At 34.0% G+C, this 127,846-nt stretch overlaps 4 protein-coding genes and 3 long non-coding RNA genes across 9 annotated transcripts in view; 5 read left to right on the forward strand and 2 right to left on the reverse strand.

The window, feature by feature from the left end:
* LOC127867263 (uncharacterized) overlaps positions 1 to 965 on the forward strand; it is a 2,713-nt gene extending 1,748 nt beyond the window's left edge. Inside the window, exon 4 of one of the 2 annotated variants that reach the window (XR_008043411.1) lies at positions 5 to 965. This is a non-coding gene — a long non-coding RNA (uncharacterized LOC127867263). The remainder of the gene's footprint in view (positions 1 to 4) is intronic. The other variant, XR_008043410.1, reaches the window with a different exon arrangement.
* Positions 966 to 7,948: 6,983 nt separating this feature from the next.
* LOC127854949 (uncharacterized) lies at positions 7,949 to 9,052 on the reverse strand. The gene has a single exon (XM_052390176.1). The coding sequence runs from the start codon at positions 9,050 to 9,052 to the stop codon at positions 7,949 to 7,951; it is 1,104 nt and encodes a 367-aa protein (XP_052246136.1).
* Positions 9,053 to 14,320: 5,268 nt separating this feature from the next.
* Positions 14,321 to 19,213, forward strand: LOC127867267 (uncharacterized). The gene is made up of 5 exons (XM_052408308.1): positions 14,321 to 14,455; positions 14,927 to 15,016; positions 16,861 to 16,925; positions 17,093 to 17,164; positions 17,492 to 19,213. Exons 2-5 carry the CDS (start codon positions 14,943 to 14,945, stop codon positions 17,629 to 17,631), a joined length of 351 nt encoding a protein of 116 aa, XP_052264268.1. The 5' UTR covers positions 14,321 to 14,455; positions 14,927 to 14,942; the 3' UTR covers positions 17,632 to 19,213.
* Positions 19,214 to 26,062: 6,849 nt separating this feature from the next.
* On the forward strand, positions 26,063 to 50,923 carry LOC127852177 (uncharacterized). Of its 2 annotated transcripts, none has more exons than XM_052386026.1 (19): positions 26,063 to 26,219; positions 27,005 to 27,208; positions 27,458 to 27,588; positions 28,193 to 28,427; positions 28,987 to 28,999; positions 29,550 to 29,740; positions 30,857 to 30,960; positions 31,864 to 31,937; positions 33,366 to 33,542; positions 35,125 to 35,333; positions 37,972 to 38,069; positions 38,356 to 38,472; positions 39,898 to 39,988; positions 40,408 to 40,551; positions 40,662 to 40,785; positions 43,890 to 44,584; positions 44,853 to 45,130; positions 45,332 to 45,442; positions 48,260 to 50,923. In XM_052386026.1, the coding sequence occupies exons 2-19, from the start codon at positions 27,040 to 27,042 to the stop codon at positions 48,350 to 48,352; spliced, it is 3,054 nt and encodes a 1,017-aa protein (XP_052241986.1). In that variant the 5' UTR covers positions 26,063 to 26,219; positions 27,005 to 27,039; the 3' UTR covers positions 48,353 to 50,923. The 2 variants fall into 2 exon arrangements, with proteins under 2 accessions (XP_052241986.1, XP_052241997.1); XM_052386037.1 differs by lacking the exon at positions 26,063 to 26,219 and adding an exon at positions 26,342 to 26,500.
* Positions 50,924 to 60,747: 9,824 nt separating this feature from the next.
* LOC127867693 (uncharacterized) lies at positions 60,748 to 63,887 on the forward strand. Its single transcript, XR_008043620.1, has 3 exons — positions 60,748 to 60,816; positions 61,652 to 61,864; positions 63,648 to 63,887. It is a non-coding gene; the product is annotated as an uncharacterized LOC127867693 (long non-coding RNA).
* A 30,588-nt stretch (positions 63,888 to 94,475) lies between these two features.
* On the reverse strand, positions 94,476 to 119,860 carry LOC127852179 (uncharacterized). Its single transcript, XM_052386053.1, has 7 exons — positions 119,644 to 119,860; positions 119,194 to 119,311; positions 117,587 to 118,353; positions 117,128 to 117,369; positions 115,313 to 115,417; positions 99,135 to 99,233; positions 94,476 to 97,943 (listed from the first exon to the last, which is right to left on the reverse strand). The coding sequence occupies exons 1-7, from the start codon at positions 119,777 to 119,779 to the stop codon at positions 97,854 to 97,856; spliced, it is 1,557 nt and encodes a 518-aa protein (XP_052242013.1). The 5' UTR covers positions 119,780 to 119,860; the 3' UTR covers positions 94,476 to 97,853.
* On the forward strand, positions 108,481 to 113,599 carry LOC127852186 (uncharacterized). Its single transcript, XR_008036110.1, has 2 exons — positions 108,481 to 109,304; positions 112,037 to 113,599. It is a non-coding gene; the product is annotated as an uncharacterized LOC127852186 (long non-coding RNA).
* Positions 119,861 to 127,846: the final 7,986 nt, after the last annotated feature.

Below are 127,846 nucleotides of genomic sequence, written 5' to 3' on the forward strand. Positions count from 1 at the left end.
TTAGCAGATATGGTTTGCACCTAAGACTAGACGACACGGAAGTACATGCATGGGCAAATGATGAGACGGTGCACTTCGTTGCGTTGTGGTACAGCCAGCACATCAGCGTCCCAGCTCCCTCAATGTTAACGACACTGGCAGTGTATGGTCCTATGCATTACACTGACGCGACATGTCTTACAAAGAAACGAGTGGGGAGTCCAGCTCGTCATCGACTATTCGGTCGACGAACCCAAAATCCACGTTGATAAGACGATACTGCTGTAATGTTATTATCAATTCTGAGTTTGTTTTTTAATTGACTCGATGACAAAGTTTTATTGACGCATATTTGCCTAGATATTGTCGAGATATACATTCTTATCATGTTTAATACAGATTGAGCCAACAATATTGCCTCTAAAGCGATAACAGGGGTTGTGTAACCTTGAACCTATTCGCCTAGTTTTTGAGGCACACGTGACCCAGATTCGAACTCGAACAGAAGACATCATGATATACATTACGACAGTGTTTTTATTAAGATTGAGTCGTACGGCATCTAGATAGGCTACAAGGCCAGTACTACATATGTCCCGTTTACCTAGTTTATAGACAAACGTGACGTACATTACAACTCGGTTTAAAAAATGTCAAGATAAACAATCAAGTTTGATCAAGATTAAACATATTGACACGATTGAGATAATCATTAATGTCTGTAGTTCGAAGAATAATTTCGATATAATAAAGCTCTTCAGCTAGTCCTTGTCCCAACGAAGAAAACTGCATAAGAACGGAACTTTTTATCGAATGATCCATCCTCGTAAGACACGTTTTTCATGTTGTGTTCATAGTGTCATTGACGCTATGACACTTGGCTGGTCAAGGTGTCCTTGTTTTACTAGGTTGTCATTTATTGCGACACATACACGATTTGTGATACTTTTGTTGTATAAATCATTGTGTTAAAATGTTTCATTTTCTGTTTGTGCTCGTTATTTTACATTTTGAGTTCGTTTCATACAGTACTATGTACACACAATTCAGTATGCAACATATGGCTTATGACAATAAATAAGTTATAATATGCATGTTTAATAAATGTGTTAATTGCTTTTATAAATCATTATTCATTGAATTTATTTTTGTTATAGTGTGTTCACTTTGTCTTAAACATTCTGTTATGTTCATGATTTGATTAATTTTACAGAAGAAACATCGGGTAGCTATACTATAGAATCGGACATTGCAATCGGTTTTCAGCAACAAAACGCACTCCATATCGATTTTCCAAGGTTTGATGATCGCAAATGTATTAACGATATTTGTACCAAATATGTTTACAATGTTAAATGACACATATAATAACCAAACGTGTTTCAAGCAAAATAAAACATTTGATCTCCACATATAACTACAATTTATGGATTGGCCTTATGGCCACTTTGGCTGAAACGTCACAAGAGTGCTGCTCGAGAGATACCCTAAACAAGTTATACAAACAGTATTTGTATGTTGCAAGCGTAAATGGCTGCATTCATAACTAGTTATAAAAGCGAAATAATCGAGTAATATGTCACAAATCAATAAATACAACTTTATTAAATTTTGGAAGGAAAAATTTTAGGATGTCTATTGAGGAGGTTATGAAATTGTTTCGGTTTGTTGCATACAAGAATGCAAAGAGATTGACATATTTTGTTTTGAAAATATCGAACCTCCTAAAATAAACGGATTGAATTTAAAATCACAGGAAAGGTTATATACAGAAATATACAGAGTCTAGATCAGACTTTATCAGGCATTATCAGGGAGTGATACATGTTTATTAATATCCCTATACATTTATTTAAGGCAAGTGACTCATTGCTTTTATGTTTACTGTACATTACGTAAAACAAAACAGTTGCATGATAACTGGCAATGTCAAAACATATTAAGTACTTTAACTGGTTGAAAAGCGCGACATTATTGAAAAAACTTTGTAACAAGAACAAAACAAAATGTAATAATTACTTAATTGAATATAAAGTACATGTAAATTGGTTTAATATTACTAGAGCAGCAAAATGAGGCACTATAAAATGAACTTTATAAATGTATCATCTGAACTTCTTCTTTTTGACAAGATTTTAGTAAGTAATTTATTAGTTATTTAGGTTTATAGTAGAGGATACACATTAGAGTATATGTTGGTTTCTGCAGAAGATTGGTTTTTAAAAGACTTGTAGTTATATCAACTTAACTCAAATGTTACCTTTATTCGTTGCTACAAAATCCGTTAACATTTCTACCATACCGAGTGATTTAGGGAATAAACTTCAATCGTTTATAGTTACCGCTTTCCTTCATCGTTCTCTTACTGTGTTAGATTTATGAATAAAAATTGTTTTTTTGTATTAATATAAAATTGATCTCAATTGATAAGAGTACGCTGCATTGTTAGAAATGTAACTATAAAATTTGCTAGTGAAAAGAACAAAGAAGATGATCAACAAGAAAAATAACTAATTAAAGACATAGACGCATTTGAACAAGGCCTGATATGTACGGATAATATAGACACAGAAGAATTATCAAATAAAAAAATGTTATTGGATAATTTTATAGACAAAAAAAATAACGGTATATTACTGCGATCAAAAGCTATATACGTTGAAAGTAATAAAAAAAGGTGAATTTTTCGAAAACCTAGAAAAAAGACACGCAGAGAAGAAAACCATTAAATGTATCAAAGTAAATGACAAAATTTATAACAAATCAAAAAGAAATATTAACAGAAGAAGTGAAATTCGATCAATCCATTAATCAAAAACAGTATAATAAAACATCATATAATGATTTTTTTAACACACCTATAAAACGCCTTAGTGAAAACAATAAAAATATATGTGAAGGTATCTTAACCAAGGAAGAATGTTATAGTGCCTTTAAAGAAAAATGACAAGAGCCCTGGCTCAGATGGACTTACAGTAGAATTTTATAAAACCTTTTGGGATGACATTAAAAAAACTTTTATCGAATCAATAAACTATTCATTTATACACGGATATCTTACTGACTTTCAAAAACAAAGCATTATATCATTAATCCCTTTACCTAACAATGATACTGTTCTATAGGGTTCTATTTAAATTCGCCTCAGGAATAAATAATAAACACACACAAATGCTCTTTTCAACTATATTATACTTTCATTACACTATAGTTATTTAAATATTTCACAATATACTTTACTTTTCATATAAAGCATTTAAACAACTCTTTTCTATTATTCCTAGTGTTTCTATAAAAATAGTACCATGTCTATGCTGCTTTCTCTTTATAACCTAAAATGTAGCTGAACTGAAACAAAGCTTATTCTAACAGCTATTTTAAATGTCAAACATCTATTCAGGGAATTAATTTGCTGTAATATAGACAATCCCAGAAATCGATACCTCCCGGATTACCCGCCCCTGATTACTCTCGCGCGCCTCCAAAACGGTACTGAAAAAATAAACATGGACCTATATATGTGTGTATAGGTCTCTACGCAAAACAAGGAAGCGAAACGGGTTTATCAAATATATTTGAGGATTTAAGGTAGTGCACCTCTAATGGGCACATATCCAAATATAATCTAATTAATTATTTTCTTAATCAGCATCATTTCACTGAACTACATGCAAATTTGTAGGTAGGCTTTCCATGCTTTTTAAAAAAATATACCGATTTTTTCAAAACCACCCCCACGCTCGGCTTTTGTCCAGTTTATTTTCACCCCTGGGGTATATAAAAGTTCCATAATTCATTCAAATTTCCAAATATGGGCATGCAGTTGGTGTGTACAGATGCTGTAAAGGTGTTTAAAGTTTAAACAAGATGAAATAAGTATTCTTTTACAGACATTTATTTTTTACAAATTTTTATCTATGGAAGAGCACCATGAAATGTAAGTGATTTCAGCCAAGTAAAAATTGGGTCGGTTAAAAACAAAGTGTCATAAAATTCAAAATAGTATCATTTAAGTCATATTTTAAACTTAGTTTTTATAGAAACACTATATACAGCAAAAATACCAAGAACTAGACAGATTTACCGTTTACTTTTTGAAATAAAAATAAAAATGCAACATGCATGGTTCGTATTTTCAACAGTAAATCACCCAATTTCGCCATAACGTTGTTTTAATTTTAATAATTGAAAAATGTGCATAAAAATTGCAACATATTTAACAATAAATATAGCTTATATGCCATATTAAATCAAATTACGTTAGAAAATAAATAAAACGCGTCGCAAAAAAGTATGCGTCGTCGGCAGGATTCGAACCTGCGCGGGAATATCCCAAAAGATTTCTAGTCTATCGCCTTAACCACTAGGCTACGGCACCTAATAGTTGGCTCTTCAACCTTCGAAGAAATCGCGGGAAATCATTAGAGGTGCACTACCTTAAAGAGTTTCTGTTATCGATCTGACAACCAGATAATAGTTCGTTTTTTTTTATTAATATAAATTACGTAATTAGTAGAAATAAGGTTCATCTGCATTCGTTTAAGACTAATAACACACAGCATGGACATGGACCTATTTGTGTCGGTCCCTGGCATGAATAAGGTCTTGATTGTCATTTAACATGTTATTTAAAGTTTTTTTTCAAGAGATGTATGTTGCTGTCATTTATAATCCGTAATTAAAGAAAAATAAATCACTTATTTTGTGCGTGTTTTTATTTTTTAAGCGTAAAATTTAGACCGTTTTACGAACATTTAATAAAGACATACGTTTAGGAAATCTAGAGAACACAATTGAAACTATTTAAGGCTCATTATTTTCCATGTTGAACATTTCAATCGCGAATTAAGATGTAATTAAGAAATTAAATAATATTTCAGGCAACATGTAAAACGTTATTTAAATAATAATATAAGAAAGTTGTAGACAAAAGCTGATATGTCCTTTTCAATAAAAAAAAGTTTGACATATCCTGACATCTTACACAGTTTTGCAAGCGAATAACTCCGATACTTGTTCATTTAAATCACAAAATTCATTTCCGGCTAGTTATTTTTGTATTAGCTTGAGAGCGATTTTTAAATAAAAGATTGCTAAAAACCACTTTAGTTTTAGACTAAACTAGATACATTATTTTAATTTAAAAAAAATCTCTACCTGAAAATCTTACAGAGTTTCGATAACAAAGATTTACGAAACAATTTTAGAATCACAAACTTCATTTTGGCTATAGATTTGTATATTACCTTTAAAATGACACTTACAAGGGAAATATTAATAGCGAAATGGTAACTGTTTAGACAAACAAAGAGATGTATTATTCAATTAAAGAAGTCGTCCTAAGTCTTTAATCTTACAACGTTTCTTAATGAATATCTCCGGAAAGTATAGAACGTACGACATTTAATAAGAAATAATATAGGCTTAAACAAAGGCATATATCAATTTAATTGTCTACATCGATCTTAAATCTATCTAATTAATATCAAAGATCTATCCAAAAAATATGGTCTGAATGGATGTTTCCAATCTTTATACATGTATATTGATAGATCTTTGTTAATATCTCCGGCACTATTTACGCTAAAATCACAACGTTTACTTCACACTTTAGATATTTCTATACCTTTATAATTATGCTTGAATAATTTTATTCCATAAAGAAATAATTAAATTTTATACAAAGGCATTATGCTGAAAGGTATGCTTAAAAAATGCCAACTCGGCCTTAAAAATTACGTGTTGTCACTGAATATTGTTGCAGAGACACATATTTTATGAATCTATCGTGTATATTTTTAATTTTAATTATATTGATTTACGATGTGATACATATCGACACTTGGTTTCATGTTTCACTTGTTTTCAATCCTAATGTGCGAAGTCATAAAGTACTGTTTATTGGAATAAAGCGGATGTACACTATGATAACGTTGTAATCTGTCAAATTCTTCAGTACCGTTTTCAATCGCGGGTTACGTAATAGCCAATATGGCGGCGCCCATATTATCGATTCTGGGATTGTCTATAAACAAAGAGCATGGTGAAATAAATTCTTTTTAAACAGGGTGATATTAATGTAAACAACAGGCATCACAATGTTGTTATTAAGTTCATGGTTAAATGCTATCCATTAATTTCCCTGCAGAACAATCTCCCCTACCTTGATAAACTTTAGTTTATCAAAATGTCAAGTATACCAGATGTATGCTAACTGCTAATGCTAACTGTACTCTGTCAAATTTCTAAAGTATGTCATATACTATATTCTATCAACTGCCATTAAGTATAAGACTTATACTGTATTCTATCAAATGTTAACAGTATGACACATCTTCTTAACTATTTACTTATCTAGATTCAGTGCAAGCGTTACTATTACTATACTAACTATAATTTACTGTTATATCAGACTACAATACAAACAAGACACTTTAATCTCAAAATTCTCAACTACAAACAATCGCATTATTTTAAAAACAAAACTATAACATTTCACATGCATATATATGATAAAAGTTCGTAATTAAAGCAACAAATAATATACATTCTCTATAATCAAAATGTCATACAATGTATATTAAACTAAAATGTAATTACAAGAAATAAAGCAAAATGTCAAGCTCTTCAGTTTCACAAAATGTTCACTGTGTTTTTATTTCCATAAATATGGATACACAGTTATTATTATGCGCTCTGAGTCAAATTGCAAATCTGCATATAAAACTTTTTACACCTAACAATAATAGTTACAGTGGTTGCTTTGTGGATTATTATGCCACTTAACACAACAACCAACATTCAACTAGCTTATTTACACTTGCACTTGGTCTTGAAGCTGAGTTCATGCTCTAATCTTCTTCCTATGGCACAATTAAACAAAGTCTTGTAACTGATCTCTTCAAAACTGATTGTCCAATACGAACACTGACAGTGCGAACATGACCATCAGCTCCTGTGAAAATCTCCACTATTCTACCGAGCGGCCATTGACCTCTAGGCTGCTCAGGATCGACAACAAGAACAACGTCTCCTATACGAAAGTCTCTGTATTGTTGAAACCACTTCTTTCTGCCAGCAAGCATTGGCAGAAACTCTCGCAACCAAAGTTTCCAGAAGTGTTTCACGAGTTCTAGTATACGCCTCCAGCGTTTAATTGGACTCTAATCTGTGTGGTTAACTGAGCCTCCAACTTGTCCAAACAGGAAATGGTTTGGAGTCAGCGGTGTGCAATCATCAACATTTGCGGACAGGTACCTTAGTGGACGAGAATTTATCAAACTTTCAGCACCAGTACAAGCTGTAATGAGCTCTTCATTAGATATATCAGATATATCAGTTGATATCAAGATTGCTGATATTGCTGATATTGCTCGTTTTGCTGATTTAATAATTATTTCATGTACGCCACCCCAGTGTTACGCCGCAGGAGGGTTGAAAAACCACTGTATTCCTCGGTTAGCAGCACTTTCTTTGATTTTGTCTTTGTCTACATTCTGCACTAGTTCTCATAGGTCTTTATCTGCCCTGACAAAGTTAGTACCATTGTCAGAATACACTGAAACTGGTAAACCTCTCCTATTCACCATTCTGTAGAATGCATTCAAGAATGCGTTTGTGTCGAGACCAAAGGCTATTTCTAGGTGCACTGCCCGTGTTGATAAGCATGTAAATAGACAGAGGTATCTCTTTGTTCGTCTTGTTCCCCTTCCCTGGATTGTAATGTACGGACCACCAAAGTCTACTGCGACATTACTAAATGCACGCATGGTAACTTTTGTTCTCACTTTAGGTAAAGGTGCCATGATTTGATCCTTTGGATGGCCTTTCCTTCGTTTGCATTCGGAACACTTGTTTTCCCAGTTTCTTATTTGTTCTCTAGCAGCTGCAATCCAGTATTTCACTGACAGATTAGAGAGTGTTTGATTTGTTCCGCTATGATTGTTCTGATCATGGGCATCTTTCAAAATTAACTCTGTAACTGGACTCTTTCTGGGTAGTAAACAGGATATTTAGTGTCATATGGAAGAAATTCAGAGTACTTTAATCTAGTGTCACTTCTCATCACCCATTCGGTGTCTAATCTTGGATTCAGTTTGATCAGTTTGCTGGAAATTCCTACTTTCTGATTCTTACTAAGTTTATCATACTCTTCTACAAAATATCTTCTCTGTGTCTCTTTGATCATTTCATTCTTGCTTTCTTCAATTTCAACTACATTCAATTGCCCACGGACTCGATCTTCTTTCTTCATTTTGCAGTTTTCAAGAAATCGAATGACCCATGCTCGAATTCTTACAAGTTTCGTCCAATTTGAATATCTTTTCGGGCTAAGTATCCACTCTTCTTGTGACACTAAAAATGTACGCAAATGTGTTTGTGCTGTGTTTCGCATCTCAAATTTTCCATCATTACCCACAACAATTTTGCTCTTTGGCCATTCGTTTTCACTTTCCTTTAGGAAGCTGGGGCCTTCCCACCAATTGTTCGCAACAGCAAGACTGTTAACAGGTAAACCTCTTGACACATAGTCTGCTGGGTTTTCGTTTGTTGGAACATATCTCCATTGACTTGGATTTGTTACTCTGTGAATTTCACCAATTCTGTTTGCAACAAATGTTTTGAATTGTCTGCTGTTATTTCGTATCCAATATATGCCATTCATGCTGTCCGACCATAATGTTACTTGTTTGATTTCTATTTCAAGAGTTTTGCAAATCCTTGATGTAAGTTTTAAACCAAGTGTTTCTGCAAGTAGTTCAAGTCTTGGGATACTAGTAGATTCTATGGGAGCAACACGACCTTTTGCAGCTACAAAGCGTACAGTCACATCCTCTTTTTCATACTCACATCTCAAATATGTAACTGCTCCATATGCAATTGATGACGCATCTACAAATGTATGAATTGACATTGACTTCATTCGTGTTTCATTATTTTCGTTTTTGAGACAACGTGAAATCTTGATCTTATCTAAATGTTTAAGCTCTTCGAACCACTTTTCAAAATTCAACTTCTCTGCTTCTCTCACGTTTTCATCCCAGTCAACCCCACTTAACCAGATGTCTTGCATGATTTGTTTCCCTCGCACTACATATGGCGCTTAAAAACCTAAAGGATCAAATATCCTACAAACAGTCTTTAATACATTTCTCTTTGTGATTTCATCTGGCATGGTCATTTCGTCACCGACTTTGAATATAAATTCATCATGTTTTGCTTGCCAGGATATTCCCAAGAGCTTTAGTTGTTGGCAGATTTCCTTTTCCTAAATCTATTTCTGCTGCTCTATCTTCTTCTGGTATTGTTTCTAACACTTTTAGTGAATTTGAAATCCACTTTCTAACATGCATATCAGCTTTCTGCCACAGCTCTCTCAATTGACTACATAGTTCTATTCCCTCTGTCACATTTTTCGTAGAATCCATGCTATCGTCCATGTAAGTAGACTTCAGAATTGTATCAGCCGCCATCGGATATATGTCAGCATGCAGCACAGCATTATGTTGAGATACATCCTGGGCTAGATATGGTGATGAGTTAACTCCAAACACTAAACGTGTGAATTCAAATGTTTCGATGGGGCTTTCTGGTGATTCTCTCCATATGAATCTTTAGTATTTTTCATCCTCACTTGCCAGGCCAACTTTCAAATACATCTCCGCTATATCACAAACAATTGCGATCTGATTTCTTCTGAACCTTAGCAACACATCAAACAGTTCTCTTTGCAATTTTGGATCCCTGTACTATGGTACTCATTCAAACATGTGCCTTCATGTTGGGATGATGCATCAAACACAATGCGAACTTTTGTTGTTTCTTTTTCTGGCCTAACTACAGAAAATGTGACAAAAAACATCCTTTTTCATTGTCTTTTCTTTAACTTTTTTCATAAAGCCTTTCTCTTCATATTTCCTTATAATATCACTATACTCCCGCTTAAATTCAGGAGATTTTTTCAATTTTTTCTCAGTGCCATATAGTCTGTTTACAGCACTACTATAGTTGTCATGTAATGTCTCTTCATCTGATTTCCATGGCAATGGAACTATGTATCTATTGTCTTTGTGTTCAATACTGTTTTCTATTTTTAACCTGCACTTTCTTGTCTTCTAGTGACATTTGGTTACACTCCGTATCACTTTCAACTTCCCAAAACTGTTTCAATGAAGTCTCCAAGGTATTATTAGCATGGAACACAAACATGCTAGTGCTATTATGATTATTCTCTCCATTTATTGGTGTCAATCTAGCCACGGGTTCACCATCACCACCTACTATCTCACCAAGTGAACTATGAAAGTGCGCATAGTCAAGACATATCAGTAAATATATCTTCTTCTTTCTACCAGTACTTGGGAATGGTTTGTCTTTAAGATGTGGCCACTGCTCTTTCATTATTTGCCAATTCACTGTTTGAAGTTTCCCAGTAACATTTTGTGTTGTTTTTGCTTCCATTGAAAGCTCAAATTTTCTATTTAAGCTCTGGAGTTTGAACATAACATTCCTAGTGCTGAATCTATCTGATTTTCCATTCATCACACTAACTTCTATGGTTTTTCTTTCACCTTGGAGTTGTTATTCACATGCAACATCTTCATTTAGATAAGACGTTGTACTCCCGTCATCTAACAATGCATTGATGACTAATTCACGATTGCCTGCTGATACTACTACCGGAATGGTTCTCAGAGCAATACTTGATCTATTATATACTATATGTCTTCGAGACATCTTCTTTTGGTACTGGGTGGAATGCTTAAGCATTAACATTCAACTCTATGTAATAGTATGTTGTCAGTCTTTGTGCAACTATTTATTCCACACTGTCCCTTTAATCTACATTCTTTCCCCACTATGACTACCTTTAAGGCATCTGAAGCAAAGTCCAGCATCTTTTGCTTGTTTCCATCGTTCTTCTACATGCATAGCCTTGAATTTCATGCATTCCCATGCATTGTGATTTTCTCTGCAAATTTGACATTTAACAGATTGTTTTTGCCTTGCGTCTGTTTTTAGGAAGAAGGTCTTTTGGGGTTTCATTCATTTTCTTGGTGTTTCAAACCATAAATAGTCTCATTTGCATGGACTGCATATTCCGTCTCTTCATTCACAAACGTTTTCAATGTTTCAACAGAGTCTGGTTACGATTTGTCATGGAGTGTTCTCATATAGCGTGTTAACATGGTTAGTGGAAGTTTCTTTAACAAACGGTGGTATAATGATCCTCCTTTAAGATCATGAAGATGGTTTACTTCCTTAAGTTAATTACTGCAATGTCAAGTAAATCAGCGAATTTTTCTTCTTTAAGTGATTCATTCTTTAACGGCTGGAAATTCTCTAACTCATCTAAGAATAGGTTCACTACTCTTTTGGTACCAACATATTTCCTGTCAAGCCTTTCCTTTGCAGCATTATATGTCCATTCGAATGTCCCAGATTTTCAATCGAATGTAGCGCTTCGCCACCTAGGTACTGACGTAATTGCAGAGGTTTGTACTGTGGGGTACTTGGCGATTCGTCAATACATGCTTGAAAAGCTGCCTTCAATGCAGGGTACTTTATCTTGTCACCAGTGAACACGGGAATCTTTACTCTTTGAAGTTGTTTCCACACGTCCTTGCTTAAAGCGGGTATATACCATTTTGTCAAATATTAATGAATTTATATAAACTGTGTAAAAAAACTTATTTTATATATATTTCAATATAAATTAAAATAAAAGTTAAGAAGAACATGTGTCGAAAAATGCGAAATAAGCCAGATATTTAATTCTGAAATTGAAAACGGCTGTACAGCCGAATTTGCCAGCATGTATACCATACATGTACGATGTGCATCTAAACTTACGAGGGGTGTTCCAGAAGTTCGTGGATTTTCGCTATAACTATTATTTGGTAACATAAATGGACAAACAAATAGCATGTTAAGAATATTTCGTCCTTTCCAAATCTACTCTCCAAATATCATGCCAGAAAGTTTTAAAATAAAAAAATGGCGTTAGGCAAGGTTGTCCTCTATCATCGTCACTGTTTGTAACATGTATCGAAATACTGTCTAAATATATTGAAAACGACCAGAATATTAAGGGTATTGTTGTGAATAATGTAGAAATGAAACAGTCGCTCTTCGCAGACGATGCAACCTTTTTCAACAAAGGTGCACAAAATTCTTTTGAAAATTTGGTCAATGCAATAACACAATTCGGTCATACTTCTGGATTAAACCTTACCGATTCAAAATCAACAGTTTTAAGAGTAGGGCTATTAAATGATACTACAATCCGGTTTTGCAATGATCCCACATTTATTCGGACATCAGAATCTGCAAACACTCTTGGGTTATCCTTTTATAATTGTAAAATAAAAAATATGTCCATGAACTTAGAACCTTAATTATGTGCATTCAGTAATTGTCTTAAACAATAGCACCACAGAAAATTGAGCCTTAGTTGGGAAAATTACAGTAATAAAAACATTCGCCTTACCAAAACTTGTATATCCATTCACTGTATAAACGAATCCTCATTAACACACAATACACAAAATAACTAAGGAAATATTTAACTTCTTATGGAGCGGTAAACCCGACAAAATAAAACGCAGCAAAATAATAATGAATTATGCAAATGGAGGCCTGAAATTAACAGACATTGAAATGTTCCTAAATTCTATATAGGGATCATGGGTTAAACGACTTCTTACAGAAAATAATAGTATGTGGAAGTGTTTGTATGATACAATTCCTACAAAAATTCGGAGGAGGACAGCTATTTGAATCAAATTTACAAACACATGATATCAAACGTATATGTAAAGACAACGAATTTCTAAAAAACATAATTCAAGGATGGAATACGTGTGAAAACTGCTATAAACATAACTTCAGCAAACATATTATATGGAATAATAGTAAAATAAAAATTGAAAATAAAACTTTGTACTGGAAAGATTGGCACGACAAAGGAATCCGTGTTTTTTGATAAGTTAATTGACTTTCGCGTGAAGAAATTGTATAGCTTTACTGATTTCAAATATATCTATAATTCATCGGACAATGACTTTCTTAGATACAATCGTCTTATAAATAACATACCTAAAGATATATTGGAACTTGTATACGAACGTTTTTTAACAGGATCAAGGAAAAAATCATTATTAGATATAATCAAAACATCGTACCAACCAACTAAATATTTATATAATCTTCAGCTGTCTGAAATAAACAATACAAATTCGAATGTGATAAATAGATGGCAAAATATTTTTCAAAATAAAGAGTTAAATTGGGCCAAGATAAACACGGTAGTGTTCAAAACTTTTACGGATACAAATTTAAGATGCTTCCAATATAATTTATTATGCGGCTAACTGCTACGAATAAATATCTTTTTCGGTGCAAACTGACGAGCTCTTACTTATGTGATATATGCAATGAAAACGATGAAAATATTGAAAACTTGTTTTGGGAGTGCCGGGTAGCAAAACATTTATGGAACAGATTAGATGAGTAGATGTATGATAAAGGCATTTTATTACATGTTAACTACGAATTAATTTGTTTTGGTCAGATGGAATATAATAAAAACATACAAACTATTAATTTCACCATTGATTTAATGAAATATTATATATTTAAATTGAAAAGAATGCACCAACCTCCTGATTTCAAAAATTTCCTTACATTCCTTAAATAACGCTTAGATATAGAACAAGAAATAGCCCTATAAAACGATAATCTCGATCAATTTGATACAACTTATCAGAGATTACTTGACGATCAGGTGTGAGCTTCAAGCTTCCTTTTTTATATTTCTATCTTACTTTTACTTTTTTGTTGTTTTCTTTTAATATTGCAAAAAACATTCATAATTACCCATGGTTAAACCACAATTATCACTTATTTCCATGCAGAATAGGTATATTTTGAAGATAATATATTTAAAAAAAACAACAATATTCCATTGAACGTGCATATACACCAATTAATTGCATTGTTATCTTCTTGAAGGAAAAAATGTTTACAATGTATGTACATGTATAATTTTGCTTTTTGGTGATATTAAACAAAAAGAAAAGAGTACGCTGCATGTCTTGTTAACTAAACATCGTCCAAGCGTCCAGTAATGAAAGACAATCATTTGCAGATGGTAATCAGGCGGCAAAGTTAACGTGTACGCGATGTGATGTATTATAACACGGTTGTATATTGCAATTGCTTGCACATCATTTGTTCACTTGTGTCAATGTATTATCCGAAGTTCCTCCTTTCTTAATAATTACATTTGCTGATAAGACGCCTTTACATTCCTTTATCACCAAATCGAAACGATATAAAGTGATATGAAAATAGGAAGTTAAAAGATCGAATAAAAAAACACAAGTTCCGATGCATAGGACTCTCAACGAACATAACGTACTATGCTTAATTTAAATTAGTTTTTCTGTTGTCATTTTTAATGCAACTTGGATCGGTGAGTTGTTTCCTTCTTTTTATATTTTCTTACATTTTCTTTCCGTTGTATGGTTCATAATACAAAATTCGAGACAAAAAGTTTCAATTTAATTATTAAAATATTAATATTATGTGTTTTAATATATTTTCTTAAAAAAGAACACTTTCAGTTTTTGTTCAATATCATAGTTACACTGTGTGTATACGTGTTTTTAATTAGCAGTTCAATTATCGTTTAGATAATCGGTTTCCAAATATACAAATGCAAAGATGTAAAATATATAATATATTCTATTATGCAAATTTTTACCAAAACTAATGTCGGAGGGTTTGCCCTACCGGCTATTCACGTTTGTTTCAAATACAAGTAACATATTTCCGTGTAAAGAGATCTTTAATCCTTGACAAAACGTGACGCTTTTAAGACAATGATAAATATGTATTCATGCGTTCGAATGATTTCATTTAATTTTGAGTGTGATATGTTCAGTTAACTGCTTCGAGATATGCAGTTGTACGGGAAATACTACACATACTGCACTGCAGACACATACTGTTGTCATGACAACACGGAATCCTGGTAAGAAATTAATTGTTCAGTTAAATGATAAACGGATGAGCATAGCCAATAATTAGTTCTTAAGTTATTGTATTAAACAGAAATAATGGCCCTGGCAGAGCTTCTTGTTGACGGAATAAAACTTTAGTGTACTTATTATTACAAAATGGCAGGATGACATGTTGTTCTATAGTAAACAAAATGTTCTCGTGCTGAATAGATGTATTTATGCTCTTATACAAATGTAAGAATGATTGATGGTCTTTATATTTCCATTATATAAGAATGTTATATCGTACTTATGCTAACCAAATATCAGAATGTTATATCGTACTAATGCTTACCAAATATCAGAATTTTATATCGTACCAATGCTTACCAAATATCAGAATGCTATATATTTTAAATCAAAAATTATTCCTTGTAGAAGTTCAAATTGATGTATAGTAACATAGCTGAAAAGATGTAATAATATTGAAATGTATGAATTAGTCAGAAGGCTATATTATATTAAGCCATTAACATATAATATTTAAATAATTATTCTATATTAAACAAATAAGCCTCGTTCTTGGAAATCTTGGCTTTATGCATGGGCATTAAGTGTCCTACCAAGTTAGCCTGTGAAGTCCGTACAGGCTAATCCGTGACGACACATTTTGCCTTGAAAAAGTTTGGTTTCGAAGAGACATTATTTAAATTAAATATTCAATATAAGTGGAAAGTGTCGGTCCTGATTAATCTTCGCGGACTGTGCGAACATGAATTAAACAATATGAGTCGTGTTCTGAGAAAACTGGGCATAATGTATGTGCGTTAAGTGTTGTTCCAGATTAGTCGCACAGGCTAATCAGGGACGACACTTTCCGCTTTTATGACTTTTTTCTTTTAAATGAAGTCTTTTCTTAGCAAACATCAAATTTAGGCGGAAAGTAACGTCCCTGATTAGCCTGTGCGGACTGCACAGGCTAATCTGGGACGACACTTTACGTACATGCATTATGCCCAGTTTTCTCAGAACGCGACTCATATCTTCCCAGAACGAGGCTGAAATGTATGAACAGACAACCATGCTATTTGCCAAAACCTTACACTATATTATACAACAAAAATGTTTACTCAATGATTACATATCATTATAAAATATCCCGTACATGTACGCGATTATCGATGTTAATTTTCGAAATTCAGTTAAAACGAATGAAGCTGCTGGCCTAACAAGATAACATACTGTATTCGATATCACTTACGTAATGCAGGTTGCAATGGTTGATATTTTTGTTTTGTGCCAAATATCTAGTTTGTTGGGTATTAATTTTGATTATTAAAAATATCTTATCTGTAAACCCGATCAATATTGCTTTGCATGAAATGTTAACTGGTATTCTTCGGTAAAGCCTACTTCGTACTATACGGGACCGTTTAAAGATTTCAAGACATGCATCCCGTCAGGGACAAGTCGACCCTAAAACAATACGACGAATATTACTAGTTTTAAGGTCAGCGGCAGACCTAAGAAGTGATTATTGAAATCTACTGTAAATTTCTATAGACATCCGAAGCAAGCGTTATATGGCAATTAAATTGCCTTAAATGGTAATTAAGACCATTCATTTAATACATTTCTACAGAACAAAGATAATCAAAAACGTTTGCTTTCAAAGTTATACCAATGGATATTTTCACTGAAAAGGGAGACCACTTGCATAGCTCTTTTTAAATATATTATCCCTTGCTGTGGAAAATATGTTTCATTCTTACTTCGAATGCCAGGATATACACTCTATTTATTAAGTTATATATTTTTAGACATATTTGTCATTCTGTTACTCGAAAACAAACCTATTCGCTCAATACCGTTGCAGCAATAGATTGTCTGTTGCTCAAATCATCGGAATCGTGTGCGGGGTAGTTGCCTTCATTGTCAAAGGTGTGCTCTGCGTGTGCGGGGTAGTTGCCTTCATTGTCAAAGGTGTGCTCTGCGTGTGCGGGGTGTTGCCTTCATTGTCAAAGGTGTGCTCTGCGTGTGCGGGGTAGTTGCCTTCATTGTCAAAGGTGTGCTCTGCGTGTGCGGGGTAGTTGCCTTCATTGTCAAAGGTGTGCTCTGCGTGTGTTGCTGCATAAGCAAATATAGGGCCAGGGCTGAGATGATGAGACAGCCAAAACAAGGTAATGATCTGTATGAATTGACAGAGGAAATCATTCAACCAAGTTAGCAATCAAACAATTAAGCTTAATAAGTAAATACATGCGCGATAACTAAATCTTAACAACAATAGGTGCTGATATATATTGTTCGAAATCTAACTATTTGTTCATTTACAAATGATTTGTTTTAAATTTTATCAAAATTGAAATAAAGTGTGTTGTTTTCAAGCCTTATAAAACATTACACAAACATTGCATTGGGATTTCAAACTAACAGATGAGGTCATATTGATAACTTACACTTACTAACACATACTGCTATTTTAATCAAACAGTTTCCTTTTGAAGCTAATGTAATATACATAACGACTACGGGGCAGACGCCGACGGGATATTCCACTCCGCCGAGCTACAGTCACACGCAATACGGCTGGCAGTCGCCATACCCGGCGTACAATCATGGCCAGGCAACGACTGCTAAGTGCTAACCCCACTTCACTGGATAAGACATCGGAACAAAAGTATTGACAGGATCGGGATAAACATTTATGTTTGTATAATGAAGAATATTGCCGATATAATCACTTGCTGAAGCTTTGCATTTACCAACGTAGGCACATATACATATGATTTATAAGAAAGGAACCTTTGATCCGACAATGCATCGTCTATGAAATGTTTTTCTTACTTGCACATACTTGATTAAACTTTGCTGCTCATTGTGAGTGTTTTAAATAGAACTTCACTCGTTGCGACTTATAAAGGATTTGCGATACTTTGATTGTATGAATTTTTGTTCTAAATGCATTCAATTTCTATTCATCGTTATATTACATTTTGATTTCGCTTCATACAAGATCAGGTATATACAATTTATTATGCAACATACTGCTGATTACAATAGATAATTTAATATAAACGTGTATAAATACATGTAAATTGTTAATGAAAGTATAGAACTTTTTTTATAATAAATTATTCTTTTTTTGTATTTTATTTCATATGCTTTTCATTTCGTCTGCGATATGCTGTTAAGTTCATTATTTGATTTATATTCACAGATGTGCCATTGTGAAATTATACTTTACTTTTTGACATGCCTTGTCCATTTGCGTGATTAGGAATAATTTCAAACTCGTTTTATCAATGCAGATTGTCTACATGTTTGTATCGAATATATATAATATAAGTTGCATGACACACATACGATAACCATACGCATGCCTATCCATATAGTACATTTACACTCAACTTCGATTGTCTTAGGATTGAAGATCGGAAATGTATAAAATGTATTCGTATCTAATATGTGTTAAAGTTGCATAACACAAGTACCATAACCAGACGTTTTTCAAGCCATATAAAAACCTTTACACACCACTTAAATTTTACAAAGATTCACGATCGAGAAGTATTAACCATTTTGGTATCGCTCATACATTTATCACACGTATATCGAGCAATATATCATCATCATCATTGTCGTCATCATTACCGCCATCAACATCATCACCAACGTTGTCGTCGTCGTTATTAAACATTTCTGCATTAGCTATAACTTTAAACGTGAAAGGAAGCAAGATCTAGTATTACCAAGTTGCACTTTAACAAAATTACAAGCCCCACTCACACACCCATTGACGGCTCTATTTTTAACAGACCTCGACCTTGAACTCGGGTTCAATACTATAAGAGCAAATGTTTTTACAAAGTTTCATGAAGATTGTTTTTTTTGCAAAATGTAACTTTCAAAGTATAAGTTAGCTTGTTTTAATATATTACCCAGTGACCTAGCTTTTGACCTTATGTGCTCAGTTTTGAACGCGGAAGATACGTCATCGATATAATTTTCTGACCACGTTTCAAGAAGATTGGACGATAAAACTAGAGTGTTAACGTTGAACATGTTGACAATGGACGATTGAAATATGCGATTCACACAAGCTTCCGATATGCATGTTGTGCTTAGGTGAGCTAAAATGACTTTAATACCTTAACTTTAATTATTGTACTAGTTTAAGGCCAGCATTTTTTTATTTGTTTCACGGGAAATTTTTCAAACAAATTGAGTCGGGGGGAATAAATAAAAATTAAAAATAAATCATGAAAAGTGAGCAGTCTACCAAAAAAATAAAAATAAAACTGTCTATACAGATTTTTTTTTATTTATGAAAATTTAAAATTAAGCCAATTTAACCTTATGCATACTTGCATTAACCTTTAAGTGTGTTATATATCTTATTACACTGTTGTAGAAGCTTTTTATAAGAAAAGTAAACATATTTGTATATATATTTATATGTAAAAGCACCTTTCGCATGTATTATACTATATTGCTTTAATAGAGACCATTAACCACGCCAGGTGTGTAGTGTATTATAGTGATCGTTAAACTTTTGTTGAGTGTTAATCATATGTATGTTTATAACAAATATAGCATACATTTGACTTAAATAAAAAAGAATTGAACACTTTTTTTAATTGTTTAATAGCTTTAAATAACAACTAACTTTGTAAATTTCATCCATGGGTGGAATATGCACACTAAAACATACTATTTAATATCCAACAGACTTGCTTTATATCATGATAATTTGTATCAATCATGAGAAAAAATGAGCCACATAACAGGACATTGGACCTTAGGGCGATTGCGACCATTTTGGCTCCAAAATAGCAGACTGATCAGGATCCAAACTGTTCAACATAATTGTCATTCAGTCAGTACTTCTTAAGATGTTAAGCGAACACTTTGGATCCTGATCAGACTGCGCTTGAATTGATCTTGATCCAAACTGTGTGTAGTGAAAGTTCTAGTACATAAAATGTGAATATTCTATTTAAGAAACCGTGAGTTACAGACTTATAAAAACATGCGCTGCATTTCATTTTATATTCAGAGAGAGTTGTAGTGTTTATATATGTAAAGTGAACACAAGAGGCATGACTACAATATTTGGTGTGTAACATCGTTATTAAGTTCTCTTTGAAGTTTGTGCAAATCATGCAGAAAATTTGCCCTCCCTAGGGGTTACTGTTACATTGGCTTCACATTAGCCCCAACACAATATTGAGGTAAAAGACACAATAAACCTAGAAACCTAGATTTATTTCATTGAACATTTTCTTAAGTCGAAAGCCGTATAAAGAATTAAATAACACATGTAGCAAGGATTTAAATTGTTCTAGTAGAACGACTCTGCTGACTGTATATAACTGCAAGATTAATTATATATAGAACACAACTTTTGAACTATGTAATTGTATATTTTAAAATAGTATTTTATTTTTTAAAAATCGTAAAAGACTCACAGTATTGGCAAAATAAAATGGTGTAAACTGTTGCACATGATATTTTGTTATTCTCTTATTCACAGTTTAAGTTCAAATGAAAATTTCTATGGAATGTGTTGTCTGTATTATTTTAAGGAGAAACAGCAATAACATGTTTTGGATATATAATAAACAGAGAGAGCTATATAAATGTGAAGATAATAATAACCCTTAAAACAAATACATAGAGCCGATTGAGCACCAGGGCCCTTGCTACACTTTGGGGAATTGGGACCGGGGCCCTTAGAAGGGGGAATTTCACGTCGTTTTCGGCGAAAAGGGGAATTTTTCCAGATCTTGTCACCAATCATTCAACACTTAATATTGCTCTATTTTAATGTGATTTACATAAATATACATTTAATCAAAGGTTAATAGCAAGATACCAGCTGGCAACATAGGTATAAAAGTAAAAAAATAAATAATTGTTTTTGAGGGGGGAATCTTTAGGTGTAATAGGGGAAAAAAGTATACTATTTTAAGGTGGGAATGGGGCCGAATTTTGGCCCCAAAAACGGCAAAACGAGGGCCCTGAGCACATTTATCAACAGAGCCTGAGGTGTGATAAATTTATTTGAATTCCTTGCAGTACAAATCTTGCAGTATGAAAACATTATTTACAGTTGACAGAACATCATATTTCGGCTAAATAATAACTCTTTTTTGAAAAATAATGTCAAGAAAAATAAATAAAACTTTCTTGTGACTTTGACGGACATACGAACATCGGGACCCAATGTTATTTTCTTCAGAAGCTGTGTTGCATACTTTTTTTTCTAAATAAAGAATATACAATGTATATAGATGGGTGGGGAAATGGGATTATTGATGCAAGTACCTGTGGTTCAGTCCTCATGTTCATTATAAAGAAACGTAAAGTAGTACTTCTTGGACATTTTTGGGATGTTGATTTTTATCTATAAAAAATATTACAGGATATGCATTTTAATAAATACGCATATTTATTAAACCTACCCAAAACTTTTTAACACACCGAAAGTTATCGATGGTGACACCACTGCATCATCTGCAAAAACTCATTATTATTTTGAATTTCGTATAACATAATATGGGCATGATGTCAACAATGGTGTTCTGAAGATTATCTTTTCTAATTGAAATTGTGTCTGCTCCGATCTTTAATTAATTTGATTTTAAAATATGCTACATTTGTCTCGTTGATGTTAATGTCCGCCATTTCGGAAATGCAATATGAAAATCATTTGTTAAATACTCACCGATTGGCTAATAGCGTGTGGTATTGGCTGCAACAGCCAATGAAAATCGCTGAAGCTTTACAAGTCGAATTGGCACAACGAAACAACCCGTATTATAAACAAATTTTGAACAACACTTTCGGCAATCTGCGCAATTTTTTTTCTAGTTTTGGATAAAATACTAGGTCGGCGGACGGAATGAAAATAAAAAACGAAAGTTACTTTTATTTTTGATTGTATTTGTCGAAAAATATGGTCGGTCGCTCCCGTAAAACAGATAATAAAAAAATGCTGACCTAAAGTTTGCATAATGGCATAACATATGTTTAATTATACTTAAACCGGGTATCTGTTGGGGCAAAAAACTAACGCGCTACCACTGAACCACTCAGACGGGCATTTGAAAATATACTTTTGTTTTATGCGTTTTTCCAAATTGTGGATGAACAGCGTTATCAGCGCTTTTTTTATTTACCGATTTCAATTGGCATCTCGCCTGGACGATGATCAGTCCTTCCACTTAATCACGTGGCAAAGCGGTTAGAAAACCGAAAGTGACTTCTTTGCCTATAGATTACGCGATATTCCGTATGATTTTTATTAACTATTTCCACCACCTATTATGGCCTTTAACACTTGTAAAAAGTTGTGTGCGTCATTATTTCTTATGCAATTGCAAAAACCTTATTAGTTTATAAAGATTATTAGCTATCTATAACGGGTATGTCAGGTACTTTGAACACTCTCTTCAACACTTGCGCGCTAACCGAAGTCTTACCGGTTACTTCGTGTAATGGTGGCTCTAGTTATAAATTAACACATCTACACTTGTATTTACCCATGCTTTTTACGAAAATATCAACGAAACATTTTTTCCACACGTTTTTGACACGAAATAGCGCTTTATAATTGGGTTTTCGGTTAAGTTTTACACGCTTTCTGACGCCGAGCGGTTTCCGAAATCCGCCATGCTATTATGTATAAAAGTGATAATATACATATCAAACATTGATTATGGGACTTTAATCAATCATATAATTATAATTGAAAGTGAAAAACAACAAAATCAGTTTGGTAATTTTCTGACATAAATTAGCTTCAATCATATAATTATAATTGAAAGTGAAAAACAACAAAATCAGTTTGGTAATTTTCTGACATAAGTTAGCTAACAGTGCCAGACGCTAGCGCGTTAACCGACTTCCCCCAAGTTAATGCTTGAGTTATCAGTAATAAATATCTGTTTTAGGATAGCATTTATCGATATATTATTATTAAAATTGTAACGTTAAGTTGTTTTAATTTGTTTCCGATGCAAAAAAAACACACGATTAATGAGAGGGGATCCGTAACGCAAAGTTGGATATTTTTCAAACTAAGTATTGTTAGTGTTACTTTTTCAATGAAAGAGCTAATGATAGTTCGCGATATACATTCAATCGGAAATAAGCCGATAAACAGATAACCATCGAACAGTGAACTCCGTGTCGTGTTTTTATTTACATATAGCATGATCAATCTTTTGAATTGTTTTCGGCTTGAAATGTTCTGAATGAAAAGGTATAGTAATGAAAGTCTTCACATGCAAATTTTTATCTTGCATTATTTTTAGTTGTTAGCGTAGCGAACAGCTTATGTCATTGCCGAAAATTTCAAGTCAGTTTGCCGTTATCTACGGAAAGCCTACTACCCGCCACATCTACCGTGAGTTGTGTAATTTATGCAAGAGGTTTGAGTTCTTCAACTATATTCATTTACAAATGGTAACATTATGTAAATATCGTGTTAAATGGAATATTTTTGAACAGGAGCTTATATAGAAAAGAATCAGTAAACAATGTTTGTAATATACGTTTCGCGGAAGAGATGGTTGATGAATGATTAAAATAGTCCACTATCTGCTGCGTCTTAATGACGTAGTACAGGTCATTCATAATCTGAGGAAATTAATAGATTCAGGAAAACAACGCAATAGTATAAAGCTACGCTTGTTTATATTCTCAATTTATAAAACGTTGAACATGAGCTCAACAATAACTTCAAGGATTGCCGTTCATCTACGGAAAGCCTACTACCCGTCCACATCTGCCGTGAGTTGTGTAATTTATGCAAGAGGTTTGAGTTCTTCAACTATATTCATTTACAAATGGAAACATTATGTGAATATCGTGTTAAATGTAATATTTTTGAACGGAGCTTATATAGAAAAGATTCAGTATACAATGTTTGTAATATACGTGTCGTGGAAGAGATGGTTTAGTGAATGATTAAAATAGTCCACTATCTGCTGCGTCTTAATGACGTCGTACAGGTCATTCATAATCTGAGGCTATTAATAGATTCGGGAAAACAACGCAGTAGTATAAGGTTACATTTGTTTATATTCTCAATTTATAAAACGTTGAACATGAGTTCAACAATATCTTCAGGGATACGATAAGACAAAAACAAAACTGCTTCATAATCGCTAAAACCGAATATAAAAAACAACTAAATATTGCAAGAAATATTATTTTAAAAGGTAGTCGGCGTAAATGCTGACTTTGAATTAAAGTTTGCAATTTACGTTTCTAAATAAATAAATTAAAAACAAAAGTTTAACTATTGTGGGTTTGTTTTCACTTGTTAGTCGCATATTCACCGCATGAAATTTGTGTTATTATTGTCAAACCACACATTAGTGTAAGTAGATAGAAATTATACTACGGAAGTGCACATCATATTGTGTGCTCACATGCCTTATTATGATTATATTTATGCACTATTGAAATATATCGTATGTTAATATTTGATTAAAACGCAGTTTTCTCACGACACATTTAAATCACACTTTCATAGCCGCGTCATGCGAAAATAGGTCTTATGCGTTTCGGCCAGCGTCTCTTAAACCAAACATTTGCATTTGCGCAGTCTGGTCAGAGGCGATGCTCTTCGCTATAAAATCACTCAATCTCAATGTGTTATGGTCTAATTATGTATCTCCTGACCAGACTGACAGATGAGCAGGCTGAGTGGGCTATATATATGATTGTCGCATATGGAATAAGACCCATTTTCGCATGACGAGGGTCATTGAAAATCTCATTGCGAACTGTCAATGGCACATTTGAGCACAATGCTTTTCGATACTTAATTGAATTCAAAATAGCAAAATTGTAAATAAGAGCAGCCTATCCAGGCGTTCAGTAACGATATCAGACGTGCTGACCGAGTACGGCAAACATTTGTGGTTGGATAATCAAACGATTTTCCTCTTATCGTGACACTACACTATTTCGGTAATGTTTATTTTCTCATCTTGAAAGCAAAACTGTGTTTATCGATCGTCAATTATATATTTCCCGGACGATTTAGTGAACGAGTACTGACCCTGAAATTCTGCGAGATGGATTTTAACGTGTAATAAGTATTGTAGCTTGGCCATAATTTGTGTCGTTTGAACATAAAGAGAGCAGTCCGGAATTCCTTACACTGAACAGTGCTAAATCTTTTTCGCTGAGCACAGACACAGTGATGTAGCCAGAGTTCAGAGGTTTTATCTCGAATCAGCATATGAAATAATCGAAAATATTCGTGCGTGTCTGCTGGCGTTATGTAAAAGTCATTAAAGGTGAAAAGCTGGGTAGCTGGGTAAAATAGCTACGCCGAAAAAGCGCATTAGTGCTCTTTAAATATGTTTAGGTCAGAGTTGTTGACACCATGTGAACTGCTAGGTTAACAAGTAGTGCATAAACCACAAAGTACGGGTCAACAGGGCTGTCTTTATGAATACCTAATTCGCTAGTAAAAAGTATTGCTCGCACAGTTAATTTTATTTATTTTTATCAATTATCTTATTGTATTTTTTGAATCTGTATATGGTGTCAAAAATCAAAAGTTTTGTTCAGGGAATTTTCATCATGAAGTTATATTCTAAGTGAAAAAGGTATTTGATATTCCAACAATATTCATTTTATATGATGGTGATTGCAAAGTGTGTTTATATTCAGTTCTCATTACCATTTTCATCCATACTTTCTATGCTTTCAGAACGTCCAAAAATGGCCATGTTGTTGTTATTTTGTCCAAGTTATCTCTATGAAATAAATAGGATGATAAAAAGTGCACACAAATCTCGACCCGTTCGTTATGACACACTCTTTATAAATTTGGCGTGTGCTAATTTCAAACTTGCGATTAATTTTGAAAAATGAGTTGCGTCTAAAATTATGCAATAGCGAACAACTTCAGTGCCTTCAGCGCTTTGATTGAATGAAGTAATCGTTTTTACAGTGACTATTGTTAGACTATCTTTAAGTATATTGTGACCTACATTTATATTCTTCATTCTGGATCAGCAAACGATGTATTGCTTATTAATCCGCTTACGGAGATAGTCGATGTATCACGTAATACTTTTTGTGAGAGCTATTTTCACACGACACAATTTTGCACACGGCACATTTAACGTACTGCATTTTAAACATGCCATCAATAATGTATTGCAAAAAGCATATGTGAATATGTTGGATAACTAGAACAAACAGGTTTGTTGTTCAAGACCTCAATATTAACGGTTTTATTATAAGTATTTAGGTATAATTTTTTAATAAACTAATCAATTACACAGCAAGATTTGCCTTACGCGCTACTTTCGCTTTCGTTTTCTATAACTTAATAATGTATATTGTACTAAATAAAAAGAGAAGAAAGCCATTATTATTAATTATCCAAGGGGTGCTATTTAAAAAAAAAATACATTGCGACAGAAGCAAAATATAATTGGGACATGTTGGTATCTGCAAATAAATTGATTATGTATATTTTTGTAAGTGTTTTCATTCGAAAAAAACGTCCTACTTTCGATTTCGCTGAATAGTTGTTTATATTCTGGGAATGTGTAACTCGTATTTTATGTATTTGTGTGAACCTTTTATCATCCGTCTTGTATAAAGGCAAATAGCTAAATAACTGCCACGTGTTACAGAATATAATTATTTTATAAGCGTTTTCAATCGAAAAGGAATGTCTTACTTTCGATTTCCTTATTGTGTTGTTTATATTCTGCGGTCAACGGAGACTAATTATATATAGTTAATTGTTATTAATATGTTCATGCTATTTTGTACGGATATAATGGGCATCACAAGTGCCTTTAGCAGACTGTTGAAAAAGATATTCCATTCGTCTTAATTACACACAATCGTTTATATACTTCTTTCTTTGTTTTAAAACATCGTGCATGTATTTACTAACTGCATATACCTAGATTGATCACATTATTGATCCAAATAAATGTTCTTATATCGACCTGTGTACTTTATTTATTCAGTTTAACGGATTAAATTCAACAAGAAAACACTAAAGATGATGAGTAGTGTGGAAGATCTAGATGGATTGCCAGAAGAAACCAGAGTAGAAACCAGAGTAGAAACCAGAGTAGAAACCAGAGAAGAAACCAGAGAAGAAACCAGAGAAGAAACTAGCGAAAGACCGACAGAAGAAGCGACAGATGTATCGACTGAAGACAAATTAAGTGAGTGTTTGCAATAATAACATTTCTGGGTATTTTTAATAGGAAATGATTCGTATACTTTGCTACTTATTTACTCGATTTAATTTCAATGTGGATTTTCTTCCGCATACACATTACAACATAGTATTGAGAAAGGAAACGTGTACTTTAGGTAGAAAACTCAGTAGGCGAGTTTATTATACTACTATTGATTGCATTATTCGTGTCATGTAGTTTTATTATATTATGCAAAGTAAGTATTCGTTTAAGCCGACGAAGTATGTCGTCGTGCGCTCACCAGGGCCCACCAAAAGGTGATTGCAGACATGAAACCGGAAGTGGTGCTGGATGGGTTTAAGGTAGCTGGATTTCTGTCGGACGAAGACCATTACGACCTTAAGGTAATGTTGAAACGAACACACAGAGGTAAGTTTGTCAAGAGTGAAAAGAGCAACACGAACAGCGCATATTGTCAAGATTTAGTGAATGCGTTATTTTTAAGGAGTTATTTTCTTTTTTTAATAGATTATGACAGGGCCTTGTGATTGCATTAAAAAATGTCCCTAGCATTACTATGTCTATCGTATATAATTTTAAAAATGTATCTTGACATTGGTGAATAAAGTGATGAATCGCAGTAAAGCGCACGATTCAGGTCGCATCTAGGATCTGAACGCGAGTTTTCAGCGAGAATCATTGCATCACTTTTTATGAGTTGGTGGTATGCGGGTATATAACTGCAGATAGATCATATGGAATCACGAGAAATAGAAAGCATTTGGTGCTGCATAAGTTGTTGTTTGTAGTTGTTCAAATTTATAAACCATTGTCCGTTTAAAATAAAGCATTAATAAAGAATAAAATATGCAATGATGTTCGTGTTTTTGGAGAAGTAATTAGTTGTTGGAAATGCAAACAGACAGTTGCTGATTAATACAATATGCTCGACGAAGGATGTTTCTTAAGTTCAATTGTCTTTGCAAGTTCTAATAATACTTCATTTAGGAACTCCTAACGGATGCAATCCAAAACCGCATTCTTGTCAGTAAAGTCAGTCAAAGTGACAAAACGGTATACCTTGAGTTCAAGAAATGTCTCAAAGATTCCCAACAAGATGACTTGGTGAAGGATTTGGAGGAAAAGGAGAGAGAGTTGATAGTGGAGATTGAAGAGTATCGTCAGATCGAAATGGAGCACCAGTGTCTAATGGACGAAGAGATGAGACGTGCCAGAGAGTTAGGTAATCTTCTGCCTGGATATCCATGACCTATCTCTTTCAATTTGCAAAGAACGTGTAAACAATGGAATGCTATGTTGCAAAAGGAAAAGTTTATGTGTTGTTTAAAAATACAATATTTATATATAAAGTTTTATACGCACCTACGTTAGCTGTTTGTAATCATATATACACACCATTAATATATGAACGAGTATTAAAGATATATGCTTATAATAATATCAGTTTTAGCCTTTAACTCCACGTGCCTATGTTTAATTAAATTATCATGAAACTTATTCGTGATACGATGCTATGATAAGTTCTCTTCTTTACATACACAAATTTAGTTAGGTCGAAATAAGTTCTCCTTGGTTAGCCTACGCGGACTGCACAGTCTTATCTCGGATGACACATAACGCACATGCATTAAGTCCAGTTTTCCCAGAGCGAGGCTCATATGAACTTTTAAGGATTCTCGAAAAAAACATTACTGTTTTTGGCGTATTTATTTATATGATTGACCATATAAAATTTGCTATATAAAAACATTCTATATTTTTCATATCTGACGGAAAAACAGGCGGAGACGGAAGGTAGGGAAAAAGAATATTTCCTAATATGAATATTCAGTTTTCATGTTTTAAGATAGACGGAGATGATGTTAAGTTGAATAATATTTTCTTTTGTTCAATCTGCACTTCTAAAATATCAATACCGAGTGCGTGGTTAACTCAGTGTTTGACTATCGGTACGAAATTCTGACCTGAACCATTATCCATTTATTGATGATGGATATTATTGAAATAATATTGCTTAAAGTTTTGCTCGGAACAAATATTCCATTTATTATGAACTCACATTCAAGATGTGTTAACTAAATGGGCAATGTTAGTTGCTCTGTTTCTTTGCTTGTTGGTTGTTCGTCTAGAGTTAAATGTCCAATGAATGTCTTTACCTAGGTCACACTGTTAAATGAAACGTTGTTGTTATTTAATTTATGTAATATAATCTATTATCATTCATTGTTTGAAACCACATTTATTTTTTTCAAGATACCTCACGTACGCGATATATGGTTATCTTCGCCCTTCGTTACATAATTTATACTTTTATTTCATTAATGAAGTATGTGTTGTCTATTAGATCACAGAATGCTGGGGAAAGTGCGTTTAACGTTCTGAGGCGTGATACAGTGATAACCAAGACAATAAGGAAGGACCTACATGACGGGAGACTCATTGAGCTCACAAACGACATGATTGAAGAATTGAAACGTCCGGATGTCAGTGACTACCAGGAATTACTCAGTGGAGGATTCGGTAAAGTGTACATATGTAAGTATGGAATAGATCAGCATCACAACCTTAAATATTTATTACTAGAGCTTTGTCAGAAACATGTATACATTTTCCGCACCACTTTATGAGAATGGATGTGTTCGTATACAAATTACTCTTAAATATATGGATCAGCTGGGGATCACTAGGTAATGATATATTTAAAGTTAAAATAAAATCGCTTAAGAAATGTGAAAGTGGTTCACTTCACAATATTGTATATGGACCATCGAACTGACCGACCGACATCGTGACTCAAATATTTCCTCTTCTTCTTCGATTGTATATTTAAAAATGCTCATTTGAAAAGACGGCATTACAATGTGTTGCTCGAAATGTTATGAACATGTCTAAAATAAAAAAGGATCAAGATGGTTAGTTACTTGACTTGGAACTCAGATATCGATCCCGACTTTGGAGACATCCTGGACACTATTTTAACATCGGTCGAGACAGAATTAATTCACATATCATCAGTGATGCAAATCATTATTTGTGTTAAATTTAAAGAAACATTAACTTGAGTTTTGTCACAAACATGACTCCTGCCTTGCAAAACAATGTCACAGACATGACAGGAAAAGCTATTTGTGAAATACATGTAATCAGATAATATTTCATTAATAATTGTATCACTTTGCGTGAAAATGTCTCCTCCTCGCTTATTTACACATCGAGTAGTTGATACATATGACATTTCAAATCAAATCACTTCGGAAATATAGCTGTGGTTTGATAATCAATATCGTAAAAACCTCAAAACTACATAATCCATTTAATAAAGACAGCATTTAACACACAAGTGGGCATACGTCCGTTGAACGTTATAAAAACAAGTATTGTTACTGCTGTGACAAATGAACAGTCGATTTTATTGTTAAGAATATAACGAGTATATTTCACAATGTTACTGATAGCTAAAATAAATCACGTATTATAAATGCCCCAAATAATAGTTTTTTTAAGCGGTATGTTGGGGATATAAATTCATTCATTTAGTTAATCTGTGTTGTTCTATAGAAGCAAGTATTAAACACTACAATAAATACGATATGGCAAAGCATTACTTTATGTTTAAAGCCTTTCGTAATGCAATCGTTTGATATTTTGCAGCAAAAGAGGAGGTTCCGGGATTTGAATTAAGAGTTGTCATCAAAGAAATTAATTTAAAGAAGCAAACAGGAAATACTACGCAAAAATTAGGAATAATAACAAACGTAAGTTTTTTTTTGCACAGTTCGGTGGTATTGCATTCTACTTGCATATATGTATTAATTTGCATTTGCAAATGATTTTATAATGAATAAAACAGTGCAGATAAGTAACTACTTATTTGTGAGAAATTATCCTGTTTAAATCAAATTGTATTTCAATTTTAGTTAGTATGTCGAGTTTAACTGTGGCATGCGTGATCTAATTTGCTTGTTATAGCAAATATGCTTCCATTACTAAAACTTGAAATTATAACTAGTTTTTGTTAACCAGGTTTTCCAAAGGAAAAACTGTTTATTAGATTGGCGAATGTCGGCGGGCGGGTTCGGGCGGGCGGGCCGGTGGGCGGGCAGGTTTCTGGCGGGCTGGCGGAACAAGCTTGTTCGGGCCATAACTTTGTCGTTCATAGTGAGATTTTAAAATCATTTGGCACATTTGTTCACCATCATTGGTAGGTGTGTTGCCTGAAAGAACTACGTCGATATCACCAAGGTCAAGGTCACACTTTGAGTTCAAAGGTCAATAATGGCCATAAATGAGCTTGTCCGGGTCGTTTTTTGTGAGATTTTAAAATCATTTGGCACGTTTGTTCACCATCATTGGACAGTGTGTCTCGCGAAAGAATTACGTCGATATCTCAAAGGTCATGGTCACCACGACAAAATAGATTTATTTTGAAACAATTGGGGATACTACATGTATGGACATGTTACAGTGCATATTTGGAGTTGTTTCTCTTTTCAGACTTTTTTCTAAATTGAAATCAAGGTTGCCACAAGCAAAAATATATTGAATTTGAAAGAAGGGGGGTAACAATGCACATTTTGAATTGTCACCTTTTATCAGACTTTTTTTAATTGAAAACCTGGCTTTGTGACAATTTTAACATTTGTTCTCCATTATTTAAGGAAAAAATTGCGGCGCGATTAATGCATTTTGGTATAGTTCCACTGCTGGGATATTACGATGACCATAGCAATGAGTAAGTTTCATCTTGCTTTGTCTCTCGTGTTAATATGTCAAAGCTATTGGTGATCAATAGATTTCTGTTTAGTTTATTGAACTATTATTTTAGCTTGTGAATAGTGTCATGGCGAATTGTGTTTAGAATTATTTAAAACAAATTGAAATATTCTAATATAAGTTATGTACACATACCTTACTTTGTGAATTCCTTTGAAATTGTATACTAGCTGAGTCGAAGTGAATGTAATTATTTTTTAAATGACAGAAACAATTTTCGTCCAAGAAAACAGCAGAAAGAAAATAAAGCTCATGTAGATATCTTAATGTCACTCCGCCATATGGATCGCGTATGAGCTATCTTAGTTGAATTCAAGGTCATGATGTCTTTTATTTTGATGGAAGTAAACTATGCTTAAACACATCAATCAAATGTGACAATTATATATCTTACCAAAAAACCCTCCTCATTTGGGATTGGCCAATTGTTTGGTGAGCAGTCAAGGAAACGTACTGATCATCAAATAGGATCTCGTATAATTGCCACCATCTCTTCAAAAAACAAAGATATGGGTTACAACGAATCAGATATCTTTGAGGAAACTGTGTAGTCTGAGCGACTGGGTTATTGTATATAGGAATAGTCGGCGCAGTCGGAAGTAAATTAATCGTAAATAAAAAAATGTGAAGCGTATTAATAACAATGAGACCTGATACAGCTGTTATGATTCAAGTTAGTTTGTAGAATCCCTCAAACGATACTTTGTTCGGGTTTGCATATTTAGAAAATGACGCCAAAAGCAATACGAAAGCATACAGCATTAAACTTAAACCTCGCAGTCGAACTTAAGGATGATAAGTTTTTAGTGTGATCTCGAGATGAATTGAACCTAGCATGTTAATACCTTCATCCAGGGCCTAACTTTCGCTTTTACCTTTTTATGAAATACGTTAACGCTCAATAACCAGCCAACACTTTGAAATATTTTACGGCACTTCATTCATACATATCTTAAGCATGGTGTTGGTGGGGCAAGGCCTGGTAAAATAATTCAGCTGAATGATTCGGTTTGTTAAAAAAGAAGAATAAATTAATTTACTAATTTCTGTGAATGTTGTTTAAATTCGATCTTAAACGTTACCTCTCATGAGTGGATCAATTTAACACTTCCCGGGTTCTGTGGTTTCGGATTCTTGCAAAATGAGAATTCTGTATTTACCACAAAGTGGAGGTTGACTATATAGATGGTTAGTGAAACGACGTACTTACGTATGAAAAAACATCATTGAATACTTTACTAAGTTTTTTAAAACCTCATGTGGCATAACAATTTTAATCGGTTTAATCGGATAAGTTTTTATTGATTCTGCTATTACCTAACATAATACATTTTTTGAACATAATCTTTCACTATTCATTTATAATCTTAACCACATTCTTTTCCAGAACATACTACTTTATATCACCATATTTTGAAAAAGGGGACTTATATCAAGCCATACACAAAAACAAAGAAAATTTAGAAGACACTGAGCAAATCATTCTGAGCTGGGACATCAGATTAAAAATTATGTACCAAGTCTCTAGTGCAATAGATTTCATGCATACTGGCAACATATTCAGGTGAGTTCAGTAAGCTCACCTTAACAGACTTTGGCCGTTTGCGGTCAGTTTCAGCCGTTGGTGTGAGAAATGCAAATAACTTGCCCATTTTGTCATTGAATTGGCGACATCTTTACCACCTGCACAACATGATGCCTATGATACGCAAACTAAAACAAATATTGATATTCCCGACGCAAAGAGAAGTCCGTTCATACATGCTTCCAGTATATTGGCAAATGTTTATGCCATTGCGACAATTTATATTCGGACTGAGTAAGCCACGTGAGCTCAAAGTCAAAATCACGAAGGTCAAAAAATCAATTTTATTTCCCACTTAAGTCCCTATATTGATGATAGACGTAGTGAACCTTTGCTCAAGGGTAATGTGATTGAGATAATATACTATTTCTAGTCATTTGTGAATTATACAGGCTGATATTCAGGGCCACAGTTGAAGGTAAAATATTCCAGCCTTTAATTCGTATTTGCTACATATCACATATGCCTTTAAAATGATGTTTGTTAACACAGTTCAACCATCACACAAAGTGAAGAAATACGTGATTTGTGTTAACTCAAGGTCAATGTCGAATATTCAAGTATCTATTTTGTATCCGATCTTTCCCTTGCATGCCAATAGAAGGCGGTTTATAAAATATTGTTCAGTGTTAGATATTGGAGAAGAGCAAAACTAATATGCTTTTCAAATAAGCTTAAGATCCATTTCCTACTTAAGGGTCATATTAATGAACCTTTTTCGGTTCTGATTAGCTCAAGATTTTACTATACACTTTCAAGATTTGTAATGTAACGTGTTGCCTAATTCGATTTACACCACCTATAAGTCAAGGTCATAACTTAAAAGTATAATGGCGTGGTATTACTATCTTTTGTCAGTCACATCTGATTCACTGAAGTCTGTTAACCAACTCACACTTTTCCTGGCTTAACTGGTTGGCCTTTACTAACAGCGCATACGTATGCCATAAACTGCCTCACTTGAATCACTGGAATCATAGGCAAGCGAACACTGGTTTAAAAAGGTTTTCATGCCTAATGCGCACACAAGTAATGTGACCAGACCGGGGATCGAATTTTTATCCAGCGCTCTACCAGCTAAGCTTCATGCCCTTAAGACCACATTATGTCTTGAAGTTGAACGACGATGTCCGCTTCTTATTGTACCCTACCGGTTTCACCGGAGGGGACTTATGGTTTGCGCTCTGTGCGTCTGTCTGTCTGTCACACTTTTCTGGATCCTGTGATAACTTCTTCATAGTTTTTCATGAAACTTAAATCATGGAAAGATGGCAATATGGACATTATGCACGTCATTTCTTATTGTTTCTAAGTCAAATATTCTGGTTGCTATGGCAACACATTTAAAAAACAATTCGGACAATGGTGGAGCCGGGAGGGGACATAAATTGCTTGGCAATAGTATTGTTTAGTTATGAAATATGAAGTATGTCCCTTTATAGACACAGATATTAAACATTTATTCTGATTTAAGTATCTTGTTAGCTTTGGATGAACGAATAAAAGTTATTTTTAGATATTCCATCAACTTCCTTTATTCAAATATTGTTTATATATACAGGGGAACAATATTGCATATGGACATTAAATCCAAAAATATTGTTTTGGATGCAAATTTCAATGCGCGGTTGATCGATTTCGGCTTAGCTAGAGAACTGAGTGAAGGCGAAGAATGTCTAAAGACTGATGTGGCTGTTGGAACACCCGGATATTTTCCTGGGGAACAGAAAACGCTTACGAAACAACACGATTATCAGAACTTCGGAGTGGGCAAGTATTTTGTGTTCAAGCCTCTACTTAATTAATAAATAAAGTAAGATTTCTTATTATTCATGTTCGAATAAATAATGGCCTTTAAAAAATATGCGTGGACAATGTTTGCTTATCTTTTTAACACATTTAAACACTGACAATGCTTGTCCTTTGATTGGGAATAGGGCTGGTCCTAGGGTGGTGTTAAACAGGTGGTTTTCAGGAAATAATATTAGTACTTCTTGTCGAACTTTGATGTATGTTTAGATATCGTGCATTGAAACCTAGCTTGATAATGTATTAGAGGCAACGACCATTCCTTTGAAGGCTAATGTTACTGTGACTTAAATGATAAAAGCAGCCTATACTTACTTATTTGTCTTTGGATTGCAACATCGCACTTGTAGTTTTTGCGTCGGTATCTTATATGAAAATACGCTTTGAGATTGCATTTAGGGCATGTCGGGTTATGGTCAAGGAACCTGTAACGAAAGTGTCATAACAGTTGTGTCGGAACAACTTAATTTTGCATCGATTAATTTTAATATAACATGAGTCTACGTAATATATTACAACTGAGTAGCTTACATACTCTTCTATATAATGGTTATTTTCAGGGCCAATCAGATCAAATTTGAGGTCTCTGTTACTAAAATAAAGAATGTTTTTTAAGTTTGATTAGCCGTATAGTTTTAATTAAATGCTATGAACTAATATACATGCTTAGCTTATATACTTATTTAATTAAAGGAAATTAATTAGTGAAGTATTTACAAATATTGATTTGTGGCATTACCATGTTTCTTGTGTAGAATAAAATTTACAGCTTCATGATACCATATATTAACACACTTGTTGTTAATCCTTGCCACAAGCTCTTCATTTACACCACGCGACCAATTAGCGTTTCAAAGAAAAGACATGCTTTAACTGGAGCCCAATACATGTTCTTATTAGCTCATCCATTTTTGAAAATAAAAGAGCTATTGTCATCATCTGAGCGTCGGCGTCTGTGTCGGCGTCCGGTTTAGTTTTGTGTTTAGGACCTCTTTTCTCATAAAGTATCATACCTATTGCATTTAAAGACGGTACACTTACTAACTATTATAAGGGAACTGGGCAGGCATAGTTCGATAACTCTGATTCGCATTTTGACAGAATTATGTGCCCTTTTAATACTTAAAAAATTGAAAATATGGTTAAGTTGTGTGTTTAGGTCTACTTTATTCATTAAGTATCAAACCTATTGCTTTCATACTTGCAACATTTACTAAAATTCATAAGGGGATTGAGCAGGCAAAGTTATGTAACTCTGGTTGGTATTTTGACAGCATTATGTGCCCTTTTTATACTTGGAAAATTGAAAATTTGGTTAAGTTTTGTGTTATGGTCCTATCTACTCCTAAAGTATTTACCTATTGCTTTCAGACTTGGATCTCTCGCTAAACATCATAAGGGGATGGTACAGAACAAATTGAATAACTCTGGTTGGCATTTTGACGGAAATATGGCCCTTTTTTGACTTAGTAACTTTGAATATTTGGTAAAATATTGTGTTTTGATCCTCTTTACTTCTTAAGTATCAAGGCTTTTGCTTTCAAACTTCATATACTTTCATTCTATCATGAGGGTACTGTACCTGGCAAGTTGAATTTGAACTTGACCTTTAAATGACCTTGACTCAAGGTAAATTATTAAAGTTGGCTAAAATTGTCATAACTTCTTTATGTATGATCAGATTTGATTCATACTTTGAAAAAAACAACACTTACCTGACATACCTCAAAGCAACCCCCACGCCCTTACCCATATTCCCCCCCCCCCTCCCCCTCAAATAAATAAAAAAAATCTCCATTTTTTTCTTATTGTTGAAAGATCATCTAATAAATGACCACACTCTCACATTATACCCCCACCCCTATCAACCCCCTGACCCCCGACCCCCACATATTTTTAAAAACATGGTTGAATAACCAGAAATATTTATTTTTATTATTTTATTTTTGAAAGACCATCCAAAAATCCCAACCAAGAATCCCCACCCCTAAAATTTCTTTTTCATTTTTTTTTTCTTATTTTCGGAAGATAATGTAATAAATGACCACACCCCCACACTAAACATCCCTCTCCACCCCCACCCCTCCTTCCTTTTTGATTGAAGTATTGATTGAGATAGGTCCCTTCACTTTTAAACAGAAAAATAGATGAGTGGTTTGCACCCGCTAGGCGGTGCTCTTGTTTATTTTCTAGTACGTACACGAGTACGTTGTTGTTATGGCTAATTTATCTCATTGAACGGTAGCCAACGTTGATCGTGTCTCAAAACAAATTTTGCTAAGTCCTCAATTGCAATAATATCAAGATCTGTAATTTATACCTAATATATCTGGGTTATAAATCTGGTAAACAAGAAGTCATGTATGCGTAACATTTATTTAGTTATTGTTTCGTAATATTTCTGGATTTATAAATGCAACGAACTCATTTTTTAACATAAACAATTAAACACAACACATAAATGACGAATGACACTCTAGATCCAAAACTCTGAAGAAAATATATAATATACTCATATAATAAAATATTAGTGTGTTGATGATGAATGGCAATGCAATGTTCGCGATAACTCTGTATCTACCCGCTTTTTAATCTTCAGTTATAATTGAGTTGATTACTGGTCAAACTCCGTTTGCCAACGAGGAAGGTTTAGAACTGCGGCATTGGCATAAAACACTCATAGTCAAACGTTATCAGGTATCATTTCAGTTCATACATTTTTATACGTGTGTAAAATAACAATAATAAATCAGCTGATGTCAAGATGTCTCCATAATTGTTATAACTTGAATGGCTTCAGGAACACATAATTTACACCTTCTTGTGTCAATGATTTACTATAGAATGACTAAAATACGAATACAGACAGTAATAATATAATTTTAATATACCACACATCGCAATAATGTATGCAAAACATGGTTTATTTACATAAAACACTGTATCAAGTGAATGCCATAACATTCTTTATGTTCGTTATCAGAAAGCAGTATGGAAATCACAAAGTATTGTTGAAAACGTTGCTGCAATAGCAGTCCTGTGTACTGACACTGCACCAAAGAGCTCTATCACGTCGGAAAAAATAATGAACAAGTTGAAGGTATGATTTCTTATGTCGGCTCAAATAAATACAGCTCTCAAAATACATATGTTGCGACTTGGCCAAACTGAGTCCAGGAGCATACCCTGCACGCAATTAAAGTATTATATAATAAACGAATTAAATGTTAAAGGGACCGTCAACCTTTTTTGACGAAAAAAGAAAAGTTCTAAAATACCGTATTTTTTACAATTGTTACAGCCTTTAAAAGGGACCGTCAACCGCGATTGACGAAAACAGAAAATATATACCAGTCGTGGTATTTTAATCAATATAAACCAATAATTGTACAAAAAATACGGTATTTTACAACTTTTCTGTTTTCGACAATCGCGGTTGACGGTCCCTTTAAAATACTGTAATGGCCTTCAGCTTTCATAGGAAAATCACCTAAACAAATAACACAAATTTATCCCATCGGCGAAATATTGAATCATGTTGTAGCCCAGCGAGCTATTTTGTATAACGGTCTCTGTTTACAGCATGTTGAAAACACCCATAGATCTCTCATGTCATCATAAAGTTATTACACGATTTTAGCATTTACACACTCACAAAAAAACACCAAACAAATTCATTTTAAAAGAAAGATAAACTTCAAATATTATTTAAGAAATTAAAAAAAGAATAAAAACAAATTAAAAACAAATCTCGTTCAATAATACCTTCATATTAGGGCTAGATGTCATCAATAAAAGAACGCTGGACTTCAGTGCGGTGCCCAATGTTAATGCGCCTGTAGAATTACCGAATTAAAACGTAAGAAGAGTTTTGCAAATATTTATATGGTACCGTAATAACACATACACAAATAAACTCAATGAATAGTTCTTTGCTGTTTATTCAGTTCTTAACCTAATATTTCCAGGTCCATATAATTCTTTAAATTAGTTGTTAATGCAATATTTCTAAGTCCATGTAATTAGTTACTAATAACGTTTCCAAGACATGGCGAAATCCGCCCAAATCCATCCGGATAGGACACCACCACTCTGGGATCCTAATAATAATCATCTAGCGTCTCTCCTATGGGTTAACTCCTTCTTGTTTCAGTAGCTCAGATATGTTTTCTTATATACATGTATCGTTGCATAACTATATCGATTGATTGGTCAAACTGATTCGTTCAAGTGCATATACTGGCGTATTAAGAATCTGCCAATTGCACCGACACGAAAACAAACATCAATTAACCATGTAATCTTGTCATGATGTATAATTAAAACGGACTGAACACACTATTTAATGCAGTTCTTTATAAATTGCCATATTATTTAAAGACCGTTGGTCAATTACCTTTCCTGCCAAAACTATTAACACAAAATAAGCATAGAATATGTCAGGGACCTACACAATCTTAGGTACCTAAATATAATTACAGCCTTTTATTGAATACTGCATAATAAGTGTACACTTTATTGCTAGAAAATCTGCCGAACAAGCTCTGTTACTGTATGGGACGACGAAGGGCTTGATGATTGTTGCGAGATATGCTTGGTGAATGAACCAATAACAGGTACTTATAATTGCACTCGTGAAACCAACCATGATTTTATAAGAAAGTTTAAAATGAACATGTGTTTTAATTTACTGTGCAAACATTTACACCATTTACGACTTAAATTGTGTTGTTTTTCATATAACCAGTACTTCGTTTATCGTCATGAAACATTTGTTTTAAACAATAACGTATCCGACACTACAACGAAACATTGTTACTGTACACTAGTTCGTAACGATTTAAAAATAAAAATTTATATGGAAGCCCATTCAAGCCACGTAGTAAATCTTTGTACTATTATTTTATAAAATATAATTTAATAAAACACATACAAACAAAATGGCTTTTATAAATTGTTCTAACGACATAGACTCATTAAAACAGCTCGAAATCATACATATGTTTTAGCATGCATATTATTGTGTGTTTTTCAGTTGGTTTTGATGGGCATGATATAGGGTCCAAAGAGCAAACGTTATGTTCAAACAGAATCAGCACGTGTTGCTCATGCATGAGAAATTCATACATCAATCCAATCAAGTGTCATACATGTGGGGAGACAATAAAACCTTTCATAAGTAAGAATGTTTATTATTTCTAGATGAAATGCTGATGAATTATTGAAAGTTTAAACCATACAGGTGCCCAAGTCGAGAATTTGTTTTTAAACATAGCTTTTATTTGATAGACGCCGATTGGGGTGCCATTTTAGTACATGGGTATGATGGTGAAAACAAAGAAGTTTTTAAGAAGGACATAACACAATTTGAAAAAGTTATTACATCAAAGGTACTGCCCGCAATGTGCATGAGGTAAGCATTTTTTCTCGCTCTCTTTTCTCTATGCCCTTCATCCAGCAATGATGAGGGACAAATGGGGCGGTTTAAACAATCACACATTTTGTCGTGCGTACATGTATGTGACCGTACTAATACTTCTAACTAATACAATATTGCTTTAATTAAAAAGTTAGCGTCGCAGAAATCTTACAAAGATTCGCTAAAAATGTTTCTGCACCAGTTTAGGTTAAAATCAAAACCTAACTTCATTTTGTCTATAGTTTTTTATCCTACCTCTAAAATATTCATAACGAAACAGAACATGTTTAGACAAACAAAGATTTGTACCATTCATTAAAAAAGTATTGAATCTTACAAAACTTTCTACTGAGTATCTCCGGGACTTTATTAGTACGGTATGTATAAAGAAATAATACAGATTTAAACAAAGGCAGACATTTACTTTTTAATAAAATAATCTACCTCGACCTTAAATCTTTCAACGTTTCGCAATAAATATCTCCTGCACTATTTTCGCTAAAATCACAAAGTTACTTCAGACTTGAGATATTGATATAACCTTTATATTTATCATTGAAAAATAACATTCCATTTAGAAATGAATTAGGCAAAGACATTACTTAAAGTTTGCTTAAAAAACTAACTCGGCCTTAAATATAACGTGTTGTCACATAATGTTTTTAAAGCGACACATATTTTATAATTAAATTTCTTATTTAAGTTTTATCGATTAACGATGTGATACATCCCGAACTTTGTTGCATATTTCACTTGTGTCCAATCCAACTGTGCGAATTCATAAAATGCTGTTTATTCGAAAGAAGCGGGTGTTCACTATGGATAAGCTGTAATCTGCACGCGTCTTTAGTATCGTAATGGCATTGGGTGACGTGATAGCCAATATATCGGCGGTCAGTTTATAGATTATGTGATTGTCTGGAGTTTATATGACATTTTGTTTTAAAAGAATTAAAAATGGGTGAGCTTTTTGTTTTATATTGAAAAGTGATTATAGTGAATTATATATTACATAGATTTATTTTTCACAAATCTAGCCAAAGTTATTGTCCAGGTCTTTCGCGATATTTTTTTCGAATGAGCTTAAATAGATTATTATTTAGATGAAACACACTAGGGCTTTAAAAAAAATAAAGAGCCTGTGTCCGCTTCAGTAGAACAAAACAAAACCCTGTTTCTAAGGGTTTATATTTGCGCAAATAGTTCAAAAGTGGCTCATGGAAGGTTAAACAATTAGGCAACCTATTAACATATTATCGATAATTAATCGACATTTTCGAAGATTATCGAAGTGAACACAGAGACCGCTTTTGCAGCCCAACCATCTCGCAACATGATACAATATTTGATTATAGCTATTCGACAAAACATTTGACAACGTTTCAAAGGTAATAGTTCACCAATGACATCTCGGGAAAAGTTGTGCTTGAAGTTTAGACAGTTAAGGTCGAACACTTAATTAAAATAAAAGATAACAAGAGAGGTGTTCGTCAGAAACACAATGCCCTCTACTGCGCCGCTTTTATTTTTTTTATATTTTATATCATTTGGCAGGTACAGATAATTTTTACAAAGTAATATTTTTAAAGTGATATAATAACAAATATAACTTGCCTTGTAAAAATGATCTGTACCTGCCAAATGATAAAAAGAAATTATCTCCCTTTAAAGCTTGTTACCTCTCTTGGATTTGTTTTTTGACCTTTGACCTTTAAGGATGACCTTGACCTTTCAACACTCAAAATGTGCAGCTCCATGAGATACACTTGCATGCAGAATATCAGGCTGCTATCTTCAATATTGCAAAAGTTATGACCAATGTTAAAGTTTTCGGACGGACAGACGGACAAACAGTTCAAATGCTATATGCCACCCTACCGGGGGCATAAAAACAACACAATCTACCATTCATTCAAAAGGTTATCATTTGCTTTATTTCAATTTCACCATAGTGCAAATTGGTGCGAAGTCCAGGTTACCAGGCCAAATTGATAATGCAATCTTGCGAACTAGCTAGCCGCGTTGCCTCAAACCTCTTTCAGCTCCCAAATTTAATGCACCAACAAACGCTTTCGACATTAATGTTTCCCACATACTGATAAACTGAATAGTCTTTGAATAGTTATTAATTATTTCTGTTACTCTAGAAACCACATTTTGGTATCACAAACAAGAAAGAAATATATTTTGTATTAAAAAACATATGGCCTTCAATTCATATTCCGAGTATCATCAACTTTGCTGAAGTATGTTTTGTTTGCACAAGATCCATTATCGAGCTATCAGATATTTCTGTAACCGTAGCCTCCTTGATTTAAATGCATAATCCTTATAAAGCCTTTTGTCCATGGACGGACCGTGGGAAATAATATAGTCCTCTCCAGTAACACATGTATGGGACTAAAAGCTATGATTAGTGAACGTATGTGGTTAGTCGGCTGGCAGAAAGGATATATACCGTATTTTATGGTACATATTTCACATAACAAGATACACGCAAGTCCCGATTAACATACATGCCTTTATATAGAAAAAACTCAATGCGTCAACATGAAGTCATATGAAGTTGATTTAGTCTTGTATTACGAAATAAGTTATTCAAATTGAGCACATAGATCGACTGCGATTTCAAACGTTTTGGTAATGGCAAGTTCAGCGATACAGTGTTATAAATGATTAAACATTTTAATAATAAGATGTTTAATTTGTAATACCATATTTTTGTAGGTGGCTGGAATGAGCCATAAAGAGCAATATAATGAAGAAAAGTTTTAGTTTTTTTTATTTTTGTTTTCTTGTTGAAATCGATGTTTTCTTGCATTTTCAACGATGTTATAAGTTGATAATTAAAGCAAATTTTGTTTTGCTTCAACACAAGAATATGACACGTCTTGCGTTTTGAGTTGTTTTACGATTGTGCTTTGATAAACTTACTTAAAATTGGTTCGTCAAACTGTGATGTGTATTTAACCTAAAGAAATCTCATTTGTCTGCATTTGATTTAATCTCAAATAGTTAAAATTTCTTTTATGCAAAGAACGATGGTTAATTTAAGCATTTATGTTGGAATTTAAATATTTAATGTAATTACTTTTCAGTTCCGAAAATGTTATTATCTGTGAAAATAAAGAACAAATTGATCGGGCGATTGCAACACTTTTTAAAAATAACATTGAAACCGTTATGTTCGTATACTCTGGACACAATGACGATGGGGGTCGTGGACTTCAACTAGGCAAAGATGAGTTCTATCCGTTAAATGAATTAAGTGATAAACTCAATAAGTTGAAGAAAAAGAAGGCCAATTTTGACAAAGTGATAGTCTTTCTGGACTGCTGTTATCCAGACAAAATTAACTTGAAAGACTTAAAGCTAATTCAGATCAATGCCACTGCTCCAACAGTTGAGGCCAAAGCAGACACAAACACTGGCAGTCCGTTCTTACAGTATGTTATTCAGGCATTCACAGCGACCGCTAATGGAAAAGGCTGCAACGTTCCAAAATGTGAATGCAGCGATATTCTACAAGACAGTTTTATTACCCTGGATACTTTGTGGGATTATCTGAACGAACATTTTAAAAATGGAGAATTGAAATTGGACATGCCGTTTATGAATGCAGACAACATTTCATTGCAAGACACTGTCCTCGCATATAATTGTAATTTTAAAGTGCAGTTCGAATTCACAATACTGTACCCCGGAAAAAAAGAAACTCTGAGCATGCGTGTGCTTCCGTCTGAGTTCAACACTTTTGATCAACTAAAGTCAATCGGGGCTGCGGAGGTTATTAGTAAGTTTTGTTTCTGGTTTATTATTTATTTGAGACCATGTTTTGTCTCTGTTTGTTGATTAAAACAATTCCTTAAAAGGAGCTTTTGTTTATACTTTATTATGTGAAACAATCCATAAATGTTTGATGTAAAATATACTCTTTGGTCTACCAAGGCTTTTAGAACATTATTCAGTTTATCTGGTTAATGTATGTGTTTCTATATTATATGCGCATATTTAGATGCGTGTTGTGTCTCAAGACAAAAATGTTCTTGTGTTTCATTTAGAGCATGTGTGTGACATGATATCAGATAACAGCAGCATCATAACTAAAGTTGCTGATACATTGAGTATAGAAATCAATACTGGACCGAGGTCCAAGCACATTCAAGAGGTAGACACTATAGAGAAACTGTTACTAGCCTGGACCTCAAAACGGATTTTGCGATGCACGGCTCGTCCATTGTACAGCATAAACGTGGGCAAACCTGTGGGGCGGTTACTGAAGGGTGTCCCAGAAATCAGGAACGCACACCAGGCTGCACTACAGAAGTGTGCTATGAAGGTTTGTTTAGTCCTTATACAAAAATGACAATTGTTCAACAAAAATTAGTATACGAACGGAAATTTGCTGTGAAATGCTACTGTGTTTCTTTAAACACATTACCACATATATATCACAATTTGACATGTACACGTTTTTATATTATTTATTGTCTTGACATTTGGTCTATTTGATGAAAAACGTTGCTATTTATTTGTATAGGACCAACATTTGACTGACATAAAGAAATATAAGGACCAAATCGACAAGATTCAAAATGCAGACTATTTAAGTATTCTAGATATGATCATTCATCAAACAAAAGAGGAGCAGGTACGTATGCATTTGCATTTATGTAAAATTCATTTACGTTGAATTAATTAAAACTATAGGGTGGTGATCATCTGTGCAAAACGTGCTAATGTGTGTTTGTGTGTCTCCGTGCTTGGGTAAGTGTGAGTGGGTGTGAGGTTCCAATTCAAATTTATAAAACTGCCTGTAACTTATTGATCTTGAAGAATCATTAAGTTATGACATCCTAATTTGGATAAATGTATCATTTAATCTAGACTTTATCTAGGATAGAAAACAGTATTCATCACCCACACCTTGTGCATATTGAAAGCCTAAGGTTTGCAACAGATTACCAACAGATTTTGCCCAAGAATGTTTATTTAGTCTTTTTATTAAATACTCACAGATGTGGCTATTAATACACTTTACATACTTAATAAACTTTTAACTGAACATTTTTCAACCAATACCGTATAACATTAATTGCTCCTGAATACATCAAGAGTGTTGTTCAAAAATTCCCCATATACACCATCATTATGTGTTTGAATTTTCACGCCAAGTAGTTTTTTTTGCAAAAATTTAAGCAAACTCTTCCAATTGCCATTGACACAGTAAAGCCCCAGATTTATGACCCATAATTTAATATTGGCCAAACGAGCTGATCAAACAACTCTAATTTGGTATGTATTTAAATTGTTTGATGATTTATTAAATATGAGTTAAGCTTAAAAACAGCCTTTGAGGCTTGACTTGCAAGTATTTCAAAGGTATTTGCAGAAGATCCCCATGTAGTGAATACAAGTCTTAGGTATGTAAATGATGTAACAATTTCTAATGCTTGGTCTTTGTACAATAATTTAATATCCCTCCTAAGTTGTTTCCCTTTTTTGAAAACCATAACCTATTCTTATTTGTTTTTAAGCATAATTTCCACCCATCACAATATTCCTCTAACAAAGACAAACGTTTAATTAGTGTGTGCCATACTTACAATGACATCTTCATATAACAACACAAATAATTTTATCATACCAATACATATTCCTTTAAAACCCTTTAACATATAATGTTCTTCTAAGTCGTTCAAATAAATTGACAAAAGGATTGGTGATAATGATTTTCAATGTCTAACTCCTAAAAAGCAAAAAATCTTCATTATTAATTGTATTACCTAATTTTATTCTTGATTTCACATTTGTATACATAGATTTTATGATGGGAAGCATTTTTCTTTTAACGCATAGCTTTAACAGTTTATACCAGACGATATCCCTCACCAAATAATCGAAAGCTTTGCTCAAATTAACAAGTTCGGCATACCAGCTTTGTGTTCACTTAAAACATTATGTAAGACACAATGTAACACAAACATGTAATCAACAGTTCACATATTTTGCCTGAATCCTGCCTGTGCCTCTATGTAGACATGATAGTATTTAGCCCTATTGTTAAGCCTATTGTTAATGACCTTAGTGAATAATTCCCTAAAAGTACTTACTAATGTTATCCCTCTGCAATTATTCACATCCTGTTTATCACTATTATTATACAACGGAACGATATCTTTGATATTAAGAATGTAACTCCATAAACTGGTCCTATACAATTGTGTCAAATTATATTCCCGAAGTCAAACCTGGCAAAGACCCGGGTGTCACAATTTTAGACTTTATTTGCAAAACAAATTTCACACTTTTTCTCCTGAAATAGGAAAGTACCATATATGATATATATCATAAAGTGGTTATGCACTAAGTTCGTTCAAAGAATGCGTCTATGGTCGAATCTTGCCGCACCCATGTACCTATTTTTTTAAATGTTTGACAGCTTTATATCGGTGTTGTCAAAGGTAGCTTTACAGGAGCCTTTTCACATTTTGGCAAATTGAAACAATAAAAGAATGTTTCAGATTCGCAAATTTTCGTTATAGTAATGATACAGTAATACAAAATGTTAACCATGCTCTAAAATATCCATTATATGCATCTTTTGACGATTTAAATACTGAAAATTTTAAAGCTTCTCAACGCGAAACGATTCAATAATTTGGAGAATTCTGTTTGTTCGATATTTTTTGTGATACTACGCGGATTGTTTATATAAAGAATAAAATTAATCGTGTACTGTATCAGGACGGATGACCGAGTGTTCTAAGCGATAGACTTGCACTAAAGGGGTCAGTGGTGCGTGACCAGTTGAGGGTTACTTCTTCAATATTATTCTAGTTTTTTTACTGAAACTTTTTAGATCCAATGTTTACATCTATCAATGTAAAGCATTTAATGACAAACTTCAATACATGCATAAATCTGTGAAAAGGCCCCTTTAAACCAGGGATCTCTAGTAGTATACAAATATAGCAAAAAGCCTTTTTATGTATATACACAATTCTGTGTTTTAAATGGGAACATCCTGATACCTTTGCATAAGATAAGTTTTATTCATTTTGGAGTGCCTTCAGCGCTTTGATTTAAACACAAAATATTCAAAACCTAGATTTTTCCCAGATATAACACATACGCCAACGTGTAGATCACGTTCTAGTTCATATACATGTGAAATTTCAGCAAAAGTTAGCGCTCGATAATCCTCACATTCATGTTTTTTCTTTCATCCAGCACTGGATTCGGGACATAGCTGTTGAAAACTGTTCATTATCTAAATTTTACAGCATACGCTTATTTGTAATTAGCATACCTGTGGGTAAATAACATGTATATAGCTCGTCTCATTTTTATAAATATGAAAAATTGAAAAGAACAAATGCAAGGCTTAGTAGTGTATCGGCCGATATTACTATCCTTTCAAATGAGTACTTAATAAATACAAAGAACGTACACAAAAATGTTTCAGTTAAAGGGGAATCGTTGGGAAATTTCGTTCTTTGACCTGCCAAATAGCTTCACTCTCGTCCATCTTAGCCTTGTGAAGATTGGCGGCATTTAGGAAGCCACACGGGACTAGTTCAGGGTATGTTCACCTATTGAACATTTGGGCAAATTTATATTTTTAATTGAGTGCATATTCAATGTGGAACTGATGTTTAATAGAGATTAACATGTCAATTCAATTTAACATTCAATGGCAATGGAGATGTGTAATACCCAGGTCTTAACATGTACATTCTTTTATGAAGCTAACTTTTTTGTAATGGCATTGGTTTAGGATGTGAAACTTTTAATGTTTGTTAAAAAGACTCGGGAAATATATCTGTTTTGCGATTGTTCGATTCAATGTGGATTGTTCTTCCCTGTATCTTGGTTTGAATTAATGTTGTTGACTATTTATTTTGAAATATGGATTTAATATTAAGGGACGGTGAGAATCGATAAACGAAACGAAACGTGTTCTCTTCAAATAGTCGTCCGATGTTTGACATCTTTGTTGGAAAAAATCACCAAATAGTATGTACATGTAAATACCGCACTATTTGCTATTGTTGTTATTTGATAACAAAGAGGAGAGAAGAGGATAGAGAGAAATAATGAAAACTTAACCGAGTCTTCATAAGATAAAAAGACTATAGGTCACATTAATTTAAGAAGTCATTGCAGAGTAGTGATATTTTTATTACGTTTATCAATTACGTATGAAAAACAATTGGCTGATATAATTTTATAATTCTAAGAACATTTTGTAAATCCTCGGTATTTGGATTTTCGGCTTTTGATTTGGTACTTCATATGTACCAACTCCTCAGAATAATTATATAGTTGACCACTTGATCATAAATGCCTCGTTTATGATTACCAAGTATAATATAATTTGCAAATAGACCAATAAATAGCTGTTTATTGTTCAAACAATTATAGCTCCTCTCATATTGGTTGTAGAGAATTACATTAAAATACCCGTATGATTGTTTCCTCAAAACTTGCACGAAATGTGCAACGACTTGAAGTAATTATATGAAATTTATATTAATATACATTAGTGATTAATATGACTGAAGAATATTGTATTGATAATCGTTTAAATAATAATGTATGGTGGCTTTAATATTAGTACTATGTTCAAAGCAAGACATTATAAGAACCCATTTCCATTCTTGTTTTGTTTAATTTTCTTTTAAGCATTGTAGTAGATATACCAGTATTTAGACATTGTTTTTGTTCTTGTACATATGCAGGCCATGTGTTGTTGTTAAAATTGACGAACTCCATTTCCGATATTTGTTGTTTGTAAGCTTTAAAGTGATACGTGTGTAAAATTTAATATGATCTGTTGAAGATAATTTATCAAGGGTTTAAAAAGCTATAAATGAATTGTAAAAACTTGTTTTGCGTAAAGTCATATAGACCGAATAATTGTATACCCCTACTGAATCAATTAAAAAAAAGTAGTTTGTTTCTTTTGTTAATGTTTTTTTATATATAATCGTTGTAATAACACGTCCTGAAATGTCTTTTGATTGAATCTTGTCCTGAGAAGACATAATATCTCTGATGAATTTATTTATAAAATTGGAAACTATATTTTATTCCTTAAGTGAAAATTAAAACTATAGTTTCAAAATTTTTATTTTATTAAAGTTGTTTCAAAAAATTGCCCTGTATTGTTTACGTTTGTAAATATTTTAACCTAGCTTTTCTTACTTGCGTGTGTAAATAAGAGCCGAAATATTGGTGTCTTTGAGCCTTCCTCGCTCTATTGGTTTGACAAGAGTTGGTGTTGGTCTGTTGTTATATTCAGGTTTAGTAGCCCAAACATATTGTATAATAGATGTTTTAATTGTGTGTACTATATCATGCCTAAGGTAGGGGAATGCTTACAATTTACAATCATGTTGTATAATAGCTGTTTTAATTGTTTGTATTATATCATGATTAAGGTAGGGGAATGTTAACAATGTGTACATAATATTCGATTGGCCAAATGTTTTAATTGCTGTGACTTTTCGATTGTATTTTTTTTGTATTGCCACTGTTTTGAGCAATTTTAAAAGGCTTGTTTTTGTCGATATCGAGATTTGATCATTTGTAAGCGAAACATAAAACCAAGAATTGGGATTTGTCAGAGGTGAAATACAAAACGTATTTGTTAAATTTAATTTGTGTATGTTTAGTGAACCAGCGCGGACTAGGGTGGATTTGACTTATACGGCTTGAGTCTAGAAAATTGACTGAAGTATTGAATTGTATTAATCACCTCTTAACAAGAAGGTAACGTTCCATCTGTCATTTAGGATAAATCATTTGCAAAAAAGTTTAAGTTTATTTAATTGTTCATTTTTTTCCCTTATGTGGCTTCTTCTTTCAATAAAATTGGAAAATGTTTCTAAACTTTAAAACAGTGTTTTGTTCACTATTAAGCCTTATATAACACATCTTTGAATAGAAAAAAAGTTAAGATAAACGTAGATAATTATATTACGTATGTTTATCGTTTTAACCCATTGTATGAATTTAGTTCCAAACTAAAATTGTTTGAGACAATTTCACATGTAGTCATACTCTAAACTGTCAAATCACAGGCACTCGGCATTAGCTACTACCCCCCCCCCCACCTCCCCCAGCTGCTACCCCCTCCCAAACTCTCAAAAGTGTCCATGAGTAATACAAAAAATAACATGACAAAAAAGTTTGTCGAAAAATTGTTTTTTAAACTAAAATGTTATATATATATTTATTTATTTATTTATATATATATTTATAACAAGGTATGTGACTTAGACCCTTGAATTGCTGATTTCGGCATACCAGCCAATTTCCGAAGCTCATTACTCCATCAATTTTCAACCGATTTGCACAAGTCTGGTATCAAACAACGCAGAAGACTTCATACTAAATGAATAAATCGATGAATGTTCGCATAAGTCTACCGTAAAGCGGTCATCAAAAAACAAACTTGCAACAACATTTCCTAGAATCGATCTGATTACCACAAAAATACATTACACACGTACACACTTCGGTTGGACAGTCATTCGCATTGTACTTATACATGTCATACAAATACAATCAAAATTTAAAAAAAAATGTATTTCTTACTAACATATATATCTCTCGAACTCCAATCTGTGGCGAGAATCAGCTTTCCAACAATTAACCAATGCCTTTCACTATCGCTACGCTATTTAACAAGAATAGTCACACCTCCGTTATTGACCAATGAGAGTAAAGCTTTGTTGAAAACTATTTTGAACTCGACACTGGCGTAGCAATTGTAAAAGGCATTGGTTGAATAGTTGAAAAGCTGATTCTCGCAACAGATTGGAATTAAATGGATTTATATATTAGAACGTGTTACTTTTGTTTTATTTTCATTGCATTGCTTGTTTTCGATGTGAGGTTACAATGCGAATGACTGTACACCCGAATTATGAAAAAAATGTAATGTATTTTCGTGATGACCGCTTTACGGTAGACTTATTCGAACATGCATCGATTTATACATTTAGTATGAAGTCTTCTGCGTCGTTTGATATCAGAATTGTGCAAATTGGTTGAAACTTGATGGAGTAGTGAGCTCCGGAAATGGGCTTGTATGCCGAAATCAGCAATTCAAGGGTCTTTGTCACATACCTTGTTATATATATAAGAAAAAAATAAACTCGACGCACATTTTTTGTAATGTTATTTTTTATTACTAATGGACAATTTGGGGAGTTTTGGAGGGGGGTAGCAGCTGGGGGAGGTGGGCGGATAGTTGCTAATGCCGAGTGCCTGTGTTCATTATCTGAAAGAAAAGTAGTCATGGTTTGTTATTGTTGTTAAGAATAGTTTTTACGTATATTTTCATGTGCGTACGCTTTCACCAATAAATATACGTGTTGACTCTTGTTGGTCTTCAGTCGTCAAGAGACGAAATTACTTTTTAAAAATGTTTGCTATTGTATGTGTCGTTATAATTGAATGATTTATTGAATGAATAGAACGTGTTTTATTAATTTTAAAAATACTTTCCAACCATCTAAAACATGACTTTTATTGTTATTCGTCTCTTTCAGTTCGTTTAGGCATTCATAATATTTGAGAAAGTCTTAGCTTGATTGTCTCTCATTTTCGTGAGTAATTGTATATCTAAGGTAACAAAATTTGAATTACTTGTGGAAAGTTATTAGTATTCATATAACTATATTATTTCTTGCTATAAAGGCTTTAGTTATAGTTTTGTATTCGTTCATTATAGTATATACAGCATCTGGAGTTTCATCTCTCTATATTATATTAATGTGTGTGAAGTCTTTTTTATGTATTGTTAACATAATAATAGATGTTTTATGTACCCCAGTCTTTACTGGGTGACATATTGTGTTTGCCCTGTCCGTATGTTGGTTTGTTGGTTTATTGGTTTGTGTGTGTCAAACTTCAACATATCTGTGTATGTTAACATTTGGGATCACGCTTTTGAACGGTGAATGCCAAGCATTTGGGGTTTAAACCGGGTTCGAGGCCAAGCCGAACCTAACATTAACCTAATAATTAATATCAAATCTAAAAGTCACGTCCGAAACGAATACTACACGAATAATTTTAGTAACATAGTGTCGTTAGTATCGAGGATAAATAAAAACGTTTAATAAATGGATAATAAAGTCATTAGTAAACACTGCAATATGCTCCATAAAAGATATTAAACTATTAAGTAAGTGATGTATCTTCAGAAAATGGAAAACTAAGTAAATGGAAGAAAGATCGTTAATATATTTCATCAACATAACACAATAGCTCTTATGCTTACAGTCTCTGAAGATTAAAATACGACAGCGATGGAGAAAGCTAACTAATAAAGACAAGATATATATCATGCTTGATTAATTTCTCATTTAGTGCAGTTTGATTTAAATTAAGACTATGAGGTTACATTTAATTTACACTTGCAGATTTTGAGGTTACATTTTACTTGCACTTGCAGTTTTTATATACAAATCTACACCACAAGTGTGATTCGGGTGTTCTTAAACTTGGAAACCCTTAATGTTATCATTTGCATTCACCGATACAAGGCGGTGAATCCAGTTTTATTCATCTTTGTTTGCTTTTAGCGTTAGTTGTTGCTCTGCATCTTAATGAATGAAATATGGTCACTGGCCTAAAATAAAAGGCCGTTTACGACATTAGATTTAACACGCGTCTCATGTTCTTCAAGACACTTAAAAACATTATCAAGAAACGAGTAAACTAGTTCATGTTATTTTCAACATATATGGTTAGATTTGTATTTTTTTTAAATTGTGTTAAAATTGCTTAAACAGTTTACCATTTGATTTTATTCTGATGTTCGTTTCAATGCGCGTGTATAACGTTTAAAAATAAAAAGCAACATGATTATCTATATTAATTCTGAGCTTATCTTTGACTCGCAATATTATCGTATTTTACTGACAGGGTTATATAAAGCGTCCAATAAAAACCCTGCACTTATTTAGGATCAACTTTGATGCCGTCAAAATACTCGGCATTAGCGTCATCATGTGATCTATTCCGAGAACCACTCGTTTATGGCATTCACAGCAGGATCTCATTGGTATTATTCGGATCTTTTGTTCAACCGTCAAAATTTAATTCGTTGGGCGACGAACCATAATGACTGTCAGATTCTGAATTGTCTGAATCATTTTCTGAATGGTAGTTGGATTCATATCTCTAAAATACAAATAAATGCATATGTTAACTTGTTAAATTTTATGTGGTTAGCATAAAACTTAAGTCATTATTTATTTAAGCAGTTGATAATTAAATCTGTTAATGACCCGCGTTTGTAGGATAGCAGTAAACCGTATTGATTTCATAAACTAACTATTGATTTGTAGGTTAATTGAGTTGTATCGAATCTGTAACAAACAATTCTATGGTTACTAAAATTATACGCTTTGCTTAACATAAAAAATGGCATATGCTCATCACTCACATTGCAAAAATATTCAATTTCCGATTTATCTGTTAGCGGGATATTATTTGCTACACGTCGGTACATACTTAGGAAATTCGGCTTATGCTTTTCTGATAATTGATCTTGACTCAGGATGAAATCAAGGACTTTACTTAATGCTTTCAGCTGTTGATGTAGATTTTGTTTGCGTTCTTCTTCTGAAAATACAAACAGAAAAACAAACAATATAATCGATACACATTTCAAGTTACATTTTACTCTCGCATGTAAGGTTGCACGTTTAAAACATTGAAAAAAGTATGAAAACTAAACATTGTTGTGCATCAATGTAAATAATTACGAACCCAATTGAAGTTTTTTATCCAGCAGTCCAGTGTTAATTCTCTCATGAAGTATGCATCTGTAACCTCGTATTTGATTTTAAGTGATCTTTCAATAGATCCAGAACACCGTCACGATCGTAAAAGGCCTGTTTGAATCTTAACAGGCGTTCAAATTATTTAGCTCTTTAGCTTAATTTAACTTAAGTTGAAAATGTCTGCCCATTTGTCGATCGCGTTCATTCACATTATTGGTAAAAATTTCTAAAGCTTCCAAATATTAAGTTTTCTGCATTTCGTTTATACAACTGTCGTCCTGGAAGAGGATTTCTGCCTTTTGAATAAGATCAGTTCCCTTATTAAATCATAAACAGTAAGAGAAGGGTGGTCACTGCTCCCAATATATTTTATATATAAGTATTGACAGCCTTTGAGTGTTGTTTGTATGCTTCATCATATTTATGAACGTCAATACAGACGGATCCTTTAAGGTTTACGATCCAAGATTTAAGAACTGCGATGCTTGTATCGTATTCTATAAGTTATTTACACATCTGCATGGACGAATCTAGTATTTCGATAATTGCTTTTTCATTTGTTGTCGGATCTTTTGTACGAATCGAGATAACATGTAGAAAATCAAGTTAATTATAATCATTTGTTGCATGCCTTTGTTTGTTATCAATGGCACGTGAAAAGTTTGAAAGGTTCGTCAAATGTTTTCGCAATCAAACAAACTTTAAATGCTTTTGGTTCCCAATAGCAATATAAAAATGATTATTTAATGCTCAGAACTTTTCCGAAAATTTCGTGAAAAACCTGACTTTGTCTTGAGGAGCCATTTTTATTTAATCCAAAAGCTGCCCCAACACTTCATGATATGATCTTCTAATAACCCTTCTATTGACGATGAAATCTCAAAACCTCAAACAACAGATGAATAATGGCACTATTTTGTTACACTGCTGTCACAACTGAAGTATATTTTTTGTCTACTTTTGATCAAGGTAATTTTTTTTTTCTTTTCAAAGTTGCAAAAGTTTTTGTTTGCAATGATAATCTCTTCATGTTCGACATGTTAACAGCGATTTGTAAAAAAATTGGCAATCCAAGGATTTAATGAGTATCGGACGCCATTGTTATCGAACAGGAAATCAATGGGAGCGTGCGGCTCAAGTTGAATAAACTGCCGCGTCACAAGTTTTGACATTCATCGGTTTTCACTCTTTAGAGATAAATTGAGAATCGCGACAGCATATTTCATATTTATCGGAGTATTTCCACAAACAGCCAACATTCTCAAAAAGCTTTAAGAAGAATTATGCAATTTGGAATATGCATATTCTAGGAATTCGAAGGTACTAATTAATGACATACACAACAGTTGTGCAAGCTCTTTTTCTGATCTCAATTCATTACATGTTAAAACTTGTGACACCGCAACTGCGACAGTTTTAATTGCAAGAGGAATGTTTCCTCACTTCTTTAGTTGAACGTTTGCTTTTCTAGGTTTCAGAGATTTCTAAAGTAGAAATAAAATGTTTGAATCAAAATATAACGTTAAATCTCATTTAATGAGATTGATAATACACTGAAAAACAATCCGATTACCGTAACCTTTACAGGAAACCTACAGGCCTACAATATAGTCTTAAAAGAGTTTATGAGTCCATTGCTGACAATGGTCCAAGGAGATAGTGACAAAACTCTTCTTCCGTATTTTCAAACAGCAGCCGGGAAGTCAGTATCCATTTGATGTTTTTTTTTAAATAATTAATCATAAGTTTTAAAATGAAACACATTTATCGCAGCACTAAAAAAAGAGGTACATTATATGCAAGTTTAACAAACGCAGTATACTTCAAATTTTACAAAAACTTACATTTATGTGCAAAAGAGAACTTAATAGACTGGACCAAGGTGTCGCTTCATTAACCGCAAGATCTGAAATGCAAACAGTGGTCTTAATTTGCTTAGCTTGGGAACACTGTAAGAGGTCAGCCCGTAAAATCATTCAAATGTATACGTATATGTACTTTATGCATTGCACAATTTACATTTTCGTTAAACGAATAGTATAAACCAAAACAAAAAACAACATTTATAACATCGAGCCAATATTGATTAAATATTCATACATACATACAAACAAACATTCAACGTTTCAAGGGAACACTGTGCAAATTGCTCCATGATGAAACGATATATTTTCGAAGAGAAAATTCTCAATCGTATAAAAAAGTAAAAACTACTATTTTTGTATTTCTGTGTATTCAAGTCCATGCCTTAAAGAACACGCTTTACTTAAATGCGTGTATTTACTAAATCATTGCTCCGAATCGAGTATTCTCGTTAAAATCAGTGCCATTGGCTGACATGATTAATACACAATTCAAAATATGCTAAGCCCTAAATATAAGTAAACATATCGAGCATGCTATATTGTAATAATTTTTTATTTGAAATACCCTGCGTTGCATTTGATTATAATATAGCAGAAGTTAATTCCAATTCCACAATCGAGCAAACATTACTTCTATTATTACGAGGTTTTTACGAATTCCATACACATAAAAACTAAATATTTAGGTAATACTTACCTTTTGTAATCAAATAATGAATAAGGTATTCCTAGAAAAATAATTATACAACGATTTTCAAAGTATTTAAGGTAATGTGTTAAAATTAATTCACAACATATTCTTAAAAGTTTTTTTCCGGATTAATAAGATTTTTAGTTTGGTATGTTCAAGATGTAGCTTTAAATGCATTTATGACGTCATCGGAATTCAAAACGTGAGCGAGATCGTATTACATCATATGCAAATACATTTGACTGATATATTTATGTTTGAAATGGTTTGAAATATTTTAAGATTATGAATTTTGGATTTGTAAAATCATTATATTTTAACATGCGGTAATAAGTTTATGTATTTGAAACAATAGAACATAGTTCAAATTATTAACTGAATAATTGTGTAAGGTTAAAGATAGACATAGTCAAGCTTTGTAATTTGGCCTTTTACGACCTTATTGGTGCTTCTTCCTGCATGGCATGACGATGATCTGAATGTAATAACTAAATGAGGCTATGTCTCTATAGCTTTGTAATAAGGACGAGATGCAGTTGTTACTGGTTTTGGTGTTATCTAAATGCCTTAGATAGTAACGGTTCTGTTGCTCTGGTCTCTATAAACAAATTCAGTAGTTAAATAATAGTAATTAAACTGAAACGTATTATCTTTCATTTGAATTGTGATGATATGAGGTTATTTTTCATGAACACTTAAATGCAAAATAAATAAGTCTATGCATAGTGTTGTGTTGTAACGCCTTAAACATGTTTAATTCCCTCGCCCGTATTTGTATGGACCACTTCAAGTCGGTGTCCGCAGATTCGATCATGTGTGTGCGTGTGTATGTACATTTATGAATTGTCCTTCTATGTTGTGTGTCTTATTGTTTTGCAATTGGTTCTTTTCCATACAAAAAGGACCGCGATGTAAAATAAGGGTTTTTTCTCCTGCCCTCAGTAGAAGTTTCAACTTATGTGTTTTTTATTTAAGGCAGGTGATTAATGTGACACTTCACTGCATCACACGATTAACCCAAATGGGATAACCACCGTGATTCAGTCATTGTAAAACATATTACTGGGCTTGACGCCGGTCTCATGGACTCTTAACGTCTTACTAGTGTCAGACATATTCGCATAAATTATCTCGTAGCATACAAATGTCATATCAAGCATCAACACTACTGAAAAACTATAATGATTAGGAGATACATCAAAGTTTATATTCATTTCAAAACCAGGCTTATACAATGCTGTTGGTGTCAAATTCGAGTCTCAGTTAATTACAGTTCCAGCCATTTGTGACTTCAATGTTATTTGTTTCTTTAAAATAATGAATAGTACTTATTTTATTTGTTCACAAGGGGCAGGGTCATTATATAGAAACAGTTCGTTATGACTTTTCAATGCCAAAAAATCCGATTCTCAAACAAATCTTAACTTGTGAAGATGTTATATTTGACATATATTATCTTATGATTGTCATCTAACAAAAGTGTTAAAATCACAATCAATATACATTCTTTTATAAAAACATGACTTTATTAATCTCTATTAACCACAAGGCCGAGAGGTTTGTTATTCGGTGTGTAACAAGGTATAATCGACTTAAATAAAACGAACTTTATTTAGCAATTTACTATTTGATGAGGCTGTAACTTTTTGTCCTTATAATGCGTATTATTCTTATTTCAAGATTATCGCTCAGCTAAGATCACGATATGAATTCAGGTGAGCGATTCATGGTTATCGTGGCTCTCTTGAAGGCTGAACGGTACTGTTCGGGGATTGTAAATGTGTGTGCCCTGGGCATTGAGATATCAGTATTTAACATATTAATGTGACGGAAATAAAACAAAAGGTGACGGGAGTGCGGTACATTATTGCATGTGAAACACATAAGACATCTGTGTTTAACAATTTAACTTAGGTTATCTACAGAATTATTTGCAAATGAAATAAACTGTCCATTTAGTAAGGCATAGACAATTTATTCGTTCAGATCATTCAAATACACTTCGGAATGCAAACTAAGTATACAAACATGCAGGTTATTTTCCCAAATGTTGATTGTTTACAGTTTTCAAATTACTGTTTGTTGTAAGGATTATTATTATTTGATTGATCAATTAAAAAGTATTAATATCTTCGAGAGTATTGTTCGGGTTACTTTTCGCCGTGCTTTGAACAAGATAACACGAGAGCTTTTTTGAGGTTTTGTTGATCTACTAATCATAGCTTTTTTATTCATTCAGCGATTTACTGTTTTACTGAATTTACATTCTTGGCCACTACAGATATATGTATTACACTCCGGTTTACGCGCTACATTCACCAGTTTTACAACGTGAAGGCCCCTTTGCATGCACCTCGACTTCACGTTCTTGCAGCAATCGAAAGTATTGAAGATAAAGCATAAACATGTGTATGTCATACAGGCTCAACATCTAGAATGTCGCACTGTGTAGATTTGACAACGTATTTCATGGAAAAATGACATCGATAGTGCTTTATTTTTTATTAACTTCGCTGCTCTGGTTTTCGTTTAGGTATATGCTGATGGTAAAACCATAAAATTTCGTGTGGTACGAATTTTCGTGAACTTTGTTGGTTCGCTGAACCACGAATTCAAGTATCAACGATTATTTATACATTTTAATCCAAAATCGGTCTTCTCTAACGGTTGTTTTACGTGACATCGTCAAATTAACAGTCCGAGATTTATCACATATGTCAATTAGTGCCAATTACAGTTAAAAAACACAACGGTTTTCACACGTGTATTTTGAGGACCTTATTACTTAATTGTTACTACTAGGAGACCGATTGCGCTGAGAATTGCAAATATTGTCAAAACAACATTGATGGCAATTAGCGAGCGGGGACCCACAAGTGCGCCGCTTTATCGCTCTTATCGACAATCATTGGCAACACTTTAATGCGTCAGTGCACATTATTTTCATTAGCCTACGGCCTTCCATATACTAGCATGATTCGCTTCAGCGACTATCATAAACACGCTTCTTTAAAGGTCAAAAACTGACCTGTCACCTGACCGACAGACTATATAAATCGGTATAACACGTGCATTCTCATAGATTTCTTTAGCGACTACGTCGGAGAAGACTGGTACAGTCTTCATAGGTGAGTAACCACGCGGTTTTAGAGGTGTGTTGAATTGTTGCATTTATTTGTGCTACTTTAATGCTTTGAAAAAGCTTTTTTTCAGTGGTAGTTTTTTGTTTACAACTAATTTTTTTAGCTGAGCCATAATACTCGTACACACACCTCTTGTTGTTTGGACTTGCCTTCGACGATGTCGAGGCGTAATAAGGATAGAAGGGGGCGAGACGATGTCTCGTCCAGTTGATGAGTTTTCCGACCATGATAATAATGAAAACAAAAGTCAAAGTGGCGAAGATTCTTCCGAGTTTTCGGGGTTTTCAACCGTGTCAGATTCACACGGTAAAAAAGCTAAGTCCCGCAGGGATAGTAATACTTCTCAAAAAAAAGTGGGTCAGTTTCCCCGCCGAGAGCCCCTCTCAGGTCGGTTGTACACGTTGTAAACGAAACTAACCGAAGCGATCCGCATAGACCACGTGACCATAATGCAAATGGCAGCGCCCATGAAATTTCAGGAAGCAATTCCGGTTTGGTCGATTTGAACAATTTAGCAGGTATTTCACAAGAGAATTTGAATAAATTGAGATCTATTTTAGGCATAGATAAGTCTCGTTCTTCTCAGACGGTCACAGACATTTTTGAATTGTCTCAAGAAGGTTAAGACTGGGAGTCGGATAGTTCTGTTTTGGTCCATCGTGATAGGGCCAGTAATAATTCTAAGAGCTTGAATAAAGGTCACAGTCACAATGAGAGGCAGGGTTCTCGTTCGGATGATATTGAGAAAAGTTTGTATGATGATGATACCTCATCTGAAGAGGATGATAATTGGCCCCAGCCTTTGTTGAAGGCTTCTGAGAAGGGGGATCCCATATCAAGGTCTCTGGCCAAATTGATTAATGATTCATGCACACAACAGTGTGAGGTTAAACAGACAATAGAGAAGTACAAAGTTCCCTCGAACTGTGAGTTCATGTCGGCCCCTAGAGTCAATGAGGAGATTTGGGGTGATTTAGTCAGGAATAAGAAAGTTCAAACAACTGACAAAGTTATTCGGGATTCTCAGAATCTTCTTACCTCTGGGATGCTTCCTCTGTTAGAGTTAGCACAGGTCTTAAAGCCTTTCACTTCACAACTACCAAAAATCAAAACTTTGATTTCTGATTCTTTGACAATGTTATGTCAAGTACAGTTTAATTTAAGTTAAAGGCGTAGATATCTTATGTGGCCTTTTCTCAAACAGAAGTAATCGGGGGTTTGTAATATCAATGTTCCGATAACTTCTTTTCTCTTTGGAGATGATGTAAGTAAAGAACTTAAGAAATGTGAAACAAGTATTAAGGTTGGAAACTACTCATCCATTACAAAATCTTCTTCCTTTGGTCCTATAAGGGGAAGAGGTGACTACCGAAGGACTTCCGGTTACCAGAGGTCATGGAGGCAAAAGCCGTATACAAGGGGCCCTGGTTCAGGTTGGACTCTGGGACAAAAGAAGGACGGTTATGGTCAGTTTGGACACCGTCAGATGTCCAACCCAGTGAAGAAGAGCGTATCTTCGTCTTCTAATAACCCAAACTAGAGCAGCCATCAGTGTCTGAGCTCCAGGTGAGTAATTCTGACAGGCTACTTTCCTGTTTTCCTGAGTGGAAGAATTTAACTTTTAATAAATGGGTTTTAGAAACGGTACAAGGCTATAAAATTATATTTCATGATCTTCCTTGTCAAAGGAAAATTCCAAACAAAATAATTTTTTTGGATTCAGAAAAATTAATAATAGATAAAGAAGTTGAAAAAATGCTTCATGAAGGGGCAATAAAATATTCTCATCATGAAGATGGTGAATTTTTGTCAAATATATTTTTAGTGTTGAAACCAAATGAAGAGTATTGACCTATTCTCAATTTAAAGAAATTAAATGAATTCGTTCATTATGATAAGTTAAAACAAGAGACTTTTTCTTTTGTTTTAGAGCTAGTTCAGCCGAATGATTTTTTCACTAGTCTCGACCTAAGGAAAGCTTATTGGTCTATTCCTATTCATGAATCTTTCCATAAGTACCTTAAATTTGAATGGAGAGATCAGTTATATAATTTTGTTTGCCTTGTTTTTGGTTTGAGCTCAGCGCCATATTGTTTCACAAAAGTGTTGAAGCCAGTGTATGCTTTTTCAGAAAAATGGGTATAAGATGCTCATATTACATTGATGATAGCATAAATATGCATAATGATCAAGCTGTTTGTGCAAGTAATATGGCTCTGATGAGTAACAAGTTGGAATCTCTGGGATTTGTTATCAATGAAGAAAAATCTGTGAAAATTCCCGCTCACCGTATAGTTTATTTTGGTTACATAATTGATTCTGTTCTTTTCATGGTGTTTTTACCTGAAAAGAAGCTCGAGAAAGTTAAGCATTTTGCAAAGCAGATTTTATCAAAAGATAGAATCAAAGTAAGAGATTTGGCATCTTTTATTGGTTTGGTAATCAGTACTTTCTTTGCAGTCTTAGAGGGACCTATGCATTATAGAGTTTTAGAGCATTGTAAAGTTGATGCTTTAAGATCCTTAGATGATTATGAAGCGTTCATGGAGCTGAACAATTTAGCTAAAGAACAAATTCAATGGTGGTATAGTAACATAGAAATAAAAAATGGAAGAAAAATAAGGCCAGATCGTGTTTCCTTATCAATTCAGTCTTCAGTCTGATGCATCCAAGTCAGGTTATGGGTCTTACCTAGTTGAGGAAAAGAAATCCTCAGGAGGACGTTGGTCTTTTCATGAGTCTGTTTTACATATAAATTATTTGGAGCTGCTGTTTTTTTCCTAGCACTGAAAACGTGGCTAAATAATATTAGAAATATTCATGTGGCTATTCAGTGTGACAATACCACGGCTATTTCTTATATTAACAATATGGGTGGTATGCAGTCAAGTACTATGGATCGTCTAGCAAAAGAGATCTGGGAATGGTGTATCAAAAGAAACATTTTTATTACTGCTTTTTATTTAAGAGGTGTTGATAATACTTTTGCAGATTTTGAGTCAAGAAATTTCTCAGACTCTACAGAATGGAAGTTGAAACCATCTATTGCGAATAGAATTTTTTCACAATTAATGATGCCTAATATTGATCGTTTTGCTTCCAGACTCAATAGACAGTTGAATACTTTTGCTTCATGGACACCTGATCCAGAGGCTTTTTGCACAAATGCTTTTTTGTTAAACTGGCTTTCTTGGAAACCTTACATTTTCCCACCTTTTCGTCTCTTAGGTGCGGTTTTTAATAAGCTTATTGAAGATGAGGTAGATGAAGCACTGTTTATATGTCCTTTATGGGTGAATCAAACATGGTATCCACTATTCTTAGAATGTCTTATTTCTATTCCGGTTAGATTGCCGAGACACAAAGATTTGCTGACGCTTGTTCACAACCAAGAAAATCATCCGATGGGGAAAAATATGCAACTAGTTGGAGCAATTGTATCAGGATCAATCTCCAAAAGAACGGAATTCCGGAAGTGGCTATTGACACGGTCTTACAGAGCTGGAAACCAGGAACTCGTAAACAATATTCAAGTGCATGGACAAGATGGGTTTTGTGGTGTACTTTGCGGGATTGCGATCCCCTTAGACCGCTTGAAATAGACATCATTTGTTTTTTAGTGTATTTAAAGAACATTGGAAGATCTTACAGTGTAATGATTTTACATAAAAGTGTTATTATGGAGACTTAAAAGCTTTTGAGTTCTGCTCAATATAATTCTTTTTCATTCAATTGTCTGAATAGATTCATGAAAGGTCTTTTTGTTGTAAAAGCTCCAAAACCTAGATACGTTTTTACTAGGGATGGCAACGAATACCGATATTGGTATTCGGATATTCGGTCATCCTTCCGAACGAATATTCGGATATTCGGTCAACATCTGTTAGAAAAAAATCAACTTTGTTTACCGTACCATTACTCCATGAATTCTCCTTTCGTTTTTACCGGAAGTTTCCCGGAAGTGACTAAATATTGACACAGAATTGCCGTCGCAAATTGTTAAAATTGAATGACGAAAACTGTTTTTAAACTTTTAATATTGTACATCAACAATAGAACGAGAAACATAATATTTACATGACGACAAAACAATTACATAACAAAACAGTTAGATCTATAAGAAATTTAAGCTGAACTTAAACGTAGTATTTACATAGCGAACACGTGCTTTAATATTGTACATCAACAATAGAACGAGAAACATAATATTTACATGACGACAAAATAATTACATGACAAAACAGTTAGATCTATAAATAATTTAAACTGAACTTAAACGTATTATTTACATAGCGAACACATGCAAATAAAACACCGTTGCCACATTTAAGTCACTCGGATCGGCGTCACTGGGCACATGAACAGTGTTCTTATTTAAAAACACGATTACGTCGACCAGATCACTGGAGAGTCTATTTCTCCGCAATAGCACATGTAATCCGTTCACTTTCGGAAACACACACTTTATTAGGAGTACTCAAAAACGATGACATTGACGACTGTTTCTTAGAGTCCCCAGCATCATTCGAAGATGCAGAATATGGATGTTTGTTATTAATATGATTGAGAAGATTGGACGTCGTACCGCCCTGGATGTACGTAAGATTAACTCCACACAAGTTACACGTTGCCGACTTCTTATCGGATGATCTCGTGAAATACTTCCAAGCAGCGGAAGGTGTAGGTGGCATTTTGATTGGACAGAGATTTACTTTTTGCGTGTAGCAATGATAATATTTTCAATTAAATGATGGCGACATACCAAAAACATTTCTTTAAATATAAAACCTGATTGAATATTGAGTAATTAATTAAAGTTTGGACCATACGATACGCAAATACTCATTAGAGGTTGAGTAAATTATTTTCTAAAAGCTTTTTTGATTGGACAACGTGATTATAACCATACGATCTTTTTTGTTTTTCACACCAAGTCGGCACTTCCTTTACTTATTTAATCGTTGATCATGTTAAATGTAATTCGAGTTATTAGATAAAGACGGGTCGGTGTTTTAATTGCCATACGGTCTTATTTGTTTTTTACACCAAGTCGGCTTTTCCTTTACTTATTTAATCTTTGATAATTTTAAATGTAATTCGAGTCATTGGATCAAGTGCAGGTCGGTGTTTTGATTGCCGATGCGATTTGAACCTATCATAATTTTGACACAAAGTGACTGTCTTTGTTAGGCAATTAGCGGGATTTATGACCGGTATACTGTCATCACCATAGCAACGAATTATCCGGACTAAACATTATAACACGAGGAACAACTTTTTTACAATGTTTGAAGCAAATTTCACGAATACAAAGTCTTTGAAATTACTCGATGTTTTTTGATTTTTTTTCTTCCAAATATTCGATTCGGAAAATAGTATCCGAATATTCGGTCCGGGACCGAATATTCGGATATTCGTTGACATCCTTAGTTTTTACATGGAATGTTAAGGATGTTCTTGACTTAATTGCTAAGTGGATGCCTCTTGATACCTTATCTTTAAAACTGTTAAGTAATAAGCTGGTATCTTTAATAGCGTTGTGTACAGCAGCTCGAGCTCAGACACTGAAGGCTTTAGATGTTTCAAAGTTATGTTTCAAAGATAATACTGTTATCTTTAATTGTGGTGATGGTTTAAAGAATTGTAAACCAGGACAAAATTTTGTTGTTGAATTGGATCTTTTTGAAAGATCAAGTTTATGTCCTGTTAGGACATTGATACAGTATTTAAGAGTTACAAAGTCTTTAAGAAAAGACTCGCAATTGTTTGTGTCTTATGTTACATATAAAGGTGTTACTACAAGTACATTAGCTAGGTGGTTAAAGAATGTTTTGTCTATGGCCGGTATTAACATTGGCCAGTTTAAAGCTCATTCTTTTCGTGGTGCTGCTTCTTCTGCAGCGGCAAGTAAGGGTTAGAAAATTGTAGATATTTTAAAAACGGCTAATTGAAAATCAGTCAAGAATTTCAGAAAGTTTTATTTAAGAAGTGTAGAAGGTTCATCTACAAATAGATATCATACTTTTCAAAATTGTGTTTTGAGACAATAAGTTTTATTTTGTCATATAAAGTAAAACTTTTGTGGCATATTGACAGTTTACAGACACTCATTTATGTTATATTCACATTGGTTTTACTACGATCTTATGTGTCTAGTGTTATACATGTAGTAGGATTACATGTATATATTATTCAGAAGTATTGACTTTGTCAGTCACATGATGGTAATGAATATATATTTGAGATTTGAATATATACTGATGGGCTTATGCCTGGTTCACTGAATAAAATGTTTTGTGGGGCTATTTTTTAGTTTATGTTGTCTTTTCTTTAAAGATGCTAGTATATGGAAGGCCGTAGGCTAATGAAAATAATGGCCCCCTCCCCATCCAAGCATTTTGTGATGGATGGGGGGCATTATTGGAATTGGCCGGAGGCCGGAAATATACTAGCACCCGCCCTATGTTGCTACCCTCCCTGTTGAACTTGTGTGATGACATACAGTCAGAAACATTTTTCTACTTTCTGAAGTCTGATGTGTTTTCCACATACTTTTTGATTATATCCTGTAAAAAACGATGCGTTTTTTGGTGAGCTGGAGTTTGCTTGCGGTTTGGTAAAACAAGACAACATAAACTCCTTTTAAAGATGAGAATGCACGTGTTATACCGATTTATATAGTCTGTTGGTCAGGTGACAGGTCAGTTTTTTACCTTTAAAGAAGCGTGTTTATGATAGTCGCTGAAGCGAATCATGCTAGTATATTTCCGGCCTCCGGCCAATTCCAATAATGCCCCCCATCCATCACAAAATGCTTGGATGGGGGGGCCATTATCATCAAGTCTTGCTGTCAAAACAGATCAACAGATAATGCTTCGTTATTTCTCTGGTTGTCAGTCGGTCAGTCTTCCACGAAAATTTGAAATCCACGAAATTACGTGTCAACGAATTAGTGCTTTTTTTTATTAAACCACGAAATTTCATACCGACGAATTTATATACGTTTACAGTAGTACAATACAATGTATATTGCCTGCTTAGGCGACTTTGGGCACATCATGCATGTTTTAGAATAAGGTTAGTTTACGACCTACCATGATGATCGTACAGATTCACTCACAAGTTCTGGTATTCGAATAGGGAAATCGTCTTGCTCAATTAGCGCGTTAAGTAAATATTCACTCACAAGTTCTGGTATGTTATCCCTTAAAGATAACCATATTCACTCACAAGTTCTGATATGTGATCCCTTACAGATGAACATATTCACTCGCAAGTTCTCGTATGTGATCCTTATAGATGAACCGATTCACTCGCAAGATCTGTCATGTGATCCCGTCCGTGCCACATATCTTCTCGTTAATGGATGCCTCACATGGTCTGTGAGACAACACTCCGCAATAAAACCCACCACAAGCTTCAGCAAACAATGGAGTTTAATGAAGATTTCCTCAAGTAATCACCCACTTTATAATAAAATACACCCCGATATGGGCGGCACATTTGCACTGCAAATAGATATCTTCTTTGGTAATGACCAATAACTTAAATCAGAAGAGCAACCTTAACAGTTCGCTTAATACGTTGTTCCCTTCATACATTGTTAAATAGCGCAAATTAATATAAGCTGTAAATGGGAACAGGTATTCGTAAAATTGATGTGAAATAAAGGTTGTTTGAACAGCGTTTATAACGCGCTATATTCGCAATTAATAACGCGCTTATAAAATCGCAACACTATATAAAAACTCTTTGATTCATTCGTATACACTTGTAGACTTTTCACACCCAACACTTGTCAAACTTGAATAAATCAGTCATGGGTAAAGTTGCTTTTTTCCTTGAAATTGAAAATATAATCATGTTACTACATTGTGTGCAAGCTCAATATAAAATAAATCATCCGTGACGATAATACGCGTTAGCATGTGAGTGGGCATGGTTTCATCTTTTTAACGTGAAAATGGTAAAAACGCGATATAATTCTCATTTATTTCAATTCCATTATTTCAGTTGGGTTGTTACACCAGGAAACCATATATTAAATGGAAAACACTTGGCTCGTATGAATATTTAGGAGCATAACCACGCAATTGGTGTGTTGCTGGTTACCTTCCTCATTTTCTAAAGCGTCTGATCCTCAACTATGAATTGTTTTACCGTGGGCTATAACAGGATGTATTCAAATGATCAATTTTATATCCGATTCTTTATTCCTAACTGATATATTAAATAGTACAAAATATTGCGTTAGTAAAGTCTCAAAGTGCGTATTGCGTTAGAAGAGTGTATTTACCCCATGACATGTGCATCTCGTTACAGTAAAGTAAACGCATTTCTTTTATATATACCGTGAACCACATGCAAATTGTACTTCAATACCGTGAACTACGTTCATGCGAACCACACTAACGTGTTTAACACGTATGTCGCTTTTAAATCAACTAAGATTTATATGATACCAACCACTTTTGCTAAATGTTATATAAAGGGAAACAACCCTACTTTAGTTATTATTATTATTATGACATTACCATTATTCATCCCCATATTTACAACTTCGAGCATCATCATTTTTGGAAAGGCAGTGGCTAGTCGTACGGCCCCGTACGGGTTGACAAGAGGGTAGCCGTAAGGCTCTGTTCGTATAGCCTTTTCCATGGAGATTGTCTAGCCGTACGACTGTTATGACACATGAATATATGGATTAATTAGTGATCGACGTGCAGATTCCGAAATTTCTAGCTTTAAGACTGGCTCGTGTAGTCGTCGTCACGGAATTTGCAGTCTGGTTTATGTTTCGTCGTGGTTGGAAATCCGAATAATGCATAGTATATAAAGGGTGTAAACAAGAGAGATATGAAAATGTAAATTTATGTCGCCAAACAACAATTACAACAATCAATAGAAATCACAGTTATGGAGTATATAAATACGCATTATACACGCAAATATCAAATGTATACAATAAATATATAGTGAATCATCTTAACTAAGTCAATACAAATTGCGATATCACAATTAGAAAAGTTATAACAAAACAAATTAAAGGGAACTTAACGTAAAAAGGATAAAACGATAAAAGAGAATGGGAAACGTAAAATGACAGAAATTGTAAAAAGTATTAATGAACGAAAACAATCAATATGATTTTATTGCTTTCAGATAATAGCACTTGAAGTTATATACCCTATTTTCACAATATGAGGCAGCATTTCACGACAGGTAATGTCGACTATGCAAACAAATAAATCATCGGAACGACACTTATTGCTTTTTATGTGTAATTTCTATAGTAATGATGCAGCGGCAACAAAGACGCTGATAAGACAGTGTGAATACACAGGCTAATCCGTGTCTTTGTTGTTCGCATGTATGACAAATGAAGTTGCTCATATCTTAAATCATGTCACTTTAAAGAACTGCCATGCGCGATGCACTAGAAATCACACCATATACAAACATAACTAAACCCACCGATATATACAGTAATAGTTCGCTCAAACCGAAGGAAACAATGATAATTGTCTTAAATTTGATCAAACGCAGAGTTTGTGGTATATAAAAGCTTGAATCCATGTACAACTTTCTCGATCTACACAGAAGCACCATGTTCATTTTAAGCCGTACTTACTTATTCAAACTTTTATTATCTTAATCATTTAACAAAACCTATACCTCTTATCTAGATTATACATTATTTACAGAATCATACATTTGTCAGAGACAGATCGTAACGCAAACGCATCTAGTTTTAAGATCTCTAGTAAAGTACAACTTGTTTACATCGAGAATATGCATCGTGTGAACTTAAAGTCGTAAAAACATATTCAAGCATGTATCAGACAATCTATACCCTTTATCTAGAACATTCACTGCAGAACCATAACTTCGTTTTAGGAGTATCCGATATTGCTGCACAATGGTAATGGAACCAACCGAGACACAGGTCGCAGCACACACATCTAGTTTTTAACTCCTCATTGCAAACTTTACATGTAATTGACATTAACTTAACACAGTCAAGAACATGTAACAAAGCAACCCATGCGTCCGGTTCGAAATATTTCTCGAGACAGTCAATGCATGTTTCAGCGGCAGCCATATCAATACGCTCAGGACAACATTCGAACTCCTCTTCTGTTATTAGTTTCCCTTCCGAAGTAATGCACCTCCCGGCAACAGCATCATCGACAAACCATTTCAACATCATTTTGTCTTTTACACTTGTCTCTAACTGACAAAAAGGTACAAGTTTCAGTCTCTTTTTCGGTAAATCAACAACAGTTAATTCAGATCCTTTAGGGCGGCCTCGTTTCCGGATATGTGGCGAGAGAGTGCTACCTAAGTCTGATGATGCTGAAATCACAACACCGCTGCTTGTTGCACGTTTACCTTCCGCGGTGTCATTCGATAGCATAGGCTCTGCAGCATTGTCTTCTGGAACGTTAACAGTGCCATTATCAAGCCTCCCGGGATTGCTATCAGTGGTTTCCTCAGTAACAGCCGATGTAGCCCCCGCGTCATTTTCGGCTGGTAAAGACCGCGCTTATATAATTGCACTTGTATCATTTACTGTTGTGATACCCACTGAATTGAGACATTCAGCCATTGCCACAGCTACATTGGGAACACCGTCGTCATCGTCGCTGGATGAGGGTGGTGGCATTTCTGTTATTGTCTCTAATCTGTCGGGTAATCTGTTGTCAATTTGCAGGTTCATGAGGTTGAGATGTTGTTTCAATCACAACTTCTTCTCCCTGTTCCAATGCTCGTAGTAATGTTGTCAATTGCTGAAGTCGTACGTCAAACATATGTCCTGTAACCTCCGCTGAGCAAGAGGCTAGTTTTTGTGTAACATGATACGCTGCTCTATATCGCTGTTGCTGCGATTCTACTCTTGCACGTAGAGAAAGAACAGAGAGTGTCACATTATTTTCATGCTGATAGCTCATGAAAGAACCCAAATAATGACGTTTCGACCAACGTTCGTTTATCAGTGCTCTTTCGAACAGGTTCATGTGCAGCTGCTATCTTACTGAGAATATGTGTTTACATGGCAACTGATATTGCACATAAAATGCACACTCACATTTGGAGTCCGTAACACTAGAATCTGTGTTTGTAATCATATAGCACCCATCTTAAAGCTGTTCTTCCTCGGACCTTTTAATCTGTTTCTCAACCAAAGATTACGCGTATTCAGTAAGTTCCTTTCTGTACTCAGCAGTAACCTAGTTGTCTGCATGGGATACAATAGGCACTTCACCAGTTACTTTGCACAGTTTGCCGTTTATCTCAGTTCTGTGAATGTTTAAGAACACTATAATGTCCTGTGCAAAGTCATCAAATTTGGCATTTTTTTTAACGACCTGTTTGATTTTCTGATTGATACTTTCAAGTCGATTGTTGGTATTGTTACCCAAGGAACTTGAAGTAGCCAGACCGATGACCCACTAGTCCTTGATGGGATCCCAAGACTGAAGGAAATATTCAGTTTCTTGATGATTCTGTGTCTCCATGAGTAGCGCCTTGTTTGATTCATACTGCTCCAGTGTAGAGGAGTATGCAAGTTTCTGAAGAATCTCCAATATATTTTCTCGTTGACGTTTATTCACACCGGTTTTCTCACTTGTTATTTCTCTGCGGAAAGTTCTAAGAACATTAAACAAGCAGATTTTGAGCTTTGCTTGAGGCAGGTCTTTCTTAAATACCTCTCTTTCTACAAAATCTTTGTCCGACATGACCGTTTGAACTTTATCCCAGCTAGGGTTCTGCTCTTTAAATAGTCTAACCATTTCTGTCATCATTTCTTCTGTCTCGTCTGCAACTAACCACAATCCAACTACCTCACTCTGTCCATTTCCATTTGCTATTAAAAGTATATGCAACGTTATTCGAAGATCGCTCACCTTGTACGTTGCATCTATACACAGGAATTCGGGATATGCTTTAAATATATCACGCATCCTTGCGTCCTGAAAGTAAAGTCCTCTCAGCTCACTATTTCCATTCGCCACAAGTTTCACATAGGCGCCATTACACTTTGAGAGATGATCAACAGCGGACTGGAGGGTGGTCACATCTTTAGTCGATCTTTTCAATATCGTACGCAAGTTGTGAATATCTTTCAACAACAGAAATTTCCCTGTTTCATGCATAACTCGTTGTTGGATCATTTTGTTGTTTGCTTTTACACTAAGCATAGTCGCAATATTCTCCTTTACATGGGTTTCCAGTCGACGCTGCTGAGGCAAAGTCCTGAACACTGCATCATTTGTTTCGTGATTGTGAAGCTTGTTGAGTGACCTAACTTCCAGGCATAGACCGTCGGCTGAAGCACGGACCTTGATTTCAGCTTTGCACCCCATTTGAAACGTACTGGAAAATTTATAACAAATTGAATATAGTGCAAAGCAGACGAATTTTGAGTATGCGAACTGGTAATGACATTCCTACTTTCCTTAATGTTTTTTAATCTAAAAAGTGACTTAATTATTTTTTTACAGTTTAACAGTTGTTATAGCTATTTATACTATTTTCCAAGAATCTAACTGACTATTTGAATTAAAAAAGTAGTTTTTGCAAAGAAAATAAGAGTTTGCGAAATAAAGTAGCTGAAATGGGAAGTACGCGAAGTGGGACGACACCCTACATAGCTAAAGACATAGCACAATGCTAACATGTCCTTGTGGATTAGACCCAGATCCCTTCAAGCGTATTTGATACAGAACAATATCCTGAAAGCTGGGGAGTAGGTTACATCACACAAATATTTTAAGGTGGTGATACCAGCGATGCGAATTATTATCGCAGAATAACATTAAATTATATTTTATCAAAGATATATTCCCAAGTACTATTAAACAGACTGACGAAATGGTGTGATGAAAATAAAATTGTATCTGACTGTCAATTTTGTTAACAAAAGGGAAAGAGCACAGTCGACTGTATCTGTATACTAAACAGTATAATTAACAAGGTTCTAAACTCTGGTCAAAATTGTATTGCATTTTAATTGATTATGCTAAATGTTATGACAGTAAAAATCGATCACTTTTATGGCAAAAATTAATCACCGAACGAATAAGCTCTTAAATGGTTTCCGCACTCAAAGCTATGTATTCATCAGTGAAATCAGCCAACAGGTTGAACAATCAAACATCAGAATACATCAATTCACACTCTGGTGTGAAACAAGGCGACCCATGCCCAAGCATCCTGTTCATGATGTTTGTTAATGACATTATTGAAAATATTGACTCTAATATTGAAGGAATCATAACGATCAACGATATAAAAATATTTTTATTTTCTTATGCCGATGATCAAGTCCTATTTTCAACTTCGCCAACATCAACCCACTTAATGTAAAATGACGTTAACAATTATTGCAATAAATACAAACTGAAAATCAATACTAGTAAAAGTTGTTATTTTCGAAAAAAGTAACCGACGCACAAGTTTACACTTTACTTTATATGATGGAAATCGTCCCATCATTCAAATATTTTGGTGTAACTTTATTATGTATATATATATATATATATATATATATATATATATATATATATATATATATATATATATATATATATATATATATATATATATATATATATATATCTATATATATATATATATATATATATATATATTTATTTATTTATTTATTTATTTATTTATATATATATAGATACAATGCGAATTGTTCACGGAACAATTTAGAAACAAATTAATTTATTTATTTATATATTATTTTTTCCCAGAATATGATGAGTAATAATCAATATGAATGTCAAAATGGAACTAATTATGTAATAATTGTCTTTTTTCAGCTGTAGAAAGCATATGCGTTACGAACGGACGGGAAAGCACACTCAACTACAAATACCGAATCAAACAGACATATCATAGAAGAACAGCGGATAATTTCAGATACATGGTTGAACAGCGACGGTTTGTCTGACTGGGCGTTTTGTTTAGCCTTACATAATGATTTTTAATGTGCGCAATCGAACACGGGCTTCGGTGAAATGTAATCCAATCAAAATTACAATTTCATGAAATACTTATAATCTCAATTTTTATCTTATTAGTTATTTAATAATTTTAATTAATCGAAATTAACAAAGTTTAATTAATTTCAATTAACAAAATCTTAAATAGTTATTGTATAATGTAAGAAACGCTTAATTTTATGTAAGCAATTGTGAAGTTTATTTTATGATAACAATATATCGAATTTAATGCAGTTTACGCACTTGCGTTAAGTCCCGGTTTCCCCGGTCTCCCAAAGCACTACTTATTTTGTAAGCACATTAATTATCGACAGCTTGTCTTTTGTGTTGTTCATCAGTGTCCACTAAATTGGAACTGCTCATTTCTCTCCGATCTTCTTCCATCCTGTTTCAAAACTATGCAGGACCAAACTCAAAACCTCGAGATTTTGAGGTTAAAGTGATGAACCTATAATTCCCTTCTTGTCATGGCTATATCTTATACAAGTTGTTTCTTTTAACATGTCGCTCCATATGGCATCACATACCCCCGAAACATGTCTGATGAAATGCTCATCCTTTAAGAACTTGTACTTTGCGCTTTCATGCATGTTTTCCATTGACCTGAGATAATAGAGGCTGTATCTCGAGTATTTTGGGTGAGCAAGAGGTATGGTAACATGAACTTAAATATTGCGAAGTGCAGCGGCAAAACACCTCCTCTTTCTGCTCGAACATACATCATTATAAGAAATCATGCCTTAATCAAACAATCAATCAAAAATTTAGACGTTCGACCTGCAACTATGCTGGTAAGATACTTTTCTAGATCATCAAATGACTGCAAATTATTCTTTGTGAATACCTTGCGATACGATTCCTCTGTCACTATTCGTAATACCCATACATTCTGTGGATATTTCTTCCATTTAGGAGTTTGGGAATTCCAACAAATGTACAGATCATCCAACCCATGATTTGAAATAAGCCTTCCCACTGACCCAACAAGTAATCTTTAAACACGTTTCACTCATCAAACTGAAATAACGTTGGTAAACTGTTATTAAATGATTCTGAAACATAATTAAAAAATATAAATAATTAATTTGCGTAGTTCATGCTTACCCGATGTAAATAATACGGCTTTAAATCATTTGTGCTTAAAGAATATGTGTACATGATGTTCACACCTAGTGTTTTTTGCAGTACTTGTGTACGTAAATGATGGTTTCTTAGTTTCCTTGTCTCAGTAATCTTTCCTTGTTTAGGTAAAATAATAAATTTATGGGCTTTTAGTTGACAATTGTGAATGGTCTTTACACTTAACATTCAGAAATACAATTATTTCAGTTTGTAAAGCATGACATTTCGATTCAACGTAGTTGAAATGAATGGAATTTTAATTGCAATTATTTCCATAATCGACCATATTGGCAGCCATCTTGCGTATAATGATAAATTTTATTTTAATTGATTCACTTTCAAAACATTAACCATCATAACATCATTCTATTTTAGGCTGAAAAGATCCAAAATAATGGATTCAGTCATGAATACATCACCATATACGTTAAAATGCTGAAAAAGGCGGCCATCTTGGACGCCATCTTGGCATCGTCACGTCGGCATCATGCATTAATTTCGCATGTTATATCTTACTCACTGAATACTCGTGTTATGGTCACAAACGTGTTTGCCTTATACGTGTGTGTCTTATGTTACTGCTACCACAATAAACGTGTATTTGTTCATATGTCCCAATTATATTGCAACATGAAAATATATTGTATCCTGTTCTAAAAAGAGAGTAAATGTAAATATGGTCTCACACTTTAGCAATATTTGAATACGTTTAACTTTTAAATTTGCTATCAGACTCAATTTTTAGCTCATCTATTTTTTGAAAAAAAATTATGAGCTACTGTCATCACCTTGGCTTCGGCGTCGGTGTCGGCGTCGGCGTCCGGTTAAGTTTTCCGTTTAGGTCCACTTTTCTCAGAAAGTATCAATGCTATTGCATTCAAACTTGGTACACTTACTTACTATCATGAGGTTACTGGGCAGGCAAAGTGAGAAAACTCTGGCATGCATTTTGACAGAATGATGTGCCCTTTTTATACTTAGAAAATTGAAAATTTTGGTTAAGTTTTTTGTTAAGGTCCATTTTATTCCTTAAGTATCAAAGCTATTGCTTTCATACTTGCAACACTTACTAACTATCATAAGGGGACTGTGCAGGCAAAGTTATGTAACTCTGACTGGCATTTTGACAGAATTATGTGCCCTTTTTAAACTTAGAAAATTGAAAATTTGGTTAAGTTTTGTGTTTAGGTCCACTTTATTCCTACAGTATCAAAGCTATTGCTTTCATACTTGCAACACTTATTAACTATCATAAGGGGACTGTGCAGGCAAAGTTATGTAACTATGACTGGCATTTGGACGGAATTATGGGCCCTTTATACTTAGAAAATTGAAAATTTTGTTAAGTTTTGTGTTTTGGTCCACTTTACCCCTAAACTATCATAGATATTGCTTTCATACTTGGAACACTCGCAAACTATTATAAGGGTACAGTAAAAGGACAAGTTGCATTACTCTGGTTGTCATTTTTACGGAATTATGGCCCTTTTTTACTTAGTTACTTTGAATATATGGGTAAATTTTGTGTTTCGATCCACTTTGCTTCTAAAATATCAAGGCTATTGCTTTCAGACTTCAAATACTTTCATGCTATCATGAGGTTACTGTACCTGGCAAGTTGAATTTTACCTTGACCTTTGAATGACCTTGACTCTCAAGGTCAAATTATTAAATTTTGCTAAAAATGCCATAACTTCTTTATTTATGATTAGATTTGATTTAAGCTATGACAAAACTACTCGTACCTGACATACCACAATAGACTCCACCCAAACCATCCCCCGTGCCCTCCCCCCTCCCCCCCGTATCCCCCCCCCGAATCATCCCCCCCCCTTTATTTATTTTTTTAAGATCATCTCACAAATGACCACCACTCCCTCACACTATACTATACCCCCCCACCTCACCCCCCCCCCCAAAATTGTTTTTTTGAAACGGTTAAAAAACACAAATATTTATACTTATTATTTTATGTTTGAAATACCGTCCAACCATCGCACCCAAGAATCCCCCCTTCCCCCCCCCCCCGAATTCCCCCCTAATTTTTTGTTGTTGTTTTTTTAAGATCATCTCACAAATGGCCACCACACCCTCACACTATACTATCCCCCCCACCCCACCCCCCCTCCCGAACCCCCCCTAAGTTTTTTTTTTAAGATCATCTCACAAATGACCACCACACCCTCACACTATACTAAACCCCCCCCTGAATCCCACCCACCCCCCGAATCCCCCCCTATTTTTTTTTAAGATCATCTCACAAATGACCACCACACCCTCACACTATACTATACCCCCCCCCCCACACCCCACCCCCCCCTAAATTTTTTTTTGAAACGGTTAAAAACACAAATATTTATTTTTATTATTTTATGTTTGAAATACCGTCCAACCCTCGCACCCAAGAATACCCCCCCATCCCCCCCTCCCCCACCCCCGAATTCCCCCCCCCCCCTAAAAAATTTTTTTTTAAGATCATCTCACAAATGACCACCGCACCCTCACACTATACTATACCCCCCCACCCCACCCCACCCCCCAATTTTTTTTTGAAACGGTTAAAAAAACACAAATATTTATTTTTATTATTTTATGTTTGAAATACCGTCCAACCATCGCACCCAAGAATACTCCCCCCCCCCCCGAATTCCCCCCCCCCTATTTTTTTTTTTTTTTTTTTTTTAAGATCATCTCACAAATGACCACCACACCCTCACACTATACTATACCCCCCACCCCACCCCCCCCCCAATTATTTTTGAAACGGTTAAAAAACACAAATATTTATTTTTATTATTTTATGTTTGAAATACCGTCCAACCATCGCACCCTAAAAATACCCCCCATCCCCCCATCCTCCCACCCCCGAATTCCCCCCCCTAATTTTTTTTTTTTTTTAAGATCATCTCACAAATGACCACCACACCCTCACACTATATTATACCCCCCCACACCCCACCCCCCCCCCCCCTAAATTTTTTTTGGAAACGGTTAAAAACACAAATATTTATTTTTATTATTTTATGTTTGAAATACTGTCCAACCCTCGCACCCAAGAATACCCCCCCATCCCCCCCTCCCCCACCCCCGAATTCCCCCCCCCTAAAAAATTTTTTTTTAAGATCATCTCATAAATGACCACCGCACCCTCACACTATACTTTACCCCCCCACCCCACCCCACCCCCCCCAATTTTTTTTTGAAACGGTTAAAAAAACACAAATATTTATTTTATTATTTTATGTTTGAAATACCGTCCAACCATCGCACCCAAGAATACCACCCCCCCCCCCGAATTCCCCCCCCCCCCCTATTTTTTTTATTTTTTTTTTTTTTTAAGATCATCTCACAAATGACCACCACACCCTCACACTATACTATACCCCCCCCACCCCCCCCCCCCCCAATTATTTTTGAAACGGTTAAAAACACAAATATTTATTTTTTATTATTTTATGTTTGAAATACCGTCCAACCATCGCACCCAAAAAATACCCCCCATCCCTCCTCCTCCCACCCCCGAATTCCCCCCCTAATTTTTTTTTTTTAAGATCATCTCACAAATGACCACCACACCCTCACACTATACCCCCCCCCCAACCCACCCCCCTCCCAATTTTTTTTTGAAACGGTTAAAAAAAACAAATATTTATTTTTATTATTTTATGTTTGAAATACCGTCCAACCATCGCACCCAAGAATCCCCCCCCCACCCACCCCAACCCCCCCCCGATTTTTTTTGCTTTTTTTTGCATTTTTTTTTCGCATTTTTGGAAGATAATGTAATAAATTTCCACGCCCCCACACTATACACCCCTCTTCACTCCACCCCTCCCTCCTTAGTGATTGAAAATGAGAGTCCCTTCACCTTTAAAAAGAAATTAGATGAGCGGTCTGCACCCGCAAGGCGGTGCATTGGTTTTGCTTGCTTCCATGCTAATACTTCCAACAGTTTTATCCATAATGTGATAATAACCCCTGTCTGTAACACCATCCATCGCACATTGATAACAAAAGTTGTATTTGGATAGCCAAAATGTGAACAGAAATTTGTCCAAGTGAATGAAATTACATAATAACGATGCATTGCAAGTCCGCGTAAAAGCCTTATTCGCTAACATTTACCTAAGACATTTGTGAAAATTGAATTCGATAGCCGTAGAACTGACATGCATATATAGGATCTGACACGAGTTGTAATATCATACCATATTTTATTATGAATTTTTTAGTAAGCGAGTGTCAGATCTTTTTTATCACATGCTTTGAAATGAGCAAATTGAATAAATATTTACGCAGACATAATGATAAATCCCGAATGCTGTTTACATTTCGTGACGTCATTTGACGTTGCAACGTCATTTCAGCAAAATAACAAAATGCGATTGGTCAATAAACAAAAACTAAGCCAATGATAACGCTTAAAAAGTATATTACACATGTGTAAGATACAAATATGTGTAATGGTTATATTACATGGGAAACAGGGTATGGCATGTGATAAAACTCAATATCACGTGCAATCTTAACCGCAGCATTATTCTAATCGCCCTTTGATATATTTACAGTAATGCCTTATACATGTGTTATACACAATGCGGTGACAACAGTGTTTATTTTTAATATTTAGTTTTTGTATTTGTTTAATTAACATACTTACTTTGTGAATCTTAATTTAATTGGGCTTTATGTGGAATATTTAGAAAAATCGATAAGGACCAAACAATCTTCTTTTTTAATGTTGCAATAGTTTTAAAAGTTCTTGTTGAATGCATGATTAATATGATCATAACATTCAAAATACATTGATTAAATACTGAATCCATTTAATTTATATAACGTAATATATTCTCAATTTGCCCAATACTCAATAAAAGCCCTGGACTTTCATTTGTACGAATTAACAAGAGAGCTCAGTCAAAAGAAATGTACACAATAAACAACATCAATAATACCATTGGTGTGACTAAACACTGGTTAAATATTTATTTAGAAGGAATCAAGGCATCAGTCTTCACTGTGGGATCCGATCGGCGATGAAAAGTGTGAAATATGCTTAGTGGACAATCAGATTTAGGGTATGTAAGTGAAAAAAGTATACAAGTTAAAGCTTCACAAAATATTCTTAATTTTCAAGTAACGCACTTGTTTACGCACAAATAGTATTCATGTGTAAAACTTTAACTATTGTCATACACAATGATCCGACAATAAGGAAGTGACCGATCAATGGCTTAACACTTTTTCAGTTGGAGTCGATTGCCATGATGTTGAGTGCTCATACCAATGAGCTTGCTCAGAGAAAATCAAAATCTGTTGCGTATGTATGAGGAATTCCTACATCAATCCAATCAAATACCACACATGCGGAGAGACTGTCAAATCATTCATAAGTATAATTGTTTTTTGGTTTCATTCCACAAATTTTCAAATTGTGATAATGATGTGGATGTGTTTAAAAGATCGGTAATAAATAATAGCATTTTAAGAAGATTGCAATATTTGGTTGCTGCAAACCATTTTACACTTCAACGATAAACCAGATCTAACACATCCTGAATCAGTAAGGATAACCCTTTATTCATATTTAAATATTTAAAATATAACCGCTCTAACACTTCTTTAAGACTCCGGTTTCGCTGCCATTTTGGTCGCGGGCTATGTACAATCCACAGAAAATGTGTTTAAACAAGACATCATACAATTCAACGAGGTTGTAACGTCCAAAGTGCTTCCTGTAATGTGTTTGAGGTAAATACAGGATTCCTATAATCGGAATTGAATGTAGATTATGTATTCCTCGTGCAGGCGTATGTAAAGTCAAATTAAACAATCCTAGTATTTTATCCAACAAACGTTTTACTAGAAGGTATACATTTTTAACTGTCATGCTGTGAATAACAACCATGACAACGTTGTGAGTGTTCGTGTTAAACTTTTTAAATTTAGTTTTGTGGCAACAATACGGTTGTTCTGAGTAGTAAGTAATATCACGGACTCATCTTTTTATCTTGCAAACATATCAAACACTTATCAAACATACCTTGTATGTTTGTCATTGATTAAAATTTTTCTTCTATTAACTACATGATTCTATACTCTCAAATCTTTTCTATAAAGAAGGAATGTAGTTGACAATTGTTAATAGTTTTATTTGATCGTTCGTCAAAAAGTTGTAATTCTGTTACTCTTGTATCTTCAATGCAATTGAGTAATTAAATAGTAATTAAATTGAATGCGTTTTAATTCCCTTTTATTATTGTTTAATTTGAGTTACAATGCTATGACGTTAAATTTATTTACACTTAAATGTATTATGAATATTGCTGGGCCAAGTGTGAGGTTGAGCGCTCTATAACCAGGTTTAAACCCCCAATGCTTTGCATTGACCGTTCCAAGGCGGTGACCCCAGCTTTATTAATATTTTGTGTTTATGTTGGTTTGTATTGTGCTGTATTGTGCGGTTTTGTACTGTTTGGGCAATCGGTCACTTGCCTTAAATAAAGGACCTACTAATTGTTTTTAATGAAAATTCAATACTGCTCCAGCAGCTGGAGTTTCACTTCTTTATATTGTTTCTAAATAGATTAATTATGCTCTTCATTTTGGAACCGAAACAAGTCATTGTTTAACACTATAAAATATTTAACCAGTTCATGAAATTCAGAAGAAATCGAGCCTCTGGTTATCTTAAAGACACATTTCAAGTTGAAATAAATATCATCTTATATAAAATGAGTATCGGAACCTTTTTTGAATTACACATTTTCATTTTGTTTAATCCACAAACATAGCATATTCAATAAAACCTACATAATCGTTAAGCTAAAAACTAATGCACACTCTGTAATTGCATTTGTGGTGTTTGTTTCTTACGGACAACATAGCGGTTGCGGTTTTGTATTTACTTGAAGGGAGATTATACGATTTTGACAAATATTTATGAATTTATATCAAATGTGTAAAAAAATACTTATCATACATATATTTTAAAATAAATTTTAATAAAAGTTAAGAAGAACATGTGTCGAAAAATGCGAAATAAGCCAGATATTTACATGAACATGTCTGTACAGTCGAATTCGCCAGCATGTATATCATGCATGTACGATATCTATTCATACGACACACGAACACTAACTATCCTAATAAAAAGACGAATGCTTCGGTTATTGTAGGAAAATATGTACGAAATATCTTCGTCACAATCGGCTCGGGGCGCTAATTTTTCTTTGCTGCATTTTACGAAATTTGCCTTCAATGTATACTTTGTCTTGCCTATTTTGTATTATTGCAACATATTTTTATCAATTTATTACAATATAACACATATAAAAATAGTATAATCTCCCTTTAAAACATTCTTTCAAATAATGACTATATTTGTATTATGCGTATTATATATGAAGAAACAAAAACATTGTTAGCATAAGAAACATTTCATAACAAAGGTGAAAATACTTGTTTGAATGGATAAGATTAAAAGACGTGGTTTTACAGATTCGTCCTCATAACATTAACATTTCAATCAATTTTGCGTTCAGTCCGGAAAATGTGATCGTTGTTCCCGAAATGGTTTCTGCCACAAACAACTCAGTTATTGAACAGTTGAACAGAGCATTCAAAAGTCTTTCCAATAAGAAAATAAATACTTTGATGTTTGTTTATTCAGGTCATAATGACCCTAAAAAGGATTTGTATTGGTAAAGATGAATATTACTCAATTGAAGAGCTTGGAAAAACAATTGGAGAATGGAAAAGACAAAATGATGAATTAAATAAAGTGATTTATCTTTCTTTACTGTTGTTTTGCAAAGGAGTTACAGCTGGATAATACACTAAAGCTTATACAAATAAACGCTACCGGACAAAATGAGGAAGCTTTTGCAATCAACGAGGACAGTCTGTTTCTGAAATGTGTTTTCAGGCATTCACCGTCCGTGCAAATGGTGAAAAGTGCGAAGAGCCTAACTGTGATTGCGGTCAGTTGCTGTGCGTCGCTTTTAATACTCTTGACGACTTGTTGCGTTATGTAACCAAACACTTGAAAAACACATCGGTTTGTCAGGAAGTACACACAGATTAATTATTTGAAAGATACGATTTTAAGTTTTAATTACAAGCGTGAAGTTAAATATGAATTCACGCTTGCTTGGGAAAGTCGTATTGAACGAAACGTGGCTGATGTCTTTCCAAAATAATGAAAAAAGACTTATCAGTTGAAACACGTATAAGCCTTAAAGTTCATTGGTAAGTCTTTATTTGGATATACACACATGAGCTATTCATTCTTGTTTGTTTAATATATTTTCGCATTAAAAACTCGAACTTGCCATATGTTCTATCACTTATTGACTATAGTCCCTGATACTATTTTGCATTGTTTCATGTGATGTAAGCGAAAACAACAATTAGTCGTTTGTCGTAAATACAATATTTTCAATTTCTTAACTTAACTGTTGATGTTCGGAATTAATATTGTTTTGTATTTTTAATTCCTCAATGCGATTAGGTGAGGATTCATAGGAATGCCCTTCGTATGACTGTCAATATGTTCGTAGCATATTCGTGTCCAATCGCCACTCGCATTCAAGGACGAATAACATAATGATGTGTCATTCACATAAGTTCATCGTCAATATGAAAACTTAATTTGGATTGTTTGTAGCTCAATTTCGCCGCTACATATCTCACGTTTCCTTTTAAATAAAATCTTTAGTAATTGATAACACGTTAGGAATACATAAGTCAGTCGCACTGGCTCAAGGTCAATGTCACATTTGAAGCAACAATTTACGCGCGCGTTTCAAAATGTTCTACACAATGTAAAGGGTTTCATTGAATTAGGTTGACATGTTTATATAATTTAGACATTTTTGCTGAATGCATGACTAAATCGCTCCGGCTCGTGTTCAAGGTTTTTGCCTGTATTTTCGTGTTATATTCACGCCTTAATGGGTAGATTTATAAAGTTCATAACGAATAAAGACGATTTGCAGAAGGAATAAGTCAGTCACGCGTGCTCAATGTCAATGTCACAGTTAGAATAAAGCCAACAATAAAACTCCAGACAACCAATCAATTAAAAAAAAATCTTATGCACTACTTGTGTAACGGTTCCTTAACTACATGTATTAACATAAAGAAGGATAACAACTGGGATCACCGCCTTTGGCTTTAGGCCGATTTGAGGGCTAGCTGAACCTCACACTTACCTTAGGGTTAATAAAAACCAAACGCGCGTCCAAAACGAACTGAATCAAAATTGCCTATGCAGACAGAAAATGAAAACACGAATGCTAAAGCGTGGCGCTTTAACTGAGCATAACCACACAATTCAGAGCACTCGTTTTGCAAGTATTGCAAATCTACCAAAACGATTAGGGAATATGTTTTACGGTCACTAGTATACGAATGTATGTAGAACTCAAATAGTTGAGCATATATTCCTGTAGTTTCTTTACCTTTAAAAGAAAAATCTCGAAACGTTGCTCATATAGCGAAGTTATTGCGACAAAGTGTAGAAGTTATAAGTCAGTAAAGACAGCTCAATGTGAAGATAACGTTTGAAAGTAAAAACTTTGAGCTTCCATTTTTTGTACGCTCTCCATCGTCTACATATTTTAACGGATATTCTTGGTGGAAATGTTGAAGACATTGATACTATATGCAGTAGGCATCAGTCTAAAGTCACCACTGATTGGTTTCAAATTGAAGCCGCTATGTTGATTCTCTTCATATCTTCATTCATTTTTATAATTTTATAAAGCGTGGTTCAATGAGGTTTTTTAGCTGATGTCAAGAAACATCGGCCTTCAATGTTAGCTAAAGATCAACGTTTGCATTGTTGTGTCAGATTGTATTGTCCGCCAGATAGCCGCTTTGTCTTTGAAAAGTTTTCAGGAAATGTGTTTAAATTGTTTTTGTCAATTAGAAAATGTGTAGTGAACATCAGGTAAAGATCTCCACTGAAGGCTGAGTTCTGTATTTTCATGTCCGTTTTATATCCCATGGGTCAATTCAAAGGTTTTCAGGAAACTTGCCTTTGAATGTACAGGGTGCCAATGGTTACGTTACAATTTCAATTTCAAAGGGATGAGGTCGGAATCCAGCTGTCCTTTACACCGCATTATTGTTTTGCAAAAACGCATATTTCAACAAAATCGTCATAGGAACGTTAGGCGTTGATATTATGGTTGTGGAATTGAACTTGCAGAACGCTATTTTGGCATAAAAGCAGCAAGCAACGAAGATTGCGACATAATCGCTGCAACGATGTGTATGGAAAACAATACAGGGCCGAAAGAAGGGAATGTTGAAGAGATAAATTGTCTAGAAGAAATGTTGTAAGCATGGATCTCCAAGCGACTGCTGCTATTCAAGCCTCGTCTTCTGAGAAATATCGAGGAGAACAAACCGGTGGGATGGTGGTTTCAGAAGGATGACTCAGCGTCATATCACGCAGGCAAAAAGCATGTAATTAAATAATAACCCTACATGAAATTAAGCGTAGACACGTATACAATTAATATATATCGTTTTTTTCTCGAGGACAATGCCTAACAAAACTGTGTATTTCCACTAACCCATCCTACTGGTATTTTTCTCCCCGACCCAAAACCCATCTTTGTCTTCCATGTTAGATTTTCTATCATTATGTTCGATGGCCTACGGCCCTCATATACAAGCATATCACTCTAGTATCCCGTAAAATAGTCGCACTTTAAAGGTCAAAAAATGACCTTACACCACGTGACACACCATACATATAAGCTCGAATTCCAAGTGCAAATCTCATAGTCATTTTAGATACCCGGTCGCAGGTTCTTTTACACAACTGAAAATTGGCTTGGTAAGTTACCACGTTGCATGCTCTTGAATTTTTTGAACTTCGAACGCGAATTGTTAATTGTGTTGTTGTTTGTCAAATATAGTATAGTATTTATTCAACTTTTGTTGAATTGTAGGCTTTCTTTAAAGCCCACATTTTTTCGTGACGATGTCAAGACGCAAGAGAAGTGGTAAGCAAGACGATGTATTGTTTCTCTCTGACCACAGTGAAAACAATTCAGTTCATTACGAATCTGAAACAAGTAATTCGAATGATTTAGGGTCGAATTACGAATACGAGATAACGAGTAAATCCCCGCAGAGAGCTCCACTGCAGTCAGTTGTACGCAAGGTAACGCGTAACGACAAAAACCGAGGAATCACAAGAACGAGTAATGAGCCTCGTATTGACAAAAAACCATGGCGGACACGAGGTTGTGTCGGAAAGCATTGTTGATTTAAACAAGCTCACGCCCGAAACTGTGGACAAATTAAGGGCAGTTTTGGGGTTACAGAAACCAAATGCTTCGATTCCTACTCATGGTATGTTGCATAGCTCAGATAGCGATAGTTACGAGGCAGAAATGTCTGATAAAGATTCCATTTCGGATAATCTATTATCAAATCAAGTCAATATCAAACCTTAATTGTTTGTATTCGAACAGATTTGAGAATTCTATTTTTGATGATTTTGATGATGAAAATCCTGATGATGATTAATGGCCTCAGGCCAAATTGAAGGCACCCGAATTGGGTGACCCAGTGTCTGCGTCCTTAGCCAAATTAATCAATGATTCGTGCACTCTTTTGTGTAATGTTAATGAAACGGTAGACAAATACAAAATACCGTCCAATCGCCAATTTATGTCGGCACCAAAAGTTAATGAGGAAATTTTGGGTGATCTTGCACGTCACCGTAGGGTTCAAACCACTGACCGTTTATTACGGGATACTCAGAATCTGGTTACTGCGGGTATGATACCCATTTTAACATTGGCTACACTCTTAAAGCCACATATTGGCAAACTTCCAGAAATAAAAACACTTATTGCAGATTCATTGACAATGGCGAAGGTATTTGTTGAGACCTTTCCTTAAACAAAAATATTCAAGTATTGGCAATATCAATACACCTATAATAAGTTACTTGTTTGGTGATGATGTGACTAAAGAACTGAAAAGTGTGAAACTAGTGTTAGAGTTGGGAAATATCCCATGATAAAACCCACTTCGTTGGTCCTATTAGGGGCCGACGGGGCAGATGGAGGGCTCGCCCATATGGTCGTGGAACATACGGCTCCACCAGACGGGCGGCAGTGACTGACTATGGGCAGTTTGGCCATAAACATAACTTCAAAAGCCAGAAGAAGTCCAAAACAACTGCGCATCAAGCCCCAAACTAAGCAAGGTCTTCAAAATAAAGGTAATTGAAAGCAATGCTGAAAGATTAAAGGCTTGTTAAAATGAATGGTTGACAATAACATCAAATAAATGGGTACTTGAAACCATGCACGGATACAGAATTGTATTTGATAATCCTCCACATCAAAAGAAACCTCCAAATAAAATGCCATTCAATGATTATGAAAAACTATTAATTGATAATGAAATTGAAAATATGTTGAAGGATTGGACTATTATTCCAACAGTTCATGAAAATAAAGAATTTATTTCAAATATTTTTCTTGTACCAAAACCACATGGAGAATTAAGACCGATACTATATTTACGAAGTCTAAATTAATTTGTTCATTATGAAACAAATTTAAACAAGAGACATTTCCATTTGTTTTGGAATTAGTACAACCAAATGACTAAATGATTTTTTCACAAGTTTGGATTTAAAAAAGGCATATTGGTCAATACCTATTGGCAAACAATATTTTAAATATCTAAAATTTGAGTGGAGGAATAAATTATATAATTTCGTGTGTCTCTGTTTTGGTTAAAGCTCAGCCACTTATTGTTTTACCAAGGCATTAAATGCAGTGTATGCTTTTTTCCGAAAAATGGGCATAAGGTGTTCATACTATATTGATGATAGTATCAATATGCATGGAAAAAAGGAAATATAACCAACATGGACGTGATGAGTAAAAAATTGGAATCTTTAGGATTTATCATAAATGATGAAATGCCAGTAAAAATTCATACTCAAAGAATAACCTATTGTGGTTTTCATAATTGAGTCGGTCTTGTTCATGGTTTTTCTGCCAGAAAATAAAATTTGTAAAGTTAAAACTTTTGGTGAACATTTATTGACAAAGACACTGGTAAAGATCAGAGATCTAGCGTCCTTTATTGGTTTGATAATTAGTACATTTTTTGCAATATGAGAAGGACCACTCCATTATAGAACTTTAGAAAGATGTAAAGTTCAGGCATTGAAAGTTACAATAGATTTTGAGTCAATTATGACTTTGGATGAAAAAGCACAAAAAACTAATCAAATGGTCGGTCATGAACATTGATTCAAAAAAAGGCAGGAAAATAAGACCAGACCGTATATCTTTCACTATACAAGCCGATATCGGTTTTATGTATCGCTTGCCGTCAACAGTCACTTTGGACCACCTGGACAGCTTTATTTATTGCCCTATCGCATATGCGTGGCGATATAATCTCGGCCGAGATCAAAACTGGGCAATTACCATGTTGGCAGACACTCAACAAAACTATTTATCACTCCATAAGTCACAGGAGTGCATTAATATATACGTTTATGATGCTTTTTTTCAAAGCTTTTAAAGAAAAGATGAGATGTAGTGGACAATTTCCCTTCTTGGTTTCATATCATCGTGCATCATAAAGTTATAGTTTTCTTGTTCTAGTTTGTATTTGATTATTTGTTGTTAAAGGGTGATAACATTGAAAAATATTATTATGCAAAATGTAATGTTATTTGATTAGCCCATTCATTACGTTTCATATGGAAACATATTATTATTGTTAAATTTTAGCTTATTATACGAATGTCTATTTCAACGCTGTCGCAACCCAATAAATTGGAGATGACACAATAAACTAATGGAAGGAAATAGCCTTAAATAGTTAACATTAGACCTGTGGGTTTTGGAAGCAAAATTAAAAAATAGCAAGGTTCGAAAATGTAATTTAAAAAAAAATGGTTGATGTTGTTGGTGTTGTTCTTATAGAGTAGCCGAAGCAGTGGTTGTAGTAGTTGTTTTTGTAGTGGAAGCAGTAGTAGTTGTTTTTGTTGTTGTAGTACATATTCACATTTTTTACAATTTATGATTTAAAAAGTGCTCACATATTTCAAGTGAAGTAAAAACAATGATATCATCATAACATTTGGGTGAGGAAATTGAAACATCTTTTCTCATCTTATCTAACCATCTTTTGTATCAACGTTAATTATCTTTTGCAACATCTTTTGAAGAAGATCTTAATTATGAATCTTGTAATTGTAGTTTTTCAACAATTGAAAAAGCAACATACGATTTTTTACATCATCTAAAAGTGAGAGATACAAAGTGGCATGTGTATTTCAACAATTTGATTATGTAAATTGAAAAAATATATATTGTCACTTATACTAAATTATTACCCCACGCACCATTTAGCAAGCATATACTTTTATCGATATGTTTTTTCTCCCTGGCAACCTAATTTTTTTAAATATTGGCCTCACTTATATAATTGCTTCAGCAATCAACACATACTGTCAATAAAAAGACATAACATTAACCTTCGTAGTGATATTCAGTTCGTCTGTGCTTTTACAAAAGGGAAAAACGTACCAAAAAGTAGAGACAATCATACATCCTAAATAGTGCATGGGTGTTTGTGTCTTTGACTTTCAAAGTTATGACGGCAAAAAACATTCTTGGCGTCAATACCGCTTAATAAAACGTTGGTTGTCTTTTTTAATTTTTATCGGTCAACATGTGTCTGTGATTATTATATCTGCATTTGCATTTGTCAAGATATGTAACTTTCGCCGTTTAACCAATAATAGCATATTGCGTTGTTTTGATATTTTTATAGTGTAATTTAAACAATATAGTGATGCTTCATTGGAGCATGGAGAGGATAACCAACCAAGATATTCCAATTATGTAATGGTATCCCCGCGTTATTTGACTTTGAAAATTCTAAACGTATTTCTCAATTCTTTACTTAATATGTATAACCAATTTTCAGCTGAACTTTAAAGAAACTTAATTGCCAGGAAATGGTCTTTTCACTACCCAAAACTTCAACTTGATTGATATTTAAGAATGTCTTTTCGATATTTAAATAAAGCAATCAATTGGATAGAGCTGAAAAGGTCATAACTGGAAGCATCATCACCAATACCTTTAATTTCAGAGTAGGTTTTAACTCAGAAATAAATGTACGTACTCCCAGGATATCGTACTTTTAGTTGGTTATAAAGTACTGCTGGGTGGAATTTAACGAAGCTTCAATAAACCTTCAATAAACCTTCATAACCAAGGAAGATTTCTTTATCACCTGAAGGTTCTTATTAAGTTTTAAAATATATGGGAATAAAGTTCAGTGGTGTCAGGTTTTTATCATTCAAAAAGTTGTTTAACTCAAACGAACGCTGATGTAAATACTAATTACTATGGGTTGTTAACCATAAATATATATACCACGGTCAATTTGCTTTATCGATATGTGCATGTGTTTTTTTGTATACACATTTGATGTGAAACAGAGTTCGTTAGTTAAAGCGTTATAATGATTTTAATAGGCCCATCTTTTTCATGGAGTTGTTATGGCTAGACGTTTTGATAAATTGAATAGTTTTATAGAAATGTTTGCCCGTTATTTTTATGTATTAATGTTACAAATATTAGTTTGATGTTGTTTATATATTTATTTATACAGAAAAGAACATTATAACAGTAATTCATAGTTACATGATTCTGTCGAATTAAATATATCCATAATTAATGTATTTGAGATTGTTTTCGTATTCCGTTATATTCTGAATATATATATATATATATATATATATATATATATATATATATATATATATATATATATATATATATATATATATATATATATATATATATATATATACATTTATATTAGTTATAGCTGTATGTTTATGATTTTTCCTCATATTGACATTTAGAATTTCGCACAATATTACCTGCATATCCAATTTATTATACTATATTTTGATTTAAGAATTATTCAGATATGATTTTTTTTGTATCAGTTTTGTTCTTAAATTTCGCAATCTGATTGGCGAACTGTTTCTCAAATATAGTCTTTCCCTGCACCGAATTACAAATAGAAGATATTTTAAAACAAAAACTTATTGATATTTAATGCAAAGTCAAATGACTGACACAACTGTACACATTTTTAAAGTGAGTTGTATTGGAGACATAAACTTCGCTAGTTGATTGTTTTGGTAGCTTTAACTAATAGTAGGACTCATTGGGTCATTGTCGACCTGAAATGGCTTGAAGTCACCCTGGGGTGACTAGAAGCCGATTCATTTCACCCTGGGGTGACTTCAAGCCGAGTCATGTTACCCGGTCGGCTTGAAGTCACCTCAAGGTGACATGAATCGGCTTGAAGTCACCCTAGGGTGACAAGAATCGGCTTCTAGTCACCCTCGGGTGACTTCAATCCATTTCCAGTCAATAATGACCCAATGAGCAATAGTAGGTTGTGTGGTGTACGCGTGTTTTGCGCATCTGAGCACAGCGTTCTCATGGTGGGCTTTTGCGATCGCATTTTGTTCGTCCTTCGTCTTGCGTTATACGTCGTGATTCGTCAACATTACCTTGTTCACTCTCTTGAGGCAACATTTATTCCCAATCTCCATAGAACTTAGCCAGAACATAAGTCGCAATGATGTATTGGCCAAGTTTGAAAGCGCGTCCCTCCAGGTAAAAAACTAGGTCACAATGTCAAATTAAAGAACAGTTTGCTAACACATTACCATTTTCAGGTATGGTCCGATCTTCATGAACTAGTCGACAAAATGTTCAAACGATATATTCATTTGAGTTCAGAGATGGGCCGATTCGACGAAATACATGGCCACAATTGGGCGGCGCAGTTCTTTCATTCATGTTATTTTTTCAAATACTTAAGAAATTTGGCTAAAACATTTTCTCTAATGATATTTTTGCTGAGTTCAAAGTTCAAAATAATTCCGGTCAACCCAGTTCAAAGTTCAGAATAAATCCGGTCCGTTGAAAGACATGACCGCCAAGGTGCGGGAAAGTTTTCCTTATATAACAATATTGAAACCTAGTTCAATAAGTTGAAGTCACGCTTTTATCATAATCTGTATTTAACTGGCTCACAATATTTGTTATAAAAACTCAAAAGAGCTCAAATAATGGTTCTGGTCTGTTGACAATATAACTACCGCGCGATGTGTTAATTAAGCTTGTAGGTGCAAAAGTTGAAGTTAATTCTTTCTGAAGATGAATACAACTATTAAAGAGCTACTAAAATAGTGTTCTATTGAACTTGTTTTTATATTAGTTTATGAAGGTGAATGTGATAATTAAAATGAAGATGAACATCATGGTTATGGATTTAGAAACATGAACAATAACCTCATTCCTAATGAGGTTATTTCTTCAATTTAAATATAGTCATTACTTCAGGCTGGTTTTAAAGTGTAAATCCTGTAAAACAACTCTTTTTCATTTAATTGTATTTGACCTCACATTCAATAAACATGGTATGCTAGGAATTGAAAGCTATCCGCTTTATCTGTATATAATTTACAAATGACATTTGTATATACAGCCTCTTTTGCAGAAGTTACTGGCTGTTCCATTATGTGCCCATACCTTAATCAAAGATTTAAATATGTATATTTTTATCTGTATTAGAAATATTTTAAAATCAACAGTTTGTTTTTAAAAGTGCATAGATGTTAATTACGTTAAATGCAAACAGTACTTTTTATTTATCTGAATATTGATTGGTTTCTTGTTTTAAAAGTTAAAGGTTGGTGACGATGTTATACACATACATACAATGCAGATGATTGGATTTTGCCAGTAATGCAACATATTTTAAATCAAGAATAAGATCACAAATATATCACTACACGGAAGATTGCACGAGGCAACCAACAGTGGACGGCCAAGAACAACATTGGTGTCGGCAGCATTCAAGAGATACGATGAGGGTCCACATATTCTTAAATGGGCGGCCATTTTCTCGATATATAAGTAGATCAATGACCCGTATTTTCCAACGAATTCGTATCCTAAAGTCTTAAAATTATGATTTTCTTCAAGTGTTTTGTTGAGTCTAATTTCACATTAAACACCCGTCATTATTTTGTTTTTTAATCGCATATATATTCTCGTGAGATAAGTGTATTTTAAAATAAGTAATTTTATAAAGTGCATTCTTTATGTTTTTAGACGAACAATGGCGTGATGAATGCATTACTAACCAGTTGCTCATGAAGGAGTCCAATTGGGAATCTTTTGCGGAGGACTGTATCTTTGATTACATTATGATTCTTCTCAATACATTTCACATCATGTATTGCCATTAATGTATCTGTTCCTTGTGGCATAAATATTTACTATTGCTGTTGCTATGTGTTATTTTCGAGGCATAAAATCAGTGTAGCAATATGTTTTCAGATACTATATTTTTGACATATTCATTGTGTTCTGTGTGAAAATAATTATATCATTACTCTCATATCTGTGTGAAAATTATTTTATTATTTCTCACGCATCAAAGTTTAAGTTGTTTATTCTCCGTTCTGTTTTGACCAACCATCGAATCCCCGACTCTTGATTAGCATATAATCATATAGGAGAAGTCAAACTCTAGAAACATTATCAGGAGAGAAAGTCTTTTTAAATACATACGACCGAAATGTTGAAAGTCTAACCTTATATAAAAAAAATGAAGGGCGCGTATGCTATGAATGAAAATTTGGCACAGAAGCACATTATTTTAAACAAAAAAGATCATTAGAAAAAAATGCAAGATGGTCGCAAAATCCAATATACCCGCTACACGCCATTATGTTTATTTCCGAACAGGATATATTTATGAATATATTATATAAAGTACGGCTTAACAACTTAAAACTAGTACAAATGATTATTCTAGATGCTTTTAACCTTTTTATGATTGTTTTTAATCATACGTAAACATTATTATTTCTGTATCTCTTATTTGCGGGAAATTATCATTAAAACGCAGTAAAAACCACACCGAGCAAAATAAGTTTAATTTTATCCATAAATAACGCATTTTAATTTTGATCTATGTCTTATTATAAAATAAAATACAAAAGATTTTACAATTGTAGCAATTGTCATACGATCTTAAGCGCAGCACGTTAAAAATAATCAAAACAACTCCACTAATTGTCTAAGCTTTAAAAAGCCAGGGCTAAAAAAGATAATAAATACACTCAAAGTTGGCGGAACAAATTATCAAAAACAAATCAGAAATACAACAGAAATGCATTTTTATTCCAGTAAAAAAAATGTAAGACTGTTCGAGCCTAACCCAAACCTTAAAAACTATGTTTTCCAAGTCGATAATAAATACTTATCAAATGAAAAAAGATTGTCATGTTAAGGAAAATTAACATAATAGAAATGTTTATTAGACTTTAAAGAAATGTAAAACAAAACAGATGACAGGTTCAGATGAAATAAGTTGAGTCTTATTGTCTTTTGGAGCGACATCAACACATATCTATTCGACTCATTAAACTTGTCTTTTGACAATGGATTATTATGTATAAAAGACAAGGGAGTATATCTTTGCTGCAAAAGCCGGGAACAAATCTGGAAAACTGGCTGCCTATAACATTGTTTAAATTGGACTATACACTCGCTAAATTATCTTTATAAAAAAGGTTCTTTCTTCAATCATTAAATATGCTCACACAGGTTTCATGGAAAATCGATATATGGGAGGAAATGAACGTTCCTTTTGAAGTTATAGACCACATAGTGAACAAATCATCGAAGAGGTTCTCTAACAAAAATGTAGTTATGCATCCTTCATCTGGACTTCTTAACAAGACGTAAGGTATAATTTTCCATAAACAAATGTTACGAACTTAACGAAAAAAACATTACAATAACATTCAATATTTGTTTAACTGCAAAAACAAATGGCAACATAGTAAACTTACACTGGTTGGAAAAGTGAAAGTGCTTAAAACTTTCGCACTGCCAAACATGAATTACTTATTATCAGTTTTAAAAAATCCACCAGAACATGAATTTACACAAATACACGAACTCAATATATGCGTTCTTATGGGATGGTTAACCAGGTTAAATAATACGAAGTGTATTAACGAAGACTATGAAGATGATGGACTAAAAAACATGGCATAGATGCGTTTCTGAATATTCTTAAATCTGGATTGGATTAAAATAAATACCTGGATACTGCGAATATAGGAAACATTAACTTAATATTGTTAACATTCTTGAAAGAGTGTAGGGATAGTTGAATCCTGCAATCACATTTACAAATGAACATAATCATAAAAATAACATACTATCATGTTTAAGGATCATGGAGAAAAAATAAAAGAATATTTGATAACGAAGAGCCAATACAAGTTCACAAAAGTATCGTGTGAAACAATTCAAAAATACAACATAATTCCCCACGACTATATATTTTGATAGCTTGTATAATAGATGGATAACCTTATTAAACATGTATTTGACTTTAAAATAAATGATTTTTACTCATTTGAAAATATTTTTTATACCAAAAAGATCAAGATCTTTAAGTCATAAACATGGAATATGTATTTCTAGTGCTATTTAAAGAAAAATGACTATGGCTGTCACAGAAGATATATGTGAATCACCTTTCCGTTTCAATGAAATAAACTATTAAAAACAATAACATTAATATGAACTATATGTAAACCACATATTAATCACGAACATAACAACAGACGAAAAGGAAAATAAGTTGATGTTATAAAAAGAAGACAATCGTCAACTACTGTCTTGGAGGATGATATATACTATTTCTTATAATCCTTAAATAGACAACAACTCAAAAACTATAAACTAAACTATATAGACGATTTGAATGTCAATATAAAAATGAAAAAATGTTGCACATGTTATAGGGTTGCTTAAAATAGTGTAAGTTTATGGTGTGTACATATAAAACGGCGCAAAATAATTACAGATAATATATTGAAACAGGTTGTTTGCTACAATTTCTCATAATATATATAGTTAATAGTTAAACTAGTAAACTGTATTCGAATCGCATACGACTAACGTTCAGTGTATACCTAAACTTACGTCTGATAATTGTATTCAAATCATAAAAGGAACTGTATTTGAAGTAGAAATCGCGTTATAAAATGATAAAATAATAATTAAGATCATTAAGAAAATGTTATCTATTTAAAGATTTGTTCTCATCCGTTTAATGTTTTAATTAATTAAGTGTATACATCTATCCTTATGTTGCGTTTACTGTTGTATTTTGTTATTAAAGGGGCCTTTTCACGTTTTGGTTAATTGACAAAATTAAAAAAACATGTTTCAAATTCGCACATTTTCGCTTTAGTTAATATATTTTTCAGGAAACAGTAATACTGAATATTTACCATGCTCTAAAATATCCATTATATGCATCTTTTGAAACCTGAAAATTATTAAGTGTTGCAACGCGAAACAATTGAATAATTTGGAGAGTTCTGTTTTTGTCGTTATATTTTGTGATACTACGGCGATTGATTATATAAAGTATAACATTCATCACTCGTTGTATGAGCACGTATGGCCGAGTGGTACAAGCAATAGACTTTTCCTCCAGGGGTCATTTGTTCGAGCACAGTTCTTTTATTGTAAACTTGTTTGTTTTACTGGACCGTTTTAGACCAAATGTTTAAATTTATCAATATAAAGCATTTAATGACAAACTTCAAAACATGCCAAAATCTGTGAAAAGGCCCCTTTAAATGTGTCAAAAAAAGTATTTTTTTTTCTTCAACCACTGTAAATGGACGCGTATTTTTTAGCGGAATAGTTCGAGTAGGAGTAACCGAACAGTTAAAACAATAAAATAATTGTGATTATAAATGAATGTTAATGAGATATTAAACATGTGAATGTTAGAGTATTTTTTGTAAGAGGAATTAGACCATAAATATCCTACGATACGTACAATGCATACCGTATGAGAGAAAGAGTGTAAATAATATAAAACAAATTGACAACATTCCTTATATTAGAATATAAAGTTCACGTTTACATGTTATGTATATTACGTAATAATAAAGGACAAACAAGGTCAAACATTAATCCATAAACAACCAATTATGTGTATAGAGCCCAATGCATTATTCCGATTTTAATATCGTTTTCAAGTATGTGTTTATAAGCATAAGCTTTGTACAAAACTTTAACAGAAAACAATTAAAGTTGAAAGGTTATTCCCGAGAACACAATTAGTTTACATACATACACATTCAATAATTATACATACTATACTCTACAAACGATCCATATTTCATGAACTATGTGTTTGCTAATTTATCAACCATAGTTATCTTTTTAATGTTCATTAGCCATTCAATACTGTTGAAAGTTTTATATTTCTTCTACAATTGCGAACGTTACAAAGCCGGCACCATCGTCGCCTAAGGTTTCGCACTTTATTTCCAAATGTCCTTTGAGAAGCTGAAACATGTAAGTACACATTTAAAACATATGATCAATGTAGTCAATGCTTTTGACTTTATTTAAAGTATATATCATTCAAGGAAATTTGCTTTGTTACCAATTAAACTATTCTTTCAAATGTTTGGAAGCAAAACATGCGTCACATACCGGTAAAACCTTTTTTTTTGACATACAAACATTATGCCCGTTAGTCACAGCAGAATTAACATTTTAATGTTCACAAGTTATTGACATGTGGTAAAACACAAATCTCATATTATACTTAATGAGTCTTCCAAGTTTTATGATACGCATAGGACTGAAATTTTAAACTCGGATAAGCTATTGTCCACATCAAACAAGTGAAGTCAAGTTTCATTAAAAATGAGTCATAAATGTGGCCTTAAAAAAAGCAACAAGGTGTTTCGAAGATTCGATCTGCCGACTTAGGTAATGGTAGCAAGTGACCAAGATTTGTATTCGACATACACATTTTCCACATACACATTCTGACCCAGTTGTATCAACATTTATTCGTAAAACTCCCATTTGGATTGGTTACAATGTTGTTGTTTTTTATAATAATTAAACTAGTCATTATATTTGAACAAACGTGATCCAGATTCTAAATTGAGCTAGAAATTGTCCAGTTACACTTTCTGATTATGTTACATCACGAGTGAGTGTTATATGAAGCCTCTTTGTGTTAATAATGTTATTCTAAGATGTGACCTGATAACTTAGTTTTCGAGAGCAAGTGGCCCAGATTTTAATATTGCCCATATATTGTTCAGAAAACATTTCTTACCAAGTTCAATCAACATTGAGTCATACTATTTGCCTGTAGAGTGGTCATAGCGTCTATGATTTGGAATGGTGACCGAGTGACAAAAATCACACACAAAAGCAAACATGCGACTCAGTTTAAAACTCGGTCTTGATATTGTCTAAATAATCAATATGATCAAATCGTATCAGTATCGGCTGAAATATGTTTCCTCTACAGTGTTAAAGAGTGTAAAATTACCGATTAACGCCGAACCACATTCACCGCACACATACGACGCCGGGCGCCGGACATAGCATAATCACAATGGGTTACTTTTAGCATTTTGTGCTCAGATAAAGTTAAAATCTGTCACTAATTGATTTGCAGTGGTCAGTATGTTTCAGCACCTGATAATAGATATAATAAATAAAAGTCATTACCTTTGAATTTTCTTTCATGTGCTTTTTAATGATTGAAAGCCATTCATTCAAACATCTCTCATAATAATTGCCATGCTTTTCGAAGAATGCATCTACGTTCTGAAAGCAGAATAATATAGTAATGAAAACTATTTTCAAATGACAACAATTTAACTTACAATTATTTCATTCTATTAAGCACAAACAATATAATATGAATTAGTTGACACATTATACAATAACAAATAACATCAACAAGAGTGTCATGATGGCCTTTGAGTGGTCACCTGAGTTTAAAGACACCAATCGCTAAAGACTTGACTAGGTCATCTAGTTTTTTGCCACACTCGACACGCACCACACTCGACACGCATTCAACCATGACCATCATATTGTCAAGATATATATTCTCACCAAGTTGCATATTCCGTGATTCATAAATGTGAACTTAGATTTGTGACACGTTTTCAGTTTTTACCTCTTTCTCTAATGTTTTAATGCATCTGATCCGGAATTGAACTTGGCATAGATACTGTCAAGATACTCTTTCTTATCAAGTTTCATCAAGCTTTAGACATATATTTTTCCCCAAAGGGATTAACCTGGTGATGTAGTTTGTAGACGCAAGTTACCGAGTTTCGGACTGAGTCTAAGAAATAAACATTCTCACAAAGATTGGGTCGTACATGTGCCTTCTAGATTGGAAACAAAGGGGTTTAAAGATTTGACCTCGTCAATTCGACCCAAAGATCAATGTTTTGAACGCACGTGATATAGATTCTAAACCGGCCTTACCAAGCCGAACAATTTAATTCCAGATTCAGTCATAAGGTAATTCAAAGATTGGATCAGGAGACCTAGTTCTTATGACGCACATAACCAAGATTCGACTTGGCTTAATTTTTGTCTAAATAAACATTATGACAAAGTTTAAATTGAGACATGCGTGTGACCTCTCTAATGGTTACAAAGATATTCTAATGTTTGACCTGGTGACCAAGATGTTTGACCAACTTGTTCCTGATCTGACCACCGCCAAAATATTGTCACGATGAACATTCTGACCAACTTTCATAAAAATGTTTCATACATGTATTTGCTTTTTAGAGATTATACGGATTTTCTAAGATTTTACCAGGTGACCAAAATTTTGGAACAAAACGTAACTAAGATTCGAACTCAGCATAGAAAAGGTTACTCAAATAATATTGTATCATGAATGAGCAATACATAAAGCATCTACGGTGTTTCTAATACTCTATTATTTGAACAGGTGACATAGACTGAATTTAAATAGGGTAGTTCATAAGATATTTATAGGAGAAACAGTACATTATCAAGGTTTACGCCAAGGACAAAAAGGAGGATCCAATTTCCGCGTTACGATGACGACTCACATTATAAGCTTATGAACTCTATATATGAGTATTACTGTCTCTATGTGTTCGAGACTAACAAACAATTTACAACATCATTATCATCATAAATGTATTGGCATCAACGAGAATTGTATTAAATTATTAAGCAAACCACATGTAAATAAAAATAATAGTTTTCACCTGAAATTAAATGCTTCATTTCATTTGTTTTATTTCATTTTAAATTAATTTCAATTATCGCCTCACCAATAGTAAATTACCAACAAATTTGTTAAACACATGCTTTTCGATACTTAAAAATACATCTAATGCAATATATTAGACGTATTTTGATGTGTTGTTTGTCTAAAGTTTCAATTTGTCAATACTTTCCCATTGCCTGCATTAATGCAGATGTACATTTTCTAATATAAAATACTACATTTACTGATCTGCGCGTCTTAAGTTACAACATATGGTCTTTTGCAACATGCACGCTTTCTATGCGTGGAACTTGAAAGACGACAGCGACAATTTCGCGCTCTTATTTAAACTCGAGTTATTCGTTGGCGGGCGTACGTGTATATTGAAATGTGTACGCTGTATATGCGTACAAAAAGATTTGTAGCAACAAATATTACCACGTGGCTGAAGAAAAATGGTGTAAATCAGTTCTATAAATTTACATGATGAAATATACATGTACAGCAATTAAATTGCTACCATGTAAAAGTGTTAAAGGTTATTGTTTTCACAATTTACTTGCCATAAGTATTAAATTGCTCACCACTTGAATTTATATTTTCATAAGTAACACTTTTTAACCGTTTGTTTACACTAATAGTTTACAGTAACTAGAGCTGTCAGAAGACAGCGCGCTCGACTTTTGGCGTGCTTGACAGTATAATGAGGAAATAAGGTCAAGGTAATATAGTCATATTCTAACTGGAACAGGACCATAATTGAAACATATTGATCGCTTATGTTTTAAAGAAGTGGTACATTATAGACGATTCTGAGTTCAGGTATATTTCCCACAATCTATTGAACATTTGTAAAGACATAAAACAAACTAATAAGATTATATTTCAAGTTTGATAGCAAAAGCTTGGGTGTGATGGTTGGACGGTCTTTCAAAAATAAAATAATAAAATTAAATATGTGTGGGTCTTTTTACCATGTTAAAAAAAGTATTTTTGTGTGGGGGGGGAAAGACAGGGGGGAATAATGTGGGTGTGTGGTCATTTATTAGATGATATTTAAAAAATATGAAGAAAAAAAGGAAAAAAAATCAGGGGGATTCTGGAGTGGCGCCTGGGGGATGGTTTGAGTGGAGTCCATTGTGGTATGTCAGGTAAGTGTTGTAAGTGTTGTAAGAGCTGTGTTCATGAAACACAATGCCCCCTACTGCGCCGCACTGAAGTCATATTTTTGACCTTTTACCTTGATGGATGACCTTGACCTTTTACCACTCAAAATGTGCAGCTCCATGAGAAACCCATGCATGCCAAATATCGAGTTGCTATCTTCAATATCGCAAAATTTTACATGTGACCTTGACCTTTGACCTTGAATGATGACCTTGACCTTTCACAACTTTACATGTGCAGCTACATGAGATACACATGCATGCCAAATATTGAGTTGCTATCTTCAATATTGCAAAATTTGACCTTCGACCTTGAAGCACGACCTTGACCTTTCACAACTCAAAATGTGCAGCTCCATGAGATACGCATGCATGCCAAATGTTTTGTTGCTATCTTCAATATTGCAAAATTTGATCTTTGATCTTGACCTTTGACCTTGAAGCACTCTCTTGACTTTTCACCACTCAAAATGTGCAGCTCCACGAGATATGCATGCATGTCAAATATCGAGTTGCTATCTTCAATATAGCAAAATATTACCTTTGACCTTGACCTTTGACCTTGATGGATGACCTTGACCTTTCACCACTCAAGATGTGCAGTACCATTAGATACACATGAATGCCAAATATCAAGTTGCTATCTTCAATATTGCAAAAGTCATGACAAAGTTTATGTTAAAGTTTTCGGACGGACAGACGCCATATATTTGACCTTTGACCTTGAAGGACGACCTTGACCTTTCACCACTCAAAATGTGCAGCTCCATGAGATACATACGCATGGCAAATATCAAGTTCCTATCTTCAATATTGCAAAATTTGATCTTTGACCGTGACCTTTGACCTTCAAGGGTGACCTTGACCTTAACCATTCACCACTCAAAATGTGCAGCTCCATGAGATACACATGCATGCCAAATATCAAGTTGCTATCTTCAATATTGCAAAAGTTATGACCAATGTTAAAGTTTTCGGATGGACGGACAAACGCCATATATTTGACCTTTGACCTTGAAGAACGACCTTGACCTTCCATCGCTCAAAATGTGCAGTTCAATGAGATACACATCCATGTAAAATATCAAGTTTTGCTATCTTCAATATTTCAAAAGTTATGGCTAATGTTAAAGTTTTCGGACGGAAGAACAGACTAACGGACTGACGGACAGTTCAACTGCTACCGGGGGTAAAAACAAGAGAAGTCAGAGGACAGCGCGCTCGACTATTCGAGTGCTTGACAGTAAAACATAAGCCATCATGGGGAAATTGTTCAACTTATTCAATAAGGTCAAGGTAATAGTTCAGGTATATTTTCCACAATCTATTGAACATTTGTAAACACATAAAACAAACTAATAAGATTTTATTTGCTAATAAGATTTGATAGCAAAAACTTTGGTGGGAAGTTTGGACAATCCATCAAAAATAAAGTAAATAAATATTTATTGTTTTTTTAACCATGTTTCAAAGAAAAAAATATTCTTTTCGGGTTGGGGAAAGGGGGGATGAGAGGGGGTTATAATGTGGGGTGTGGTCATTTATTAGACGATCTTTCAAAAATAAAAAACGGAAAAAACAAATTTATTTTTATTTTTATCTATTATTTTTTTTTTTTGGGGGGGGGGGGGCAGGGATTCTGGGTTGGGGCGTGGGATATTGTTTGGGTGGAATCCATTGTGTTTAGGTAAGTGTTGTTTTGTCAAAGTATGTATAAAATCTGATCATAAAAAAGAAGTTATGACAATTTAACTAAAAAAAATATTTTGACCTTGAGAGTCAAGATCATTCAAAGGTCAAGGTCAAATTTAAATTGCCAGGTACAGTACCCTCATGATAGGTAAGAAAATATATGAGGTTTAAAAGCAATAGATTTGATACTTTAGGAGTCATGTGAATCTAAACACAAAATTTAACAATATATTCAGTTACTAAGACAAAAAGGGCCATAATTCGTACAAAATGCTTGATACAGCTGTCTGCTCTTGTTAATAGATTGGGGTCATGTTGGTTCAGAAGATAGCAAAATATGAAAGTAACATGTCAAGGGACATTGAAAATATTTGAGGTGGTACGCAAACTTTAACAAAGATTTAACAAAAATATGCATATTCTAAATGGAAAAAGGGCCATAATTCTTACAAAATGCTTGATACCGTTGTCTGCTCTTGTTTATAGATCGGGGTCGTGTTGGTAAAGAAGTTTGCAAAATATGAAAGCAATATCTCAAGGGACATTGAACATATTTGAGGTGGTACGCAAATTTTAACATAGATTTATCAATTATATGCATATTCTAAATGGAAAAAGGGCCATTATTCTTACAAAATGCTTGATACAGTTGTCTGCTCTTGTCTATAGATTGGCGTCATGTTGGTAAAGAAGTTTGCAAAATATGAAAGCAATATGTCAAGGGACATTGAAAAAAGTTGAGGTGGTACGCACACTTTAACATAGATTTATAAATAATATGCATATTCTAAATGGAAAAAGGGCCATAATTCTTACAAAATGCTTGAAACAGTTTTCTGCTCTTGTTAATAGATTGGGGTCATGTTGGTAAAGAAATATGCATAATATGAAAGCAATATATCAAGGGACATTGAAAATATTTGAGGTGGTACGCAAACTTTAACATAGATTTATCAATAATATGCATATTCTAAGTGAAAAAAGGGCCATAATTCTTACAAACTGCTTGATACAGTTGTCTGCCCTTGTTTATAGGTTTGGGTTATGTTGGTAAAGAAGTATGCAAAATATTACAGCAATATGTCAAGGGACGTTGAAAATATTGGAGGTGGTACGCAAACTTTAACATAGATTTATCGATAATATGCATATTCTAAATGGAAAAAGGGCCATAATTCTTACAAAATGCTTGATACCGTTGCCTGCTTTTGTTTATTAGAGATAAGGGTTATGTTGTTAAAGAAGTTTGCAAAATATGAAAGCAATATATCAAGGGACATGGAACATATTTGAGGTGGTACGCAAACTTTAACATAGATTTATCAATAATATGCATATTCAAAATGGAAAATGGGCCATAATTCTTACAAAATGCTTGATACAGTTTTCTGCTCTTGTCTATAGATTGGGGTCATGTTGGCAAAGAAGTTTGCAAAATATGAAAGCAATATGTCAAGGGACATTAATAATATTTGAGCTGATACGCAAACTTTAACGTAGATTTATCAATAATATGCATATTCTAAATGGAGAAAGGGTCATAATTCTTACAAAATGCTTGAAACAGTTGTCTGCTCTTGTTAATAGATCGGGGTCATGTTGGTTAAGAAGTATGCATAATATGAAAGCAATATATCAAGGGACATTGAAAATATTTGAGGTGGTACGCAAACTTTAACATAGATTTATCAATAATATGCATATTCTAAATGGAAAAAGGGCCATATTTCTTACAAAATGCTTGATACAGTTGTCTGCTCTTGTCTATAGATTGGGGTCATGTTGGTAAAGAAGCATGCAAAAAATTGAAGCAATATGTCAAGGGACAAAGGAAATATTTGGGGTGGTACGCAAACTTTAACATTTGCAAGCTTACGCTAACGCTCACGCCGACGCCGGGTGAGTAGGATAGCTCCACTATATTATATATTTCATATATAATAGTCGAGCTAAAAAAGGAAAAAAAATATTTATTTTTTTTTTGGGGGGGGGGGAGATTCTCGGGTGAGGCCTGGGGATGGTTTGGGTGGAGTCCATTGTGGTATGTAAGGTAAGCGTTGTTTTGTCAAAGTATGAATAAAATCGGATCCTAAATAGAGAAGTTATGACAATTTAAGCAAAATGTATTTATTTGACCTTCAGATTCAAGGTAATTCAAAGGTCAAGGTCAAACTCACATTACCAGGTACAGTACCCTCATGATAGTAAGAAGGTATTTGAAGTTTGAAACCAATAGCCTTGATACTTTATGAGTAAAGTGCATCTAAACACAAAATTAAACAAAATATTCAAAATTACTAAGTGAAAAAGGGCCATAATTCCGTCAAAATGCCAACCAGAATTATGCAACATGTCCATAACAGTCCCCTTATGATGGTTAGCGAGTGTTCCAAGTCTGAAAGCAAAAGCTATGATACTTTAGAAGTAAAATGGACCAAAACACAAAACTTAACCAAATTATCAATTTTCTTAGTATAAAAGTGGCCATAATTCTGTCAAAATGCCAGTCAGAATTACATAACTTTGCCTGCACAGTCCCTTTATGATAGTTAGTAAGTGTTGCAAGTATGAAAGCAATAGCTTTGATACTTCAGGAATAAAGTGTACCTAAACACAAAACTTAACCAAATTTTCAATTTTCTTAGTATAAAAAGGGACATAACTCTAAAAATAATGCTGACAGAGTTATGCAACTTGACATACACAACTGTCTTATTGCCATAAAGAAGTATTCCAAGTTTGAGTTAATAATCTCTGATAGTTATTTGACTTTATAAAAAAACTTTCATCAACGCCGACGCCGGGGCGAAAAGAATAGCTCTCATTTTTCTTCTAATAGTCGAGCTAAAAAGGTGTGATATTTATGCTCGACATCGTCTTTAATGAACTGTTTAATTTACCGGCTACCGGTTTATCGACGTCAATCAATGACGTCGCCAGTTAACTCCGCCCTCAAAAGCATGCTTGTAACCGATTGGACGGTGATCATCACAGTTTGGCGACTGGAAAGTTACTTGAGAATGTCTTGTGACAGAGCTGTGTCAGCATAGATAACTGTGTAATGTGGTTTAATAATTCGATAAAACATCAAGCTATCTGATATCAGTTGATTATCTATTACCTCATGTGGCTTTCTGGCAATTACGCGCAGAAATATGTGCTGAGTGCTCTTTTTAAGCAGGAACTATTGAAACATTTATTGAGAAAACTTTATTTTGTTTAAAAATCGCCATTTCATTTACATTTTCAACTTAATTTGCCAGCTGAAGGATTCAATCGATATTTGTGACTTTGGCGATTGGAAATGCTAACATCGCAGTACATTTATTTTCGGCTTTTGCTTTTTATATTCCCTCTAAATTGATGTTCAAACATGGAATGTTAATTTGAAATTGCAAAGTTGAGGGCAAAGGGGGAAATGTACTTTTCAATGCGAAAATCTGCATCGTCCTAAATTGCGTATCTCCGAGACTGTTCACGTTAAAATAAAAAAAGTGTTCTTAGTCTTGTACAATTTATATTACCTTTAAAAATGATTCGTACATAAGAAATTTTTATAAAGATACATTATAGTTTTATTTAAGCAAAGGCGGATATGTAGTTTTCAATAAGAAAATCTGCACAGCCTGAAATGTTACACAGATTCGCTATTGAATATCTCCGAGACTCTTGATGTTAAAATCAAAACGTTTTCTTAGTCTTGGGCATTTTTATATTACCTTAAAAATGATACGTACATCAGAAGTATTTATAAAAAACAATAATGTTTAAGGCAAAGGGATATATACTTTTAAATAGTCCAAGTCGGCCTGATCTCTCTCAAGGTATTGTTATTTACGACCCGCGAACATATAAAAGTCAAAAGCATAAAGTTATAGACTATATATTTTGATATTACCTATGTGCTCATACTTTATTCATTATTTCCAAAAAGAAATAATTAACTTTTTAGGCACTTTGAATGTGTACTTGTAAAAAAGCCGACTCGGCCTTAAATACTTGTATTACATAATTTTGCTTTATATTTGTTCAAAGACACATGTTTTTGAAATCTGTTGTTTTATTTTTAAATCGCGTTTAAATTATCAACGCTACTATGAATATCGAAACGTTTTTCGATTACAGATTAAAGAGGGAGGTCGGCGACATCCCGATTGATGTTTCGTGATAAAGATCTCGTTTTCGCCGCAAGAATGTCCGATACTTTCTTTGCTTAAATGTAACTCGTGATAATAAATCCGCCATTTCACCCCTACACATGCGCAGTACCAGCAAAAGCTCACATTCTAAACTCCGCCTTTTCATCCATGAGAATGCACAGAATGCTATTAGCGCAAAAAAACAAACATTCCGTTTTCCCCCAAAAAATCTCTAAAAACTCCTAGAAAGGAGTGATTAATCCGTAAAAAAAACGAATTTTGGAGATTAATCCCAAACAATATTCATCCCCTAGCAACCCCTTATTTGCGAAGCATAAACACCAACCCCACTGTAGGTCACATTGAGCACTTCATACTCACATAAGCTATATATAAAAAAAAAGACTGGGACAATTGCCTTGCAAAGTTGAATGCAAAGCATTTAGTTTTTAAAACTTGATACATTATTTATTTATAACGTTTTTTTGCAGTGTGACCATAAAAAGGAAATATTTCTTGCTCGTAATACTCCGTCCCATTATGTTGAAAAAGTTTATAAAAATATTTAAATTTTAAGCCATGGAAAAGAGCTGATTTCATACATATTTACGTTGAATATTAATTGCGACATTGACCTTTCATATTACGACCTGATTTCTGCGATCGACATTTCTCTTATCAACCTAAAATCTTCAACGAAGTTATTTAAAAATCAAAGTATGAAAATATGTAGCGGACAACGATATACCGTAGTCGGCAATGGCGTTTACATAATACCGTTGTTTTTCAAACGGTTTGTAAAATTTTCAGTTCTGTGCGTTACGGAGTATAGCACAGAACGTATGTCTAAACATAACGCACCGCACAAAACAGGTATATGTGCGGTTCGTTCATGCGTGTGGTCGTCACGTGAGTGATAGTCACTCAGGTGGACATAGGCGGGAATTTGCACGGGGTGTTCATTGTTTGGTCAGTTCTACGCTAGACTTCGATCAGTAAACTTGTGTTCGTCTACAAATCCTGCATCGTGTTGTCGACTTTAGCAGAACACAGGGTGTCCATGCTGCAAGATTTGAAATGCATCATAGAAAAGATAAGTGCTAAAAGAAATGTAAATCTGTTAAATCCGTTATACTGAATCTCGAGCATAGTATCGAGTGTTACGAAGTAGTAACAGAGTTGAAACGATGTATATTTCAAGTAACAATTTCAGCACTAAAGAAAGCCGATCAATTTACAAATAGAAATATTGATGGCACGTGACCGAAAATTCACAGGTCATTAATGGTAGAACACGACAAAAGCTTTCGAACTTACTGGGGAATAAATTGCTATTCTTTGTGGTGTTGTATACATTCTATATGTATATGTGTTAATGTGTTACGAGTCTGATGACGTAATGTTATTTGCAGAAAAATAAGGGTAGAGGCGATGGCATATAAAAAGGCGGAAACATAACGCCACGCGGCGCTCTTGACGGGTCATATCAGAAGCCGGAAGCTTCATCTAACATCGCAACACGAGGGGCTGAAACTCAATTACCATTGAGACGCACAGGACTATGTTTCGCATGTGGCGAACCGGGTCATCGGAAAGGAGCAGCTGGATGTTCAGCAAACAGCTCGACCAATAAGTTAAGTTAATTATGTTTAGAACCCCGTTATCAGAAAATGGGTAGTTTCGTGTTCGTCGGAAAACGCAACGTACAGAAAGTTCCTAAAATTCGAACGTGATCAAAAGGATCCAAGTATAGTTCGCCGGTAAGTTGAAGGAAGGCCCACGCGGTTAAGTAGCAGGAGACTACTGATAGTAAGTACATTTTCGATGTAGTAAATGGCGGTTATAAGTATATTTTTTCCGTCGGAAAACGGTAACGTACAAAAAGATCTGTCTCAATGTATCAAAAGGATCTTAGTATAAAACTGGATCAAAAGGATCATAGTATAGAAATTGATGCTAGAAGCTCGCCGGTAAAAAGAACGAAAGCCCATGTAGCCAAGCTGTAGCAGGCTACGGATGGTTGTTACATTTAAGATGTAGTAAATTGCGGTTATATGTTTCCTTTTCCGTCGGAAAACGGTAACGTACAGAAAGAGATAAAAGGAGCAATTGATCAAAAGGATCATAGTATAGAAATATATCAAAAATAAAAAAATAAAAATAAAAATACCGGAAGTTTGTCGGTAAGTAGACTGAAAACCCACGTGACATTTATCATGTTGTTAATACGCCCATTAATACGTTTATAGTCGTATTTAATAAGAATGGGAGGCCTCGATATATTTAAAATTATTATTTATTTATTTGTTCTACTTTCGATATAAGAGGATCTTATCATGATATTGATACATTCACGAACGGTATGGTTTGAGCTATCAATAGAATAGCAGGCAGTGTTAGGTTGTTATAAGCTTATATTTGGCACGATAACGGCCGATCATATATTTATTTATTTGTTCTACTTTCGATATTAGAGGAGCGTATCATGATATTGATACATTCACGAACGGTATGGTTTGAGCTATCAAGAGAATAGCAGGCAGTGTTAGGTTGTTATAAGCTTATATTTGGCACGATAACGGCCGATCATATATTTACTAAAACTCGTTAAAACTAAAATGAGGTGTACTAGCATTCTTACGTCAAATTTACTTAAAATAGTTATTTGCTTTTGTGATGATGGCATACATCACAGTGTAGAATATGAAAAAAAACAACATTATATGCTAGTGACTAGACGAGTTTGGATGTTAACTGGCTGAAGAAACAGTATTTTGATTCCTTCTCAGAGAGTAGAATGGCTCGGGCATGTGATCGATATGCAAAAGATGCAGTTTTTCATAATTAAAAATTGTGTAGCTAGGCTAGAAAAAAAAAGTATTGATTCGATGATCTAATTTATCAAACGAAAGAAAAAGTAGTACCAAAAGATAAATTAATAGCTAGTCTTGTAGGGCAGATAATTTCCTTTCAGAGTGTGATTGTAAATAAAGTTTGGTGATAACAATGCATATATAAAATTGCATAAATACCAGAGCTAGTTGGAAAGCTCCCGTTATTGTAACGTCGCAAGCTATTTACAAACTTAGATTATGGAAAGAAAGCACTAGGCAGTTAATCAACGGTGGAAAAGATTTCAAACACAATCAGTTGTTTTTGTGTAATATAGTTGCTGATGCAAGTACCACAAGTTAAGGTTTTTGGAGTTTTTATAGAAAGTTGTAGCTTTAATGTAGATATAGGCGAAATGACTGTCAAGCTGACGATTTTCATAAAAATAAAAAATAAAGCAAATTTATTTTCAATTTGTTTTATTCCATTGACGAAGAGAGTAAAGGTATGTACTCGTGATCTTTGAGACCCGAAAATGAGAAAATTGGAATGTACATGATCTTAATAAAAAGAGCTACCTGTTCCCGGAAGTGAACAGATTATTGGCGAAAAGAGAAAAGTTATTCCTGGAAGTGATTACTATATTACACTGTTAAAATCAAGGAGGTACACTGCCAGTGTTTATATAAACGAAACAGGTAATGCATACTGTGATTTAATATAAAGTCAATACATTAAGCCACCGGAAGTTGGTTTTCAAGATAAACCGGATAAGTATTCCGTCGTTCAACATAACGTAAGTAAAAATTTCTTATGATCAAGAAAATGCCTTGCATACGGCTAGAAAAGGTATGTTATTGCTCCCGGAAGTGAGCCGAAAGAGTTTGCTATGGTCCCCGGAAGTGGACATAGAGCCCAGTAGATTGCTCCCGGAAGTGAGCAGAAAATGTAGGCTATGGTCCCCGGAAGTGGACATAGAGCCCAGTAGATTGCTCACGGAAGTGAGCAGAGATGCTCCACGAAGAGAGCAGAGAGTATGCTATTGTCCCCGGGTGTTATGTTATATGAAATGTTTTAAATGCTTTGCAAAATTCGTACATCAAAGTGTATTCAGACAATAAAATGTAAAATCTATATTATTGAATGGTAGTCAAAATAAATAGCTTTAGATTTAAATATGTTGTGTGGATACTGGATTCAATGAAAAGAGGCAGTGGGTGCCTTAGTTCAATATGGGGAAACAATGTAAACTGGTTAGTTCAGAAACTAGGTTGGTATCAATCTGTATCAATAAGATGATATCGGAGAAAGCAAAATGCATCCTTGTTGTTCCAAAAAGGGGCAGTTCGCCTTATTGGCTAATGTTGATTTGTCATACGGAAATTTTAGAGATATTGTGAAATATTGCAAAAAGTTTGGTATAGACTGTATGATTCCAGGTTGTTTTGTTAACACTAGATTATCATTAAATAAGATAGCGTTAAGGTGCATATCACAATACAGTTATTGATGTATAGTACATATGTTTGACAGGAAATGTTTTAAGAGGTACTCTGAAGGAGCGATTAGAGGGCTCGGGCTTGCATGGGCTTCGAAGAGATTAGATGGCGGACAGAATGGCTAAGTAAATACTTAGAACAATCAAGAGCAGACAATACGGTGAAGAAAAGAATTCTTCATGTGCACATTTCAAATACTGTGAAGAAAATGTACTCGCCATGCCAGCCTTACATATATCAGTAGTAATGTACATGGCTCAATTGATGGATCGAGGAAATCTAATAACGTTTTTTACATCTGTGTTTTACAGTATTAAATGGATCCATTCTATTAATAGTGTACATGATCCAAAGAAAGATTTAACAAACTATTATAAGAAGCTTCAAAGCGTGTGTGCTTCAAACCATTTCACAAGAAAGATGTATCATGTACATGTGCATTCATTAGAGATGATACAAACATTGTGTTTGATATAAGGAGATTCCACTGTTTTCATTTATTGATCATTTTTGGGTTATGCATGTACATGTCTCATGCATATTAACAAATTAAGTGAGTTTCATTGTAATGACCTACAATTGAATTCTGATCACTTTGGTATTAATGTACGCCATTATAATACTGGCATGTATACGAATGGTTCGGATATTATAATTGCAAAATGTACAACTACAACTTCCCATGTGGCGTTTTATTAACAAATACGTAATTAGCAAATTGGTCAGATGAATCAAATGATTTTTTGTTCAAACCAGTTATTGGTTATATATATGTAATTATTTAGATTAGCTAACGCCTAGGGCGTGTTTTAGAGATGTTTGAAGCGACATGGTCGATGGAAGTCTGATAGGGCTAAAGATGGGTACATTGATGATTCTCTAGACAAAAAGCTTTTTATCACTAGGCAATTGAAATTATAATTTATTTGCGGTTCGAATTTAAAACCTTACTAACCTTTGTTTTTGTTCTATCGCAAGCCTTGCCCAATGCAAAACGTGTTGTGTTTTGTGCTTAGTTGTGTGAAGACTTTTCAGTTCTGTGCGTTACGGAGTATAGCACAGAACGTATGTCTAAACATAACGCACCGCACAAAACAGGTATATGTGCGGTTCGTTCATGCGTGTGGTCGTCACGTGAGTGATAGTCACTCAGGTGGACATAGGCGGGAATTTGCACGGGGTGTTCATTGTTTGGTCAGTTCTACGCTAGACTTCGATCAGTAAACATTTACTTTTTTAAATTCGAACCGCATTAGTAGTAAATTGGCTCAAATGTTATGTGTGTGTTACATAATGTTTAGTTACATGTTAATATTGGTTGTTTTCAGGTACAGTTTTCCAGAGTTATTTTACATTGGGCTTCTGATGAATTTTTATCTCTGGTTTTTACCCTGGCCTTGAAAACACCAATTAAGGACACAATACTAGAAGTGATGTATACACATTATAGTTATAATTTGTTATATAATTTATAGTTCGAAAATTGTCCTGTCAAGGTTGTACTACGATTGTACTTGATTGCTATATGGTACGAATATGTAATATTCGTGGATGTGTGTTGTCAATAAACTGATCGCAAGCCTTGCCCAATGCAAAACGTGTTGTGTTTTGTGCTTAGTTGTGTGAAGACCTGTCATTTTTTCATATAAGGTGCCATACCACAAGTAATGTAAAAAACCGAACAAAAATATAGTTTGTCATATGCCTAATTCACATGCTGATTAATGTGTTCATGTAATTGTTTCTCTATACCAGCAATATATTTTTTTTACTTTGTAAACAAAAACAAATCGAAGGTCGGTTGGAATACTAAAGAATCGATTGACGAGAGTCAGATGGATTGACAAATCAATATACCCCGTCTCTCTGTAAGAGCGGGTTTAAAACGCGCCGGCTATAATATGGACATTTTATATTGTTCATCTATTGATGATAACTATGCAAGGTGTTTGGTTTAAATATCTTCATGTACACATAACACTCTCACATAAAGCTTGAAATGAAAAATTTCAGTGCGTTATTTTAAGTTTGATTGTTGTTTTATTATATTTTAAAGGTTCTGTTGTATGTATTGATCTATATTGGACAAGAGTGCCAAACTGTCACAAGATACGCCCGTTTGAAGGTTTTGGACAACTTGAAAACTTTACCATGACTCATATTTGAACTTGACCTACATATCATCTAGACACAACTTCTGACCAAATTTGGTGAAAATCAGATGAAAACTACTTCAATTAGAGAGCTGACACCATGCTTAATGCATGAAATGCACTAAGTGACCTCGTGATCTAGTTTTTGACCCGGCATGACCCATATTTGCACTTGATATAGATATTGTCTAGACACAACTTCTGACCAAATTTGGTGAGGATTGGATGAAAACTACTTCAATTAGACAACGGACACCATGCTAAATGCTTGAAATGCACTAAATGACCCTGTGACCTAGTTTTTGACCCTGCATGACCCATATTCGAACTTGACCTAGATATTGTCTAGATACAATTTCTGACCAAGTTGGGTGATTATCGGATGAAAACTACTTCTATTACAGAGCGGACACCATGCTAAATGCTTGAAATGCACTTAGTGACCCCGTGACCTAGTTTTTGACCCGGCATGACCCATATTCAGACTTGGCCTAGATATTGTCCAGATACAACTTCTGACCAAGTTTGGTGAAGATCGGGTAAAAACTACTTCAATTAGAGAGCGGAAACCATGTTAAATAATTGAAATGCACTATGTGACCCTGTGACCTAGTTTTTGACCCGGCATAACCCATATTCGAACCTGACCTAGATATTGTCTAGATAAAACTTCTGACCAAGTTTGGTGAAGATTGGATGAAAACTATGTGAATTAGAGAGCGGAAACTGCTGTGGACGCCGCCCGCATGCCCGCCCGTCCGCCGCCAAGGTGAAACTATAATATGTCCCGTTTTTTTTTAAAACGGGCGAATAAAAAGCATTATGTCATTTACTTTCACAAAAAGTAACACATAATTTATGATTTCTCTATCCATATATTTTACTATTCCTATGTTCATTATTTATGTTATAAAATTAGTACATGTACAGATGCAATGGGTTTAGAAGTACACACTTGGTCGTTGCAAATAAAAGTTAATCCTGAAGCAGTGCATAATACGAATTAATAATGTAACGGTTGATAAAGAAACGTCTCAAATTGACACAACTCGAAAAATACGAATTTAAATTGTTGTCATGCTTTATTTCTGTGACAAATTTACACCTTTTAGAAGGTTCCCTTTGTAGCAATCTTTTACAAAAATAATTAAGCTTACATGCGTGTCTTCTTCAAGAATAATCGACGGTTTCGCCAAATTTGACACGGGTTCCTTTTTATCTGTCTCCATTTTCGCAGCTGTTTCATCCAAATCGATTATTGTCTGCAAAATATATACACAAACAAATTATTAGTTAATGTCTTTAGCAATCGTAGATGATATTCCTTCGTTTTCAGTAAGCAAAAAATCCTCGATTCGGGCCTTCATATAACGGTTTCACATACATGAACACACCCACACTCACACACACACCCCAACCACCACCATCCCACACAACACACATTACCTCTTCGTTTAGGTTCATATCATAAAAAACTTAATTACTAATATTTACTACCATATAAGGATCACCCATGATTTATATCTGTTAATTCTCGCAAGACAAACATCACATAGCTCAGAAAGAGATGTTGGTCAAGTGCCGCGACCTTATTATTTAGTATCGCGGAACCATTTGTTAAACTATGGATTCAAAGCAAATGAGGTACTATGGAATACGTCTGCAGTGTTTTGTCAAATTTTATGAAGGACGGATGCCTAACCAAGAACAGACCTCAACATGTCACGAATGATATCTGTGTGCTCAAGTAGTAAAACATATGAACAAAGACAATTCTTAATTGAGGGAACACAATGCAACACATTCCGTGGACTCATGATAATTTGCAGTACAAAACTGAAGACACTCTTCTGTAAATTCAGATAAGCTTTATACGTTTGTACACAATACATTGTAAAATAGAACGTGAATGTGTATTAACGAGTAAACCTCGATGCTGCGTAAAGTGATATTTGTAGCATGTCAATGGTAAAAAATGAACCATATGACGCGGCAAGTTTTGACAAATATGTTAGAGAACCATAACTAGAGTTAACATACCCAATAATAATTCCTTTCGTCTAGTGGTTGCAACGTTAATTAGTTTAAGGATATTTTGCTATTTTATGTTAAATAACGATAGGTCATTGTGTATCCCGCCATGGTCCCTTCGAATAAGGTGCCTATTTCTAAAGAGTTCCTTATTCTCTTTTTCAATAAAAGTAAATTTAACAACCTAAAACATGTGTTTTGTGGTTATTTATTATATCCTTTATGGGTCTCGAGTACGTTTAAGCATCGGTCTGAAGCTATCTTAAAATATGAAAAAAATGTTGGAAGAGAGGGGAGGCTCTGGTGTATGGGGCTTAAATCGAAATAAGGTTTTCAAAACACTGATTTCTACGGTGGATGCATTCGACAGCGATTTACTCTTATAGAAATTAAGAAACGGTATGTTTTTATAACAATAATTGGAAAAGGGGAGATCCATTTTTAAAATGATACCGGGTTCGGAACCATTGATACGTAGGACAGGTAAGAAGAATGCTTTTAAACTGGGTTGTTTTCTATGGTCATTGGAATAAGTCTTATATGGCCTGTTAGTCTATACAAACTAATAGAACCCTTGCAATTGGCCAGTTTTAACTCCAGGGTCTAGATTTCATGAAGCTTTGCAAAAAGTAACTAAACAAAGTAACATACCAAATGTGGAGCGGGTTCTTGCAGAGATGATATTGAAGCTAATAAAGTCTATTATATGTTTTATTATTGTGTCACATTATCACATAAATTCTAAATTGGTAAAGGTGAAAAACATTTGTAATTTTAAAGAAGGATGATAACGGCTGATGAACAACCATATATACAAAGGAACAGACATGCAATTCTTGATGCTTTACGCTATGCCATTTTCCGTTTAAATTTACGACCACAGAGAGAATGACGGACAACGGTAAAAAAACTTTGGCTTCGGATAAATAAATCATGCTTACCTTTCGATACTGTTCTGGAATTAAGGTGACATTCTTCAGCAACATTGCAACAGGTTTATTAATATTTATCCGTTGCATGTCACGAAGCTTAAATTTCAAAAACTGTTTTCTTGGAAGGTCGTTTATGTGTTCTATTTCTTGAACATCCTGTTTAGATGGTCCCGACTTGCATTCTATGCAAAACATGTCTGGGTTCACTAATGCGCGCGCATTTGGTGTGATCGTGATTTTTGCAAGACGTCCTGTTTAAAATGAAACATGCGTACATCAGCACTTGTTACTAAAAGACATATGACTAACATACCATAACAGTTAACTGATATACATAGAACTAGGCCTGGAAGCACTGGCTCACCGGTGATGACTTTTTGGAAAAATACATTAATTTACTGCCCATACTAAGTTGAGTGATAGAATAGGGCCATAACTCCGTTTAAAGAAATAAATATAAAATCATACCTAAATACTCTTCCCACAAGCGCGTTTTTAAACGACCAAGTTCCAAACAGTCCGGCAGTCCCACTTTCACATGGAAAACGGATTCTGATTGCGACGTGTCTCCAAATTGTTTCATCTCAATCTCAAAATCAAATTGTACTGGAAAATGATAATTGTAAGCTAAATATACGTCGTTTGGAGTAACATTCTTTAATTGAGAGATTATTGGTATTTTGCTTTTCGTGTTGTCTGCGTGATGACTTATAAACTTCACTAAACGTTCAACTGAGATGTAATCTTCGTGGATAAGACACCTGGAATCGCACTCTGACAAAGAGCATTTATATTCGGTTGCTGTCATGGTTTTCATAGTTAAAGCCTGTATTACACATTTTGTGAAAAAACTTGCATCTCCTTTTATAGCATCCGCCTCAGTGTTTTGCGCACATGCATTAATCTGTATAACTTTATCAGTCGGCATGTCAACTAACTCCGGATAACAGCAATCTAAAAACACGATTGTCTTCTTAATCTTCACTTCAGCATTTCCTTTCATTAATTGACGAAGATTGTCTGATAAGAGACACAAGTCAAAGGAACAGTTTTTGGTTATCTGAAGGCAATTATTTTGTGTATGTTTGTCACGTTCATTATGTCCCGAATAATAGAAAAGCAGCGTGTGAATTCCGGAGCCCATGACAAGTTCTTCCAGTACTTTCAGTATTCTTGTTTTAATTTCAATCAATGAGTCCTTTTCATTTGGAATAATCGTTTTCAGATTAGATTCCCTAGAATATAATAAACAAATTTGATTTGCACAATGTTAGAGGCGATGTCATTTAACATTTAAAACAACGCTGCGCAACATAGCAAATGTGTACCAACAAAAGAAACAAAAGTGAAACAACAACAGAAATGAACAATCAAATACATTCTACTCATGTAACGGCGTGGAAGTTGATTTTCAATCAATTTTATGTGGGGATAAAATTGGTTTTTAGATACCCGAACCAAAAGTTTGGCTAAAATTTCAATATTGATGTGGGCATATTTCAAACACATGATTTGATTTCCATTACATATTCATATCGGCAATTACAGCACATGTGATATGTACTTTTAAGATTGAAATATTGAAAAATAGGACATTTTTATATACGTTCAAATAAATAAAGTTTTAAAACAGACTTAAATGAATTAAAGTCGAATGCCAGAGACCTGGTATTGATGCATTTCCAGCAATATTTGTTAAATCCACAGCAAACCTATTAGAAACACATATTTGAAGTACGCAAAACATCGGACACCGGCTATTGAGTGACGGCAACTGCACAGCATTACGCACTTTATAAAATGATAGTAACTTTAGTACTAGACTTTTGAACAATCACTTAATAGTAAACTTAATCCTTATATTATATCAAAACGACTTGCTTAAAACGAAGAATATATATTAAGAATAGAAAACGATGAAGCGTGCGATAGAATGTGTGTATCATTTTTATAAGAAATGCTGTACGAAATTTTTATATGGTCCATTTTTATTTGAAATATAGATTTAATGGAGGTAAAAAAAATGACTATATCAGCGGTGAAAATATTGGAATCAATTGAATGTCTGTTCATACCGTATACACATTGACGGTACCACCCTGGATGTAGCAATCATTGCGAACTGCCGAATATCTTCTACAAATGTATTACATTCATCATATCCTGCGACAAGTATGGCGCCAACACCGTCACCTGATCGAAATAAGAATACAAATACAAACAACGCATCCGTACGTCATTTTGATTGTTGCAAATGTCAGTGTTTGTCCCATATTTTCCTGGCTAAACAAAACAATCAAACTAACTATTTGTCGATTTATGCGCCGAGAGTGCAATTTGCTATTATATGATTAGTAAATTTAAATCTGGAAACATGAAAATGTGCTTAATCTTATAATTCGTACATGCCATTACCCGCTTACCGATTGAAAGATGCCTGAACGAGTACATCCATAAAATATGAAAGGCAATACAAGTGTTCAGCTTCTGGTAAATGATTATATTTATTGTAATTTTATACATACCAATGAATGGTTCAATCTCCTTTCCGCAAGTATGGCATACAATTGGGTTGACATGCGAGTTTCTAAGGCATGTGCAGCAGAGACTGTACGGACACTTGTGATTCATTCTGAGAATATCTGTTACAAAACACTTCATTAGTTAAAGAGTTATAGGTCAGTAAAAAATTGCAAATGTTTCTTACATGCTAAATGTAAAACACGTATGCCTTCCGTCCTAAACTTTAGTAAATGTTTAATGGTTTCACAGCCCTAAGTTAGACATCAGAGGCAATAAACAAATTACTCAATAAATAATTCAATTGGTTGTAACATGTCAAAAAAGAACACCGCATAGCGGGTGCCACCGCTCGGCTGCGGGTGCAGTTTTGAATAAATGAAACTTGTCAGATTTTTTTTTATAGAGGTCTCAGTCAGCTTGGCCTTTGACCTAGTGACCCCAAGATGGGTGCGGCGTGTAGAACTCATCAAGATGCAGCTTCATATAAAGTTTCAAAGTTGTAGGTGGAAGCAGAGCTCCAGATAATTTTTTCAGCCGAGGGGTATTTCACTCATGAATTTTTTAATTGATGAGTAAAAATCAAATTCCGATAATTTTAAGGAGTATTTATGTTCAAAGGACCAGAATTAATAATAAATTGTACATGTTGTGTTAACTTGCTATTTCAAGCAGTTTTGTACACAATAAAGCAATAACATTTCTTTTATTTAATATACTGTCAATAATAGGGCGTACAATTTTTTCTGGTGTTACTAATGACGATGTCGACTTAATAGAGATCAACCATTTATAACTGGCTCGCCATTAACTTTTGTTTTATTTACATGACAATAAAACGCAAACACATGCAGACGCTGCGGAACATGTCACAAAAAGAAAAGCGCTTTCGGAACAGGTACTGCCGGTCAGGGCGGCACAGATCGTGACGGTCATATGAAAAACAAGCAGCAAGTTTTCGCATTACATAATGATTCTAGTGGATTCATTGATTGCAAACCAGATTTTTATGTATCTATCAGTTTAAACATGTGCTTAGTCACGTTATCTGAATGGTAAGCGGGTGGTATCCGTAAAACTTGAATATTGTGTATTTCGGCTGCCATTTAAGCAGTGCTTGAAAGAAAAAGGTTTTTCGATAGTGCCACACAAGAGATGAACTGATAGCAAAACTTATATGCTTGAAGTTGGGTGATTTGGGGTTTTTTTTTCGAATGTGATGTCAAATGTTTTCACCATTAGCGTATATCGATTCTCAACAATGCAGCGGAGAGTCCGTTGTGTCAACATCAGCCTTTATCGTGGGCCAAAATGAAATGATACCGTTTGACTGAGGAGTAAATTAGGTCGGGAACCACATTCTGTACATAGATGGTGATGTCACTATGTTTTTACTGGTGTGGACACAATGACGGGAACCAGTCATTATTTTATGAACTTATATTCATGTATAAACGGCTAATACGCATTTAAATTGCACACGATACGTAATCCGAATTTAGCCAGGAGTTTTTTTACTCAACAAAATTTTAAGCCATGCGTATTTTCTTTCTTTTTTTCATGCGTATTTTACGCAAATATGCATCTTATCTGGACCTCTGGGTGGAAGCACTTTGATGTCAATATTCAAAAGGTTAACAAAATATAGAAGTTTAGGCACGACGCCGGACGACGAGCTGGCTATGACAATACCTCGGTTTTTCTCCGCCGAGCTAAAAATGGCATGGTTATCAGGATTGCATTTTTCAATTCATTTACTGTTGTACGTACCATAATCTAGTCTATTCGATAATTAGGAAATTAAGAGTGCAATGTTAAGATAAGTATTTAATCAACAATTGGAACTCTTCTTGAGTTATGTTTAATGGGCATTTAAGGGGCCTTGTCACAGATTTTGGCATGTATTGAAGCTTGTCATTAAATGCTTTATATTGATAAATTTAAACATTGGACCTAGAAATCTCCAGTAAAAATAAGATTACAATTAAAAGAAGGAACAAAACTAACCCCCAACAGGGCTCGAACCACTGACCCCTGATGTCCTGGTTAGACCACTCGACCATCCGTGCTCATACTATGAGCTGATGTATTTTTTACTTATATAAGCAATCCTCGTAGTTTCCCAAAATATGACGACAACAACAAAACTTTCCAAATAGTTCAATCGTTTCGCGTTGCAACGCTTTATAATTTTCAGGTTTTCAAATCGTCAAAAGATGTATATAATGGATATTTTAAATAAATGTTAAATGTTCGGTATTACTATTTCCTCACAAATATCATAACTAAAACGAAAATTTGCGAATCTGAAACAACTTTTTTTATTTTGTCAATTTACCAAAACGTGAAAAGGCTCCTTTAATGGTAATTAGAAAATATGTTATCTATTTATATTAATTTCATTTTACAATGCCCCGTGACCTTGGCATTTCACCTGTTTACCTCAAAATCGATCGGAAATCCACCAACTGAACGACGGCAAAGCAATATTACCCCGCATTTTGGAAAACTTAATACGTTGATGAACACATTTACAAATTTCCCAAACTTAAATAATATATATTGAATATAATTCAACAATACAACAAGAGCATTGCATCTGCATATTAAAATGGTCAATTACAAAGAAACCGTTTTTCTAGTAACCATTTGAAACTAATGTCGAACTGCATTATAAATGTTTTTGTTAAACAAAACTGGCTTACCTTCGGCTACTGCAGGGTTCACTAAACATCGTTCGCAACGACCATCATTAGTTGGTGTCCAAAATTGAACTGAATTTTTTCGGTTTAATACCTGTAGGGAACACATCAATACAATTATCGCCTTATATTTGCTCAAAATATATAAAAAGTATATTATACAAGCTTCAATTAAACAAAAAAACTTCATTTCTCAAATGAAATTCATTAAAATCGTAATAATCATCATCATCATCATCCTTAAAATCAAATTTACAATTATAAATACACAATTCATTTTTAATATTAATGGTAAGTAATATGACACATAAAAAAGAATTGCACAATTCGAATAGACATGTTCGAAATACAAGCGAGCGCGGCCTTTTAAGACCGGAAGGTGTTCGCTACGTTAGCGGAATAATATAAAGGGAAGTAAGGCGGATTGACTAGCCAGTGTATTAGCAAAGCCTTTATGTTCAATATAGCCTTTTGTCGTATGAATAGCTGCCAAAAACGCAAGTTAACGTGATCCTATCTAGATCGTGCTTAGGTGATTTAAGACAATCGCAGAAATAATTTTTTAAATCATAAATAGTTCGATTATTTTAATCTGAAAATAAAGCGTATAAGCGATTTCTTTAATTTGTTCGTTAAATACTTTTATAATTTTTATTCTGAATAGATTAATCTGAAAGAAAAGATTTTACCTCAATTTGTTTTGATAGTTCATCTTTCATCTGTTTCATCTGTTTATATTCCAAGCATATTACCGATAAGTCTACCACTTTCTTTGCCACCTCTTTGTTCCAGATATGATCCTAACAAAATAATCATGTTATCAAAGTTTAATTTATACCAATAACAAGCCTTACAAGCAGTCACGTGATAAAACATGAACAAAGCCTTTGTATGAATTAATTAAGTCTTTAGACTCTGATAAAAAGACATATTGGTCAAGTTCATTTACAAGGAATCCAAGGGAGGGAACTAATAAATATTCCTTTAAATGAGTAGCTTCTGTGACGAATGCTGGTGACTAAGAGATGATGTCCATAACATTGTCATTAAGCCTGTTATCATTGAAAACAAGACAAACGGAAAATAACCAGATGATTCTTATAAATATGCGGGAAGTTTTCTTTGAATAAATTGAAAGCATTCATGTTATAACTATATTAAATAGTTTTACTTTGAACTCTGAACGGCTATGGGAGTTATACCAGAATGCTTCTTAAACTCAATTAAAATCATTTTGGAGCATAAACAACGAAATATTTATTTATAAAGAACAGTTTATATAATATGTATGTAGGGTTGCTCACTTGAAATAACTTCATGACTTCATTTGCGTTTAAATTTCGTAGTTGCCTTCTATCGTCCAGTACCGCTTTTTGCCCGGTAACAAGTTCGAGCATAACTGAAAGCCATGTAAAAGTAGCGACTGTTAAACCATATAAATTAAAGTAAAATACTGAAAGGTTTATCACGTGTTTATATATATATATATATATATATATATATATATATACATATATGTATCGTTTTATTTCTTTAAATTCGACCCAGCATGTGTAGAAATATAACAACATATATACATTTCCAAAAAGGACATTCATTTCTGCGTTGAATAAGACCGGGTTCATGAAAATCGCTGCACAATTGAAGAAGTAATGGCTGTTCAAAGCGATGCACCCCGTTTTCGGGCGATTTCGAGTTCAATACCTTGTTATATATATATATTTAATAGTGACTTTTATTTTTGCAGAAAAGTTAATTTTTTCGTTATAATATGATTATTTATCATTCAGAATGATGTTTTCACTAATTAATATCATAGCCACACGCTAACCACCTGTGCTCTAGTGTGTTTAAAAGGTTTTTGTAAGATTATACCCCATGACCTAGATTTTGTCCCCACTTAACCAAACGTCAAACTTGACCTAGATATTATCCAGACAAACATCCTGGTCAAGTTTCATCATTATTGAACCAAATGTCTGGCGTATAAAGTGTTGACCCCTCATGACCAAACATCAAACCTTGCTTAAAAAATAAATATTGTGACCCAGATTCATAAAATCTAAAACAAGATTGTGACCTCTAGAGTGTTAACAAGGATTTTGTATAATATCATGAAAGTATTGACAATCTAACGGCAATAATTCTGACATTCATTATGCGATTTTGCTCATTATCAAATTTGACTGAGATCTTGTGGCCATATAGCTTCCAAGCAACTTTGATAAAGAATGCTTAAGATATGTGAATTCTAAATTGTTTACAAACCAAATGTGGACGGACGGACGGTCGATGAACAAAGCCAGATCCTAAAACCTCACCTTAGCAATCAGGTGAGCTGAAAAATGTGTTGTTTTTTTTTCACCGATCTGAGCCATTTTCCAACTTGTACGAGATATCAATAAAACCAATGTCTTGACTAAGTTTCACGATGATTAGGCAAAAAATGTGACTTCTAGAGTGTTCACAAGGATTTTGTATAATATCATGAAAATATTGACAATCTAAGGGCAATAATTTTGACATTCATTATGCAATTTTGCTCATTATTAAATTTGACTGAGATCTTGTGGCCATATAGCTTCTCAGCAACTTTGATAAAGAATGCTTGAGAAATGTGAATTCTTAAGTGTTAAAAAACCAAATGTGAACGGACGGACGGTCGATGTACAAAGCCAGATCCTAAAACCTCACCTTGGCAATCAGGTGAGCTGAAAAAATGTGTTGTTTTTTCACCGATCTGAGCCATTTTCCAATTTGTACGAGATATCAATAAAACCAATGTCTTGACTAAGTTTGACGATGATTAGGCAAAAAATGTGACTTCTAGAGTGTTCACAGGGTTTCTCTATAGTCATAAAAGGAAAACTGACCCCCCCCCCCCCTGGCGGCCATGTTTTTAGACCAATCGGGACCATTTTGAAACTCATGTGAGATATAAATAAAACCAAAGTTTTTACCAAGTTTCATGATGATTGGGCAAAAATGTGACTTCTAGAGCGTTCAAAAGCTTTTTTTAATATATAAATATAAGGAACATGTGCTCCCCTCACCTGGCAGCCATGTTTTTCAACGGACGGGAACCATTTTCGAAATCAACTCTCGTATCTAGGAAACAAATGTTCTGACCAAATTTCATGAAAATTTGGCTAAAAATGTGACTTCTTGAGTGTTCACATGATTTCACTATATACATATAGAGAAAACTGCCCCTCCCAATGGCGGCCATGTTTATTTACCGATCTTAACATTTTGAAATTCGTCCGAGATACCAATAAAATCAATGTTTTGACCAAAGTTCATGAGGATTGGGCAAAAAGTGTTACTTCTAGAGTGTTCACAAGGTTTCCCGATAGCCAAATAAGGATAACTAGCCCGCCCACTGGCGGCCATGTTTTTCAACGGACCGGAACCACTTTTGAACTCAACCAACATATCATTAAAACAAACATTTTGACAAAGTCACATGAAGATTGGGCATGAAATGTGACTTCTACAGTGTTTACAATGTTGTTTTTTTACCTAGTGACCTATTTTTTCACCCAGCATGACCCAGTTTCGAAATGGATGGAGGTATCATTGGGACAAATCTTTTGACCAAGTTTAATGAAGATCGGACAAGAAATGTGGCATCTGGAGTGCTTACAAGGTTTCTCTATAGCCAAATAAGGAAGACTGCACCGCCCACTGGCGGCCATGTTTTTCAACGGACCGGAACCACTTTTGAACTCAACCAACATATACTTTAGACAAACATTTTGGCAAAGTAACGTGAAGATATGGCATGAAATGTGACTTCTACAGTGTTTAGAAGGTTTTTTCTTTTTCTTGACCTAGTGACCTAGCTTTTTCACACAGCATGACCCAGTTTCGAACTTGATCGAGGTATCATTGGGACAAAACTTCTGACCATGTTTCATGAAGATCAGACAAAAATGTGGCCTCTAGGTTGTTTACAAGGTTTATATGTAGCCATATAAGGAAAACTGCCCGCCCACTGGCGGCTATGTTTTTCAACGGACCGGAACCACTTTTGAACTCAGCCAACATATCATTAAGAGAAAATTTTTGACAAAGTATCATGAAGATTGGGCATGAAATTTGACTTCTACAGTGTTTACAAGGTTTTTCTTTTTTTTACCTAGTGACCTAGTTTTTGACCCAGTTTCGAACCCGACCGAAGTATCATTAGGACCAATCTTCTGACCAAGTATCATGAATATCGGAAAAGAATTGTGCCCTCTACAGTGTTTACAAACAAATGTGGATGGACGACGGACAGACGGATGGACGACGGACAAAGACTGATCACAAAAGCTCACCTGAGCAATCAGATGAGCTAAAAGTTAACGAGCCGTCGAAAGTCCACGCGCCTGACTACTTTTCCGCTTTGTTAGTTTTAGGTACATATTATCTGAGTCACCACATATAATGAAAGCTCAGATATATTAAACGTTGACTAGTTTTACTATAAAATTGCTTTTTGTAAATGTAAAAGGTAAAGCTTTCAACAATTAACGTTGGCACGTGTTCGCGAACCAATCTTAAACGTAAGTCTTTTTATAAAAAATAATATTGGAATTGTTTTGTTTGTTTTTTCAATAGTAAAATATACGTCAAAATGACATGAAATGTGATGCCTCTTAGTGCATTTTTTAATTTACAAATATTGTATAACAAATGCAAACTTTATAACCTGAATAAATTCAAACGCAGAACATATTTTCTTTGTTCTAAGTATATTCCTTATTCTAAAATGAGTTAATGAATTGGTAAATACGGGCCTATATATAAAACGAACGGCCATCATTGTATCTTGACCTTCAACTTTGATCTTTAAGTGTAAGCATTAGTTCCCTTTGAGTTAGGGAGACGGGAGTGACATGATTAAATGTGGGCACGTGTGGTAACTTATTTTAAATTGATTGATGCATGAAGGGGTTATTATGGATGATGAAATTACATAAAGACAAGCTGTATTATGGAACAACTATAACTGTGACATTCGCCAATTTAGCTGGGCAGACTGTTGATACACGAGACATGACTTTTCAGATTGCGGTCATGTGTGGTACGAAATTCTACATTTCTAGACAAATCGGTGAGTAGTTTTGCTAAAAATATTCGATGAAAAGTCTAGCTCGAGTGTTTATCTTCATCTTCACATAACAATCTCATAAACCATAAATGTCATAAATATAACAGTTGTAGTTACGAAAACACTTGCCTACGCCAAGACCATGATAATCATATTTTCTTGAAAATATCATTTCTACAGGGGGTGAGTAACCTTCTGTACCAGACGCTTGAACATCTTGAGAAATGAAGTCCATATCATCTTTCAACTCAACGGCGTTTCCGAAATCAGTCAATCTGGCATTTAGTTTGGCATCCAAAACAATGTTCTTTGACTTAATGTCAAGATGCAGCAGTGGTTTTCTGCAAAGAATCTTGTGAGAGTGAACAGTGTACAAACATATAAATGCATTGTCAGCATATTGTTTGA

The sequence above is a fragment of the Dreissena polymorpha genome, chromosome 1 (assembly GCF_020536995.1).
Source record: "Dreissena polymorpha isolate Duluth1 chromosome 1, UMN_Dpol_1.0, whole genome shotgun sequence".
Lineage (NCBI taxonomy): Eukaryota > Metazoa > Mollusca > Bivalvia > Myida > Dreissenidae > Dreissena > Dreissena polymorpha.

Bases quoted from the DNA above. Each gene is read 5' to 3' on its own strand.
- LOC127854949 (XM_052390176.1), bottom strand. From the start codon at position 9,052: ATGCAAGACATCTGGTTAAGTGGGGTTGACTGGGATGAAAACGTGAGA.
- LOC127867267 (XM_052408308.1), top strand. From the start codon at position 14,943: ATGCAGTTGTACGGGAAATACTACACATACTGCACTGCAGACACATAC. The intron at 15,017-16,860 runs GTAAGAAATTAA...ATACCGTTGCAG, and splicing joins CATGACAACACGGAATCCTG to CAATAGATTGTCTGTTGCTC. The intron at 17,165-17,491 runs GTAATGATCTGT...TTCCTTTTGAAG, and splicing joins GATGAGACAGCCAAAACAAG to CTAATGTAATATACATAACG.
- LOC127852177 (XM_052386026.1), top strand. From the start codon at position 27,040: ATGATGAGTAGTGTGGAAGATCTAGATGGATTGCCAGAAGAAACCAGA. The intron at 39,989-40,407 runs GTACTTATAATT...TGTGTTTTTCAG, and splicing joins GGTGAATGAACCAATAACAG to TTGGTTTTGATGGGCATGAT. The intron at 45,443-48,259 runs GTACGTATGCAT...AAAATGTTTCAG, and splicing joins ATCAAACAAAAGAGGAGCAG to TTAAAGGGGAATCGTTGGGA.
- LOC127852179 (XM_052386053.1), bottom strand. From the start codon at position 119,779: ATGAAGTGTTTTGTAACAGATATTCTCAGAATGAATCACAAGTGTCCG. The intron at 117,370-117,586 runs GTATGATTTTAT...CATTTTAAACAG, and splicing joins CTTGTGGGAAGAGTATTTAG to GACGTCTTGCAAAAATCACG. The intron at 115,418-117,127 runs GTAAGCATGATT...TATATTTTGCAG, and splicing joins TTCCAGAACAGTATCGAAAG to ACAATAATCGATTTGGATGA.